Source organism: Macaca mulatta, chromosome 4 (genome assembly GCF_049350105.2).
Source record: "Macaca mulatta isolate MMU2019108-1 chromosome 4, T2T-MMU8v2.0, whole genome shotgun sequence".
In the NCBI taxonomy this organism is placed as follows: domain Eukaryota; kingdom Metazoa; phylum Chordata; class Mammalia; order Primates; family Cercopithecidae; genus Macaca; species Macaca mulatta.
In genome coordinates this window covers 144,484,066-144,626,460 of record NC_133409.1, presented here as the reverse complement: position 1 = coordinate 144,626,460, position 142,395 = coordinate 144,484,066, and the positions used below count along the sequence as shown (strand labels likewise).

The 142,395-nt window shown below is 50.4% G+C and overlaps 2 protein-coding genes across 6 annotated transcripts; one reads left to right on the top strand and one right to left on the bottom strand.

Annotated features, from left to right (window-relative positions):
• Positions 1-30,451: 30,451 nt before the first annotated feature.
• Positions 30,452-94,632, bottom strand: MDGA1 (MAM domain containing glycosylphosphatidylinositol anchor 1). Of its 5 annotated transcripts, XR_013416433.1 has the most exons (18): positions 93,499-94,632; positions 62,217-62,356; positions 56,485-56,659; positions 53,913-54,109; positions 53,017-53,149; positions 52,491-52,760; positions 49,909-50,238; positions 48,012-48,308; positions 46,905-47,189; positions 45,084-45,235; positions 44,115-44,292; positions 43,847-43,870; positions 42,428-42,580; positions 41,769-41,903; positions 36,504-36,634; positions 36,173-36,281; positions 35,523-35,693; positions 35,062-35,418 (listed from the first exon to the last, which is right to left on the bottom strand). XR_013416433.1 is itself a non-coding variant. In XM_078000048.1 (17 exons), exons 1-17 carry the CDS (start codon positions 93,563-93,565, stop codon positions 35,327-35,329), a joined length of 2,886 nt encoding a protein of 961 aa, XP_077856174.1. In that variant the 5' UTR covers positions 93,566-94,632; the 3' UTR covers positions 30,452-35,326. The 5 variants fall into 5 exon arrangements, 4 of the variants coding, with proteins under 4 accessions (XP_077856174.1, XP_014991770.1, XP_077856175.1 ...); XM_078000048.1 differs by lacking the exon at positions 35,523-35,693 and having other exon boundaries at positions 30,452-35,418; positions 36,155-36,281; XM_015136284.3 differs by lacking the exon at positions 35,523-35,693 and having other exon boundaries at positions 30,452-35,418.
• On the top strand, positions 92,832-96,289 carry LOC144340616 (uncharacterized). Its single transcript, XM_078001050.1, has 4 exons — positions 92,832-92,875; positions 93,306-93,405; positions 93,504-95,619; positions 95,710-96,289. The coding sequence occupies exons 1-4, from the start codon at positions 92,832-92,834 to the stop codon at positions 95,718-95,720; spliced, it is 2,271 nt and encodes a 756-aa protein (XP_077857176.1). The 3' UTR covers positions 95,721-96,289.
• The last annotated feature ends 46,106 nt before the right edge of the window (positions 96,290-142,395 follow it).

Here is a 142,395-nt window from a genome sequence, read left to right as displayed (position 1 = left end):
TTCTGAGGCAGCTTCCTCCACCACCCAGTCCTGACCCAGCTCCCACTTTACAGCCTAGCACCAGCAGACAGGTAGAGAAGGTGGCCAGAGACCCAGGTGGCCTGAGAGGTTGCCCATGATCTGGGCCAGCTCAGGATGCCCCAGTCTCCCTGTGGCAGCAGGAGGCTGAAATGAGTGCACGTGTGCATGCGTGTGTGTGTGTGTGTGGGCACGTGTGTGTAGGGGGACATTGCGCCCCCGGGGGAGAGGCCACAGTCCCCATTCCAGCAGGCCAATCAGCATCATTGCCAGTAGTTGTGGCTTCTCCTCTCCCCAAACCATCAAGCCAGCTCTGTACCGCCCTGTCCCCTGCTCATTCCGGGAGATCAGCCTCTGGAAGAAGTCTGTGGACTCAGAGGTTAGTCTCTGTTCCGCTGGGGAAATGACTCAAGAAGGGGGCACCTTCATTTGTGCTCTCCATCACCCCTTCAGGACACTTCTGTCCCCTGCCCCCATTATGTTTGCCTGCCCTTCCCAAGGACCCATGGGAGCCAGTGATGTAGGCAGTGAGGCAGATGCCTTAGCAGGAGCAGACCAAAGGCCATGTCCCAGGAGCAAAGGGAAGGAAGGCAGGACCCTCCCCTAGATCTCCATGAGACCCTCCATGCCCCTTCACTAACTCCTGCAATAACCACATATTGAGTTCCTACTGTGTGTGCCCAACCTACTATTGGACGCCTCAAACATGTAAGACAGGGCTGCAGCCATCTGGGAGACAGTATGACTGAAGAAGAAAGCCAAACATCAATGCAAGAGCACTGGAAACAACCAAAATATACATAAATTGTGTGATATTTACATAAAGTATGATACATCCATGTTCTAGTTATCTATTGCCGTGAAATAAACCACCTCAAAACATGATGGCCTAATACAACAATTGTTTATTTTCCCATTGTACCTGCAATTTGGGCAGGGCTCAGCAAGGCAGCCGTGTGCTCTGTGTGGCACCAGTTGGGACAGCTTGATTTGGGCTGGATGAGTCACTTAAGGGCAACTCTCTTACATGACTGGCAAGTTGGTGCTGGCTAGACTGGGGGCTCAGCTGGGGCCGTGGACCAGGGGTCTTTGCTTCTCTCCACAGGACCCTCCTCATGACTACTTGGGCTTCCTTACTGCATGGTGGCTGGGTTCCAAATACAGGTATTCCAAGAGGACAAGGCAGAAATTTTTTTTTAAACCTAGCCTCTGGATCACATGGTGTTTAGTAGTCAAGGTAGTCACAAAGGTCAGCCCAGGGGCAGGGAAACAGACTTTGCTTATTGATGAAGGAATGGCAAGTTTCTAGAGGAGCTTGTGAGATGGGAGATACTGCTACAGTCATGTCTGGAAAATACAATCTGCCACAATTCATAATATGAAACACCATGCAATCATTAAGAGATTTTAATGTATCTTATCGAATGAAAAAAAGACCAAGTCATGAAACATTTATGAAAAAGAGAAGTGCATGTGCATATTTATGAGAAAAAATGCTAGAAGGATAATATCCAAATGCTAGCAGTAGTTTTCTGTGATTTTTGCTTCGTTTTTGTACTCTTGTGCATTATCAAACTTTTTTTGGTAATGGATCATTTTTCTAAATTGGTTAAAGAAACAATACAAACTATATCTATATTAAAAAATAAATAACAGTAAGGACCCCACTAGGAAGTGAACAGTAGGAAACAGGTGAAGGGGATTCTCAGTAGAAGGAGACGAGCTTCTTGAATGCTGAACTTCTCGAAGCCTTTGAAATTCTGATGGGCACTGGGATTTACAAGACAGGATTCAGGATTAAAATGTTTTCCACTCTTATTTGACCAGGAAAGAGTGAGAGCAGTGTGTGTGCACATGTACATTTGAGGTGTGTGCATGTCTTGCATGTCTTGTGTGTGTATCACTGTGTGCACAGGTGTGTGTGCTTTCTATACATGCGTATTTGTGCATATGGTGTGTGTGCTCACTTACCCGGGTGCGTGTGTATTGCTGTGTGTGTGTATGTTGTGGCATTGCAGGGGACCTATGATAGGCTCGTGCACACTTTGGGTCATGTTGGTCCAGATAGAAATGCTCTTGAGCTCTGCAGAGAAAGAGGGCCTTTTCCTCACCTGTGTGCCCCTTTCCTTCTATTAAGATTTCTGCCTCTTCTTTACCCTCCTGGTGGCCTCACACTCTTTCCTCAATCCTGCTCATTTGCAGCCTGCAGCCCCTCATCATGGTGGAGGCTGGGGTGGGGGTTCTCTCTTCTCTCTTGCTTCCTGGTGTCTTCTCTTTTTTTTTTTTTTTTTTTTGAGACAGATTCTTGCTCTGTCATCCAGGCTGGAGTGCAGTGGCACAATCTCGGGTTCAAGCAATTCTCCTGCCCTAGCCACCTGAGTAGCTGGGACTATACGCGTGCACCACCATGCCTGGCTAATTTTTTGTATCTTTAGTAGAGACAGGGTTTCACCATGTTGACCAGGCTGGTCTCAAACTCCTGACCTCAGGTGATCCGTCCACCTCGGCCTCCCAAAGTGCTGGGATTACAGGTGTGAGCCACCGCGCCCGGCCATGATGTCTTCTCTTGAGCCCTTGCCATAAGTTGCTGGAGCTTGGTGGGGAAAGTGAATGAGAAAGAAGCTGCACAGACAAGGCAGAAGATGAGAGGGAGACAGAGATTCCCAGGGGGTGGAACGCGAAATTAACAGCATCGATATCCCCTTCCAGTGGAGACACTATAGTTCAGGGACACAGGGCTCAGTGACCTGTGGTCATTGCCATTTGTTGTTATGTTATTAATTTTTCTCCCAGCCTTCATAAGCCACATGCACACCCCACAACTTGTGATCACTTCATACAGAGAAAAGACAGCTTAATACCCAAAGGATTAAAGGCAGCTTTCCCTTTCCCTAGAGAAATCCTCACACATTTACACAGGGAGACATGTGCAAGAAGGCTTCCAGCAACACTGTAACAGCAACAAATTTGGAAACAAATGAAATGTCCATCAATAGAAGAATGAATAAATGTATTGCAGCATAATCCTACAGTAGAATGCTATACCACAGTAAGGATATACGAACAAGATCTACACACATAACATGGATGAACCTCAATAGACAATATTAAGGGAAAAACAAAGAGCAGAAGAATTGCATACAATGCAATATCATTTATTTATTTGTTTATTTATTTATTTAGTTTTGAGACGGAGTTTCACTCTTGTTGCCCAGGCTGGAGTGCAATGGTGCCATCTCAGCTCACCGCAACCTCCGTCTCCCGGGTTCAAGTGATTCTCCTGCCTCAGCTTCACAAGTAGCTGGGACTGCAGGCATGCGCCACCACCCCTGGCTAATTTTTGTGGTTTTAGTAGAGATGAGATTTCTCCATGTTGGCCAGGCTGGTCTTGAACTCCTGACCTCAGGTGATCCGCCCACCTTGGCCTCCCAAAGTGCTGGGATTACAGGCGTGAGCCTCTGCGCCCGGCCCAATGCAATATCATTATACAAACTTTTAAAACATGTAAAATATATCAAGTATCATCCAGGGATTTGTGCATATGGAGTAAAATATAAAGAAACAGATGGAAAAGATAAACCACACATTCAGGCCAGCAGTTACCCCTGGGGAGTGAGATAGTGGGGCAGGAATAGGGGAGGAAGAGAAGGGACGTCAATTGTGTTGTGTTAATTATCTGGGGCTGAGTATCAGATTCTCACACATCTCAGTAGCTTAAAACAACAGACACGTATTAGCTCAGTTTGATATGACAATGTGGATTTTTCTTCTTTGCTCTGTTAATGTGCTGGATTACACTGATTGACTTTTGCATATTGAATCAGTCCGACATTCCCGGGACATGTTCCACTTGGTCATGACATATTATTCTTTTTCTGTATTGCTGTGTTCAATTTTCTAGTATTTTACTTAAGGTTTTTGTTTCCACGTTCACGAGAGATGTTAGTCTGTAGTTTCTTCTGTCTTCATCTGGTTTGGGTATTAGGATAATGTTAACCTCATAAAATGAATTGGAAAGTGTTCCCGTCTGTTTTCTGGGAGATATCATGTAGAATTGGTGTTATTTCTTATTTAAATGTTAGGTAGAATTCATCAGGGAAAACATGCAGGCCAGAAGGTTTCTTTTTTAGAGAAGGTTTTAAACTATAAATTTAATTTCTTTACTAGATACAGGATTATTCTGGTTTTTTATTTCTTCTTGGGCATACTTTGGTAGTCTGTGTTTTTTAAGGACTTGGTCGATTTCATCTAAGTCAAAGGCCATCAGACTTTTTCAGTAAAGGAACAGATAGACAACACTGCAGGTTTGGGGGCGCTATTCAGGTTCTGTTGCAACTATTCAGCCCTGCCATTAAAGTTTAAAGGCCACCATAGACAACACATAAGTGAATGAGCGTGGCTATTGCATTTGTTTCCCGGGACTGCCATAACAAATTATCACAAACTAGGCGGCTTAACACAACAGAAATATATTCCTTCACAGTTCAGGAGGCTAGAAGTCTGAAATCAAGGTGTCATCCGTGTCATGCGCTCTCTGAAGGCCCTAGGGAAGAATCTTTCCTTGCCTCTTCCAGCCCCGGGAATTCCTTGGCCTATGGCAGCATAACGTCTACTTCAGTCTTCACGTGGCCTCTTGTCCTCTGTGTCTCCCTGTATGTATGGGTCCAAATCTCCTTCTCCTCTGCTTCGAAGCACACCAGTCTTATTTTATTTAGGGCCCACCCTACGAGAATATTACCTCATTTTAACAAATTATATTTGCAAAATCCCTGTTTCCAAATAGGGTCACATTCTGAGTTTTTTTTTTTTTTTGAGACAGAGTCTTGCTCTGTCGCCCAGGCTGGAGTGCGGTGGCACGATCTCGGCTCACTGCAAGCTCTGCCTCCTGGGTTCACGCTGTTCTCCTGCCTCAGCCTCCCAAGTAGCTGGGACTACAGGCAGCCACCACCACACCCGGCTAATTTTTTGTATTTTTAGTAGAGATGGGGTTTCACCGTGTTAGCCAGGATGGTCTTGATCTCCTGGCCTCGTGATCCACCCGCCTCAGCCTCCCAAAGTGCTGGGATTACAGGCATGAGCCACCGCGCCCGGCACATTCTGAGGTTTTAAGTGGACATGAAGTTTCAGGGGATCTTAGTCAACACAGTACACCTGTTTTTCACTAACACTTCATTTATGAAAAAGGGCAGTGGGCCACATTTGGTTCTGGGCTCAAGCAATCCTCCCACCTCAATCTCCCGAGTAGCTAGGACTACAGATGTGTGCCACTGCACTCAGTTTGAAGACTAGGAAAAGGAAAAAACAAAACAAAACAAAACAAAACCCCTGGGAATTCGCCCTTTGCTCCTGGGGGTCACAGGTTCTCTGATCAAAGAGGTTCCCTCTCCCATAGGTTTAGGCACCTGCCCAGCTGCCTCTATTTGCTACTGCTGTACAGCCGTCACCACTGCTAGTACAGTATTTGGAAACTGGAGCCAGCAAAAAGGAAAAAAAGAAAGAAAGAAAGAAAGAAAGAAAGAAAGAAAGAAAGAAAGAAAGAAAGAAAGAAAGAAAGAAAGAAAGAAAGAAAGAAAGAAAGAAAGAAAGAAACCAGGACTTCCCTTACTCTTGCTGACCCATAGGGATCCTCTTCTACTCCTTGGTTCAAAAAGAGAGAGTTTCTCATGGAGCTCTTTCTGTGCACTTCTGAGTTTCAGGCTGCCTTTGACTCCAGGATTGGTAATACCAGAGGGGCGAAACTCCTAATTCTTTCTTAATCCACCTGCCATCATTTATTTTTCGGAATCCTCTGATATCTCCTCCATGAATTCAGGGTTTATGGTTTCATGTAGTGAGAGAGACAGCATAGAGGTATGCTTACTCTATCTTCTCAGAACCAGAGTCCAAATTCTTACAAGGGGAAAAATCAAACTCCTTCAGCCAATGTTTGGAATTCTACCACTAGGGAACCCCATGACAATGGCAGCCATCTTGTCAGTCTACTGCTGAGGACCACCTCACCTATAAAGTCATCCAACACCACTCCAAGGCACAAGCTGTCACAAACATACACTGATGCAAACACCCAGGTCTCTCCCCTCCCCCACAGCCCCATCCTCATCCTCTTTTGTATTCAGAGGGAGAGTTTCCTTCAGCCTTGAGACAAAAGAGGAGAACTCTTCCCCACTGATGACTTTACATCTCTCCCTGGTTGAGGGTGGCAGAGCCAGCAGAGCAGGAGTGTTGGGCCTGAGACAGAACCTTGGGGAGCTCCTGCCACTGTCTTGGGAAGGACTAAGAACAAGAGAGTTAGAAATTTGGCTGAGCCTGTGGGCCAAGACTTTCCACCCTGTCATGTTTTGTTGTTGTTTGTTTGTTTGTTTGTTTTTTGAGAAAGAGTCTTGCTCTGTTGCCTAGGTTGGAGTGAAGTGGTACGAGCTCAGCTCACTGCAACCTCTGTGTCCCGGGTTCAAGAGATTCTCATGCCTCACCCTCCTGAGTAGCTGGGACGACAGGTGCATGCCACCACACCCAGCTAACTTTTTTGTATTTTTAGTTGAGATGGGATTTCACCATGTTGGCCAGGCTGGTCTCGAACTCCTGGCCTCAAGTGATCCATGATCCACCTGCCTCGGCCTCCCAAAATGTTGGGATTACAGGCGTGAGCCACTGTGCCTGGAACCACCCTGGCATGTTTTAATTGCCTGTTTACTTCTCTATCTCTGTGGCTGGGGAACTTCTTCAAAGGGACCAGAGGCTTGTTTCCTGAATATCTCCAGAGCTCAGCCCTGCGGCTGGGATATCGATAAAGGGATGATGAGTGTATGTGTGAATGAATGAATGAGCCTCAATTATTTGCCCTTAGAGCCTCCTCCTCCTCTCCTCCTTTCTTGTCCCTCAGAGGCTAAATAAGTTACTATTTATTGGGTATCCTCTATGTACCAAATATTTAACGCTTAATATTTTGTTTAATCTCCCAACAGTAGAGGTAGTATCATTCCTCTTTAATGAAAAAAACAAAGTTAAGGTACTTGACTAAATCACATAGTTAGCAAAATAGGGAAATCAGGATTTGAACTCCAGACCATTGGTTCAGTTGTAAATTATTCTTGGATCTCACCTTATTTCTCCAATCTCAATGCCACCCTAAGCAGAGACTGTTAATTATCCCCCAAAATCCATTCTCCTCATATTCCCAACTTTAGCGGGCACCTGGGGTCATCTGGAATAAAGACTGCATTTTCCAGCCTCCTTTGCAACTCTGTGTGACGAAGATGTAAGTAGAATTGGCAGATGCAACCTCTGTGGCGTGTTCCTAAAGGGAGGAGCGCTCCTTTCCTTGTTCCCTTCTCCTCCCTGTTGGCGGGAAAGCAGATGCGAACCTCCCATCTTTGGGGTTCGAGCAGCCATCTCAGGTCATAAACCAGAAGCCATCTACAGAGGAGGGCAGAGCAGCAAGACAGAAGGGGCCAGAGTAACCTCCCTGGACTGATAACCCCCGACTCCATTGATGTGAGAGAAATAAGTGTTCATCTTGATGAAGCCACTGTTATTTGGGAGTTTTCAGTCAACCTGAACTTAACCCTGTTTAATACCATCCCTTACCTGGACGACCATAACAGCCTCCAAATGGCCTCCCTGCTTCTTCCACCACAGCCTTAGCTATCCCAGAAACCACCTCCTCTTTTTTTTGTTTTTTCCTTTGAGATGGAGTCTTGCTCTGTTGCCCAGGCTGGAGTGCAGAGGTGCACTCTCAGCTCACTGCAACCTCCGCCTCCTGGGTTCAAGCAATTCTCCTGCCTCAGCCTCCCGAGTAGCTGGGACTACAGGCATGCACCACCATGCCCTGCTAACTTTTGTATCTTTAGTAGAGATAGGGTTTCACCATGTTGGCCAGGTTGGTGTCAAACTCCTGACCTCAAGTGATCTGCCCGCCTCAGCCTCCCAGAGTGCTGGGATTACAGGCGTGAGCCCCCATGCCCGGCCCTCCTCCTCTTTAAACACCACTTTCTGTCATGTTTTTCCCCAATTCACAAATCTTAAGTTATTCCCTATTTCCTACTGAAAATCATCCAAATTTATTAGCCAGACACTCAAGGCACCACTACCAGCTGGAAGTGTCTTTCCTTATATGTTTCCACACAACTCTGTGCTAACCAGACTGGTTTCCCTGATGTCTCCATCACATACTAGATTAATCAGGGTATGCTGGCTGCTGTAACAAATAACCCCCGGATCTCAGTGGCTTATCACAACCAAGGTTAATTGCCCACCGATGACACAATCCAATGTAGCTGGCAGTGGGGGAGCAGTAGAGTTCTGCTCCACAGACATTTAGGAACCTAGGCTGTCTCCATCTAGTGATGGAGACAATGAATAGTGATGCCATCATCTTCAAATTGCCATCTCCAAGGTTACCATGCAAGAGAAGGAGAGACTGTGGAGGAGAATGCAGAAGGATTTGGAAAGGATGGAAAGCTTAGAAGCAGTGTTCATTCCTTTCATCCATATTCGATTGTCCAGAGCTCAGTTTTGTGGACCAAGTGAACTGCAAGGGAGTCTAGGAAATGAAGTCTTTCTGTGTGCTCAAGAGAAAGGACCAGCTTGTTGAGTACATAACATTGTCTCTGTCACACATGCCTTGCTCTTAGCTCTGAGCCGCTTCGTATACTCTTTCTCTCACCTTAGAATGCTTCTCTTCAGTTTCTGACAAACCCTCCCCATTCTTGAAGGCCATACACAATCACAGTCTTTTCTTTGAAGCCCTCTCTGATTGCTCTCTCCCCTAAATGAATAAACCATGAAATTGTCTGAAATGTGCAATTTATCACATGGCACAGGATTGCCCTAGCCTTTGTTTGTTTTTTGTGTGCAGGTCTGGACAGCAGCTACAAGACACTCTGAGAAGTCAAAGGCCATGCCTTATAGACCTGTTCCAAAACATGTTTGCTGGAAATGAACATCATCGGAAATGGGGCAAATTGAAACCTGGTAAGACACAATAAGAACATAGTATCCCTTCTGTGATACTCTTGCCAAAGATACATAACTTGAATCTGATCCTAAGGAACAGACAAATCCAAATTGAGGAACATTCTACAAAATAACTGGCCTGTAATCTTTAAAGTTGTCAAAGTCAAGGAAAAGATCAAAGAACTGTTTCTGAGTCAAGGAAGCTACAGACATGACAACTAAATGCAACGTGTGATTCTAGACTTTTTTTTTTTTTTTTTTTTTTTTTGCTATAGAAGGCATTAGAGAGACAACTGTCAAAACATGAATGGGGTCTGAGGATCAGATGGTAGTAACGCTGCAGAATACCCTTGTGTGCGGGAAATACACAGTGAAGGTTATAGGGCATCGGGTCTGCAACTTATTTCAAATCGTTCTGAAAATAAAAGTTCTTTGTACCGTGCGTGCAACTCTTCTGTGAGTCTGTCATCTCAAAATTAAAAAAATGAATACAATGCTTGTTAGAGGAAAATATCAATAAATCTCAAAGTACAGATAAAAAGGCATATTTCTCAGCTGCCTCCTGTGGCCCTGCCCTCGTGGTTTCGGCAATCATTATTGTTACCGTGACAATGGCTGTAGATTGTGGACATGGCAGCCATTTGTCCTTCTCCTCTCAGAGGACTTCCGTTCTGTTGAGGTTCAGCCGTGTACCCAGCCTTGGAGGATGAGTCACTGGTCTGGGTCAAATATGACATTCTTTGCCGTATGCTGGAGTCTAGGTCCCAGGTAACGATGCGTTAGCACTTTTCAGATCAACCCTCCTAGAGACCACAAAAAGTGCTGGATAAAATATATTTTAACAAAATAAACTTAAATGCTTCAAAAAGATGAGAAAGCAACAGGGAATACCAAGTTAATTTGGGAATGAAAGCATCTAACCAGAGAGGTGAGCACCGAAGCTGTTTATCCTGAGGCCATTTGCAGATACTGTTCAACTGGGCTTCGAATCAAGGGAGGCTTGAGATAAGAGGGACAGAAATCAAAGTCCACCAAGGCCTGAAGTCGGGGATCTTCTAGAAGACCCTCTCCACATCCAACTGCCAAAGGGTGCACCCTAAGATTATGGTGCCAGAGATTGGGTTTCCTGAACTCCTTTGCAGGCAGAGGTGGCTGTATGACTCAGTTCTGGCCAATGAGACACAAAAGTCTGCTGGACAGTCTCTGGGAAGGAATTTTCTCCCTGATGAAAGGAGAGAGGGCATGAGGAGAGCTCTCTTTTTCTTTCTTCTTCCTTGCAGCTCAGGATGTTGTCTTGTGAGGCTGTGATGAACTGCTCTGGCCGCCATCTTGTGACCATGAGGCGATGGACACTATGAACACACTGAAGGTTGCAGAGCAGAGGGATCTGTGAAGAGCCTGAGTCATTGACCAGCTCAGGAACCAACCCCTCCAGACTTTTCGCTACTTAAGAAAAACCAGGCTAGATGTGGTGGCTCACGCCTGTAATCCCAGCACTCTGGGAGGCTGAGGTGGGTGAATCATGAGGTCAGGAGTTCAAGACCAGCCTGACCAACATGGTGAAACCCTGTCTCTACTAAAAATACAAAATCAGCTGGGCGTGGTGGTGCACGCCTGTAATCCCAGTTACTTAGGAGGCTGAGGAAGGAGAATCACTTGAACCTGGGAGGCTGAGGTGGCAGTGAGCCGAGATCGTGCCATTGCACTCCAGCCTGCTGGGGGACAAGAGTGAAACTCCTTCTCAAAAAAAAAAGGTAAACCATTTAAAGCCCCTTTTGGTCTAATATGCTGTTAGTTCTAGTGGAAAGCATCTCTCAACCAAGAAAACCATGTACACACCACAAATGCATGGCAGGGGGCTTGCCTACTCTTACTGCCATCACTCACCCACCATGAGAGTCACAGCGTGGCCCCTCTCTGACTCCACTGCGCCCCCGGGCAGAGCAAGGAAGGTGAAGGAAGAGTAAGAGTCCAGGCTCCTCACTCCCATGGGCCAGAAAGTTCAGAGCTATTTTTATCCCTCCTCTCCCATCTCCTCTGCCACAGAATTAATGACATTCAAGGTTAAAATGTGATCCCAGGCCCAGTCTCTCTTCTGCCTCCCTACAGCACCTGAGCACATCTCTGGGGCTCATTTGTTTGATCTGTGAAGTTGGGGGACTGATACTACTGTACCTGCATCTCAGGGTCAACATAAGGAACCCCCCTCTTTACTCTGTTTAGGCCTCTTACCCCTTGATGGTGCTTTACAGACTTCATCTCATTTAATTTAATTCACAGAACACTCACTACCAAGAGATGGTGTTATTAATACTTAGTTTACGGACAAGAAAATGGAGACTCACTGAGCTTAAATGACTTGCCCAAGTCACACAGTTTGCAGGTTGCTTAATTCAGATCTGTCCAACTCAAAAGCACTGCCTTCCCAATCCTCTACCCTATTCCCTGCTGCCATCCCTAGCCCCACAGAAGCTAGTAACACAGGTAGGTAGACGGCAGCTCAGGGCTGTAGGAATACATGAGGGTAAGGGCAATCAGGGAAGACCTCCTGGAAAAGGTAGGGAGGGCTGGGTCTTGAAGCCTGGACAGGAATTAGACACAGATGGAAAGCCAAATGCCCTAGAAGGAACTGAGTCAGACTCAGACCTTGGGAGGGAGGGAAGGAGGGGGTGTCTGGGAGCGGGGACAGGTATTGGGAGGGGCCAGTGGACATAACCATGCGAGAGGGTTTGAGTGTAGCCTGGGGTTAAGCACACAAACCGAAGAGCCAGGGGACTGAACTGCCTCCCAACTCTGCTATTTATCAGGATCATGACTCAGAATGAATTCATTAACTTCTCTGGGCCTTAGTTTTTGCATCTGTAAAATGGGGATGCTAATAGTACATCCGCTGCAGGACTGTGCTGACTAAATGTACCTTGGCTACAACAATGTCTGGTATTTGGTATATGTCATGATCACACCCTTCCTTCTTTGTAGCTCTCCTGTTCTCCCTGCAGATTTATTTGACCACTCTGCGATGCGCCAGAGAGCTCCTACTTTGCCCCACCTCTGGAAGCCTTGATCTTTCTGCTGAAGATGCCCATTGCCCTTAGAACCCCACCAACCTGGGCTCCCTCTAACCCACACCCTCCTTCTCCCTCCCTCCTTGTGTGTGGGGGAATGAGAGAGATAAGAACCAGCAGCTTCAATTAAAACCGAGTCGCTTGAACAATAATGGAAAAGTAATTGAGCTAAATTGAAATGTAATTGGAAAAAAAAAAAAAACAATCGTGACTTAACATGGATTTATAAGGTAGGCTGGGGGCAGGGGACTCTACACTCCACAGCCTCCAAATCTCCTTATCTCTTCCCCATCTCTCAGGGGGCCGCCTCGCCACTCAGCCCACAGTCCCCACAAGCTCCTCCTCATCCTCCTGAGGCTCCTCCCTTTCTCTTCTCCTTCCCAGCCTCACCTCCCCTTATCCTAAACAGGGCTTCTTGATCAGGAGCAACTTTGCACACTCATGTGCGCACACACACACCATCTGACAATGTCTGGAGACAACTTTGGTTGTCATGACTTGGGGGCAGGGGGTGGATGCTACTGGCATCTACTGGGTAGGCCAGGGGTGCTACTAAGTATTCTACAGTGCCCAGGACAGCCTCCACAATCAAGAATTGCTGAGTGCTGAGATCGAGAAACCCTCTCCACTCCATCTTTTCACTCTGCTGAGGCCCCCAACCCTCAGCTAAGGGGCCTCTATTATCCTCTTCCCTCTCCAGCATCAGAGAGGCACCCCCTTTGATGTGTGTGCCCTGTAAACCTAAAGGCCTGGACCTTCAGCAGAGAGAAGAATAGATGTCCTTACTTCCTGGGGACCACATCCTAGCCTCCTACCCTCTGCCTGGGGAACTCAGTCCTCACTTCCCTCCTCTCCTCCCCATCCCTTTTCTCCCTCTCTCCTTCCTTTACTCCTTTCCCTCCTCCCACTCCTTTGCAAAGGCCCATCTGGAGGCCAAGGAGCAGACAGCATGACCTTTGAATCTTCCTGCCCGTCCGTGTTACCCAAAAAGGCCTCAGAGGCCAGTCCTTGGAGGGATGCTACTGGGGGCCAGAATCACCACATCCTAGGATGTGCAAGGCAGAAGTGTCCTTGGAGATCATCCCAGTAGGAAGGAGGACGCTGGCCCAGGAAGGGAGGACAGGCTCGGGGCTGGCTGGCACAGAGCTGAGGCCACCAGACCTCCAGACTCCCATCCATGAGCTGGCCACCACCCACGGGAGGATGAGGAGGGAGGAGCATCTCCATGTCCTCAGATCCTCTTCACTCTGTCCACACTGGAACTCAGCCCTGCTGCCCACAGAAGCCAGGCCTGGCCCCATCTGCCTCTCCAACTCCTTCCATCTCTTCCCTTCCGCCCCCTCCTCCAGGCTCCGGGTGTGTGACTCCGCGCGGGGGTGGGAACTTGGGAAGGCAGGGAGGTGAGCAGGAGGTGTCTGTTTGGGCTCCCGATAAACTCAGAAGTCAGCTGGCGTGAAATGAAGAAATATGGCTCCCGGTAAATATTTATTTTCTATCAGAAATTAGCAAACCAAATGTAATTAAAAACAACTCTGTGTGTGCCTTCTCCACTCCCACCCCCAACCCCAAGTCTAGAAAATGACATCTCAGAATAGTGAGTCATAAAGACCGTGTCCTAATTAGGAGGCCGCCTGCTGCTGAGGCCGCCTTCCTCAGACTCCCCAGGAAGTGACGGGGGTCTGGCATGGACCCAGGTCATCGAGGTGGCTCTGAAGATCTCCTCTGGCCTCCATCCGGGTCTAAAGAGTCCGAACCCTGAGCAAGGACCAACAAGGGGAAAGAGAGAATGAAACAGACCTCTCATCTTTGAGTCTGATGGGGGAAGCAGAGCATCTTCCTGGCCCCCGCCCACCTCCAGACGGACAGCAGTGGGTGCTGGTTAAGGGAAAACTGGGTTTGGAAAATCAGCAGAACCTGATTCCCTCACTTTCTAGCTGTGTGGCCTTGGACAACTCCCTTTAATTCTGCCAGCCTCAGTTTCCTCATTTGTAAAATGGGGATCGTGAGGCCTACCTTGCAGACTCACCAAAAATGTAGTGAGCCCCTGCTATGTGCAGGGTGGCGGGGCTAGAGCAATGACCCAACCAGACATCTCTGCTCTCCGGACTTACCTCCTGGTGCTCCTGGTAGTACTCAGTTGTACAGCCTCCATCCACCACCCCAGGCTACCAGGAGTCCCGGCAGTATTGTCACCCCAGTGGGCTGGGTAATAGTTACCCCTCTTTGTTGAACACCTACCGTGTGTCTGGTACTGTGCTAGGCGCTGCTCCCTCAAGGTGGCTAGACTAGTTGGAGGGCTCGGTTCCAAGTCTAAGCCCCACGCTGCCTTGGGATGGGGCACAGGGTGGACCGAGATCCTGACTTCGGCCGCTTTGCCCCTCCCCTTAGCTTAGGCTGTGGGTTGCTGTGCTCAACAGGTATTCCAGATCCATCCTCCAGAAATACTGTTTTCCTGTGTCTACACCTCTAGTTAAAAAATCCCCAATGTCCTAGTGCCAGCAGGGTGAAGTCTGGCCCTGCTCACAGGGTCTCCACAGCCCACCTCCCTGGCCTGGGTGGCACAGGCTTCTGACTTGACCACTGAAGCAGCTGCTGTCAGGCCCACCCGGGTCCCTTCACCTTATTCCCTGCAATGCACTAGCCCAACTTGGGACTACTAATCCCTGCAGCCCTTTGCCCGAGACCTCTCTCCAGAGCAACCCAAACCATCCTGCTATGCTTGCAAATGCCACCTCCTCTAGGAAGCCTACCCTGACTCCTGCAGCCTGCCCAACTCTGCCTCTTGGCTCTGGCTGCCTTCAACTCTGTGTGAACTCTATTTTGGACACTTGGCACAGACTGCCTGGTATTAGGAGTTTCATTTCACATATCCAAGTTCTATCTTATCACATAGACCCTTCCTTCCTCACCAAATCCTGCCACCAAATGTTTTGGGTTCAAGTCCTGATTCTCTCACTTAAAAGTTGTGTGAGCTGGCACAAGTTATTTAACTTCTCTAAGCCCCAATCTCCTCATCTGTAAATCATGATTTTTTTTTTTAAGAGATGGGGATCTCGCTCTGTTTCCCAGGCTGGAGTGTAGTTGTGCAGTCCTCGCTTACTGCAGTCTCCAATTCCTGGGCTGAAGAGATCCTCCCGTCTCAGCCTCCTGAGTAGCTGGGACAATAGGTCTGCATCACCATGCCTTCTTATTTTTATATTTTCTTTTTTTTTTTGAGATGGAGTATCACTCTGTCATCCAGGCTGGAGTGCAGTGGCATGATCTTGGCTCGCGGCAATCTCTGCCCCCCCTGCCAGTTTCAAGCGATTCTCCTGCCTCCGTCTCCTGAATGGCTGGGAAAACAGGCCCCCACCACCACGCCCGGCTAATTTTTGTATTTTTCAGTAGAGACAGGGTTTTACCATCTTGGTCAGGCTGGTCTGGAACTCCTGACCTCTTGATCCACCCGCCTCAGCCTCCCAAAGTACTGGGATTACAGGCATGAGCCACCGCTCCCGGACAGTTTTTATATTTTTTGTAGAGACAAGGTTTCACCATCTTGACCAGGCTAGTCTCAAACTCCTGATCTCAAACAACCTGCTCAACTCGGTCTCCCAAAGTATTGTGATTTCAGTTTTTTTTTTTTAGATTTTAGCGATGGGGGTTTCACTAATGGAAATTTCCTTCATGAGAAATAAAGGAGATGGGATAAACTGCTTGATGAGATGCCAGCCATACAGTGAGGGGAGGAAAGAGCTCTGCCCCTGTAGTTGATAACTATGATACAGTCTTCCTAGCCAGGGCCCTGCTTCTGGGATTGGCATTCCTCTTGTTTTGGGGAACTGACCCCAGCACCCCAGCTCTGTGGTTCTACTAGAGGGTGTTTATCATGGGTCCCCACCCCTTGGCCATCAGATGTTCAGCTGAAAGCTGGGCCAATGCTCAAAGCTGGGCCAACTGGAATTCTTCCCTGGGATTTCTCAAACTGGAGCTGGGACATGTTCAGCTCTTATTTGATGGCAATACCATGAGACATGAGAAAGTAAGGGGGCTGCAGCCAGCAGCACATCACCTAGCATGTGAGGGAGAGGGTCTGAGGCACTCAGGTCGATAGGCGCAGGAGCAGGTACCAGAGCACACATAGAGCGGTGGCAGCATCCCAGTCCTGGGTTCCAGATGTCTCCAAGGCTCTCCTTCCCGACGGTGGCTCCCTTCCTTTGACTATGAGAGATCTTCTGAATCCTTCTCATCAAACACTTTATTGCCTTCGTTCAATCATTTCAACGGGGTTTCTTTCATTTGCTTCCCATCAAGTCCTGGCCAACACAGAACTCCCAGAAAACCACCGTTCCCCCATCTGCCCGTGACAAGGCACAGACTTCCGGGGTGGAGAAGGGAAGGTGAAGGGGGGCCTCTGAGCCTCTCCTAAAAGTGCTTCCTATTTTCCTTTCTCACAAAGGATATAATAGAAAGAAACTTCAACCCCAAAGCAGGCAATTCGTGATCAAGAAGAACTTCCCCAGCAGCCAGGAGTATGAGGCTGGGAAGCTGGAGTTAAGTTGTGGAGTGCTGCAGGACAGAGGGGCTGCTCCTGGAGACCTCCAGAGCTCTGGGGTCTCTGTGGGGCTTGATTGCCCCCATTTCTACCCACTGGCTCACATCCAGGTGTCTGGGGGCTCCCAGGAGGTAAGAAGGTGGACTAGAGCCCCCAGCAGGCCAGCCGAACTGGGGCCGGATGCTGGCTTCCTGTCTGATCGGCCACCGTTTTACTCCATTCTTCAGACTGCTCAAGGAAAATTGCCTCCCTAATTGGCTCTTCTCTCGAACAAGCTTTAATGAGCCTAAACTTCATTCCAAGGGTGCTTAACCACCCTCGAGCATCACTGGATGCCATCTGCAGCCCCCGCCACAGTCGCTGCCCACGCCACAAGGGGCCCTGGCAGGGAGACAGTGGGGACAGACCCGAGTCTTGCCCTGTGTGACGCAGCCGCCTAAATACTCTGCTCCAAACCTGCAAAGTCAGGGAGGAGGAAGCCTTAATGCAGGAAGCCCCAGTCTGAGGGAGACGCAGCCCCCTCCTCAGGGACCCCCAGTCTGAGGGAGACGCAGCCCCCTCCTCAGGGAGCCCCAGTCTGAGGGAGACGGAGCCCCAGTCTGAGGGAGACACAGCCCCCTCCTCAGGGAGCCCCAGTCTGAGGGAGACGCAGCCCCGTCCTCAGGGAGCCCCAGTCTGAGGGGAGACACAGCCCCGTCTTCAGGGAGCTCCAGTCTGAGGGAGAAGCAGCCCCATCCTCAGAGAGCCTCAGTCTGAGGGAGACGCAGCCCCGTCCTCAGGGAGCCCCAATGTGAGGGGGACACAGCCCCGTCCTCAGGGAGCCCCAGTCTGAGGCAGACGCAGCCCCGTCCTCAGGGAGCCCCAGTCTGAGGGAGACACAGCGCCATCTTCAGGGACCCCCAGTCTGAGGGAGACACAGCCCCATCCTCAGGGAGCCCCAGTCTGAGGGAGACACAGCCCCCTCCTCAGGGAGCCCCAGTCTGAGGGGAGACACAGCCCCCTTCCTCAGGGAGCCCCAGTCTGAGGGGAGACACAGCCTCTGTACCAGAGAAGCTCCGAGCCTGAGGCAGGAGACATAAGCTTTGTCCTTAGGAATTCCCCAAAATTATGAGGAAACACTATTTCTGCCCTGGTTCACTTACCCATAATAAATATTTCTTAATATTTATTAATCATCTATCTGTCATGCTGTGTTCCAGCACTGGATTGGAGATATAGCTGTGAACAGAAAGAACAAAAGTCCCTGCTCTGTTGGACTCATGCTGTAGCAGGAAGGAAGCACCACCCACTACCCACTGCCTCCTAGCCCACAGCCCCAGCTCAAGCTTCCAGTCTGGAGAAGAGACATGGGCACTGAAGGCCGCCTTGCAGGAGAGACTGGCTGTACTACTGGAGTAAAACTAATCCTGTAATAGAGAATCCAAAACCCAGATATGCATGAGAGGTTTATAACCTCCCCCCTAGCAGCCTGAGTCTAGGGTGGTGAGCAGCTCTTCTCCAAAGGTGATGTGGAGACCCTGGCTCCTTCCATCTTGTTCCTCCACCATTCCCCCCCCAGAGTGAAGGACAGCCACACTGCCCTGCAGGCTCGGGACTGAAGTAGCCTCCATCACGTCCTTTCACTTGCCATTGGAGAGAGCTTGGCAAGGCAGGCTGGGAAGCACGGTGCAGCTGGGCAGCCATGAGCGCCTGGCCTGCAGTTCTATCAGCACAAGGAAGGGAGAATGAATCTGCGTTGTCTACTAGCAATCTACTCCAGTGTGAGCCTTGATTCACCAAGCAATCAACTCTTGGAGGACTAGAATATCGTTTTCTACTATGCCCATCCCCACACCTGGCACAACCCTGGGCATGCAAAATACCTCTTGGGAAACGGGGAGTTGATGTGATCAGTTATCTATTGATGTGTGCTAAGCGAAGTGGCTTAAAACAAGAACGATGTTATTTACTCCCAATTCTGTGGTCAGTGATCTGGTCTGGGCTCTTCCTGGGGTCATTCATGTGGCTGCAGCCAGTGGCTTGACTGGGGCAGGATGGTTAACGTGAACTCACCCACATGTGTGGAGGCTGGTGCTGACTGTTGGCTGGACTTTGATCCGGCAGGATAGTTTGGCCCTTTCACATGGCAGTCTCAGGGCAGCAAGAAAGTGAAAACAGAAGTTGTGCAACATTATTGCAGGTGTATTCTCTTGGTCAAAGCCAGTCCAGATTCAAGAGGTAGGGAAATAGATGCCATCTCTTGGTGGGAGGCGCTGCAAAGAATGTGTGGCCATTTGAAATCTACCACGCTGTTCTGCAGAGCAAACCACTACAAAAACTTAGTGGCTTAAAACAATGGCAGCATTTCTTTTGCTCAAGATTCTTCAGTTTGGGCAGGATGTGGTGTGGGAAAGATCTCTCTACTCCACCCAGCACCATCTGGGCTGGCTGAAAGGATGGGGGCTGGAATGATCTCAAACTCACTCATTCACATATTTGGGGGCTGGTGCTGGTTATGGGCTGAGACTTTATTTGGGTTTTGTTTAAAACATGTGGTGTCTCCATACAGCCTGTGCTTTCTCTTAGCATGGTGACTGGGCTCTCCTGAAAGACAGACAGACAAACAGACAGACACAGGCAGAGCTATGTGCCTTTTATGACCTAGCCTCCAAAGCTGTGCAGTGTCACTTCTGCAAAAGTGTTCTATTGATGGAGGCAGTCACAAATCGGCCCCATTTCAAGAGGAGAGGAAACAGATCTACCTTTTGATGAGGAGTTTCCAGGTCATGGAAAAGCTAACATAGGACCAGAAATATTTCTGAGGTCCATATTGAAAAATACAATCTACCTACAGTGCATCCATTGATTCTTCATCCATCCATTTATCAGACTCCCATGGTGCACTCGCTGTGTAACAGGCACACAGTAGGGACCATTCTCACAGAATCTCTGCTTCCCAAAGACACTGAGCCCCCATGCTACCCCAAGGGTGGGAAACTGACAGCCTTTCTTTGGCAGGCAGGACCACTGCTAGGAGGTCCGTGTCTTCTCCACTGCTCCCCACACTGCTAGCATCTGATGAGGCCCCAAGGCAGAGGCCAATACAAATGGCCATCATGCCCAAGAACAAAAAGTGAGAGCACATTTCGGCAAACAGGATTCTAGTCAGGAACCAAGAAGGATTTTCCTAAGCAAACATTTGTTCTGAGGGGCGTGCTCTCACTTGCTGTTGTCACTGTCCTCCCTTCCTGGGCTCAGGAAGAGGGGACATGAGGGGGCAGGTAGTCAAAGGGGACAGTGACTGACCTAAAACATAATGTCACTGGTGCTTTTTGCTTTTCAGTTTGGATGTATGGGCAGAGCAGGTGCTCACAAAATTTGTTGGATTTGAATGTCTAGACTTGCCTTATCATCCCTCTAGACCATGAGGAACCTGAAATCTAGGATCCTGGCATCTAACCCAGTGCTTTTGACATAGTATGTATTCAGTATGTTTATTGAATGAATGAATGAATGGTGTGAATGAGAAAAATTAATAAGACTGTCAACTGCCCTCCTCCCCCACCAATACCTGTTTCTCACCTTCTTTTATTGCAAGACAAACATAATTTATAGCTGGACAGACAGCACCCTAGAATAGAATATGCATTTCCCAGCTTCCTTTGCAGCTAGGAGTGGCCATGTAACTAAGTTTTGGTCAATGAGACGTGAGCGACGTGTGGGATATTTAAATTCTGGGTCATATCTTTAAAAAAGAACCAGGCCCTCCCTTTACCTTTCCTCCTTCCCTCCAGTTGAAGTGTGACATGCTGGTGAAATATACTGGACCAACCATATGGACAAGAGAACACCCCAGGGATGTTGGAGCAACTAGCTAGAAGTGTCCTGGGTCCCTGAGATCTTGGAGCTGACATCCCAGCCCTTGACTACTTACAGCCAGACTGTTACATAAGAGAGAACTACATTTATATTTAATTTAGCCACTACTATTTGGAGATCTCTGTTAGAGCATCTGAACCTCTATCCTAATCAATGCAACAAGAAGGTGAATACATGTGTGAGTGAATTCATGAGTAAGTGAATGGCCAATTACGTGAATGTCTAAATTTTTGCTGTTATAGTGACAGCAAAAGACCACAATACTTCATTTATAAAGCTTTAACTGTATGACGTTTGTGTACTCAACAGGAAGTAGGAAGTATGGAGGGGGGTGGTTTCAGGGTTGGTTTGACAGCAAATCAGTCATCAGGGACCCCAGGCTCATTCCACCTTTTTGCTTCACCATCTTCACGGTGTTGATTTTTATTCTTGAGCTTGACACTTCATGGTCACAGGGTGGCTAGCACTGTTCCAGTCATGACGATGTCACATAGTCATGCCCATGGGCAGGAAGCTGGGGGAGGGCCACAGGGACAGGATAGGATTATCCTCCCGAGTCTCCTCATTAGTGCAACCAACAGTGGCTGCCACAGTGACTAAGTGAGTGAACGAATGAACAAACCCCACGTAGGAAAAAATGCAACTATGTTCTCCTCAGCCCTGGTAGGAAGGAGAACTCCCAGAATTAGGTTCCAGGAAGGGAAAAGCAGACAGTGGAGAGAAAGGTAGTGCCTCTGGGATTTAGAGGCAGGAAGGAGGCCAGAGTTCCTGGAGTCAGGATGAGGGACGGATACAGGGTGCACAGGGCACCTGGGAGATGGGCTGGGGTAACTTATGAGACAAAAGAAGAGAGAGAAATCCACCATGGCTTGAGGAAGATGCAGTTTCTGGAAAAAAGAACAGGACTCAGACAAGCCTAAGAACCTGGACAAAGCCTATGGGGACGGACAAAGGTGCTGTGTCCCACATGCAGGCAGCAACCCTGGGATTAGATGCGTGTTGCAGAAATCCATCTCTGCTAACCAAGAGATACAGACAAAACAAAACAAAACAAAAACAAAAAACAAAAACAAACAAAAAACCTGTTTGGGGCTATTGGTGATGGTTCCTTACGCCTGATCCTTTACCCTAATAGCAAATAAAACACAGAACACTGGAAGTCAGGACTTTGAAGGCCCTAAGGAAATAATTCAATCCTAATTCCTCCCATTTTGCAGGTCGCAAGATTGAGGCCCACAAATGAGAAGAAAATCCATGGCAGAGCCTGGACCAGAACCCAGACCCCAGGATCCCCATCTCGCCTCTCCCACTGGACATGACACCATTTCTCAAGACAGAGTCAGAGCCTCATGGAGTGACTCAAGGGCAACAGCCTGGGGTTTCTCAGTGCATTCTGGAACACTGAGGGGTGCAGAGCAGAGCTCCTGCCTCCGTTCTTCTGTGGCCTTTCCCCCAACATGGCCCAGGGTACAGAGGGCTGGGAAGGGATAGTCCTCACTGCTTACTGGCTGACAGTGAATTAGCAGCCTGGCAAAGCACTGAGCTCCTGGTCACTGGCAGAATTCAAGCAAGACTGGAAGGATATTGTAAGGAGGAATCCGGCCGGCCATTGGAGGGGGTGGCTACGGGTTCTCCCCACTCCTTATTACCTTGGCAGCATCTTGAAACTGACTCGATTCTCACCAGCCAGGGGAGGCCAGACCCTTCTCAGGTCTGAGGGCCATGGACTTCAGTCACCTCTGCCAGCCCTGAAGGCTGTTCCCATGGAGACAGGTGAGTGAGAGAGACAAGAAAAAAGATGTGTGAAAGCCTCCCAAGCTGTGGCCCTGTGCCACACAGGCCCTGGGGGCAAGGTGTGGCCAAGGCTGGCAGAAGAGGGGAACAACCTCCTCAGTGCGGGGCCTGCTCACCAAAGGATGGAGATCTAGACTCCACCTCCCTCCAGTCCAGAGGCCAGAAGTCACCCGGATGCCACATACTCCCCAACCCCCCAATGCCATTTCCACTGGAGCCCCCCGGGGAGTCGTGTCCTGAAGGAGGGTAGTGGCAGGGTGAGACTGGCCCATCCAGAACCTTCTCTGCTTTTCAAGTTTTAGACAAAAACAAAAACAAAAAACCTTCAAATTCCCACCCTAGGGACAGTGGAAGGGGGACTGTCCAACCCCCATCCCCCATCCTGTCCTTATCTCTGGACTCTGGGTGAAGGGAGTGAAGGGACAGACTCTGCCCTTCTCCAACCTCCACCCTCCCTCCTCCCTCTAGGACAGGGTGTCCAGGTAAGGCCAGTGACTTCCTGGGAACCTTCTGGATGGACTGCGCCATGCCCACCACCAGGATAGAGGGTCCTGGCTGGACAGGGCTTTTCTGATGCCTCTGGGGCTTCATGGAGGGCAGGATTCTCCCTCCAAGCAGCCCCCAGCCCAGGTCCACCTACAGCATCCCGCACCCTGCGGCCATCCTCCCTAGGGGCTAGCTCTGTCCTTCCTGACTTTGGTTGGGCTCTCCAGTGCTCCTGACACCCAGCGCACCTCGCCAAGAACCCCCTGCCTCAGGATGCAGCCAGACCCCGCTCATCTCCGGGCCGACGCCGCTGGCGCGGAGCAGGCTGCCTACCCCTGGGCGCGGAGCCCGAAGCCCGGAGCCCGCCGCTCGCTCCACCCGTCCCGCTCAGCTGCCAGCAGGCCGCTCGGTGCCCACGCCCCACCGGGCTCCCAGCCAAGACCAGCCAAGACGCTGCCGGTCTCCGTCTTGCAGCTCCCGCCACCTGCTTGCCTCTTGGCGGGGATAGGGACCGGTTCAGGCATAGAGGTGGGAAGCGGGAGAAGGTTAAAGAGCTCCCACTTAGGCCTGGGTAATGGGGGTCCCCAGTGTTGGGGTGGGGACAGAGTTAGACGCTCAGGACTACAAACAGAAGCAGGGCTGTGTCCTGTTTTCCATTTACCCTTTTGTGGGGGTCCCCTTTCTCTGCATTGCTTAGAAACACCCCACTCCCTCATTTCAGTGAATCCCAGAGCTGAAGGAACCTTCAGCTTCCAGCCTCCCCAGCCTTCTCCCAATTTACAGGGTCATTCAAGCCCAGAGAGAGGGCTGGCTTGTTGAACCTCACAAGCCAGAATGTGGGTCCGGGCATTCCTCCTCACAGTGTTCTTCCCACTGTCTGGGCTCAGCCTCCGTTTCTCTTTACCTCTTCTCCAACTTCTCTCCCTCTTCCCTTCCTTCTTTCTGTGGAAACAGGACCCAGCCTCTAGCCCTCATTTGCAGGGAGATAAGCAGGTGCTTGCAGGGGCCAGTATGCGCGGGCACTCTAGAGCCCTTGAGCCTGCTATGCGCAGAGCCCAGTGCAGGGCTCCGCCGGGGACATGGGACCCACACAGGGCAGGGAAGCCTGCAGCCCACCTCCCCGTGGGCAGGTCAGCCATGGGGGATGCTGGAGGGACAAAGGAGCTTGGTGTGATAGCCAAGGCTGCAGTAGCAAAGATTAAGTTAGATTTAAAAAAAAAAACAACTTGTATGAGGAGTGCGATAATGAAACAAATGAGTGTTGGACCCTGGAAAGTCCTGGAAATCTCCATATCTCCTCTTGAGAACTTTTAACATCAGGAAAAGCCCTGAACACTTCTAGTCAAGGGCCTGAGCATTTCCAAGGGGGCTTTCTGCCTGTTGGGTGGAGGAGGAGTCTAGGAAAGGGGTGGTCCCAATTCTGGCCCCCTCCCCTCCTCCCTGCAGGCCCTCCTTAGGCTGCACAGGCCAGCCCATCCTGCTCCCCTCACTGTGGGGTGAGTTTGCTCACACACTCAGCTTACCTGGAGCGAGGCCTCATGAGATGGCTCATATTCATGAGAGGAAGGGAGATGCCAGTGCTGCCGGGGGCTGCTAATGCCCCACGTGTCCTAAAGAAGAAGAGCAAGAGGCCCGTCTGGACCCTTGGTCATCTCCAAGGCCCCTGGTTTCCCTCAAAGCCAAGCAGCTGCCTCCCTGCATCTGTCTATCTAAGATGGCCTTTGTCTATCTAACCTTGAAGAGGACCTCCTTCAGGGAGCCTTTGGGGACTGGCCCAGCCATGGGGAAAGGGGAGTTTCTTCCCACTCCCAGCCCACGGATACCCAGGTTTTCACATCTGTGAACAAGCTGCAGTGGGCTCTTAGGTGCTTGCTTTTTTTTTTTTCTTTTCCTTTTTTTTTTTTTTTTTTTTTGAGATGGGAGCCTTGCTCTGTCGCCCAGGCTGTGTGCAGTGGCGGGATCTCGGCTCACTGCAACCTCTGCCTTCCAGGTTCAAGCGATTCTCTTGCCTCAGCCTCCTGAGTAGCTGGGATTACAGGCACCCACCACTTCACCCGGCTAATTTTTATATTTTATATTTTTAGTAGAGACAGGATTTCGCCATGTTGGTCAAGCTGGTCTCGAACTCCTGACCTCAAGTGATCCGCCTGCCTCAGCCTCCCAAAGTGCTGGGATTACAGGCGTGAGCCACCATGCCCGGCAGGTGCTTTAAATGTTGCCCTTCCAAATAACAATGATGATGATGTTGATGACGACGACGATGAGTTAACACTTGCTAATCACCTGTTCTGCATCAGCAACTGTGCCAAGTGTTTTAGACAAGTTATCTCATTTCATCCTTACTCTCATTCTCACATTACAGATGGAGAGAAACACTCAGGCTCAGAGAGGTTTAGTAACTTGTCCATGGTCACACAGCTAGTAAGTGGAGGAAAGCGCCTGGATTCAAATCCAGGTCTGTGAGGCTCTGAGGCCTGTACTGTTAACCAGGCTCCTCTTTGCCAATGTCCATCTCTACATAGCCTCTTCAGAACCCACCTGCTGCCTCCAGCACCCATTTCTGGACTAGCTCCAGGAAAAAGCCCTGGGTGCTGCCAAGGGGAGCTCCATTCCTTCTGGCAGCCACCCATCACCCACCCCCGCCTCAGGACCTCCCTAACTTCATCTGAAAGCACTGTGATTTTCATTATTCTTTCCTTAGGTATTTTCCCCTAATGAACACATGGTGCTTGGGTGATATTACTTTTGAAACATGTTTTTTTAAAGACATAAAGGTAGCTATGGAAAGCTCACCAGGTGGTCGGTTAAGAGACCAGCTCCTGGTCCCACCTGTAGCCTTTCAGCTGTGTGAACGTAGGCACATTCCTCTTCCTAAGCCTGTTTCCCCACCTGTAAAGTGGGCATTATTGACGTCTTCTCAGGGATAGTGAGAGGGTAAAAGGAGAAATCAGTGTAAACTTGGAAGAGCTGTGTACATGGGAGGGCTTATTCTTTAATTTTTAAATGCGTATTTGGGTTTACTAACTAGTAGTCCAGAATATTGATCCTCAGTTGACTGATTCTTCCCCCTCTCTCCTGCTTTTGGGGGGTTCCAGGGACCTGGGATTCTTGAGTCAAAAGAGGGAGAGGGTGAAAGGGAGGCCTCAGATAGTGACAGAACACAGGAGTTCTGACTGACCAGGTCCTCTTCCCTGCTGCTTCCCTCGCTCTACGCCTCAGTTACCCCTCCTGCGCCCTGAGTCTGGGTGAGGACAAGAGAGGCTGAGGAGGAAGGTGGGGAGTTGGGCAGGCAGAGGAGTTGTAGTTTTTATACTTTCTTGGGTCCTTCCCACTCTGACTGCAGCAACCGCTGACCGTGGGTACCTCAATTAGCCACTTGCTTCATAATTTATTACATGGTCAAGGCTGCCGCAGGCTTACATGTGTGGGCATGTACATACACTCACACGTGTGCAAGCATACATGCATACTCGTGCACACACAGTCGCACACACTGTATGGGCATCAGATATAACACTAAATGTTAGTGTTTGTTGCTGGAGGTTGTGTTCTTCTTCTCTTTGGAATTTCTGTTATTCAAAGCTTGGCTTGACATCCCCTCCTCCTTGGCCCGGGTAAACTCAACCCAATTCTTCCCCCCTCCTCCTCCACTGCATGAGCATTTTTACTTGAATAAATCAGCAGGAAAAGATTTCAAGTTCAAAGCCCTTTCCCAAACTCTGTGATGTACAGTTATAAAAATAATGCTAAGAACAGAAAGTGACCTTTATTTCTAATCTATAGTCCTTGATGACTTCTGGCTTTTATTTTCTTGAGAAAATAGATTTTTTTCCCTGGTTATTAAAAATAATACATGTTCATGTAAAAATATTCAGGCAATACAGAAAACCTAAAGATGTGAGTCAGAAGCATCTGAAATTTCACTACTGAGATAACTACTATTCACATTGCAGTGAATAGTCTTTCAGACCAAAAAAATGCATATGCTCATATATACACAGATGTTATTATATAAAAAAGATAGTAACAGGCATGCGCTTTCTAATCTGCCATTCTCTCTCGACAATATATTATGGACATCTTTAAATGGCAGCAGAGACTCCCACTGTGTGGATGTTCGGCACTCTCAGCCTCTCTGACTCATGTTTTACTCTATTTCTCACCGCCTCTCAGATGAGAGTGAACCAGCAGGTGGTTCTGGGGGAATGGCACGGGGGGTGACAGAGAGGGACTCTGCTTAGGGAGGGCAGCGTATATAGATGGAATGAGGACTCACAGAGTGCCGAGTCCACTCTGCTGAGCTGTGGCTGGCCCCAGGGGACCTGAGAAAAATGGGCAATTCAAAACATCTTTAGAGAAGACCAAACAGCTGACAAGACAGGGTGATGGATGCAGTGGTAGGATTTGCATTCGGGGGGCCCTGCCAAGTGGATCTCAGAACAGGAAACCACGCTGGGCACTGACGGGGCCGCATGCCCAGGAAAGATGAATTTGGGAGCGGGGGTTCAAGAAGCGGTATGGAAGGATGCCTCCACCTGGGTTTGGGGTGACTTCAAGGAGGAGAGTTTCGACTTTTTTCTTGGATTTATCTATACCCAACCCCTTTCTAAAAAGCTGTTATAGTAGCTTTCAACAAAGGACATGCAAAAAGGTCAGGCAGCTAGAAATAGAAAAGCAGGAACAGGCATGGTCTCCATCTGAAGCAAAGGACTGCAGCCCGAGCCTCACAGAGAAAGGGCCTGCTTCTCCCAGCCCCTGGGAAAGAGCTGGTGGGAAAAGCAGCGTGATCCCCAAGGAGAGGAAAAAGAGGAGGGACTCTGGCTGATGTGAATGTACGTCACACCAGAAGTCGCAAACCTAGATCTCCCTCTAGGTTCTTCCTCTTCTGAATTTTCTGAGCTAGGGTAACCACATCACCTTTCTGAGCCTCACTTTGCTCATCTGTAACGTGAAAATAAAAATATCAGAGTCCTGGCCGGGCATGGTGGCTCACGCCTGTAATCCCAACACTTTGGGAGGCCGAGGCGGGCAGATCACTTGAGGCCAGGAGTTTGAGACCAGCCTGGCCAACATGGTGAAAACCCATCTCTACTAAAAATACAGAAATTAGCCAGGTATGGTGGCACATGCCTGTAATCCCAGCTACTTGGGAGGCTGAGGCATGAGAATCACTTGAACCTGGGAGGTGGGGGTTTCAGTGAGCCAAGATTGTGTCACTGCAGTCCAGCCTGGGTGACAGGACAAGACCTTGTCTTAAACAATAAATAAATAAAAATAAACTAAATTGGCTATGTTCTTTAAAAATATGTATGTCAAAGTCCTGATAACACAGGACTCGGTTGCTGCAAGTTACCTGACCTACCTGTACAGTTTGCAATGGGACCTGCCCTTGGACAGGGTCACTTGGAGAACTTTCATGGGACATACACTGCATTACTGTGCCCCGGGAATGAATGGCCACTAGAGGAGGGGAGAAAGAGGGAAGATGCAAGGAGGTGTGTTTTCGGTGCCTGCCAGCTTCCTGACCCTCCTAAGTGGGTCCACCCACAAGCTGCCTAGAAATGGCAGCCCCCAGGTAGCCTTGTTTCATGTCCATGACCCCTTCCTCCAGCCCAGCTGGTTGGATCAGGGTGGCATCTGACTCAAGGGCAGCCAACCCACAGGTTGCCCAATGATGTATGTGTGGCTGGACCTGAAATGGGGGCCCGTCCAATCAGCCCATTATCCTGAGCGGCTGAGTCAGTGAATGCTGGCAGCTGCCACCGGAAGGCCATGAAGGAGAGTTGAGTTGGAGAGGTCATGATGCCTGGAAAGCTGAAGTTATGAGGAAGTAGACACCATGACTCAGGAGAAGAACTGCGTGGACAAAAAGCAGCAGATGCTGGCGAGTGACTGAGTCATGCCAGGGTGGTCATCTATTGCTGTTGTCACAAACTACTCCCAACCACAGGGGCTTAAAACAACTATTTTATTATATCCCATGACGATGGGTCAGGAATTTGGACAGAGCTTGACTGAGCAATTCAGGTGGCAGTTGGGCTGGTCTAGAAGGTCTGAGGCGGCTGCACTCCCATATCTTCTGGTGCTTTGGTGGAGATGACTGGAAGGCTGGACTCAGCTGGGATGGTCAGCCGGAGCCCCTCCAGCATGGTGGTCTCAGAGCAACTCAGAGGACATCCTATGTGGCAGTTCAGGGCTTCCAGAGAGAACGTTCCAAGAGGCCTGAGCTGAAGCTCCAAGGCATCTTCAACTCAGTATGTCACATTCTATTGCACAAACAAGGCACTAAGAGCAACCCAGATGGGAATTAGACTCTGCCTGTCTACAGAAAGGATAACAAGGGATTTGCAGGCATCTTTATTCTACCACAGGTGAGGCACCAGCAGTTTCTGTAGACGATGATCCTGGAGCTACCTCGAATCCAAAATGCCCATCTGGTTCAGGAAAACCATCCCTGCTGCAACTCCTGTTTGGATTTCTGAGTGCTCTTCCCCCTCACTGTGTCTGTCCTCACAATAATGCTCCTGCACTTGAGTGAGCTTGACCGGATTTCTCTTCCTGTGCTCAAGGAGCCAACTTACAGCAGTGGTGAGTCCTTTAGTCCCTTTCTCTTCTATTAGAAGAGAAAGGCCAGGTGTGGCAACAAGAAGTTACCCAACATGAGGGCCAATAAAACTTAGGTGGTAGGGAGAGGGAGCCCTTGGTCTTGTCATCTGAGCCTCAGTTTCCCCATCTGGAACATGGAAGTGAAACTACCCAATCAACTACCCGAATCACTGTAACCTGAAAGACTCCTCCCATCATTCACCTGATATGATGTAGTCCACATCATGACACCCACACCCTTGACTTGGGGCACTTTGCAAATACTCATCACTGCCTATCCCCATGACTTTGGCAAGCCCATCTCTCCTATATGAGTAGATGGTTGAAATAAGTGACCTTTAAGGACCTCCCAGCTCTGAAATTCTAGAATTCTGAGAGGTCTGGGGTAAAGGGAAAGGCTGGCATAACTTGATTTTAGGGCAAGAATGCAGCTAGCTGGTGGTGAATAAGGGAGGCAGCCCCAAGTAGGGTGCAGGGTTTGGTTTATAGGGCCAGAATAGAGATTAAGAGGGAAGGGACTCCGAGCGTGTCGGAGGGATGGTAGGGTTGGGTGCCGAGAAGGGAAAAGGGCATTTCAACCACTATACCAACCTTATTCCTCCTCCTTTGCTCTTACTCCCCTTCCTTGAGCCTTCTGAGTTTTTGGGCCCTGTTGGCCTTTGCACATTCTGTTCCCTCTGCTCAGAAGCCTCTCCAGCCCCAACAGGCTAACTCCAATCATTCTGTCTCTCCTAAATGTCTCTTAGAGAAATCTTCCCTGAAGCCCCAACCCAAGTAAGAACCCTCCTCTTACCTTCTTTCATAGCACCAATTTCCCTTCCCAGCCCTCACTGTACACATCATTATATGTGTCTTGGTGTTGTTATTAGCTTACTGTCCATCTCTCCCGTTACACAGGGGCTTCCACAAGGGCAGTGTTTGGTTGGTATTTTCTGAATGAGCAAACGAATGAGGACACAAGTTCGCTGGGAGCAGACCAGGATGCAGGTCCTCACTGTCCAGGCCACAGAGCAGGATCCCTGTCGACAGGTGCCAAAGAGAAGAAAGGCCGCCCCCAGGGAGCTGAGAGGAGCCCTCCAGTGCCCTGGCCCCCACCCTGGCCCACTCTGCCCAGCCAACACACACGGCTGACGCTGAGCACTAGAACACTGCAGCTTTATTGATAGAACAACCGCGTCCGCAACTAGAGGTTACATTTGGGGGCTTGGAGGTGAAAGAGAGGCAAATGGGGAACAGAGGCTGGGGTGGAGACAGACAGCAAGGCAAAGGGGTGAGGACGGGGCCGTGTGACTAAAAAAACAACCCCGATACATTTCACCCATTAATAGGGGGGTCTCCTGTTGTGCTTTTACCTTGGTGGTGGGGTGGGCTGGGGTGGTCAGACATGTGGGCCTGGGCATGAGGAGTTTTGGCTTTTCTCCCAAGTCTTTGAGGCCTCAGGGCTGGAGCAGCCCCTTCCCTCCCTGCCCCTTCTCCTGGGCTGGGGATAAAGGCCTTGGTGAGCTGGCTACTCTGGGGCAGGAAGGATGCATGGAGACCACTGGGGCCTAGAGGACCACCAGAGCTGGGCTGAGATGGTGATTATGTGGGTGGCTGGGAGGAGGGTGGGAGGGCGCTAGGAAGGAGGGCATTCCTATCCTAGGAGGGTCCCTGGGAAATGAGTGCAGGCAACGAGAGGGCAAGGGGTGGGGTGGGCAGATGTTATCCCTCTGGACCTCGCCTGTACAATGGGGGCACCAGATTAGATGCTCCCTAATGTCCTTTCTAGTTATAAGGGTCAAGGGATCCCCAGGAAAGAGTGGTCCTTCTGCCCCAACACACACACACACGCACACTCCACACATCACACACCACATTCTCGGACACACACGCACAGCACTGACACGATAGAGAGGCAGGTGCTTCCCGGCTTTTGGAAGCATGGAGGACTCCCCTGAACCCTGAACCCTGAACCCAGCCTCAGTCAGTGGCTCTGCAGGGACTCTCCAGAGCAGAGGAAAGGCCCTGGGAATACTCCCCAGTCCCTCGAGCTGCCCAGCGAGAAAAAACACAAGGATTCTGCACGCCCCACCCGCAACCCTCCTGGTCTTTGGGGAAGTGAAGAGGATGAGCACATGAGGACATGCTGACCTGCACTCCTAGCCTGAGCTCTTGTGAAGTCACGGGGAGAGGAGGGGAAACAGGGTCTCTTCTCTCTGGGGGCCTGGGAGAGGGGCGGCAGCTGCAGACACTGGTGGGAGGGTGGCCACCTCTGTGTGGCACCCAGGCCTGCCATGGGGCAGAAGGGTCTGCAGCCTGGGATGAGAGGCCAGAATGTAGAGCCGGGAGATAGCATCTCTCCCAGGGTGGGATCCCAGCAACATCTATAACATCCCCACCGGCACCCTGGAGACAGGACTGTTAGCCAAACTCCCTGAACTCGTTTGGCAGGAGACCTCAGGGGCAGTGATAAGTGGTGTGACACCCCCAGGGCTGTAGTACCTGGCTCTCCCAAGACTGGCTCTACTCAAACTAGCTGTGTGATCTTGGGCCACTCCCCTTCCCCACTCTGGGGTTCAGCTTCTTCATCTGCACGAGGGGTTCAAACTTTTGAGGTCCATCCTCACTCTGACAGCCTGAGCCAGGGGCTTTCCCAGAGCACAGGCAAAAGGAGAATGAATGGGAAAGAGGTGTCAGGCCCATCTCCAAGAGGCAGGGGTGGAAGGAGCATTCCAGGAGGAGGGGGCTTGGTCTTCAGGCTTCACTCAGCACCCCAGGAGTCCGTCTGTGGTCCCAAGGGCAGGATAGCCAAGCTGAGGCTTTCATAAGCTGCTCTACAGCACTTGGCCCCCGGAGTCCTTTTCACCAACATGAAGGGGACAAGGGATGGAAGGGCCCCAGCACCCTGAGGGCTAACACCCCATTTTAAGGCCACAAAATGCCTCAGTCACCCTGACCCAGAGGGCGAGGCTGCCACTGGGGAGATGTGCTGGATCCAGCCAGCCTTGTCTCCCCTGGCGGGGGTCACTCATGGGCCACCCATCAACACATAGACACTGACACACCGTGGCACACAAAGACACACAGCATGAGCAACACTGATATAGAGATGCTGGCTCACAGGCACACACAGACACTGACACTGACAAGTCACCTGGTGATACACAAAGCCACTCATCTCCGCTGAGGAACACGCGCACACACACAGACCAGCACGTGCCTAGACACTCACAGTGCCCGCTGGCATACACTGACACCCACATCCCCCACCCACCTGCTGGCACACACAGACATACACATCAACTTCACCCATTCACACGTGGGGACCTCAGCGTTTCAGCACACTCTGTCAACCCCGGGTCAAGCCATCCTCCAGGCAGGGGTGTCTGCACCCACTGAGACCTCCAGCAGCATCCCCCCGCCCCCCCACCTTGTGCCCTCCACCCATAAAGACCAGGAATCTGGGGGCCATATGTATGCAGTTCAGCCCAGCCAACATGTACTGAGCACCTTTACTGCGGCAGGCTGTATGGATCCTGAGGGGAACAAGGGAGACAAGTCCCCCTGTTGGAGTAGCCAGGGTTGCGGGGCAGATGGACTGGAAGGTCTCAGAGGGAAGCAGGCACAGGGTGCCTTAGGAACCCCAAAGAGGAAGCACTTGGGGCTATTCATCTCTGGTGCTCCAATGCCTACCCCAGCGAGGGCACAGAGGAAGCACCCAGGAGGTGCCAGGCCAGTGGTTCCTGCTGTCAGGAGAACCTGAGGAGCTTTTCAACATTTCTGATGTCCGACTGTGCTCCAGCCCAATGAAATCAGAGCCTCTGAGGTGGGACCCAAGCAGCAATACTTTTTAATAGAATCACTCTGGTGATTCTATTCCGCAGGCGAGGCCAGGAACCACTCATTACAGAATCCATTCCACTGGGCAATGGAGTGGTTTCCACACCAGGCCCACTTGTGCTGGGCACGAGCGGGAGGCGGCGGAGGTGGAGGGAGGACTTGGAAGGCTCTGAGGAGGAGCTCACAGTCTAGTTGGGGCAACAGACTCCGCACAGATGGGACAATTAAGGAACAATACCCGACAGACGCGATGGAAGTGTATGCTGAGAACCTGGAGCGACTCATTTCGGACAGAGGCCTTGACTGGGCCAGGAAGGTAGCCATGCTGATCAGGCATCAGAAGGCCCCGCTACATCCTGGCCCGGCCACCCACCAGCTGTTGGTGATAATGATCACACAGGCCTGGCAGGGGGAGGAGATGGGCAGCCTTTGCCTCGGTTCCCCGCCTGCTGCCTGGCGCTGCAGTGCTGCCCGAGTTCCAGGCCTCTTCTCTGCAGCTGTCCCCAACAAATGCTCCAGGAGGAGCCCTGTGCTGCTCCTCACCAAAGGTGCTTGCGTTCAATACGGTCATCTGTAAGTTCTTTGTCATTCACAGGGGATGAAAGGTGGAATTTCAGGCCATTGCAGGCAGCTTGAGACTACAGAACAGGGCTGGACAGAGTCTCTTCAGCCAGCACCCTACAAGCAAACACATCACTCAGGAAGATGGACACACACTGACGTACACGGACACTCACAGAAATGACTGGGTCTCCATCCAGTCTCACAGGCCAGTATGTGTGACTGCACACACAGACCTGTGTTTGCACACACTCCTGCTCAACGAGGTGCCCACGGTGGTACCTAGACACAGACGGGCACACACACATACACACATATGCACGCATGCGTAAAGACTCATTCTAGAGGGGGCTGGGCCTTCTCTCCCCCATGGACGGCTGGGTGGGGGCTCAGGGGTGATGTCAAGGAGGAAAGATCTAGATCCCATCATGTCAATCTCAGGCGCCTAACCCAGGACCCAAGGACAGGGAGCCCTTTCCCAGCTCCCAGAGGGTGAGGGGACTGGCTCCTGCTCCCTCCACCAATCCCAGCTCTATAAGCCCCTCCTCCTTCACTGCCCCTGGGTGGAGAAGGGAACTTTTGACTAGACAGTGCTTTTTGGCATTTTGCCCTGCACATACCCTCCTACCCAGGGCACCCTTTCATGCCAAGTAGATAAGAAAGGAAGGCCTCTCTCCACTTTCAAATTCACTGTCTGATATGGGGGCACCAAATCACAGAAGCAGGACTTCCTTTCTGCCTTTCTCAAAGTCAAGCTTCACCCCAGAAAATGGGCTGGCCACCACTCCCCCAGCTCCTCTGAGACCCAGCTGGGGGCTGAGGCTAGGAGGGAACCGTGTTCTCAGGAGTCCCACTGCTTGTGGGGTGGAGTGGTGAAGGTGTCAGTCTTCAGACTGCCCAGGCCCAAGACCCTGTGCTGGGGCCCTTCAAAGGGCGCACACTGAGGAGGGAAATATGGTGTCCCAGAAATAGGTCAGGGGATCTGGGGTGACCTGTGGTCTCCACCATCCAGTGCTCACTCTGGACAGAGTTGTGTGCAGCAGGTGCCCTACCTTCCTGGTTGTCCCCTGGACGTGGGACATTCACAGAGCTCGCAAAGTCCCACCTGTTCCGCCTCTGATCCCTGCCTCTCCCATCTCAGGAGTCCCAGAGTCTGACCAAGGGAGGGGCTCCATGTCTGCCCCACTTCTGGCTCCCTTCTGGCAAAGCCACCAGGCTGGAGTTCGGCCTTGAGTTAGGGGACGGGGAAAGTCAGAAGCACACCACGAGTGCAGCAAGGACAAGGCCCATGTTGCGCCAAGGTCCCTGGGTTGGCAGATGCCATTCAGGCAAGTCCCCTGTCTTTGCAGTAAAGAAGGTGCTGGCAGGTCGGATAGAAACTTGTGCTTTAATATATCTCTGTGTGTGAGAGCATGAGTGTGTGCGTGTGTGCATGTGGGACAGCTGTCTGCAGGGCCTCAGTGCCTGGCCTCTGTCCTTGTCCTCTGCTCATCCTTGCAGCCAATGCAGGCCCCCTCCCTGGCAGGCCGGCCCTGCCCCTGGGCACCCCAGCTGGCAGGGGTCAGTCTTTGGTACAATGTGGACACTTTGGTGTGCCGGGGGCAAAGTTGCGGGGGGGCCCACACAGCTCTCATCATCTCTGCAACGCCAAGAGGAAGATGGCCATGGGCCCCCACAGCTGTGGGCTGGACTGGCAGGGGGCTCCACTGCCCGGCATCACCACCACTGCAACAGGAAAGAAAGAGACAGGCCAGGGCTCTGGTCAGCTCTGGCAGGGGCAGGAAGTGGCAGGCAGGTCGGCAGCATCAGGGCACTGTTACTCTACCCACCTCTTTGGAGGACCTGAGGGTGCGCACTGGCCTCAGTGCACACAGACAAACTCACAGCACAGATATGAGATGGCGTGGGGTGAAGTGGGGGTTTGCTCAGCCTGCCAGGCTTCGGGTTCAACTAAGACTCGGAACAATTTACTTAACCTCAGTGGGCCTCAGTTTCCTCACCTGTAAAATGGGTCCAACGGTGTGTGCTACCCCAAACGACCATTGTGAGGATTAACTGTTGTGAGGTAAGTGAAACGTGCATATGCAAGTTTATGTGCCTTGCCTGGTACACAGTAATTGCTCAGTAAGTGGGAGCTGTTAGTATTGGAAACCTCTGGCCCTGGAAGGCGCACGTTCACCTCTGGAGCCCGAGGTATGCACAGATGTATTCAGACACAGGCACAGGAGGCGCTCTGATACCATGAACAGGTCAGTAGGCTCACCATGAGGGTGGGGGCTGGGCTTCTCATTGTTTACACATGCACACAGCCTGAGTGAGGGTGGGGCACACCCTTACACCGTCAGAGCCACATGATTCCCATCACTCAGACATTCTGAACCCCTATTCAGACACAAACACCCTCCCCCAACAGACAGGAACCCCCTCCACACACAGCTCCCGCCAGATTCGGCTCCCCCACCTCCTTCCCATCTTGCACCTTTATTGGGATCCATCTGCTTCCGGGGACACTCCCCCTTCTTCAGTGTGACGTCATCTATGGCAATATCCCCCAGGTAGCCTGAGCCTCGAACCCCCTCAAAAATAATCTGGGGTGGGGTCAGAAAGCAGGGAGCAAGGGTTGAGGAGGTTCTGCTGGGGACCAGAGCGCTCCCCCAACCCACCTTTCCCCTTAATCTACCTGGAAGTTCCCCCTAGCCTGACTCTTTCCATCCTTAGCCCCCAGGAAGAAGGACAAGGCTTTCCTAAGTGCTTCCTGGCCACAGCAACCACCGAAGCTGGGGAAGGTCCTCTGGGCCCTGCGGACTCACCTGGAAGGGCCCACTGGGGCTGATGGGCACATGGGCCTGCTGCCACACATTGCCCTTATTGCCACTGAGGGACCAGGCATGCGTGTCCAGAGCCCCTTTGTTCCGGGACCGCACCAGGAGGTTGAGGGAGCCTGTGGTGGGTGTGAAGACAGTCGGCAGTGAGATCTGGCCAGGGCACCCTCACCTTTTCACATTTACCAAGCCCTCTTCTCCCACCACATCCTGCAGCCCTGTCCCTGTTGACAGGACCCCCTCCCCATGCCCAGCTGGGTGCAATGTCCCATTCCTGCAGGGACACCCTCAATGTGGGAAACAAGACTTCAGCAGGATTTCAGTTCATCAGGATGACTTGCAAATTTTCTTTCATTTCTGTCCTTCTGTCCTGCCCTGCTAATCAGCTAATCTCCCCACCCACAAACACACACACGCACACACACCCTACCCTTCCCCTCTAGACAAGGGAGCTGTCCCAGGGCAGTGGGACCTCTGTCTGGGCACACAGCAGGATTTCCAAAGAAAACAGTGTGTCCCTGTTGGCAGTATATGACTTGTGGAGGTAGATGAAGGGGTTTTGAAACGTTTAATATCCAGTTGGCAAGAGAAGTATGTTGGGTCCAGTAAGGCCCTAGGAGAGAGAAGGCCAGAAGGGACAGTCTGTGTGATCGTCCATGCTCTGCATTCCCCATGGGGTAGAATAAATACCAGCAAGTGAAAGCTTGCAGGAGGCAGATTTGAACTCCATCTAAGGAAGACCCTGGATGTATGAGATCTGCCCAGCAAAAGAGTGGGCTGTCTTGGGGGACCATCCTGTCCTTGGACAGGACTATCCAGCAGGGGTGCTGTGGAGGGGACCCCTGTCTCCAGTCACGTTACCCCCCTGCTCAGTCCCCTTTGAGGCTTCCCATCGCCATCCTTTCCTGGACTTCCACACCTGATCTGGACGCTGTCAGCTTCTCTGATCTCATTTGCCGCCACTCTTTCCTGGCTCCCACTCGGGTACAGCAAACTGGTATCCTTGCTTTTCTTTCAATACCTGAGGCCAGTTCCTGCCTTAGGGCCTTTGCTTGTGATGTTGCCCCAGCCTGGAACATTCTTCCCTCCCTCAAGGAAGTCCCTGACCATCCCATGTAAAAGAGCTCTCTATTCTTTTTTCTGCATTCTTTTCTTTATAAGGCTTGGCACCAGTAGACTGTAAGCTCTTCAACAGCAGGGGTCTTTGTCTTGTCCTAGTGTCCTAGAACACTGCCTAGCATATAATGGTGCTCAATTAGTTAAGTGAATGAATAGATGGATGAATAAATGAATGATTGATAGGATTTGGTCTTCATGAACCCAACCCTGAGGTCCTTCCAACTCTGAGATTCTATGAAAGTCCTTGATGAGAGTTATGGAAAATTCTTCATTTAGAATTTAACTATTGGGAACTTCTAGGAATTCTGATACAGACCTTCCTGCAAGGAGTCAAATAGGGAAGAGAAGATGTGAATCCCAGGCACTACCATACCACAGAGCAGAGAGTGATCTGGGCCTGGGGAGCTGTACATTAAGGACTCAGAGTTCACAGGAAGGATAGAGGACTCCCAGCTCAAACCTAGGAAGACTTCTGGAGGAGGTGGTGTTTTCGACAGGCCTTGAGGAATGGGAAGAATTTGGCCAGGGGAATGTGGTAAGAAGGCATGTTAAGCAGAGGGAATAGGCTGAGCAAAAGTCCAGAGGCTGGAAAACTGGAGTCTATCCAGGCACCAGCATACAGCTCTGTATGGTTTTAGATGTGGCAAGAAAGATATGGAGGAGTGTACTGAGCAAAGCTCATTATTTTTTTGGGGGGGTTGGGGGGGGACAGGGTCTTGGTGGTACAATCATGGCTCCCTGCAACCTCAAACTTCTGGGCTCAATAATCCTCCCACCTCAGCCTCCCAAGTAGCTAGGACTGTAGGCATGCACCACCGCACCCGGCTAATTTTTAAAGTTTTTTAGTAGAGATGGGGGTCTCGCTATGTTGCCCAGGCTGGTCTAGAACTCCTGGCCTCCAAAAGCACTGGGATTACAGGCATGAGCCACTGAGCCTGAGCAGGCCCTTTTCAAATGGAAGGTTGGGGGTCTTGGGCCGTGGATGTCCTCTGTAAAGGGATGTCAGGAAGCCCCTGAGCAGGGGGTACACTGGAGCTGATGGGTGCTGAGGGAAGGGGATGGTGAAAAAGCAGGCTTCCGCATCAGGGTCCTTGGGGCAGGGTAGTGGAGGAGGAAGAAATGGTATGGGAACTGAGGCTAGATCCCAGAGGGATGGGGACAGCGGGCATATCTCCAGGAGGGAGAAGAGAAAGTCATTTCTTTGGGGCTGGTGAGGATCCTTGAAGACACTGGGGCTTGGGCCCTGTGAAAGCCAGGGTGAGTACCTCCTGTTCTACTGGGTGCTGGCACAGCCTCTCAAGGGCCCATCCCCTGCTGGTGAGGGCACCTCCATATGCCTGGAACCTTCAATATGCTCCTCTGCCTGGCTTTGCCATGGAGGAGGGGTGTTTCTTGCTATCCTAGTTCCTCTTCTCTCCTCCCCTCCCACTCTGCCTGGCAGCTCTGGGCACCAGCTGTCCCTAGACCTTGTGTCTCGCTGGCTCTCCTTGGTCCAAGCCAACTCCTTTCATACAAGGCAGGTAACATTTGGTGGCTCTCTCCCACCAGGGGGTCTGTCTATCTGGTGTCACAGATGGTACAGCTTTGTCTGTGGGAAGTGCCAGCCAACGGGCACCATCTAAGATTGATTCCCCTTCCCTCAGAGCCGGATATTTCATATCACTGGGGGCTGGAGCTGAGCTGGAAGGGACAGGGAGGGGGCATTGGTGTTGCCTGGGCACTCTTAGCCAAGTTCTGGTCTCCTCCTTCTCCTCCAGCACCCCTCAGTTACCCCAGAATTCCAGGTCCCTAGGGCTGTGGGCAAATGGGCCGAGCACCCCCAGGCTAATGCTTCCACAATCTCCCCTCTCACTATCTTGACCAAGTTATGTAACACATGCGCTAATATCTTTCTTTAAACTCACTCATTCTTTTTTTCTTTTTTGAGCCTTGTCCTTAGCATCAGTATTAGAGAAATCTTGAGTTTTAAGAGCTAGCTTTATTCACCACATAAATCATACCCAGTGCTAAAACTGGGAAAGATGGGGTAAACCCAAATGAACTGGTTATCCTACCTGGGGAAGCCAAATGGAAATGAGAGGACTGGGCAGGGTGGTGGAGTCCTGGTCATCCACCCTCACCTACCCTAGAAGAAGCTTCTTATGAAGTCCAGACCCAGCCATGGGCAAAAGATCTGTGCAAATGGTTTGGGGGCCCCGGTGGAGGCAGAACCTTCTATCCGACTCCATTCTTGTTCATCAGTTCAGCTTGACCCATCACCCTAGCTGTGGAAACTTCACCATGATGAGCCCTTAGATCTGCATCTGCTTAGAGTCACTCCCCCTACCATTACATCTGAGGAAAACAATGAAGATGCTTTCTGTGGACTGACAAGGAATGATCACCAAGATGAGGCACAATTCAGAGGGAAAGAGCAAGTATAGGACAGTATGTGTAAAATGGGAGGAAATAGAAATATATATATATATATAAAATATATATGTGTGTGTATTGGTTTCTTTTCTTTTTTCTTTTTTTTTGAGACGGAGTCTCACTCTGTCGCTCAGACTGGAGTGTAGTGGCGCAATCTCGGCTCACTGCAATCTCCACCTCCTGGGTTCAAGCGATTCTCCTGCCTCCGCCTCCTTACAGGCACCCGCCATCATGCCTGGCTAATTTTTGTATTTGTAGTAGAGACAAGGTTTTACCATGTTAGCCAGGCTGATCTTGAACTCCTGACCTCAGGTGTCCCGCCTGCCTCGGCCTCCCAAAGTGCTGGAATTACAGGTGTGAGCCACCTTGCCCAGCCATATGTACTGGTTTCTATTGGATAAAGTATCTCTGAAAATTTGCCCTAAAATCTAGTCTATTGATCACCTTTGGCAGATGGACTGGGATGGGAGGGCATTTGCATTATGTGCCTTTTTGTACCTTTTGGCCTTTGTGAAATGTATTACCTTTCCTATAAATAAGTAAACAAACAAAAACATTTTTAAAAAATCATCATGTCCTCAGCAGAGTCTCCCATGACCATGCCGCGGAGTCAGTCAGGTCTCCCTGTTACCACTAGTCTCGGCCCCTGTCCTTCTACTGCTGCAGGGGTCACTAACTCCTAGCTGGTAGCATGGGTTATTTAATAACTGTCTCTCCCACTTGCCTGTAAATGCCAAGAGGATGGGGAACTCGTCCACCTCATTCACTGCAGCACCTGATACCCGGCACTGAGCAGGAGCTCTGGAAGTGATGGCTGACAGATGAGTTCACTGGTTATGGTTATGTGACACTCCTACCAGTACCATTGCCTGCCAAAGGGTACTCCTTATGTTCACTCCCACACTTGGGAAGCAGGACTTCCTCTCACTGCCCACAAAGCAGCACCCTTCCGATCTCATGTTTAGGGCTTGGGGAAGTCACACAGATCTAGCTTACTGTGTGGTCTTGGGCAAATGCTTGACGTCTCCGAGTTGGATGGTAACACTTCCCTCATCTGGTGGCTGTAAGGGTTAATGCAACCAGGGATTCGGCACACCCAGGACATCACCTGGCAGGCACTCCGTATTTGCATCCTCTTAGCTCCTCCATCCCCTCCACTTCTATCTCATCCTGCTGGAGTCTTTTTTTTTTTTTTTTTGAGATGGAGCTTTGCTCTTGCTGCCCAGGCTGGAGTGCAGTGGTGCAATCTCAGCTCACTGCAACCTCCACCTCCCGGGTTCAAGCGATTCTCCTGCCTCAGCCTCCCAAGTAGCTGGGATTACAGGCACCTGCCACCACACCCCGCTAATTTTGTATTTTCAGTAGAGATGGGGTTTCACCATGTTGGCCAGGCTTGTCTTGAACTCCTGACCTCAGGTGATCCGCCTGCCTCAGCCTCCCAAAGGGCTGGGATTACAGGTGTGAGCCACCATGTCCGTCCCCTGCTGGAGTCTTTTCTATCTGCAGGCTCAGGACTCCTTGATCATCTCAAAACCTCGGACAAGCTGGCTTTCAACTTCTCCTCCTGCCAACTCTCTGTGCAGACCCCTCCAAGAACCTCTCATTTAGCCAACTGGGGAAGCTCAGGCCTCACATGGGCCAGTCCATGGCCTCCTGTGGACCCCACTCCCCTCCCATCCTCCAGCATACACTTGGTGGAGACTACCTGGTCCCCCAACTCACCGATGTGTTTCCCGTACATGTGGTAGAAGAAGGAGACACAGTAGAACTTGGCGCTGGCATTGTAGAGGGGACTCACTAACCTTGCACGGTCCCCCAGCTCCCGAGGCCTTGATGTCTCGATGAACATGTAGTAGCCTGTGGGGAATGGGGAGATGTGCCAATAGCCCCCGAGACACCCGGGCCTCTTCCTACCTGATTCCCTCTCCGCCTAAGCCTCTGCTGGCTGAACCTGAGGTGCCTTACCCCACGCACCCTGCCTCACAGCACGGCACAGCACAGGAGGCTGCTCAGTGCTCATGGGTCCTTGGCTCTACTGTAATTCCTCTTCCTCTTGATCCTCTATCAGGACAGGGCTGCATCTCCCTCAGACTGGGGCTCCCTAAGGATGGGGCTGTGACTCACCTCAGACCAGGGATCCCTGAAATCAGGGCTGTGTCTCCCCTCAGACCAGGGCTCCCTGAGGATGGAGCTGCATCTCCCTCAGACTGGGGCTCCCTGAGAACGGAGCTGTCTCCCCCCTCAGACCGAGGCTCCCTGAGGACAGGACTGCGTCTCCCTCAGACTGGGGTTGTCTCCCTTCATCCCCAGTGTGGGGTGCCTTGGGCCTAGACAACCCCCTGAAGCAATCCTCCATTTCTGGCAGCAGGCCAGGTCCTCACCCTCAGGGGTGCCACTTATATCAGTGGGGGGACCAGTGTTGGGGGAGCGTTTGGGGTTCTGGGTGAGGGCATTCTGCCGCGTCCAGTCAAAGTTGTCTGTCAGGTCCTGGGTGTAGCCACAGATCTTCTCATCCTCAAAGTGGCAGGTGTTGTCTGCATTTCATGGGGGAATGAGACAAAGAGTCACCCTCTTCAGTCCCTGAGGCCCAGCCTCGCCCTGTCACCACCCTGCAGAGGCAGCTCCCATGCATCCAAGCAAGGCATCCAGGATTCCAGGCTTCAAAAGACCAGATTCGGGACCCACAACAAAGTTGTTGCCATAACAAGACTTCTTAACCCTTTTTGTCCATAGTCCCTTCTAGCATCTAGTGAAGCCGAAGGATAATCTCAGAATAATTATTTTAGACACATAAAATGAAATATATAGGATTATAAAGAAAATCAATTTTGTCAAAATATTTTTCAATCTGTTATAAAATCATAAGTAGGCTTCTGTATTATCTAATTAAATCACAAGATCTAGTGTTAGGTCTAGTAACTACTATAGTTTTGAAATACAAATGGATATAAATGATATTTAGAGATATCTCGAACAACTGTAAGGTGAGGTGAAAACACGGGATTTCTGCAGCTGACAAAGTCACAGGTCCTGATTTTACTACTGTGGTTTGGATCCTCCATTCATCATTGAAGGGGATGTTAAATTTCTGCTAGAAGATAGGGAAAATAAAGAAATAATTGAGGCCAGGCATGATGGCTCACGCCTGTAATCCTAGCACTTTGGGAGGCCAAGGCAGGTGGATCACCTGAGGCCAGGAGTTCAAGACAAGCCTGGGCAACATGGTAAAATCTCGTCTCTACTAAAACTACAAAAATCAGCCGGGCACGGTGGCACATGCCTGTTATCCTAGCTACTTGGGAGGCTGAGGCAGGAGAATCACTTGAACCCGGGAGGCAGAGGTTGCAGTGATCCGAGATTGTGCCACTACACTCCAGCCTGGACAACAGAGTGAGACTCCATCTCAAAAGAAAAAAAAGAAATTAATTGTATGCCTTTCCATGTTCATAGACTGCCTGAATTCTATACATAGATTCCTTGGAGGTCCATGGGTCACAGACTAAGAACCCCCGACTCAGGCAACAGGGGGTGTAGATGAGCCCAGCTTCTCCTTTTTTCTTTTGGGACAGTGAGCCTCTCCCCACCTGCCTGGCCTTTAAACCCCAGAATAATCCCAGATGTAAACATCTCCAGCCCAACACTGCTTCTCCTTCTAGCCTCTGGCCGTACCCCATGGAAACGCAGGGGGAATTCATTTTCTCTCTGACTGTCTCAAGGATCGCCTATCTCCTTTCTCTCACCGGGAGAGGCTTTGTGTCCCTAAAGGGAAGGGGAAGTCATGGGGGATTGGGGAGTCTCACCTGAAAGGTTCGGAGAGTTGATGGCTGAGAAAGCAAGCAGGGAAACCAAGTCAGAACTGAAGTGTGGGGCTCTGCAGAGGATACCCTGCTTGGGACCAGAGGACAGGGTCCTCAGAGCCAGGACTGGGGGCCAGCGGGTCTGGCCTGCAGTGACAAGGTAGGAGTACACAGTGGGGAACCCCAAGCTTAGGAACCGCATGGGGATGGTGGAGGGGGTCCCTGGCCATGAGATGGGCCCATCCTTCCTACCACCACCACTGTCACCTACGCTCTGTGTAGTGGATGATGCGGGAGGCCATGTCACCAGCCCCGAAGGTGGTATAGGGTGTGAGGCGGACCTCATAGCTGTGGGGCACACGGAGGTCGGTCAGGATGTACTCCAGCAGCTGCCCCTTCTCCACACGCCGGACCGGGATGGCCTTGACCACCGCATTGTGCTGGTTCAACTGTAAGTACAGGGAGTTCCCAGATGCCTAGGAAGTCAGCCCCTCAGTTTCCTCAACTGTGAGACAGGACAATCACCCCTTCCATGCCCACCTCCCAGGGCTGTCTTCATAATAAAAATGATGATAGCAACACACTGAACCATTAATAAGTGTGGGGTACTGTTTTAAGTATACTGCCATTATTAAGTCATTTAATCCTCAAAATTACAATCCTATGAGGCAAAATATTATAATTACCCCCATTTTACAGATAAGGAAACTGAGGCCAAAGAGAGTAGCTTGCTGTAGCTCACACAAAGCAGGGTTCTGGCCTAGGCAGTCTGCCCCAGAGCCACACTCTTACCCTCCCACCAGTCACCTCTTGGGCTGAGCAGAACCACATGGAATCATACTGGGCACGAGAACAGCAGAGAGACCCTGGCCTTGCATGGTGGAGACCCCCTGGATGAGACTGACCCTCTCCTCTCCCACACCCCTTCTTAAGCTCTTGATCCAAGAGTAGATTCTATGTTCTGTGAGTAGCGCTGGCTCCCTCCCCTATGAACCCAGCAGACCCTTGCCTGCCCAATTCTCATAGCTGTGCCTAGAGTCTGGGTCCAGAAGGGACAGATCCCTAGAACCTCTGATCTCTTGCTGCTATGTCCAAAACTTTTCTCCCTAAGGGGGACTCTCTAAAAGCGTCAACGTGTCTGAGCCCCACCTCTGACCCTTCCTCTGGCCTTGATGAGCATTTCCAGGGTCAGCCACCCCACCCTCCACCTGCCCCCAGGCCACCCTCCCCTTTGGCCCACCTGGCGGACGCTGAGTCTGTAGTTGAGCACAGGGTCGACAGCATCAGGCTCCCTCTGAGTCCACTGCAGCACGTAGGAGTAGTTCTTGGACAGCTTGTGGCTGCGGGTGGGGTTGGGGGTGTCGAAGTAAAACTCCGGGCTGTAGGCTTTGGCTAAGAGGATGGGGAGGGGGGCATTGGGCCGTGGAGGGTGCAGGGGAGACACAAAGAAAGGAGGTGTGGGAAAGGGAAACGGAAGAGGATGAGGTGGAAAACAGAGAGGGAATGGAGAAACAAAGAGAAAGCGAATATTGTGAGATTGGGGAATGTTGGGAGAAGAGGGGATTGGGGAGAATGAGAATGGGATAGGAGGGAAAGTGGGAGATGGAGACAGAGATTGGAAATTCCAAGAGGTGATATTGGTGAGAAGAGAAAGGCAGGCCCAGAAAAAAACAGAGTAAAGAGAAATTTAGGAAAACACAGAAAAGGGATATGAGGGAAGACAGGGGAAAGACAGTGAGGGAAAGACACAAAGAAGGGTCAGGGATATTGGGAGGAAAGAAAGGTAAGGGAGAGGAGGGGAATAGAGAGAGGAGTGGGGAGACAGGGAAAGTGTGGGAGAACAGGGGAGAAGGGAAGGAGGTGGGAAATGTCACAGGGGCCTCTGGCTGGCAGGGCTGGATGGTGGGGAGGTGGGGAGAGGGCCAGTGACCTGCCGTCCTATCCCCCTGCTGCTGAGTGAGGGATTCAAACAGAAGCTGAAGGGCCACCCAGTCAGCTGGGGGCTGCTGGGAAAGCTGTGCATGCCATGGAATGGGGGACAGGCATCCCCAGGCTCTGCTCCAGAGGCGCTGCCACCAGCTCTGGCAGGGAAGCGGCTCTCCCCACATGGAGGAAGACATCAGCAACCCAGGCAGCCCCCCTGTGTTCCCCTAGGCCTCCCTCACCACCACCTCCACCCCTTTCTGACCCACCCATGGCCATCTGCAGCCCCTGACAGCCCACCTGAGAATGCCTAGAAGAGCTGGGGCTGAGACGGGTTTCTGGGCACCGAAGGGCCTGCACCTGTAGGGTGCCAGCTCAGGAAACGCGTGCTGTCTGGCCCAGTGCCCCCGCAACAACGTTCCAGAGAAGCTGTTGAGAGGCGTCTGCTCTCCCCTAAACTATACCTCAGACCCCCGAAGCGGTTCCCCATCTGTAGCCTCAGGGGTCAAGGACGAGCGGGGAGGGGCTGAGATGGGGTTGTGGCCAGGACTTGACGGCTCTAACGCTGGTGGGAGTGGGGCTGGAGCGAATGCTGCCTGCTGCTGGATCGGCCGGAAGCGCAAAGCTGGCACTGGACCAAACTGAAAGGGGTGGAGCTTATGCCTTACGCAGGCGGAGCCTAGACGTGGCTTGGATGGGTTTTGAAAGGGTCTAGGCCTGGTTTGGGTGTTGGTAGAGAGGCGAAGCCTAGGCCTGGGGAAGGCTGTGTTTGAAAGCGGCACAGTTGTCAGACGCTCAGGAAGCGGGCTGAGCTGTAATAGGCGGGGCTTAGAACAGGTGTAGGCATAACCAGGCCTTGGAAGGGGAACGCCTCAACCTCAAGAGAGGGTGTGTGGAGGGGCGTGGCCTTCACCTGGAGGGCGGGGCTGGGAGGCCCAGGTTGGGATACTAGCGGCACAGGGCGGGGCCTGGCCTTGGCGTGGGCAGGTCTTGGAAAGGCCCAGGCTAAGCCTGGAGTAGGTGGGCTTCAAGGGGGTCAAGGGGCCCACCCAGGGAAAGAATCTCCCGGGCTGGGATTGGGGCAGAGCCTGGCCCCTGGTGGGCGTGGTGGGTGGGGAGGGACCCACTGGACGCTCACCGGAGACCTGGAAGAGGCAGACAGCCGAGCCCACGTCGTTGGAGACGCTGCACTCGTAGCTGCCGCTGCTGTCGCGAGTTACGGCGTCGAGGCGCAGCTCCGCATGATCCGGCGCCTCAGCGGCGGCGGGAACAACAGGCGGCGGCGGCAGCAGCTGCCCTTTGAAGCGCCACACAGCCGAGGCGATGCGCTGGGGGCTGCCTCGCAGCAGCGAACAGCGCAGGAGCACGGGCCGGCCCAGCGCCTGGCGCACGTCCTGGGAACTGGGCTCCACCTCCGGCGGGACTGGGGGCGGGAGCAGCGGTCAGCGGTGCCTCTCCCCAGCGAGTGGGGCCTGAGGAGCGGCCCGTGGGGAGGTAACGCGCTCACCTCTACTGCCGTGAGCCTCCGCCAGGAAAAATCCCAGGGCGGATGCACACTCGCAACACATCCCTCCAGTGGCTACGCTCTTACCTCCCAACCTGCAGGTACCCACTCCCTCCTGGCTATTCCCACCAGCCATGCTTCCCAGACCTGGCCTGCAGTCACGCCCTAAGTGGACCCCTCCCAAGGAATGAAATGCAGGATAACGCAGGGATTTCGCGTATAATCTCTAAAGCTAGTTGGGCTGGGTTCAAATCCCAGCCCTGACTCTGTGAGAACTTAGGCAAGTTACTCAACCTCTCCGTGTCTCGGTTTCCCTATTTGTAAAAATGGGGGAATAATAGAATCTGTTATAGGGCTGTGGGGGTTTAAATGAGTTAGTGCATTAAAACTCTTAAAACAGTGTTTGGCACATGGTAATTTTCATCATCTTGTTATCAGACAGTGTTTCCCTTGAGGGTCCTTCCTCCTCCTTCAAAATCCCATTTCCACCTGTCAAAATCAAGTAATTCTTTTTGTTCACCGGGCCCCTGAAAATGAAGATGGGAGATACTTGATGAAGCGCAGCAAAGAACACAGACCTCGTGTTCTACAGCACAGGGATGTCAAGGAGCGTTAGGGGTATCAGGAGTAGGTGGTGGGGTCTGGTTGGACTGGGGTGGGTGAGGGGATGAAGAGGGGACAGGCCGGCTGCGAGCCGGAAGGAAAGCTGGGAAGGTAGTCCGAGTGGCTTGGTGGACTCACACTGCACGTTCAGCTGCACCTGGGCCTCACGGGGGCGCACGTTGAAGCCATTATAGCGGGCCGTCTGGCAGCGGTAGGTCCCGCTCATGTCTCGGCTCACTCGCTCCAGCCGCAGCTTCCCGTCCGGAGTCTCCTCCAGGGGCAGCCCCGAGGGCATCAGTGCAGCCTCCTTGTCCACACGGGACCAGAGCACAGGCGGCCTCGGCTTGCCCCGCACCTCGCATTGCAGCTCGGCAGGAGATCCCTCGCGCACAGTCACCACGGCCCTACCCTTGGGCACACTGATGGTGGGCGGAACTGCGGGGGTGATGGTGGTCGGTAGAGAGGTAGGAGTGGAGTTAGAACTCCCCTCTGGGCTCTGCCTTCCGGCTCCTGCTTACCCCCCTCTAGGTGCAAGCCTCTCTCTCCCATCCCAGACTTCCCACTGGTCCGCAGTATTTCCAAAGCAGAATTCACTTTCCCAAATCCTCTCCATCTCCTGGGTCTCCACCTCAGGGTCTCCCAACTCAAAGAGAGACTTGACGTCAGCCTGGCCTATATTCCTTCTTCCCCAGAACTAATAAGTACTAGGGATTCCACCTCTTAAACATTTCTAAATATATCCATGCTTGGTCCTTCTGTCCTACTCCGGGCCCTCGCCTATTTAAAGACTTCATCTTCTCTTGCGTTAGTGTGTTATCACAGGCTTCTAGTCTGTCCTACAACATCCTTGCCCTTTCTTCTTAAGTAATAAGATACCTGGTTTTCAGCAAGGCTCACAGCCACCCAGAATAAAGACTACATCTCCCAGCCTGCATTATCATTAGCTACAGCCGAGTGACTAAATTCTCGCTAATGGAATACCAAGGAAAATGAGGGTGTTTAAAAGAAGCTGTACCCCTCCTCTCCTTCCTGCAGAAAATAATGCAGAATAATGGCTGCAGCTGGAACTGCCATCATGGGCAACGTGGCACATGCTAAGGATGATGGAAGAGCAAGCCAGGTGGAGCCTGGGGCCCTGAGGACTTGGTGGAGCAGAGACCCTATACTAGCCTTGACTGCTTACCAGCAAAGTTTTACATGAGGAAGAAATACACATCTAGCTAGTTTAAGCCACTGTTAATTAGGGTTATTTCTGTTAATAACACTGCTAATTTCTTTTATTCATGGCAGAACTTAATGCAACCCAACACATTGCTCAACCAGAGGGTCTTTTGAAGACTTCCATGAGTCCCATTGCACATCACATCAAACAAATTAAAATGTGCCCATGTTCTACATTAAATATAAATATAAAGTTCTTATTTTTAAATAGCTCTATAAGGCCAGCTGAGGTCCAGTGATCTAGTTAGTATAATATATACTCTATAAACATTTATGCATTTATTGGCTTTAATTGTGCAGTTGTTTCTTTGTATTTTGGAGACAATTATTTTATTTGTCCAGGCCCTTAAGACACTTCCATGCCCTAGGCATCAGGCCTATGAGCCAAATGGAGGAAACACCTCTGGGCCCCTGCCCTGGCTCTAAGACATTCCAACTCCCAAGTCCTCTACACACCCTACGGTTGTAGGGTGTGTGGTCTCTCCCTTTGAGGCTGCACTGCCCTCAGGGAACTCTTTCCAGACTCTCATGTATGCAGTTTGCAATGATATATTTATTTGTGAGACTATCTGAAACGTGTTTGCCTTTTCTCCTAAGCTCTATGAGGGCAGAGCCTGTTTTGCCCACCACTCTACCCCAGGGCCTAGCACAGTGCCTGGCATATTAACAGGGACTCAGTAAAAGCATGTGGCATGAACAAATGGTGGCCTCTTCACTCTGGCTTCCCTTCCCCAAGCCGCTGCCTCCCCACTACCTCCTGTCTGTGGGCCTCTCCACCCCCTCACATTTCCCTAGTGCCCCTCCGGCTGCCCACCTGTCTCAGAGGAGATGTTGACCTCGACGCTGAGGTCGGGCACGGGTGCCCCTGGGAAAGAAGCCATGCACAGGTAGGTGCCGTAGTCACTGAAGTGCAGGTCAATGAGCTCTAGGCTGCTGGTGACCGCAGGCAGCTCAGGATCATTGCGGGTCACCAGCAGCCGCTTGGACATGCGTGCTGGCTTGCCATTCTTGAACCACTGGTAGGTCACCTTCTCCTGGGGCACTGCATCCACGTGGCACGATAGCTTCAGGTCCTGGCCCAGCTGGATGTTCTCACTCTCTTTGATCACGTCAGGAGTGATCTGGAATGTAGCGTTCTTCATGGCTGTGAGTGGATGGGGAGGGAAGGGTAGCTGGGGTTGGCCTGACTCCAGGGGTCCATGTCCCACCCCAACCCAGACCCAGCTTCTCCCCTCTAACTGGCCCTTCTGGGGATAAGGGGCTACAACTCTCCCAGGTGAAACTATCACTTTTCTCTGCTTGGAAATTGTTTTGTTTGTTCAGATGTGCTTTAAAAGTTCAAAGAGGTCACTCAGAAAAGCAGGTTTTACCAAACAGAACTTACACTATGTGAGAGGCACTGCTCTAGGCACTCAACATGGATTTATTAGTTTAACTCATCCCAGAATCTCTGAAGGAGATGCTTTATTACCCCCATTTTACAAAGGAGGGAACTGAGGCTCAGACAGTTTAAGTAACTTGCCCAAAAAAGTAACCAATCTTGAATTCAAACTCAGAGTCTGAGCTTTTGACCACTACAATGCTTTGTTTTTTATCATTGTTTTAAACCTTAAATATGCAAAATACACATTTGGAAGCATGCACTAGAATCTAACAGTGGTTCTATCTAGAGAGTGGAACTGAGGAGAATTAACAATTTAATTCTTACATTTCACCCTTTTGTGCTGTTTGACTCTTCGTAATAAGCGTGTGTAATTTTTATAATAAGAGACCAATACAATCACTTTACATGCAATTACGTAACACAGCTTTTAGAAAGAAAAAGGTCTGGCCTCTTTAAAAAATGTGGATCATGGCCGGGCGCGGTGGCTCACGCCTGTAATCCCAGCACTTTGGGAGGCCGAGGCGGGCGGATCACGAGGTCAGGAGATCGAGACCATCCTCCTGGCTAACACGGTGAAACCCCGTCTCTACAAAAAATACAAAAAATTAGCCGGGCGTGGTGGTGCGCGCCTGTAGTCCCAGCTACCTGGAGGCTGAGGCAGGAGAATGGCGTAAACCCAGGAGGCGGAGCTTGCAGTGAGCTGAGATCGCGCTACTGCACTCCAGAATGGGCGACAAAGCGAGACTTCCGTCTCAAAAAAAAAAAAAAAAAATGTGGATCGTGTTTGAAATAAACCAAGAGTTAAACTGAGTTTTTAATCAGGTACCCAACCTTCTGGACAGGACACTGGCACAAAAGGCACGAGTCAGGTCTGCGCTGGGAAAGGCGAGCTCTATAGCCACCCTAAGAGGTGACCGTAAGTATTTGATGTAAATTGAGATCTTACCAACCCAGACTTAAAAGGCCAAATGGAATCAGGTGGAGAAAAATAATCTTCTGATGGGAAAAGTACCATCGAAGGAAAAAGTAGTCATTAGCCACAATTTTTAACCTTCTTTCTTGCTCTGATTAAGTCACAGAGAGCTAGTTTCTTTCTGTGAGGAGAGTCAGAAAGAGACTGACTGCTCAGTGAGAGATGAAGACTGTCCATGTAATCAGTGACTCTCAGTGGAGTTTGGCAGAAGCTGTACTTTACGTTCAAGTGCTAAAGAGCTGGAAACAAGCCTGGATCTTTAAAAACAACAACCAAAACCAAATAGGGAGTGTATATTCAGGGCAACTTGAATCAATGCTCTCAGGTAGCCAAAATACATTAAAAAAAGAAAGAAAGAAAGAAAGAAAAGCAACAAACAAAAATTCCTAAAGACGCACAAGCAGAAAAATTTAAAGTTTTCTCCTTAATTCAGAGTGTCAAAATCAAGATCATAGTGAGCAGTTAATTACTGAGGCTGAGGTTTAACAAGAAAAATGTTTATACTTCTTTAGACTGTGCTCCAAGTTTTGTATCATTTTTTACATTTAGTAATTATCTTCAGATTCACTTAAATACTTCCCTAATAAAGATTTCCATATAGGGCATATGGAAATGTGTATTATTTTCACTTAAATTCAGTTAATCACATAGAAACTACAGGGAGAAAGCCAGGAAATTACTCTTGAAGCCTAGAATGTCCCCATTTAGCTTTTTCAGCCTGTTTCCCAATCTTAAAAAAAAAAAAAAAAAAAAGTAAGTAATCAATCCTAGCCCTTCCTACTTCTTGGATTGTTGAGGTTACATTTGGAAATGTAGATTGTCAACTTTCAATAAAGCTTTATGCAAATTTTATTCATTCTGCCATCTGCTGGCAGTTAGCTGAATTGCAGGCAAATCGAAGGGCATGGAACATCCTCTGCATTCTGCACCTACCAAAGTGAAGCAGACAGGCCCCTTTCCTAGTTCATTGGTAGCTCCCAAAGACCAGGGACCCTGTCTGCCTCACAGCTTCCCTCCCACCCCTTCTGAGGCCACGTACATCGCACCAGCAGGTTGACAGTCTTCTTGGCAGGGTTGCCCACATTGTTGGTGGCTGTGCAGTTGTAGTAGCCAGAGTCCCGGGCCTGCACTGAAGGGATGCTGAGGGTGCCACCCTGGGCCAGAGCACCCAGGGGCAGTGGGCCAGGCCCATGGGACCACTGCAGCTGGGGGAGGGGATCACCGCCTGTCAGCAGACACTGCACCGTCACATTCTCCCCAGGGTTCACCACCAGAGTTTCGTTCACAGACAGCTTCAGGGCTGGTGGTGCTAAGAGGACAAGGAGTGGGATCTTAGGGGACTGTGAGGCAGGGCTGGATGTTGGGGAGAGTAAGGGGCTAGAAAAACCATAGAGGCTGGAGAAGCCCTCGGGGGAGATGAGAGGGGAGAAGACAGAGCAGGAAGAGGAGGGGAGGGGCCAGACATTAGTGGTACCATGCCTGGAGTCCCTGTGGGGTGGGGCACTATCTCCCGGTTGGGAGTTAGCTCAGGTAGGGAAGGATTATGGGGAGGAAAACGCCTGTACCCGTGGTGTTGGTGAGCCGGAAGGTGATGGCCTTGTCTGGGATGCCGCACACGTTACGCACAGACACCTGGCAGGTGTAGCTGGCATAGTCCTGGGGCCGCAGGTTCTTCAGCTTCAGGACCTTGGTCTCCCCCTAGGTAGCAGTGGACCACTGGGGTGAGGTGCCTGCTTGAGTCTCCAGGGGTCCCACATACTCATTCACCCAGCACCAGAGCCTACCACAAATACCTAATTCGTCTCTTCCCACCCCCACCCCCACCCTCACCATTTAGCCCCAGGGGTCCTGAGCCTGGGGTGGATGCTACACTCTCCACAGCCTTGGCAGTGCCTCATCATGGGCTTCTCTGGGTCTGAGGTTGCCCTGGTGTACACTGGCAAGGACCAGGCCTTGGTTTCTCCAATCTGGGAAACGGAGGGGTAAGAAGAGAACTTGCTCTTACAACCCACACAAACACGGGGCTGGCCCACAGGCACCGCTGAAAGCCCTCCTTGGCAGAATGGCATCACCACCATCTCCTGGGACTATCAGGGCCCATGGGAAGAGGAATCATCTCCCCGCCCCCAGGTCCTGCTGTGCCTGGCCATAGGTTCCCAATACTCTCCCACCCAGCAGCAGACTGGGATGACCTGTCTGCCCCTAGAGGGTGTCTTTTCTAACTAGCAATGTTCCTGGAGGACATGTTGCCTTAGGGACACTCCTGTCCTCACTGCTGCTCCCTAGACTTTCCATCCGATTTTTCTGCCCCAGGCTGTCTGAACTCCAATCAGAATGTGTGTTTCCAAAGTGAGAATAGAATTGTTGAAATCAGGGCAGTCCGAAAAACTCAGCCCCATGCCCCCCTCCCCTGTTGGGTGCAGGAGAAAAAGTGTGGGGTGAGCCAGCTACCCATCCTGACCTGAGTGTAGAGGGGCTCATAGATGTCGACCCCGTTGTCCTGGCTATGGGACAGGGTATCAGAGCCCCGCTTCCAGATGAAGCGGGCAGGCGGGTTGGAGTTGACAGTACAGCGCAGGAACACCGTCTTCTCCTGGTAGAAGTTGCCTCGCACATCGCTCACTGTCTGGTGCACCGTCAGCATTGGCTCGTCCAGGTCTGCAAGGGCACAGCCCCCATGAAGTCAGGACTGGGTCACCCCAAGGTTAGGGGGCTTAGGCTCCTGGCAGCCCTTAGGAAGAGCTGAGCCGTCCTCAACAGACATTTCCAGATTGCCAGATGCCCTCCCAGCCCTGCAAGCTTAACCAACCTATTAGAGGCAGGGGACAGGACTTTTTCCTTTTCCTTTTTCTTTCTTTCTTTCTTTCTTTCTTTTTTTCTTTCTTTCTTTCTTTCTTTTTTTTTTTTTTTTGAGACAGAGTCTCGCTCTTTTGCCAGGCTGGAGTGCAGTGGCACAATCTTGGCTCACTGCAACCTCCGATTCCCTGGCTCAAGCGATTCTTCTGCCTCAGCCTCCCAAGTAGCTGAGATTACAGACATACGCCACCATGCCCAGCTAATTTTTGTATTTTTAGTAGAGAAGGGGTTTCACCATGTTGGCCAGGATGGTCTCAATCTCCTGACCTTGATCTGGCCACCTCGGCCTCCCAAAGTGCTGGGATTACAGGCGTCAGCCACCGAGCCTGGCCTCTTTCTTTTTTTTTGAGACAGAGTCTCAGTCTGTCACCCAGGCTGAAGGTCAGTGGTGCAATCATCGCTCACTGCAGCCTCAACCTCCTGGGCTCAATCAATCCTCCCACCTCAGTCTCCTGAATAACTGGGACTACAGGCATGCACCACCACACCTGGCTAATTTTTTGAATTTTTTGTACAGACGGGGTTTCACCATATTGCCCAGATTGATTTTGAACTCCTGGGCTCAAGCAGTCCTCCCACCTCAGCCTCCCGAAATGCTGGGATGACAGGTGTGAGTCGCCGCACCTGGCCAAGATGACAGGACTTGATGCCTTCCCAGACTTCCTCTGAGCTGTGCCTCCCAGGGACCTGCATGAGGGTGTCTAGCTTTGCAATCTCCCATCACAGAATGGAGGAAGCAGCTGCTTCTTCAAATCCTAGTTTAGCTGTTAATTTGTAGTATGACTCACCTAAGTCCCTTCTCTCTCTGGGTCTGTTTCCTCATTGGCAAACTAAGGTACTTTAGTAGTTCTTGGCCTTGTTTGCACAAGAGAATTACATGGAGATTTTCTTTTTAATACTGATGCCTGGCAGAGTTCATGGGTAGTGTCAAAAGTCAGAACAATGATTGTCTCCGGGGGGAATTACTGACTGGGAGGGGGCATGAAGGAACTTTCTGGAGTCCTGGAAATGTTCTATCTCTTGAACTGGAAGCTGTTTACCCACATGTGTAAAAAATCATTAACCTTTGCACTTAAGATTAGTACACTCTATCGATTAATCCTCAATTAAAAAAATAATTAAAAAGCTTAAGAAAGAATCGATATTTGGCCCCACCCCTGATCAATTACATCAGAATCTCTGGAAGTAGGGCCCAGGCATCCATAGGTCATAAGACCTAGAGATCTTAATGTGTGGCTGTGAGTCACAGGCACTGACAGTACACATTCCAACATCCTCCAACGAATGTCGCAGCAGCCCATCATTCTACCCCTTCCACAGCCCACTGGGATAGAAGTCACCACCATGGTCATGAGAGGAGGTAGGCATTGGTGGGGCCCAGGCTATGCTTGCCAGCCTGTTCCAGGGCCAATAACCTGAGAAATGGCCCTCAGCTCCAGGGGTCGGCAGGACCCTGGCTGGCTGATGAGGGACAGAAGAGAGGTCTGGGACGCCACTGTTCACCACTCTACTGAGTCCCACTTAGGGAGTGGGAGGATGTATAGCTAATAGGTAGGTTCATTCTAAGCCTTAAAATGGTGCCACACAGGCTCCTGGGGCTGGGCCAATACTTTCTGGGTACCTGACTCAGCCTGATGAATGACTCAGGAAAAGAGGCTCCTGGGGCATACCCATGGAGAACAGGTAGGGACTGGGGGCTTCTCATGCAGCTAGCAGCAAGGACTCAAGGAATGGGGCTTGGTTCTGTGTGTAATGTAGTAAGGAGGGAAATCTCAGAGCTGCCACAGGACAAAAGCAGAGACATGAGGTACTGTGGGAAGGGCAGTGGACAGTGGGGAAGAGATCCGTGTCCTCATCTCAGATCTGAGGCTACCCCACACCATGTCTGTGGGCAAATCACATGGGACCTCAGTTTTCTCATCTGTGGAAGGGGTGTAAATCAACCCATCCTGCCCTCCCTGCTCACCTCACAGGGATGTTGCAAGGTTCACATGGGATTACAGGCGCGAAGGTGTAGATGGTAGAGGGTGGTACACACCGCCCGGTACCTCTCAGGCTCCTCCACCGAAGTCAGCTTCTCCATCCCATCCCCACTTCCCCACCTCACCTCAGCCCCGGGGTGCCCTCTGGCCCAGGCTGGGCTGTCAGGGCCCGGGGAGAGGAAGGCCTCAACTCACACTGCACGTCCACGCGGATGGACTTGATGGCCGGCACCCCGACGCCGTTCTCAGCCTTGCAGTAGTAGCGGCCGCCCTGCGTGCGCGCAATACGCTCGATGCGCAGTGTCTCGTTGAACACTGATGTCTCCTGGAACTTGTCCGAGGCACTACCTGCCGTCTTGGTCCACCGTACCTGGGCCACCGGGCGGGGCAGAGTCAGACTGTCAGACTCGCACGGGGTGGAGGCCTCAGCGCTGAGTGCCCTGCAACGGCACCCCCTTTTTCCCATACTTTTTCACACGCGCACGTGGGGCACACGCAGGCCTAGGAAACGAACCCAGACAGACGTGGCAATGCACAGACGGGGTAGGATGCCACGGGGTCAAGAGCTGGGGAATCCGGGATCAGAGGGAAGAGGCTTTAAATGGGGCGCGCAGCGCTGTGTTTAAGAGAATGGATTCGGTCAGGCGCGGTGAGCCACTAATCCCAGCACTTCGGGAGGCCAAGCGGGCGGATCACCTGAGCTCAGGAGTTCGAGACCAGCCTGGCCAACATGGCGAAACCACGTCTCTAATAAAAATACAAAATTAGCCAGGCGTGATGGTGCGCACCGGTAGTCCCAGCTACTCAGGAGGCTGAGGCAGGAGAATCACTTGAACCCAGAGGCGGGGGTTGCAGTGAGCCCAGATCAGGTCACTGCACTCCAGCCTGGGCAACAGAGCCAGACCGTTTCAAAAAAAAAAAAAAAAAAGACTGATTTCCATCTTGGTCAGTCACTCCAGGGAAAGCCAGCTATCAGGTCCTGAGCAGCCCAGTGGAGGGGCTCACTTGGGGAGGAACTGAAGCCTCAGACCAACAGCCACGTGAGTTAGCCTCGAAGAAGATCCTCCAGTCTCAGTCATCCTTCAATGACTGCACTCCTGGCTGACACCTGGATTGCAGCCTTGTGAGAAACCCTGAGCCACAGCCAGCCAGCTAAGCTGCTCTCAGGTTCCTGTGCCACAGGAACTGTGAGACAGTACGTATTGTTTGAAGCCCCTAAGTTATGGAGTATTTGTTATGCAGCGATACATGACTAATACACCATGATACCCACTCTGCAAGGTTTTATTATGAGGTTTACAAAGGAGGTGTATAAATCACCTATGTGTGGTGTCTGGTATACATTAGTCATTCAACAAATTTCTATGATTATTAATATTGTCAGATTATAGAGAAATTTATATTTCTCTATAATCTAAGGATTGCATGAGAAACCTGAGCCTATTACTCAAGGTGCCAGAGTTTTAAGTAAAACAGACCAGTTTTAGATAACTAAGTCTAAGGAGTGGGGCAGAGGCAGGGGCAGTGGGTACAGATTTCAGTCTTTAAGTAGGGAGGCTTGCTTATTACAGAGACAGGGCAGGGAGCCCAATCCTGGTGAACAGGTTAGGCCAGAGGCCAGAAAAGTAAGGCTGGGGAGAAGAAGTGAAAGGGCAACCTTTCTTATGCAGGGAGGACCACCCAGGACCACAGTGTTGGTGCTCTCGTCCCCTGCCCATATTTGACTCTACCCACATGGACCTAGAGGTTACAAAACCTGGGAAAAGTTAGAGGCAGTTTCAGGCAAGACATACCAGATTAGAAAGTGCTTTGGAGAGATAATAGGGACATGAAAACATTTGATCCTTTTGTACTTGATGTTTGATGTTTACATAAAACATTTTATCTGGATGGAGTTTGTTTACATACTGCTCAAGCCTTGGTATGCTTTATGCATATGAGAGTTCCTACCTTTTTTCAATTCTACAAAATTCTCAGTCTTTATCTTTTTTTTTTTTTTTTTTTTTTTTTATCACTAGAGATGAGGTCTTGCTCTATCACCCAGGCTGAAGTGCAGTGGTACTCTTGGGCTCAAGGATCCTCCTGTCACAGCCTCCCAAGTAGCTAGGACTACAGGTGTGTGCCACCACACCTGGCTAATTATTATTATTATTTTTTTTTAGAGCTAGGGTCTCACTATGTTGCCCAGGCTGGTCTTGAATTCCTGGTCTGAAGCAGTCCTCCCACCTTGGTCTCCCAAAGTGCTAGGATTACAGATGTGAGCCACTGAGCCTGGCCCTTCATCTCTTTAAACATTGCCTCCTCTCTTTTTCTATTCATTCCTTCTTGAATGCCTAAATTTATGTTGTAGCTTCTTATTGTATCCTCCATGTCTCAACTTATTTTTCACACCTCCTGTCTCTTTGTCTTCCCTGGACTCCATTGGAAATGCATGGCTGATTTCCTCAGATCTATTATCCAATTCACTAATTTTTTCTTTAGCTATCTCTAGAGTACTGAGGCCAAATTTTTTAAAGACTATATTATTTTTATTTCTAGGATTTCTGTTTGCTTCTTTCTGTACCTAACTGATCAGGGTTTATAATCTCCTGTCTTATGGATTCTATTCCTTCCATAATCTCTTCCAATATTTACATTTTTTTTTAATTTTTAAGATCCTTTCAAATTGCTCTATTTTCTCTAGTTCCTCAGTTGTGAATGATTCACCTTGTTGAGTCTATGGACTAACTCTTCTGGCACTGTATTTTTTAATATTTTAAAATTTTACTCCACAGGTTTGCACTCAGTGGGATCATCTTCCATAGAAGTCCTATTTGGACCTTTATGGTCCTGTTTGTGGTGCAGATCTCATTCACTACTTGGGTATAGGTGGTTGCCTATACCCAAGATCATGGGTTCATAGATTCCAAAACATTTTTTTGTTGATTTCTCAGGTTAAGGTTTCCTCACTATTTGGATATTGCAAAATACAGACAGGTTTTGGGTTATACTATATCATAGGTGGCTGCATTTATATCCACACCCTGAAGGACAGTCTGTTCCCTGCAGTGACTCTGGGTTGTGGGACAGAGATCTTCTGGTCCTCATCATAGATGATGCCACTCTTGTTGAGCTTCCAGCTTTAGGTAGAGTTCAATTCCAGCTCCCAGCCATGGATGGACCTGCAGCCTCAATGCATACTCCTTATGTGTGTGTTAATACAACTATCAGTACAGTGTGTATGCAGTGCCAGTCTCTTCACGGGCTAGGTTCCTCAACTTCTGCTCCCTGCCATCACTGTAGACTTTGTCTGCATTTCTGGCCCCCAGATATCCCTCCTTCTCACAGCTTGTTTGGAGTGAGGCACTCCATGTTCCCTCAGTCCCCCATCTTGACCACTAAGTAGGTCATGAGATGGTATTTCCCTTGTTTCTCTAGTAGTCTGGATGCTCCATGAGAACAGAAACTATAGGGGCATCTTTAGGACCCATAACTTTGCTTGCATGTAGCAGGTACTCAATAAATACTGCTTATAATGAAACAAGCAAAAAAGCTAGAAGGCATTTTAGGAGAGGCAAGCAACTTCAGCTAAAGCAGGAAGGTTGTACTTGGGGATGATGGGGAGGCAAGTCTGACTGGAGCACAGGGTGTGGGGAAGGTGGCAGTGGGAGATCAGACAAGAGAGGCAGGTGGAGGCCAGATTGTAGAAGGTCTTCAATGCCATCCCTAGGAGCTTGAATTAATCTGGTAAATGAAGGGGAGCCATTGAACGTCTCTGAGCAGGGGAGTGATATGATGTAGCACAACAGGGGTTATCATTCTGGTAGCAAAGTGCAGGAACGGATTGAAGGGGGCCGGGTGTAGTGGCTCATGCCCATAATCCCCACACTTTGAGAGGGTGAGGTGGGAGGATCACTTGAGCCCAGGAGGTCAAGACCAGCATGGGCAACACGGTGAAACACTGTCTCTGCAGAAAAAAAAAAAAAAAAAAAAAAAAATTAGCTGGGCATGGAGGCGCACGCCTGTAGTCCCAGGTACTTGGGAGGCTGAGGGGGAAGGATTGCTTGAGCCCAGAAGGTCAAGGCTGCAGTGAGCCTTATTGCACAACTACACTCCAGCCTGGGCGACACAGCAAGACCCTGCCTTGAAAAAAAAAATAGATGGGAGGAGGGGTGAGGTGAGAGATTGGGAGGTCAGTTTAGAGTGTACTGCAATGGACCAAGGGACAGGACTGATAGGCTGACCTAGAGGACTAATGAAGAAAAGAGAGGAGGAGACCCACGCAAGAGACATAAAAAGAAAGGCGTGCCAGTATAGTGGCTCACATCTGTAATCTCAGCACTTAGGGAGGCTGAAGCAGGAGAAATGCTTGAAGCCAGGAGTTCAAGACCAGCCTGGGTAACATAGGACACTCTATATCTACAAAAAAAAAAAAAAAAAGAAGAAGGAAAAATGATCCAGGCATGGTGGCACACACCCGTGGTCTTGGCTACTTGGTCGGATGATGTGGGAGGATCACTTGGGCACAGGAGGTCAAGGCTACAGTAAGCTATGATCTCGCCATTGTACTCAGCCTGGGCAACAAAGTGAGACCACATCTTAAAAAAAAAAAAAAGAAAGAAAGAAAGAAAAAGAAAAGAAAACAAGGCCTCAGAGTCTGGCTAGATGTGAGGAACGAGAAGATGCAAGGTCAAATATGAGCCCAAGGGTTTGCGCCTGGGTGATAGAACGAATGAAGCCACTGATGGAAATAGAAAACCAGGTACACATACACATAGCCACAACCACACATGACCCATACAGGGACACATAAGGAGCCACACACAGATGGCCAGTGCAGCCTTAGGGAGAAATGACCCAGCGGCCTCACTGGCTTGTAGGGAGGACCATCCATCCTTTAATGGTCACACCTGACACAGACATCGACCTAAATCCAGCAGCATTGTTTTCCCTTCTAAAACATGCCTTTGAGAAGCAGCAGCAGTGATCATAGTTTTTTGTCCATCTGCCTGTCTCAAGGCCAAACCTACTAAAGTCATCTATGTTCCCAAAATGATCCAGGAAGAAGAATTTTGTATTTCACTGTCCTTTCTAGGATCCAGTTGTCACCCTTTCTGCTGCTATTAAAGGTCACAGCAGCTCATCAGCAAATTCCTTCCATCCCTTCAGCCCACCTCCTCCCCTCAGCTCTCAGTGATCATGGGCCACTGCTTCCTGCTTGAGCCATACACTTCATCTGTGACAAAATTCATCTGGCATTCCCAGATTCTTATTTTCTGTTTCTTTCTCATTGCTTTGGCTCTGTGAGCCTCAAGGGTGTGAGGCTTGCCTGCCAGAAGCCTGAAGTAGATAGAGATCACATTTTCTATGCTGCTTGCCACTCCTGGAGTCCCCAACTCAAAGATGGACATGCTGGGAGGAAGCAGAGTAAACTAAGAGGACACTGGTTCTGGATTCAATGTCTGCTTCCATCCTCACAAGAGCTGCGTGCGCTTGGGAGTTTACCCAACCTCGCTGAGTCGCAAATTCCTCAGCTGCAAAGGGGGTCACTAATGCCTTCCTCTCTGCACAGCTGTGAGGCTCCAAAGGGAAAACACTGGAGAAAGTGCCTGGCACGGTGCCTGGCACATGGTCTGCCTGCAGACACATTAGAAGCTGCAGCTAAGGATGTGTCTGCTCAACAGATCCGCGGACTGGAGTGGAACTGAACAACCGGCATTCTATTTTTCCCCTCAGCCGTCAATATTTTCAGGTGAATGAGCCCATAGCCTCCAGCCCTTCCCCACAGAGTTAATTTTCCAGCTATTTCCCCAGCCCCCATCTCCTGTTCTCTGCCTCCATGCTGTGGTGCATCATGAGTCCTCGTATCCTGCTGTCTCTTCTTAAGTGCTGAGCCCAGGCAAGGTGAGGGCAGGAGGGGCCTGAGCAAGGCTGGGCTGGGGGCTTACCTGGGGTCGTGGGTGCCCGGTTACAAGGCACTGCAGCATGAGGGTGTCCCCCTCTCGGATGGTGTAGACACGCTCACTGATATTGTCCTCTTTCACCACACACGCCTGGCCCGCATGCACGATCTGGGCCTGGGCTGGAGCTGGCAAGAGAGGATGGAGGAGGTTTAGAGAAGAGGTGCCAAGGCCAGAAGTCTGGGGCTCCCTCCTGAGGGTGTTGGGGAGGGGTCAGCCCAGATCTCTCCAGGCCATTCCTCAGAGGCCTGCCCCTGCTGAGCCCAGGAAAGAATCCTCCCAGGACCCCCAGGCCAGAACCAGGAGGGCCAGGAACTCAGAAAAGGGACAGTTCCCCAACCCCTTGCAAAAGAGCTGTGCTTTTCAGTGGGCTGACTGTGTGAAGGGGCTTTGTCATCTGTACAGACCGGTCGTCACTCAGTTAGCATCACCATCTTAGCAGTCCTGGCGGTGGATGCCGTCAGCGCCCCTCCCAGCTCCCCAAGGTGACAGGTGCATCCATCCCCAGCTGCTGACAGCTCAGGGTACTCGCCTTCCTCAGGGAATTGCCTTTAGCCAAGAGAGCTGCTTTGGCCAGAAATGCCTAGGAGATTACCCCCTCTCCCCTGCAACACACACACACACACACACACACACACACAGGTGGGGTGACTATGGCGCTGTCATACTCCAGAGCTCCCCTGGAAACAGGCTGAGGCTAAGCTTCCTGAGCCTCATCTTTGCTTGGCTGCCTCACTCATTCCCTCAGTTTCTCTTGAGAGCATTTTCCCAGCAAATAGCTTGCCTAAACCATAACTCCCCAGCCCCAACCATCTCAGGCTTTGCTTTTAGAGAGCCTAACCTAAGACACATAGGCACACACACACACATACACACACCCGGCTGCACATTGCCCTCCCCAAAGGCCTTCATTGTTTTTTCATTGCTCTCTGAGGCTGTGTCCAACTTCTTCTCCAAGGGACAGAAGTGCTCACAGAAGTTGGGGCCTGGGAGCTGGCAAAAGGCTGTGGCTCCTCCCTGACCTCTCTCACAGTGCCCAGGGCTGGGCTGTGACCCAGGCTAGGGGACCAAAGCTAGGATGTAGCTGGATGGGCCCAGTGGGAAATGACTGAACTTGCCAAGGTCATAGCCCCTGCCCCATTGTTTAGCCCCATTGTCCTAAAGGCAAACCAGGTCCCAGCCCCCCCAATGCTTAAACTCTAGGAAGAGGAAAAGACCCCAACTTCACAGGTTCTGCTCACAGCTGAGAAGGGAGAGAGTGAAGTAGAAGAGCTGATACTGGGTATAAGGAACACAAGGAGGTACAAACGACGTCCCTGCTCTAAAGAGGGGCACGGTGGTGTTAAAATAGAAATCATAAGAGTGATAGAACAGACTGTGGCTAAGAGATATCAAATTACAAACAGGACCTAAGGTCATGCCAGGCCCAAGTAAGTCACACCCCCTACACTTAAAGAATAAGCCATGTTCTAGTTGCCACAGGCTTTCTGTTTTCTCTAGCAGCTAAACAAGCACTGGCCTGGAGATAAGCAATATTGAAACAATTGCAGACCATCTACTGCCAGACACCGACTAACTGGCCTCCCGTTCCACCAGCCATAACTACACCTTTGATCAGACAAGAGACTGATTTCAGTAGCTTTCTCCAGATAAAAGACCAGCAACCATGAACTGGTTCTGGCCAGTTGACAGAGGCTGCCCACTAAGTGCCTTTGTGTCTTCTGTGTCACCTTTTGACACATAGGCCAGATTATGGTGCATTTAAATGTTGTCTGCACCCCAAAGTGAACATGAGATGTATGTAACATGCACATTTGTTTACTATGCATGTGTACATCCCCCTTTGTGAATATTCATAGCTCCTCCCATAACCTGTTGAAAATGTATACCTGGCCCACCTGTTCAGCAGAAATTCCTGTCTCACCTTTCCTCTTTCAAAGTGACTGCTTTCAGTCTCTGCCAGAGGCTACACTTCCCAGCCTGTCAGGATGGCCACCCCACAGGACGCAACCCTCTATAAGAAATAAAGTTCTCTTATCTGAATTTATAATTCTCATGATTCCTCAGTTAACAGAGATAAGAAGATAAGAAGATAAAGCCGATACAGAAAATGTACAACTTCCTCCAGGAAATGTCCCATGACTGACAGGCACCTTCCTTCTTTATGTGTCTACACTGTGCGTCACTCCCCCAGTGCAACAACAAAGCATCAGGCCTGTGTTTCTGTCAAATTCAGGATTCTTGTCTTTCTGCCTACCAGACCTTGAGCTTTATCTTGGGATCTCCAGCACAAGGCCTTGAAAACAGCAGGTACTCAGCGAACACTGAACGAACGGATTTATAAGGATATCCCATGGTGAAGTTGCTGGGGGACATAAGAGAGATATAGAAGGCCCTAGGATGTCAGAAAACAGGCATCACCATCTTCTGGAGGAAGAACCACAGAAGGTTCCATGGAAGAGGTAGTTTTTGAACCAGGCCTCAGGGATAGGGAGGCTCTGTGCTAGCTGACAGGGCAAAGTCTCAAATTATATTACACAGGGTAAACCTCTAGTGACCTTTGGACATGAGTTTTCTCATCTCTAAAATGAAGAGAACACTACCAACCCTAAGAACTCACAATGGTAGATGTGATGATAACACAGGATAAATGAAAAATGCTTAGTAGAGTCGTAACATGTTTTACAGATGCTACAAGCAGGGCCTTCCACCAACACTGATGGGATAGACATGAACTAATCACAGAGGTAGAGTCCCCAGAGGTAGCCTGGCAGCAGGTCACTAAACTTGGTCAGCAATTGGGAGTGACACAGGCTATGTTTAATGATGAGGGTCTCTGCAAACAGCAGCGGGTTTGGTAAACAGTGGTAGCTGCTACCAACCCAGAGTCTGAGTGTCCAGGTGACCATCCTGCCTGCCTGGCTGCCACAGAGGAATGAACCTGGCTGGCTGTCAGGAGACAAGCAATGTATGCCTTGAGCAAGCCACTTCACCATCTTGGGCCTCAGTTTCCCTACCCATAGGAAGGGTAGATTAGATGACTTCTAAGGTCTTTTTCAACTCACACTTTCTACGAATTTTGTAATCAGCACATAGTCGTCCCTATATAAGATGCACTCCAGAATCTGGGAACTGGGCCCAAAACTGTCACCTCATGCAATAAAAATGCATGAACATCACCATACGTGAAAGAGACAGCCATCTGTGGCTGAAGTCCTCAGGAAATCTCATCAAGAAACAACCCACCAAAAGATGATGTGCATGCCGGTTGCTGATAAGACCAAGAGGCCTGGGGTGCCTCTCAACAAGGAAGACATCGATTTAACAGGCTCCAGTGGAAGATAATCTTGGACGCTGTGGCTTGCCTGTAGCAAGGCAGTGTTGTAATGACAGAAGCTTTGGTGACAGATAAGGAATATTGAAAAAGAGCTGGAGAGCTGGACTTTCTTAGGGCACAGCTAGTACAGGCCAGGGCAGATGGGGCCTGATCGGCAGACACAGGGCCTCTAGTCACCTGACAGGTGTATTTTCCCACTGGAGATGGGGCCATGAGTGGATATCAGAGATGACATTGTTAAGATTATCCAGCTCCTGGGCAGGTGTGATGACTCAATTACAATCCCAGCACTTTGGGAGGCTGAGGTGGAGGATCACTTGAGCCGTGGAGTTCTAGACCAGCCTGGGCAACATAGTGAGACTCTGTCTCTACAAAAACTGCAAAAATTAGCCAGGCATGGGGGTGTGTGCCTGCAGTCCCAGCTATTCAGGAGCCTGAGGCAGGAGGATCATTTGAGCCTAAGAATTCAAGTCTGCAATAAGCTATGATCATGCCACTGTATTCCAGCCTGGGCAAGAGAGTGAGATTCTGTCTAAAAAAAAAAAAAAAGATGATCCAACTCCCTTTGATGACCACCCAACTCTAAAATGCTAGAACCATTTTGGAAGAAATTTGGGCAGTACCTCCTAAAGGTAAATAGGTGTATAACCCATGATGTAGCAATTCCATTCCCAAATATGTACCCAGTAGAAATGAGTACTTATGGCAACAAAACAATAAGTACAAAAATATTCACAGTGGCTTTATTCACAATAGCTCAAAACAAGAACAACCTACATGTCATCCATCAAGAATTGTATGAGCAAATAAGTTCTGGTATCTTCACACAAAGGAATATTCACCGTAAGTGAAAAAGGGTAGAGACATGACACTGTTGAATCTCACAGGCGCAATTTGAGTGAAAGAACCCAGACACAAACATACAGTGTATTGTAATGCTAAAGACAGAAAAAAAAATTCATGGTGTGCGATTTCATTTATTCAAAACTTAAAACTGGAAAAACTTACCTTAGGGTAGCAGAGGCCTAACACTGATTGCCCTTGGGTGGGGTGGGAGATTATTTGCTGAGAAGGGCATAAGAAAACTTTTTTTTTTTTTTTGAGATGGAGTCTAGCTCTGTCACCCAGGCTGGAGTGCAGTGGCACAATCTCAGCTCACTGCAACCTCTGCCTCCCGGGTTCAAGCAATTCTCCTGCCTCAGCCTCCCAAGTAGCTAGGATTACAGGTGTCTGCCACAATGCCCACCTAATTTTTGTATATTTAGTAGAGACGGGTTTTCACTGTGTTGGCCAGGCTGGTCTAGAACTCCTGACGTTGTGATCCACCCTCCTCGGTCTCCCAAAGTGCTGGGATTACAGGCGTGAGCCACTGCACCCGGCCAAGAGAACTTTCATGGGGAGAAGAAGAGAGATGGAAATGTTGGACATTTTGATCTGAGTGGTGGTTGCACAGTGTCTGGATACACAAGTAAAAGCACATCAAGGTATCTGCTTTGGACTTCACCATATTATACCTTCTAAATTACACCTCGGTTTTTAGAAAATAGCATCTACCGTCCTGGGATGATATTAACCATTGAGATTATCCAGGATAATCCATTTACTATTACAGTTATCCAACTCCCTTTATTCTCACTCTTACTTGATGAGCCACTTCCCGTTGCTGATTTGGTTCCAGGTACAGTTTTCCTTCTGAAATGAGTCCTCACTAGTAGTAAATTACCTAGTCCCCCTTGGCCTTGGCCTTTCAATTTGCTCATCACCCCCCACTGAGTTTCCTTAGCATGAGTCAGCCTCCCATTGGCTCAGGTCACCCCTGGAATGGCCAGAACCATATTTCTGACCCTAAACCCCAAAGGGTCCCTGCCCCACTGTACCTCAGCCTCCATCCAGCTCCACACACCCTAGGAAGGCACTGCCTGCAGCAGCATCTCCTGATTCGGACGGCAACCTGGGCATGGCTATTTCCAGATACACCATGACATAATCCTTTCATTCAGTCTGTCGAACAATAAGTCCTTCTGGGCCAGGCGCTGTGCTGGGCGCTGGAGATACTGTCATGAAAAGCAAACAAGGGATGGCTCTCAAAGAGCATTGCTGGGGAGATGGACAGCAAAAAAGGAAACAGAAATGGACAGGGTGGTTTCAGAGTGTGTTAAATGCTATGATGACTCGAAAACAGGGGGATGTGATAAGGAACCGTGGGGAGACAAAAGGTCTGCTTTAGAGAGATGGAAAGCACACAGCTGTGGAGTCACACGATTTGGGGCCCATTCTCCTGGCTCTGCTACCCACTAGCTGGGTGATGCTGTGTGATGCTGGGCAAATTACTTAACCTCTCTGAGCCTCGGCCTCTTCATTTATAAAATAAGAACAATAATGCCTTCTCCCAGGGCTGGTATGAGGGGTTAATGCAATATATGTAAAACACCTGGTCAAATAGTATGTGCTCTCTCCATAAATGACAGCTCCCAAGATGATGAAATAGGAGCAAGAGATAGGGAAAGGGGACCAGCTGCTGTGCACCCCTACACATGCAACCCAGGGGTGGAAATGCTCAAAGCAGTCATTAAACGGGTAGGGGTGTTTCATGAATATGTTCAAAATTCATGCTGAGGGCTGTGCAGGGCTTCAGAGGGGTTGGAAGTGGGAAGGACTGGAGCCTTTCCCCGAGTATCCCCCTTCTCATGGTACTAGTGCACTTGGCTGTGCAAGTTACTTAAGCCTTAGTTTTCTCATTTGCAAAATGGGGTTGTTGTGAGGAATAAATAAGGAAACTCATGTAAAGTGTTTAAAACAGTGCCTGGTACACAGTATGCAATCTAAAAACGTCAGCCAGCATTATTATTCTATAAATGATCCTGCACTCCTCTCAAGAACGCACATCCCCTGCAGTCTTCAAGCCCTTTGCATGAGAGGACCCTGCCTTCTCTGTCACAGATGATGAGGGTTGGCACCTTCCTGGGGTCCACTGTACCTTTCCAAGCTCCTTGCCTCAGTTCTGTGAAGCAGAAAGGGAAAGTCGCATTTAGCCCCATTGGCAGAGAAGGAGACCAACGCCTGGAAGAGGAAATGTCTCGTCCAAGTCACTCGCTGAGACAGCAGCACAGCCAAGACTCAAACCCAGGCCTTCCACCTGCTACCTTGGGACTCTGTTCACTGTCCCCAGGAATTTCAGAGGCATGGCTGGATTTGATCATCTTTGCTTGATACCATATTGGTGGATAAAAAACTGAACAGGATTTCAGAACCAAGTATGTTTCCTTGCCTCTGGTCTATGAGACTTTGCTATTTTACTCTCCTGATTTCTATCAACGAAACCCCATGGAAAAGGAAAACAGCCTCTCCCAACCTGTGTGCCACAGAGCGTTCACTGACAGTCCATCACAGACGATCTTCACTGTCAAGTAAGGACGCTGCGTGTTCTTTCTCTCGCTCTCTGTGAGAAAGACTTAGCACACAAAGTATAGCATTAAAGGCTCTGAAAAGTCCTGCAGTAAACACATCCATGTAACTTGGTTTCACTCAGTGCTTTCTAAATGTATTTGGCCATAAACCCCCTTCTTTGCAGAGCACCTCAACATCCTGAGAGACAGCAATGTTTTGTAAAACTAGTGGAGAAAAACTTAATACAAAACTGACAGCTAAGGAGTTAGCACGCCCCTCCCCAACCCCTTAGTTGAGAACAGCCAAGTGGCCTGAGACACGTCACCCTTGGGGCAGCATCCTAATGAGCACAGCCAAGGCAGAATGCTCCTGGCCTATCAGCTTACTCTTTTCCTCCCCAGAAAGCATACACCCAAAGTGTACAGGTATGGGTGGGGCTTCCAGAACCCAGTAGGCCCAGTGAGGGAGCCACAAACTCTCAGGGAGTCAGACTAAGACAAACTCCAACCTGCCAACTAAGGATCCAAAGAGAATTCTCACTGGAATGGGGGAATGTCATCAAAGATCCCCATCCCCTATAAGAGAATCCATGCCCAGCTGCTAGCCACAGGTAGGGGTGCTGCCAAATGCACATGGATACAACACTAGGGTGAGGGCCAAACAAGATAGACAGCAAGACAAATGAAAAACCTTGATTAAAAGCACCTTCAGGCCTGTAATCCCAGCACTTTGGGAGGCCAAGGTAGGAGGATCGCTTGAGCTCAGGAGTTCGAGACCAGCCTGGGCAACATGGTGAAACCCCATCACTACCAAAAATATAAAAACTTAGCCAGCATGGTGGTACACATCTGTGTTCCCAGTTACTCGGGAGGCTAAGGTGGAAGAATGGCTTGAGCTCAGGTGGTGGAGATTGCAGGGAGCTGAGATCATATCACTGCAATCCAGCCTGGGTGAAAAGAGTGAGACTCCATCTAAACAAAAGAAAAAAAAAGTTCCTTCAGGCCGGGCGCAGTGCCTCATGTTGTAATCCCAACATTTTGGGAAGCTGAGGCAGGAGGATTGCCTGAAGCTAGGGGTTCAAGACCAGCCTGGGCATCATAGCAAGACTCCGTCTCTACAAAAAAAAAAATTTTTAAATGAGCTGGGCGTGGTGCCACATGCCTGTAATCCTGGCTAAGAGGGAGGATTGCTTGAGCCCAGGAGATCGAGGCCGCAGTGAGCCACGATTGCACTACCGCACTCCAGCCTGGGCAACAGAGCAAGACCCCTATCTCAAAAAAACAAAAGCTCAGCCAATAATCAATGAAGAGGACCGTTGCCCTCTTCCTGCTTCTGGCTCCTTCAGGGGAAGTGAGTCTGCAGGCTGGGAAACAACCAAACAGCAGGGTGAGGGAGGGGCAAGGAAACAAAAGGAGAAGGAGGGGCTGCAAAATTCCCTGCCCAGAGTCGGTTCTATCTGCCCACAGATGACACAGCAAGTGCCACCACCTCAGCCACCTCCCAGAAGCATCACTGAGTGTTCTGGATGGAGAGGTACAGAACTGTGATCCGTGTTCTGGTCCTGACTTCCATCAGATAGTCATTCAACAAGCCCTTATCAGTATGAAGCGCTAAACTTGATTCTGAGGTAACAGGGAGCTATGGCACTCAGGCTCTGCACTAGGAAAGCGAATAGCTAGAAAAGCTGAATAAGAACGATGCCTATAAAGACCTACTGAGAGGCAGAGAGGGAGCAGGGAGGGATTGCAGTGAACTAGAGACTAGTGCTGTCTCAGGCCTCACCCCACCCCCATCCCCATAATATAACATTAACTGCAATAGCTACCCTTTATTGACATTTACTCTGCCAGCAATATATTGAGTGCTTTATATCTTTTATCGTATTTATTGCTCCTAACAAGCCTATTATGGTTCGGACTTTTCAGATGAGGAAGCTGAGGTTCAGCAAGGTTATATAAGTTACCCAAGGACACCCCATTGGTCTGGAACCTGTCTGACTCTCCGTCTTTCATGCTAACCTCCGTGCATTTCCACTTCCCAAGTGCCTAGCCCAGTGCAGGGCTCACAGCTCAGGACGGAGTCTCCGTGTTCCTGGTAGGACCGACGCCGTGCAGCATCCTCAGAAACCGTCCCTCCCTCGCCGTGACACCTCTCGCCCTCCCAGACCCTGGAACGCACGTGTTTATTGATCCTTTTATGCATGTAATGCAAATGGACACTTAATAATTTAGCGGAGTTAACAGTGCTGAAATATTAACAGGCTTTTCTCTTTTAATTAGCTGCTCAGAGAATGGTGGCCGGGGGCCTGGGAGGAGGCTTTCCTGGGCAGGCGCCTGGCCTGCTCCACCTGGGCCTCCTTCTGCCAGGGATGATGCTCCGAGCCTCTCTGCAGACTGTGAGCCATCGAGCGTGGGCTCTGGGGAAAATTAACCCTGCCCTTCTGTGCTCACTGCATCGGGGTTTGCTCTGCCCTTACCACAGTCCCGCTCTCTGCAGAGCTGGCTGGAGCCTGTCCTCTGTTCACCACCAGCCGGGGGTGGACCAGGTGACTTCTCAGGGGTGTTCTGAGGCTGGAGGAGGCTCCAGTTCTGTGCTAGGAAAGCCGGCTTGAAACAGCCCCAACTCACCCACACCATCTCCTCCAGCCTTGCCCTAATGCAGAGCATCTTGAGGGAAAGCAGCAACAGACTTTTGGCCCATCCAGTTCTGGTCATTCTCTCTCCAGTCATTAGACCCATGTTTGAGTCCATTCCCTTCCCATCCTCCCTCTCACTCCCTGTCCTCCCAGTCCCTCAAAGGGCACACACAATCACCTTTTAATTTGCCGTTGATTCATTAATTGGCTTTGTAACATTTTCTGAGCACCTATTATGTGAAATCTCCTGCCCTCAGCGCTGGGACACAGAGCCAAATGAGGCATAGCCTTTCTAGGCGAAGAACCTCTGCCCTCTCCCTGCTGCAAACCATATTAAAGCCTGTTCCCCGACACAAGGCCTTTTTTGCTCATCAAAACCAAACCCATATTCAGCCAACCTTCCCTTTGGCTGCAAAAATCTCTCCCTAACCAGAGTGCATGTGTCTCTGACCTCTGGGTACAAGGGCGCTGTCACTGAATACAGCAACCAGCCAGAGCTGAAAGCTTCAGTGTGCAGGCCGCCACCCTGCAACCACAATTGAGTGCAAAAACAAGCTCTGCTTTCATAGTCAGATGCAAGCCTGCTACAGTTTGCACGGCCTTGTTCCATTTACAGACACTGCCACTGTGGCGCCTGGAGCTTCTGGGAGAGGCTGGCGCCCTTACAACTCTCCTCTGCTGTAAGTGCTGGCCGGTCCATTATGTCCCATTCCCTGGGGATGTTCAGCACCACTGTGCCCACATCCTGATCTCATTGGAAGGCACACAGGTATGGAGAGTGGCAGGTGATGCTCATAGAATCTTCACTGTCTATCAGTGGAAGTCTAATCTGTACATCCACTTATAGAACTAGAGGGTGTCTGGACAGGCCACCAGCAAAGCCCTTTAATGAGGACTCTTAGGTCTCCTGATGAAAACTATAAAGGGACTTTCTCCTGGTGGGTCCCAGAATGCCAGAAATAAAACTGTTAATGATAGCCGGGCGCGGTGGCTCACGCCTGTAATCCCAGCACTTTGGGAGGCTGAGGCGGGCAGATCACTTGAGGTCAGGAGTTCGAAACAAGCCTGGCCAACATGGTGAAACCTCATCTCTACTAAAAATACAAAAAATTAGCCGGGTGTGGTGGTGGGTGCCTGTAATCCCAGCTACTTGGGAGGCTGAGGCAGAAGAATCACTTGAACCTGGGAGGCAGAGGTTGCAGTGGGCTGAGATCGCGCCATTGCACTCCAGCCTGGGCGACAGAGAGAGACTCCATCTCAAAAAAGCAAAAACACAACAACAAAAAACCATTAATGATGAGGGGACATAGGTCATCTCCAATCAGTAAAGGCAGGACGAGTTGGGCAACGCTTGATCAGAGGCTTTAAATGCAAATCTGAGAGGGCTGCTCAACGGCATAGGATGAGGGGTAGGGAGGAGTGCTCTGCCTTTTACTCAGTGTCCAAGTGACCTTGGGAAAGTTGTTTAACCTCCTTTAGCCTCAGTTTCTTCATCTGCAAAATGGGAATAATACTACGTCTCAGGCTTCAGTGGAGATAACTTTTGGGTTGTCGTGAGGATTCAATGAGAAAATGCCTATTGGATACATCGCACAATGACTTGTAGTTAGCAGGTACTTAATAAATTTCAGTTCCATTTCCATTTAATAATATGGCCCAGGATGCTCTGGGAACCTATTCCAAAGTCTTGCAAGAAAAAATGAAACTGAATGAGGTCTACTTTGGAGGATTACCAGGAGTTTGTAATCCTGAGAGATCAGAACATTAAGGTGGGCTGAAAGTAGTAATCACTGGGAGGAAAAGCTCTCCCCGTGAGAATATGTAAGATGACAGTGGAAAAGAGCGGCTTCCAGCCATCAGGGCAGAGAATGACTCCTAGGATCCCAACGTCTGAGCCTTCCTGGCCCAGGGATGTGGGACCCATGGAAGCAGGGTTACTCATGGTTACTCATGTAAAATTTCCTTTCCTGGATCCCAGAAAGGAAAGTTCTAGCCCCACCAAGCTCTGCTGGTCTTGGAGACCCCATCACTGTGATTCACTTGGCACCGGTCCCTGGCAGCAGCCTAGGGTCTAGATCTAACCAAGCCTGCACCTGTCAAAGCATACCTATTGAACCAAGCCCACGGAAACAGTAATTTCTGGGTGACTTGAGGCAAATCATTTACCCGTCTAGTCTAGAGCCTCAGCTTCCTAACTATAAAATGGACATAACAGGGCTCCCTATTGTGAGTGTGAAACCCACTGATAATGGAATGCCCTGTGCACAGTGCGTGCTGCCTAGTAGATACGCTAGAAGTACAGTTGGAAGGGGCTGAAATAAAACTAGACTCATGCTTCAGAGTGTCTGCTCTGAGAAGGTCCTCCTATTCCAGAGTGGAGCCTGACAGCCCCCGGTCTCTAGGAGTCTGCAGCACAGTCACTAGGGATAGGGGACCACCAGGGTAGGACTGGAGACACACTGCCAGATCCAGGCCTCCAACCCAGAAGGCAGAGCCTGGGCCAGGATGTGGGGATGGCAGTGGCTTTGCTAAAGCAAGAAGTCCCCAAAGCACCACCCAATCAAAAAGCCCAGTGAGGCAAAGGGATGGAACATGGCTCTCTCCAAGGCCCACAGGGCTAAACCCCAGCCCTCAAGCAGGCTCAGCGTGGGGTTCTGGCATAGGCCCGGATATAGGGGCCAAAGGGAGAAAATGAGGCTAAGGCACTGGATTTGGGCTGCAGTGGGCATCTGGGGACCCTGAGCCCTCACATAAGAATGGACAGAGATAGGTGGCAGGGAGTCCTTTCCACATAGTGCAATAGAAAAGCAACCAAACCTGGCCAGGCATGATGGCTCATACCTGTAATCTCAGCACTTTGGGAGGCCAAGGCTGGTAGATTACTGGAGGTCAGGAGTTCAAGACCAGCCTGGCCAACATGGTGAAACCCCAACTCTACTAAAAATACAAAATTAGCTGGGTGTGGTGGCTTGCGCCTGTAATCCCAGCTACTCGGGAGGCTGAGGCAGGAGCATTGCTTGAAGCCAGGAGGCGGAGGTCACAGTGAGCTGAGATTGCACCATTGCACTCCAGCCCCGGCAAAAAGAGTGAAACTCCGTCTCAACAGAAAAAAGAGAAGAGAAGAGAAGAGAAGAGAAGAGAAGAGAAGAGAAGAGAAGAGAAGAGAAGAGAGAAGAGAAGAGAAGAGAAGCAACCAAACCTGCAAGAACTAGTTAGAGGCTCCACTCCAGCACTTAACTTGCCTAAGCCCCCATTTCTCCATATAAAACAGAGGCCAATAACATTAGGCTCACAGTGTCTTATTAAGTGAGATGACATTTAAGAAAGTATCATGTAAACTGTAAAGTTCTGCATAGATCAGGCCTTATTATTATTAGGTGCCAAGCGACCCAAGTATGACTTCAGGAGGTGCAAATTGGAAGTTAAAAAGCAGGCCATAATGCACCTATTAAACCAGTGAAAGTAAATTAAAATGATAAAATCCATTGTGGCCGGGCTGTGCACAACACCAGCTCAAACTTTCTGTCACACAACCCGGCAGTGCGAAATGAGAACCATAAAACTGCTCCTATCCTATGACCTATTAGGCAATCTCACTTTGGGGAATAGGCCCCAAGGAAATAATTTAAAAGGAAAAAGTAATTCACATAAGGATATTCATGGCAGAGCTATTTAAAAGAAAGGGAAACTGGCTCCTACCCAAACGCTCAGCAGCAGAGAAACGGTGACCCGAACTCCAGCACATCGATGCAGGGGGTGCCCTGCGGCCATTAAAGTGACAGGTCTGAGGGCTCAGTCAATAGCAGGAGACGTGTGTAGGAGATAAAGTCAGCCGAGAAAGCAGAACGGACCACTGTTTACCGCTATGTAAAAATATATTGACAGGTGTGGGCAGGGAGTTTAGAATGAATGGTTAATGGTTGATAGTCACTGGGCTTCTTTTTTTCCTATGAAGTTGTTTAAGTGGATAATAATAACAATAACAGCAATGAAAACAAATCAATCTTGCAGCATGAGAGCTGGTGGGGCCTTGGCCATAGTAGCACAGAAAGGAAGGGAAGGACAGCATTGCTGGGGGTTCTCCCACAGCCAGGCAGACTCTGACCCCCCTGACCTCGGGTCACTGTGGGTCCCTGGGTAGAGCTCTGGCTCATGGAAAACACCCCACCCAGCTGCAGGGGGAGATAGAGTGCTGCACCCCAACTTCTAGTAACCCCTAAAGCCATCTCTACATATGGAGTTACCTGATTCCTCCAGGCCAGGCCTTGGCCTCAGCCCAGGAGACCACAGGAAAATTAGCTCTGAGGTTAAAGAACCAGGGAGCAGAAATGTAAAGGGGACCTCATTAGCTTTATGGCCCCTCCATCCACTGACCTCCAGCAGCCAACTTTCACTGCCCCCCAGTACCCTCAAGGGTTGGGAGCCACTCCTCACCCCCCTACACCTGTATTAGTGGGAACACGTTGTCTCCCGTTAACCAAGTATCAGCCAGAAATCTGGGAGTCATCCATGACCTCTCTCCCCCTCCCACACCCCACACCCAATTCACCAGCAAGCTCTGCTGGCTTGACCTTCAGAACCAGTTGGGAATCTGCCCCCCTGCGATGCCACCCTAGTCTTAGCCCCCACTACCGAGGCCTGCCTGGATTATGACAGCAGCCTCCTGATAGGTCTTCCCTGCTTCCTCCCTTGCCTGCTGTAGCCTGTTCTCCACGAGCAGGCAGAGGATCCCATTTCTCCTCTGCTCTCCCTGCCATGACTTCCATCCCACTTGGAGTCAAAGCCAATGCGTTTTCAACAGCCTGCCATGCCCTCTGCCATCTGCTCCCGGCCCCACTTCCCGTTCTACCGCCCTCCCCACTCCAGCCACATTGCCCTCTTTGTCAGTCTTCAAGCAGGCCTGGCCCTCTCCCACCTCAGGGCCTTTGCACTTACAGCCCCACCCCCTCCCCAATGCTTGGATTGCTCTTCCCCAGCTTTCCTGAGCCTGTTCCATCCCTTCCTTCAGCTCTCTTCTGAGAGGCCGTCCCTAGCCTCCCTCTTTAAGACAGCCTGCCTGCCCTCACCTCCATCACACTCAATCCCTTTCCCTGCTTTGTGCGTTCATAACACTCATCAAATCAACACCCTGCATATTAAATAGTCACTTGTTTATTCTCTTTCTGTATCCTTTTCAAAAGGCGAGCACCCCTGGGAGCAAAAGCACATTAAATCCCTTAAAGGGATGAACAATCTTTTTTTTCAAGCATCAATTCAGGAAACATAAAGTTTAGGAACATATTTTATTTAGCATCAGGTATATTTATAAATCGGGAAACGCAATACCTGCCCTCCTGCTTAAGTAGTCTCTCATTTTTTCTCCATCACTGAAGGGTTTCCTCTCCTTTTATGGCTAAAATTTTGGAAACCACATAAGTGGCAGGCTCCATAGGATCTGATTATAATGCTGAGCCTCTGAACAACTTGTAAATGACTTGAAATTGAGTAGGTTGGGGGAGAAAAAAGAAGGACTTGGGGATGGAGAAGGACAAGTGGACCAGAATTCAATCACAGCCAGGGACAGCAAAGCCCCTATCAGGAGACAGCTGAGGGCTGTGGATGTGGGAGGAGGGAGGCTGCCCCCTGGGAGGAAAATGGGGTCTGAAATGGACAGTGGGTGGGTGGCAGTAAAGGACTGGTACAAAACACCTGTCTCCCAGCCCTGTACAGTAGCTAAAAGGGAAGATTCTTGCTATAAACTTCCCCAAACAGAAAATGGAAGGAGGACTGGAATTCTTCTACCCTTCCTCCTGGGCCAGGGTCTCAGTCTTGTTCCCTCTCTGTCCCAATATTGTGTCACGTGCCTGTACACAGAGCCTCCCATGCCGCCTCCCTTGTGGCAGCCTCTGTGCCTCAGCCAGTGACAGCGGCAGCTTCCTGAGCCCGGCCTCAGCGGTGGAATCACTCACTTAGCAAACCCTCCTCCGAACAGCGGCGGTCATTGACTCCCACATGCCAGGCACATGGCTTCCCACGCATTCCTCATTTCCCCTTTATCACAGCCCTCTGAGGAAGGTACCAGTATTAGCCCTGTCTTGTGCATGGGGTAACTGAGGCACAGTGCAACACCTGCCCACGATCACATGGCTAGTGAGCGGCCGAGCAGACCTCCACCCCAGGTCTGTTTCAGAAGCCTCTGGTCCTATCCTTCAGGCCACACTGCCTCCCTACCTGGACGAGAGATGGTTATTCATCGACTTCGTTATATTTAGTTACTTGATTCTGAAATTAGATCTCGATGGTGTCATGGAGCCTGGCAAGTCATGTGCGACAGCTGACCTCAGAGCTGCTAGTTGCTGACACCTCAGTGTGAAGAACTTCTCTGGTTACTCCCCTCCCCGGGGGGCGCTAACACACCAGGGAAGGCAAAGGTGGGGACGGAAGGTGAGCTGTGCAGGACCACTTGCCCGACCCTTCCCAGAATCCTCCTCTCCAGCTGCCATGGCACTCTGTGGAGGCCTGCGCCCTGACGGGGAAGGCAAGGTAGGGCCAAAGGAAGCAATCTGGGAGAAAGGAAGCCAGCTTTCTCAGAGGCATCAGCCCTGAGACCCTTAGCCACTAGGGTTACCCTTAGAAGGGAGAAGCACCTCCCAAGAGGAAGTGAGAAGGGTTGAGCAGAGATGCATGAAGGAGGTGACCGAGGTATACAGAGGGTGGGAGAAACACCAGTGAGGAAACTGAAGCAGATGAAGACCAGACCCTGCAAGCACTAGACACGCAGCAGCACTAGTCCAGTGCCCGGCAAACAGCATGGACTTAATACAGCCAGAATTGTAACTAGTGTAGGTGCTCAAAAGAGTCCCTGGTTAGGACACCAGAGAGCCCCAGTTTGTTCAGGCTGAGAAGCATGAGCACTGGATCGGAAGGCCATGCTGGAGCTCTCCATGCTGCACCAGCACTTTTCAAAGGTGCCAGCTCCCCTCTGGGCCTCAGCAGCCCCCTGCCACTCAGCCCAGCTGGGGCCACTGTCTCCACACACCCAGCCCAGCCCCCAATCTGGCACGGGTGCAGCGGGTGAGCGCACACCTGGCGCAGGCCCCAGTGCCCGGGAGAGAGGCTCCGAGCAGGCGGCTTTGTGTTTTGTGAAAACCAAATCCACAACTGAGCTCTCCAGCCAAGCAGGGCCTGCTGGGAAGGCTGGCGGACCTCCCTCCCTGTCCCCTACTGGGGTCCACCCTTCCTCCTCAGCCCCCCGCCCCCAGGAACCCTGGGCAGGTCCAGCTGCCACCCAGGCTGGCATGGGGGGTTAAAGGGCACGGGTCTGGGGCTAGCTCTGGCAGTGCCTGGGTTTGCCCTCCTACCCTGACCCCCTTCCTGCCTGGAATAAATTGGAATACAAATCAGAGGGAAACGCTTTCCTCTGTTTGAACAAATTGCTATGGATTCCTCCCTGTCTCAGGTCAGCACTCGCGATGGGGGATATTTTCACTTGCGGACTGCTAATAGACTCAGGAGAAGCTGCTAGATCGATCGAGGCCAGGAAAATTAGCCAGGAGCTCCAGGCCAGCTTCGGCCCGCCCCTGCTCCCCACTTCAGGTCTCCTGGGAAGGGTGGTGAGGTCATACCCAGGCTGGACATAAGTCCCTGACTGATGACCCGGGATGCTGGATGCCTGTGCCCACCCCCTGCCTTGCAACCAAGGCAAAGGCCATCTGGAGGGCAGTGAGATAAAAGCGGACCCAGAGAAGCCCCCAAAGAGGGGGCTTCTGCAGGCCCCCCTACCACACATATACATAGTTCCCTGCGCATACATACATGTTCTTTGTGCAACATCGTCACACATATACACACCCACAGCACACACATGCCATTGTATATTACATGCACAAAAAATACAAATAATGTGCACTTGCATGAGGCAGAAAGAACCGGAGGAATATATTACAGCTTCTGTTGACATACCCAGTGAGAGAAGTTTATCTCATACCAGTGGCCCCCATACACAGATACTCATACGTGCTGATCTCCAACAGAAGACAGGGAGGGGACAATGCGGGGATGAAGCCCACCCTCACCCCAGCCAGACTTTGCAGCCCCTGCTCCCTGAAGTCCCCAGAAAGGAGGGAGTGAATCAGACAAGGGTGTCAGTGCTTTGAGCATATCAGGGCATCCCTCAATAGCAAGCTCTTCCTAGTATCACTTGAGGCCACTTTGCCAGCAGGCACAGTAAAGGAGGTGCATGGCTTGATAAAAAAAAAGTACTCATGTCCCCTGCCTACTGCCCTTGCCCACATCACATATACACACCCCTCAGGAAATGAGAATCTAGATCTGGCTTGGGAGATGGATGTGGAAGAGAAGAGAGTATTCACTTGCAGATACAGCAGGGCCACCAGCTTGGTGAGACCCTTCACCTCTGACCATTGGTTTCTGCCTCTAAAAACTGAGCAGGTAGGCTGGGCGCAGTGGCTCACGCCTGTAATCCTAGCACTTTGGGAGCCTGGCCAACATGGTGAAACCCTGTCTCTACTAGAAATACAGAATTAGCTGGGTGTGGCGGCGGGTGCCTGTAATCCCGGTTACTCGGGAGGTTGAGGAGGGAGAATCCCTTGAACCCAAGAGGCGGAGATTGCAGTGAGCCAAGATCACGCCATTGCACTTCAGCCTGGGCGACAGAGACAGACTCCGCCTCAAAAAACAAACAAACAAAAACAACAACAACAAAAACTGAGCAGGTGGAAACAGGCAACCTCTAAGCCCATTACGTCTGACCTTCCATGATTCCAGGCTGAGCACCCTCTCTGCTGTGTGGCCTGAGAACTTCTCTTGCTTTCTCTGGGCTTCAGATTTCTCTCCTGACAAATGATTAGATTTTCCCTAAGATTCACCCCGGCTCTGTCACTCTATGAGTCTGTGATTCTAGATCATCTCTTTCCTACTCTCTGCTGTATCCTCAGCACCTAGAACAGAGTCTGGCACATAGCAGGGTTCAATAAATATTGAATTAATTAATCTCAGGTCCCAGTTATTAGAGAAGAGATAAATATACAACAGGGTGGAAGTGCTGCTCTGAGCCAGACTCATGAGGCTCAGGTATATTCAGGGGTGCAGGCCACTCTGGTCATAGCCCATGGCTTGGCTCCTGGGCAGGGAAGTAGACAGAATGCAGTCGACCTTACTACTCTCTGACCCCTAACAATTGTTTCACCCAGAATCCTGTCTACAGGGAGAAGGAGTGGTCTTCTAGGCTAGACTGTCCCCACCTCTATGTTGGTTTTAAATTCAGCGGGATGGAGAACATGGTGCCTCTCATGGCAATGCCCAAAGGACCCTGTAGATTCTGGGTGTGTCCTTAGTGATGCTCAACCCCGTCCTCCGCAGGTATAAGGCATCCTTCAGGGAGAGCCTGAATTATATCAGGAGAGTCTTGGAGAAATCGACACACTTGGATTCTGACCACAAAATCCAAGGAAGCAAGTGAGCAGTGCACAGGTCTGGTGGCTACAGGGGAAGAGTTTTCAGCCTGGAATGGAAGCTTGTACATGCAGCCCAGAACATGAGATCTAAAAACAAAGAGCTCCACACAGCAGGCTGGCTCTGAAAAAGCAAGACCATGGCTAAGGCAAGATGTAATACAGACTGTTGCTGCCCCACCTGCACCCCCTTTCCTAAACACTTCAGTGCACCACCAGCCAACTCCCAATTGCCAATGCCTGCAGGCATCTCTCTGCCTGAGGGCCATCTCTGGCCACTAGAGCTTGCGCTGCCTGTGTGTGCAGTGGTTTAGGAGTACCGGGAATTACCCCCAGAAGCAGCCTCATCCAATGACGGATACAGGGTGGGTGTATACATGCCCCAGTTCCCTTACCCCATGGTGGGAAAACTCTGAAGTATGTGCTTCACAGTGTACCAGAGTTCCCCCACGGGACACCGATGTAACTGACTTGATAAGGCATCTTTCATTGGCTTCCTTTGCTTCCCTGTCTCGCTTCCCCATTCCTCTCCCAGAGTTTCCTAGAGTTACCTCCCACATAATTACAGCATTCAGCTCCTTATCTCAGAGTCTACTTCTGGGGGAACCCAAACTAAGACTATGAGTCCAAGTGTGTTTTGACTGTCCATGGTGTCCACTATGAAATATCTCACGTGGCCACAACACAGAGTCCACATATTGCCTAATGACCCCTCTACACACATATCAAATACCCCACCATCATCCTCTTCCTCCACCCATCCCTCTCCTGGAAACCTCCTTGCCTGAATCTCATGGCTCAAGATCCAACTCATCTGATCAACCAACCTGTGCCATGGGGAGAAGGCTTAGGGCTGCTGGGTATTCCCAAAGTAACCTTCTGGAAACAGTGGCAGTGCGTCTGCCAGCTAACTTGTTAATAACTCTAAAGTGGAACTTGTAGGCAGTGTGACAAGATGTTGGACCCGGTGGAGACTGGCAGCAACCTCCAGTTCACACTACCAAGTAGGCTCACCTTCCCATCCACAAGGGTGGGGGGTGCCCCGACATTTCCGATAAGGGCCTCTTAACATCTAACTAGAGATCTAGACCCAGAATGAGCCCCAGCTTCTGTAGTCTGGATACAATGAGGTCTGAGAATAAGAAATGAGGTTCACAGGGGAGGGGGAAGGATTATAGAGATGTGGGCACACAATGAGCTTATAAACGCCATGCAGACATGTCCTGGATTCTCCTAAGCCTGAGAGGTGACACAAGAGAATGAGAAAGATCCAGCTGTAGAAAGTCCTTTGACATGGCTTTTAACTTCAGCCTTGGCACCTAATTGCTGTGTGCCCTTGACAAGCCACTTGCCTTCTGTGGTCTCAGTTTCTTCCTGCAATCAATCTGGAAGATCTGTTTTTGGGTCATCGAAGGCCACTGGCTGGCAGCTAAGCTGACTCCTTGCCATACCCTTGTGCCCTTCCTCATGGCCTTCTCTGTGTCTACCCTGTGGTCTTATTCCAGAAAGAAAAGTGAATTCAGGTCTTGCCACGGCACAGAACTTCAGCTTGCCTTGTGGGCTTTATGTATCTTGCCAGAAGGTAACCTGGCCTCCTCAAGGACCTCTGCATTTTACTGGAACACTGGAATCAAACCCAAGTAGATGAGGCCACTGAAATTCAATTCATTTCCCCATCTCTATCCGTCCAATCCCTCTCAGAGATGGGGGAAATGCCTTCATCACGAGTTTCTAAAGAATCACTTGGCAGCCGGGCACAGTGGCTCACACCTGTAATCTGAGCACTTTGGGAGGCCGAGGCAGGCATATTGCTTGAGATCAGGAGTTCGAGGCCAGCCTGGGCAACATGGCAAAATCTCATCTCTACAAAAATACAAAAAGTTAACTGGGTGTAGTGGCACACGCCTGTAATCCCAACTACTCAAAAGCTGAGGCACTTGAACCCAGGAGACAGAGATTGCAGTAAGCTGAGATGGTGCCACTGTACTCCAGCCTAGGCAAAAGAGTGAGACTCTGTCTCAAAACATTTAAAAAACAAAAGAGAATCACTTGGGGAGAGTCTCAGGGCCAAGGAGTTACTCAAGTTCAACTCAGAGGTCTCGGTTCCTGAATCTTTCTTTCTGATAAATTGTTACAGCAAGTTGAAATAAGGTCAATGGGAAGAACTTCCCAAAATGAAGGACCAGAGACACTGAGCAAACAGCAGTGGGGCTGCTTGGTCTCATGCGGGTGTGGGCCTGCTGAGAGGCAGAAAGATGAGTTAGATCACCTCCGGACCAGAGCCTCTCACACAGCCCAGCCGTTTCTGTTCCCAGAAATCAGGAGGCTGCTTTTTCTGGAACCACAGAGCTCTTCTGCTGTTGGGACTGAAAGGAGACACCTGCTAGTAGAGAGGTACCAACCGGTAGAAATCAACAATCCCATGGACGTGTGAACAGACAGTGTCTGGCTCGCTGGCAGACGGGAAGCTGGTGGCACTCTCACTTGAATGTCTGAGTGACCCAAGCAAGCCACCTCCCTCCTCTGGGTCTCTGTCTTCTCTCAGGTCTTCTGGGCATCTTCAGAGCAGCCAGGACCCCCCGCCCCCCACCCCTACCTGAGCTAGGCTGGCAGAGTGGGGCGAGGTGAGGATAGGCTGGCAGAGTGGGGTGAGTGAGGAGGAGAGCAGTCATTCACATTTATCTAAATCCCCTCTCATTCAAGAAACACCAACTGCCCCTAAAATGGGTGTTTGTGGCAAAGACTGCTCATTACCCACACAATAGCCACTTCCCTTTCTTTCTAACAGAATACAGATATTTTTTCAGATGGGAATGTGCCCATCTAAAAAAACCCTATTTCTCAGCCTCCCTTGAAGCTAAGAATGGCCAGTAAGATGTAAGCAGAAGCCACTGTAGGGTGTTTCTGGGAAAGCTCCTTAAAGACAGCAGACTCAGCGGACAGGCCTGCCTTGTAAAGGTTCCCGCTGTCTTCCTTCCTGGACTGTGTCATGATGGCTGAGCCCCATCAGCCTTTTGGTGACCTTGAGGCAAAATGTTAAAAGGCAGGGTTCCCAACCTTTGCAGCCTGGGCAACATAGTGAGATCTCCATCTCTACTTAAAAAAAAAAATTAGCCGGGCACGGTGGTGCATGCCCGTAGTCCCAGTTTCTCATGAGGCTGAGGTGGGAGGATTGCCCAAGCCCAGGAGATCGAGGCTGCAGTGAGCTATGATCACACCACTGTACTCCACCCTGCAAGACAGAGTGAGACCCTGTCTCAAATAAAATACATTTTGCTGGTTTTACATTGAATTGCTACTTTGTTCTCCAGCTCTGAAATTTTCATTCTTCTTTTTTGTAATAGAGACAGAGTCTCACTATCTTGCCCAGGCTGGTCTGGACCTCCTGGGTTCAAGTGATCCTCCCATCTCAGCCTCCCAATGTGCTGGGATTACAAGTGTGAGCCACAGCACCTGGCCTCACTTTATTCTTAACCGAACAGGAAAGAGAATAAACAAAAGGGCCACATTTCAAAAAGGTACCATAATTTACCTATTAAAAATCAAAGAAAACTGTGTTTCTGAAGGAGACTCCTTCATCTCTCTAGGTTTGGGACTGGAAGTCCCTTGGTTAGAAGCCAGAAGAGGAGCCAGTCTCCCAGACTCTTGGCCTGGACCTTCCAGTCAGCACCATTAAACTAGAAAGTCTCCCTGCTCACAGGTTAGAAAATAATCAGTGGATTTTTTTTTCCTAAGACTCCAGGTTCAGATGAACTTGGTTGAAACTAGGCTTGGGCAGTGACCTGGAAAACCAGGAAATGCCCTCAGAAAGTCCAAGGGAAGAAGACATCTGTTTTGGCCTGGCTTTTTCAGACACACTGTCTATACCAGCTGTGCCTAAGAATCATCTAAACAGCTCTTACAACCACAGATGCCTTGATGCCACCTGCAGGGTTTCTGATTCAGGAGGCCCGGGGTGGGGCCGGGCATCTGTTGTTGAAAAAGCTCTCCAGGTGGTTCTGACATGCGCCAGGGCTGAGACCCACTTCTCTACACAGCTTCCAGTCCTCCAGATAATTAACGTATCTCGGCTGAGTTTCTGGGACTGGAAAGGAACCAAGAAGAGCCTGGGGTGGAATCTTCAAAGCCAGCCAAGCAGTGCCCTCGAGCCTGCTCAAGCCACCACCCAGCCACCAAGGTCACCCACCCCTGCAGCTCCAGCCTTTCACAGGCAAAAGGCTGGGTTTGGGGAAGGGGAGCTGCTATTCCAGCCTCCCTGGCCTTCCACATTTCTCAAAAGCGCAGCCTATACCTCCTGTTGCAACATGCCACCCACACCCGGAGCTCCCTGCCATCTGCCTGCCACCCCCTCTGCGCTCGTGAAACAGAGTCCTCATAGTTCACCTTCGCGTTTACAAAGTGCTATCACTCCTGGGCTTCTCTGTAATCCCAAGAGGTAAGTGTGCCTGAATCAGCCTTCACATGGGGAAACTGAGGCTCAGAGAGGCGAGGCCACTGGGCAAGGACCCTCAGAGGCAGTAGGCTGCCCACCTGGCCCTCCAACCTGCGTCCAGTCTTCTTACTTGAAGCCCTCATTATGCGTAACGCAATCCCCAGTCTAGCAGCATCGGCACCACCCAGATTCACACAGAATCTCAGCCCTGCCCCAGCCCCAGCCCCGCTGAATGAGAATCTGCATTTCCACAAGATCCCAGGGGAGATTTGTGCACAGGAAAGTTTGAGGATCCCCACTCTGTGCTGCAGCTGCCCCAAGCTCCCCAGTTCCCCGGTGGCCCTTTCTCATTGCACCTCCTCCTCTCACAGACTCTGCCACAGACTTTCCGGTCCACGTCCCCTCTCAGGCCTCCTCCTGCCCCCTAAACGTTGGTGCTCCCCAGGGCTCTGGCCTCAGCCCAATCCCTTCTCTCTACTCTCTAATCCCTGGCAATTTTATTCCACCTCATGGTTTCAACCCACATGCTTCTGCAGACATAAATCCAGATGTGCAAATCTACCTCTCCTGAGTTGATCTCTGTCCTGAGCTCAGTGCTCATGTCCATCCGATTTGTCAATATCCCCCCCAGACGTTCCAGCACCAGAATCCCATGAAGTTCAAAACTCCACTCACATTGTCACTAAAACTATTTACCGAGGCCTTGCGACGTGCCAGGCACTGTGCTCAGAGCTTCTTAGGCACCATCTCATCACGAACACACAGTGAGTACGATGATCTCCATCTGATAAGTGGAGAAGCCACAGCTTAGAAAGCAGATGTAACTTCTTGGGCTTTTGCAGCTGGTGTGGGGCAGAGCTGGGATTCAGACCCAGGTTTCTTACGCAGAAGTCGAGGCCCTTAACTACTTCATTTCCCCAAACCTGTCTGACTTCCAGTGGCTTTTGTTCAACCTGTTATCACTGTGTGCCAAGTCTCCCAGCTCCAAATCTCAGAGCCGTTTGCAGCTCCTATTCCTTGCCTGAACTCTTTCCATACACTTTCAGTGCTTAATGATGGTACAATCTTGTGTCTTGCCTTTTGCAACAGCCTCTAACTGGTTCCCTTCCTCCATCCTCAAACCCCTACCATCTATTCTCTACATGGCAGCCAGAACGGTTCTATTAAAAAGGTGTCAGTTCATGTCTCTTCTCTGCCCAAAACCCTGCCATGGTCTCCTATCTCATGCAGAACAAAATCCAGAGTCTTTTCATAGCTTTCAAGGCTCCAAACAATTGGACCTACTAACTCTCTGGCCCCACCTTCTACTCCCCTCCCCCTGGCTCATGCTGCTCCAGCCACACTGGACTCCTCACTGTTGCTCCAACAGGCCAGGCAGGTTCCTACTCCAGGGCCTTTGCAGTGGCTATTCCTCTGCCTGGAACACACCTACTGCACATGCCCACAAAGCTCCCTATGACTCCCCTGGACAACTGCAAAGGCGCCTGACAGTCTGTCCAGCATGGCCTCTTCCCACACATAGCGGCATGGCTACTAGCCCATAATATGGCTTGCATCAACCCAGCTCCCCTGTTTGACATCCTCCTTACAGCTTTGCAATGAGCAGTTCTGGGTTCAAGTCCAGGTCTGCCACTTGGACAAGGGACTGATAAATGACTTTCTCAAGGAGTTGTGATGAGACTGAAGATAAAGCATACTCATGACCGCAGGTTGGACAGTCAATGTTAGCAATGTTTATTATTATTCCTGGACCAGTGCAGTGGCTCATACCTGTAATCCCAGCACTTTGGGAGGCCAAGGCGGGCAGATCACGAGGTCAGGAGATCGAGACCATCCTGGCTAACACAGTGAAATCCCATCTCTACTAAAAATACAAAAATTAGCTGGGTGTGGTAGAGTGTGCCTGTAGTCCCAGCTACTCAGGAGGCTGAGGCAGGAGAATTGCTTGAATCTGGGAAGCAGAGGTTGCAGTGAGCCGAGATCGTGGCACTGCACTCCAGCCTCGGAGTCAGAGTGAGACTCCATCTCAAAAAAAAAAAAAAAAAAATTCCTTTACTGTTCCAGCCCTAACAGCCCCAATTCCCTTTCAGCTCATGCTCCGGCACAACTGAACAGCTCACGAACTCCTCACACACTTGGGTTCCTTAGCTTCCAGGCGTTTGCCACAATCTGCCCTCCACCAGGAATGCCCCTCTCAATCCTTACTTCTATTTGTCAAGGCCAGTTCAAATGCTCCCTTTTCTACAAGGCCTTGGAAGCAATTACTTCACCCTTCAAATTCTCACAACCTTTTATCTGCCCTTGTTACATGACATTTATCAAAATCTTCCCCCATCTTTCATGTGATTCCCCTTCACCTTCCATCTTATTCATCTCAGTAGCCCTGCCAATGCCCAAAACTGGTTCTTGCTCAAGTTAGAGGCTCAGTAAACATTTAATGAATGATGAGTGAAAGGAACACCACACTGCTTTCCTTCCCTGCAAATCAGACGATCCAGTGGGACTGAGTGTTAGCGCTACTTCTTACCAGCTGTGCAATGTTGAGCAGGTCACTAAAACTCTTGGAACCTCAGTATTCTCATCTGTTCGATGGAGACAATAGTACCCCCTGTGCTGACCTCTCAGAATGTCATGGAAGCAAAGGCTGCAGAGGCATGAAAATGCCTGGTAAGTCATGTGGCACTTACACACTTATAAGGGATTGTTGTTCTAACCAACAATCCTCCCTAAAAGGTTCATTCCCCCTCACACAAAAGGATGCCTGAAAAAACCATGACCAAAGGAATGGTGGGTTATCAAGTGAGGTTTGCTTTCTTTCTTTATACTTTTATGTATTCCTTGATTGTTTTGCAAAGAGCACTATGTTACTCACAGCAGTTACTCATGGTGTTATTCATAGACTTGAGGAAAAATGAGATTTCATTGTTGAAAAACAAAAATATTCATTCCTTTGAGCTAAGCCTTGCTCTTGCCTCCTGTATCAGCATTTAAATGCCAGAGAAGCCCCTTGGTACATAGTACCTTCTAGCAGCAGATGTATGCTTGCAAAGCAGGGTCTTCTGACCATGGGGAGAAGATGCAGAAGAGAGGCCATGTGCCAGGTTTATACAGAGGCGTTTCTGCATGGGCACAAGCACCCCCATTCCCCCTGCCACAGCCTTACCAGAGCAAGAGCCCACTAGGCTAAGCTGAGCCCCAGCATCCAGCTGGGGCCTAGGGAAAACCTGATTCATCTGAGATCACAGCAAGTGTGGCTTTGGCCATGGGCAGGTGCCTAGGGACACGGGGGTGGGTACGTGGGAGCTGGAGGGAGGCTTGGAATTCCAGAAGGCCCTAAGGAGCCCTTTTCAGTCCCAGGTTGAGGAATGAGCATAACTCATCCCTTAGATAGGGTGAGGCCCACGGGAGCCCAGGAAAGGCAAGAAGCAATGTGGCGGCCAAGCCCTCCCCCTGCTGGCCACATCTGGAACGGCAGCAGCAGCCGCACAGGGCAGGGCCCCTAGGCAGTTACACACACACCAGGGACCTGGGACAGTGTGAGGCTCAGGTGTCCAGAGGTGGGAGGTGAGGCAGGGCTCTTCCAGGAGTGAGAGCCGAAGACTCCATCTCCTAGGTCCTCTGTCTTCACCGGGTGGGTCATCTCCTAGTTCACCTTCCATGAGCCCAGCCATGAGATGAAAGTGAGGGGTGGTGGGGGAGTGGCAGGGACACGGGGACAGTGGCATTTGGGGTGGGGGTGTCTTCCACATTCCTGCCTCTGTCTCACTCCTCCCAGGCCCTCCCCCATGCCTCCTGGGCAGCTGGGAGAAGCTGGGGCTGCTACCACTGCCCAGATTTCCACTCCCGCCCCCAGGTATTGATTTCCTGCATCATTCATTTGCCGGGCCTTGGCGGCTGTGATTAGCTCCCTCCATTCTGCCTACAGATTCCACCCCACTTCCCCCCCCCCAAGCCTGTCCCTCCATGTTCCAGCAAAGCAGAGCTAATATACCAGGCTCTAAATGAGGCTTTACCACCTTGGCCCCAGCAGCTCACAGCCAGGCCAAGCCAAGTAGCTCTCAGCTATCCCCTGGCCACCCCCTCAAGGATGCTTTCTTGCTAACAAAATCCCCTCTAACCGACCTCCTCCCCTGACCTAGAGTCCCCGCCCAACCATGAAGCACAGATTTCAGCCTGTAATGTAGGACGGGACGTCATGAGAATCTTGACCCTAAGGCAGGGGCTCTCCAGCCTGACACCAAGGGTCTGGGGAGCCCTCAGGCTGGCTAAGGGGCCAAAATCAACTTGGGGTGGGGAGGTAACGCCAGCAAAGCAAACAAAGCAGCTTGGATTTGTGGACACAAGGTGCTCTCCCTCGCTTGTGCAATTTCTGTAAGTGAGAAGAAAGAAATAACAGAAGCACAGAGCTTCTTGAGGACATCAAGAGAACCCCAAGCCTCTGTTAGCCCCAGGGAACCAAAGTTTTAAGGCATGGGATAGGAACTCCAGTGAAAAACCTCAAGTACCCACACCCAGATCAACACCCAGGAGACGACACTGGGACACTCACTTCCTGAAATTCCTTCTCCGTACTCCCCAGAGGAGGGAAAAAAACGGATTTGGTGATAATTCTGTAAGCTATGTTGCTCTTGTCAAATTATTCAACATCTGTCTTCATGTTCCTACAAAAATTAGCATAGGATAGTAGTTTCTGATGACACCTTTGGTGAAATATTTTGACTTCCACCAGTAAGTTGCAAACAACCTGTCTTAAGGATAATGTCAATTCCCACTTCTGCATATTAAATAATTCAGGGGTTTGTTATGTTTTTATAAGGGAGAGGAATCCCACCGACCTGTGGTCCAACTGCTATGAGAGGAGGAGAAGCCAGGACAGAAGGCGGGGTGTTCCCGGACGCTATCCGCATGCAAGATATTCCTCTTCCATCACTTGGCTACTGCCTTTGCCCCAGAACTAGGCCACTGGGGCCAGCCCAGCCCCCTGGCTTGCCAGAAAACAGATTACAGGATCCACCCCAGAGGACAACAAACTGGGCCAGGAGATTGGGAGGCGAGGGAGGGAGGGAGAACCAGCTCCAAATGGACCATCTGGTCCAGCACTTGGCTGTTGTAGCATCTGTGCCCTAAAGAAGAACAAAGCCACCTGGCCAAACTGAGAGTGCCGCCTCCCCAACCCTATTGCAGACCATGGATCCTAGGGCAGGTGGTGGACCTCAGTGGGAGGCAGGACATAGGGTTCTAGGCACCGACCTCCTACCAGCCTCACAGAGATACAGTCTAGGCCAAATGCCGTCAGGTTTGCCCTCCACTGCCTGCTCGTCTTCCTCCCCTCTGTTCAGCCCCTCCCTTATCCACACAGGCCTGGGGATAGAGGGGCAGGGGCAGGGGCAGGGGATTCCTCCTCAGGATACACATTTTTCTCCTATGTCTTGAATTAGACCTGCTGCCTCCCTCCCCCGTGCCAGGGCAATACTAGGCTTCTAGCCTCTTCTCTCTTCTAGGGCTGCAGGCTGGGACTCTGTGATTCGCCCTAAGCAGTGACCCTTAAACAATGCCCCACTGTCCTGCTGGAAACCAAGTCCTAGAGAGACTTCTCATGGAGAAAGAATTTCCAGCCTGCCCCCAACTATGGCCCCTTCTTCATTCAACAAATACCTGCCGAGCTCCTGCTGTTGTGACGGGGACTATGCTGGGTGCTGGATGCAATGCCGGGCTGGAGTGGCCATCCCTGGTCCCTATGTGCCGCCTTCACTCTCATGCTGTTTATTCTGCTTTGGGGGTACAGAAAGACTGCTGGGGAGGGGGCCAGAAGAACTAGTCCCAGATCTTTGACCTACTTCTTAAGCCAGTCCTGGTCCTACAGAGATCCTGCCTTCTGCTGAATCTGGCCAAAGTTTCTAGCATCACAAGGAACTCAGCGACCTCCTGTCATCCTCCTCCTCCTCCTAAATCTTCTCCCGCCTTCATCCACCTCAATAAAGACTTTTAAACCCAGCAATTCCCCTGAGGCCTCAACACTGCCTGAAGCCAAGCTCTCAAAGGAAAAGTGGCATGTCACCCATGCCTTGGTCACCCATGTCGCCCTTGGGCCCAGCACACCCAGCCCACTTTGATTGGCTCTGAGTGAGAGCAACTGGGACCTAGGCACAGAAGGGAGGGGAGAAAACACAGAGAGAAAAGGGTAATATATAAGCCTATGGCTGAATCCTGGCCCTAGAGTACTCTGAAATGAGGGTCCACAGAGACCACTGCCCCTGACTCCAAATCCCACTCTCATTGCTGGGTTTACTAGACTAGGAACAGAGGAACCTCCTGAAGATGAGCCCCAAGCAGCCTAGAGAAGGTTAGAGAAGCTGGAGGGGATAGAGGACAGGCCTGACCAGGAATGGATCTTGCCAAATGCACGCAATGGCACAGGGAAGGAGGGTAGGGTGGAGGACAGCAGCATGCAGGAAGGGCTCTCCATCACCCTCCCCAGCCCCAGGGCTGTGTTGAGAAGGCAAAGACCTCAGCAGCACCTCTCTTAGGCACCTTGACTTGGGGAGAAAGAAGAAAGAGAAACCCCAGTCTACTGGCATCCTCATCTGCCCTGGAGAGGCCAAGGCCTCCAGGACCTGCCCCGTGGCCTCCTCCCCCAAACCCAGCCTCTCCCAGTCCCTGCTGCATTCTTTCCTGCCTTTGCTGGCCTCTGTGAGGGGCCATGCAGTAAGACACACACAAACTAATTAAGAAGCAGAGTTTGGCCAGATGCCTGGGCTAGTCTTACCAGAGAATTAAGCCCAAGCCAGCTAGCTGGGTAGGGCCAGGAGCATGTCACCTCCCAGACACCCTTCAGGACACCCCTTCCTCTTGCCAGGCACAAGCAGATGGCCAGGCACCCTCCAGGGTGCTTTAGCCTCAGCACCTGAGGCTGGCAGCCAGTAGTCAGTGCCTATACCACCCCACAAAGAACAGGTCAGACTCCCCTGGATCTAAAAGAGGAATCATTAGTCCCTCCACCCAACAGAAAAGGAGAGAGAGAATCCTGCCCGCCCCAGCCACACATCACTAAAAAGGGACCTGGACAAGCCATCCCGCAGTCAAGAGAAAGCAAAGTAACGGCCACTGGGCCCCTGAGAATGACTTTCAGTGCTGTGGGGTTAAGGCACTGCGGGAGGCTGAGCCAGGTGACTGAATGGATGATGCCTGCCCCGGGGGCCTTCCCTGGGAAAACCCACAGGATGGAAGGGGGAAGGGGTAACCAGAGTCTCCCTTGGAAACCAGAGCGAGACGTGCGGACGCAGGAGCAAGGCTGCGTGGCAGGAGGCAGAGTTTGGACACGTATCCCGGTGGGTGCGTGCCGTGTTTGCGTTTTCTGGGGATGGTGGCTGAATGTGTCTGTGTGTGCGCGCAGGAAGAAGGAAGGTGGGGCTGAGGTTTGTAGCTAGGAACCGGAGACGGGAAGAACTGGTTCAGGGAAGGTCCGAAAAGGGATGCCGGGGTCGTAGGCGCCGGAGCCAGGGAATGTCGGTATCCTGATCAGGCTGTCAAGCCGTGAATAGAAGAAGCGAAGCCGAAGCAACAGCGGGGAAGGCGAGCCCGCCGCCCGACCGCGGTGCTGACAGCCGGCTCACCCGCAAGCCGCGCGGCAACTCCGGCTCATGCATCGCTTGGCTTCCACTCCGGAGGCCGAGCCAGGACGAGCTTTCGGTGCAAGTCGCTGCACCAGTCCTGGGCTGGGTCTGTCCGGGTCTCCCGAGCCGACCGGGTGCTCTCAAGGGTTCCTAATCATTCCCGCCTCTAGCAGGGTGTGGGAAAGTGGGTACCTCCCCCTGACATCCCGGCTTCACACCAGACCCTACGACCAGCCCCTGTGTTCCGAAGCAGCTAGCTCGGTCTCCTCGCGCCCTGGAAAGGGCGGGGACGCGGGCATCCACTCCAGAGTCCGAGTCGAGGTCTCCACCAAACCCCGGCAGCGCGCACTTTGCGCCTCTTGCAAAGTTTCCGCGCGGGGCTAAGCCAAGGTGGAGCGGGACGCGGGCTCTTACCGTAGACTCCTTGTCCCCGGCAGTGGAAGGGGATCAACGCCAGAAGTAGAAGGCAGGTCACCTCCATCTTCACGGCCGGTGCTTCATCCCCGCGAGGCGGCGCAGCCCGAGAGGCGGCGGGGGGCGCATTCGCCGGGGCCCCGCGTCGCCCCTATGCCCCCCCCCTTTCCCTGAGAGGTGACAGAGAGAGTGGCGACGAAGACCAGGAGATTGAAGAGGCGGAGGTAGCGGAGACCCGGGTTTCTCCTCCGGCGGGGTCGCAGACCGCGTGGGGACGCAGGGGGCGCTGGCCCAGCCCCGGGTGCCTCCGCGCGCCCGGCACAGCAGCCAGCGCCCCGACCCGAGGAGCCCGGCCGCCGAGCGCCGCGGGTCCCCAGGGCTGTCCGCGCGGGATGCTGGGCGCCGGGGACCTCTCGGCGGCGGCGGCGGCGCTTCGATCCAACAGGCCACGGACGACTGACAAACTTGTCGTTTCCCCGCACTGGGGCCGCCCCTCAGCGGAGCGGAGTCGGGGAGGCCGGGGCTCCGCTCGAGTTAATCCGCTGTTTCCAGTCCTGCGGCCGCTGCCGTGGGCTCAGCGGCCCCACTCAGGGGGCCGGGCTGAACGCACTCGCGGCGGCGAAGGAGCCCCGGGTCCGGCCCTCCTGATCCGGGGAGCAGCGCGGGCTGGGTTCGGCCGAGGGACGAGCGCCGCGCGTCCCCGGGTCCGTGAAGTTAGCCGAGTCGCCGAGAAACCCGGGGGAGGAATAGCAGCCCGGCGCCCCGCGGGAATCTGGAGAGCAATTCCAGGCAAGAGGGGCCCCAGAAAACGGGGAAAGGAGGAAAGTTTGAGTCTTTTGAAAAATATTAGCGCTCTCCCCCAGGCCGGGGCTGCGGCGCGGGCGCCGCTAGCCGCCTCCGCTCGCCTCGCTCCTCTCCCGCCGTCTGGCCGCGGCCGTGGCGCTCCCGGGCTCCGAGCTCTCCGGAGAGCGGGGCTGCGCCGCACCCCAAGTTGGTCGTCCCCGCCCCCGCCCGGCGGCCTTGGCCTGCGGGGGCCCAGAGCGGGCGGGGTCGGGCCGGGCTCCTGGGCGCGGCGGCCGCTCGGCTCCGGGTCGCGGGAGCGCTCCGCTCGCTCAGCAACTTGGGCTTTGCTGTGCTGCTTTTTCGCCCCTCCGAGGTTTTCATTCCGCTCTCCTCCCGCCTCCCTCCCTCCCTTCCTCCTCCCTCCTCCTCGCGTCTCCTCGTTCGGTCTCTCGCTCTCCCACCCGTTGTCGCTCGCTCTCCTGTTTGATTCCCCTCCAGTTAAAAAAAGGAGCCAATTAAAGGCAGCCCAGCTCGCCTGGCCCAGCCTCTGTCCAATTCCCTCGCCTCCCCCAGGACCAATTAGAGAAAACAAAACAGGGCTGGGGGAAGCTGACTGCCTGCCTTTCTCTCTCTCTCTCTCTCTCTCTCTCTCTCTCTCTCTCTCTCTCTCTCTCTCCTCTCCTCTCTCCTCTCCTCTCCTCTCCTCTCCTCTCCTCTCTCTCTCTCTCTCTCTCTCTCTCCTCTCTCCTCTCCTCTCCTCTCTCTCTCTCTCTCCTCTCTCTTTTTTCTCTCTCTCTCTCCTCTTCTCTCTCCTCCTCTCTCTCTCCCTCTCTCCTCTCTCTGCCTTCCTCTCCTCTTTCCTTTTCTCCTTTCCCTCTCTCTTACTCTCTCCGCCCCCTAACATTCCCCCCGCAACCCCGCCCAGCAGGAAAATGTCAGAAAGCAGAAATGGATCCATCTATCCCGAGGACAGTGGCGGAGGGACCTGGGTTTCGGCGCGGGCTCTGCAGCCGCGCGCTCGCACACTCGTTGTTCGCCAGCCTTGCACACCCAGACTAGCTGGCCGAGCCGGAAGCACCATTGCCAGCAGCCCGCGGGGCAAGCACGGCCGCTCGCTCCGGGGACCCAAGCTCTCAGGGCACTGCACACTTCGTAAATGTTTTGCACTTTGGGGAGGCGGGACTGAAGCGGGGATCCTGGGGAAAGGCCGGGCGCCTGCTGTTACTGGGGTCGTGCAGCCGCGCGAGCCGGGCCGCGGCTGTGGGTCTGCAAGGCTGTCTGCCCGGCTCGGGAGGCCCCCGCCCCTTTTCAGGCGTCTGGTGCCGGGGCCAGGCCAGAGCAGCTGGCGGAGAGGTCGCGCTGACAGCTCCTGCCCTTGCCGCGGCCCACAGGTTGCCAACAGGTTTGTTCTCACGACCCCTCCGCCAGAGCTTCCCTAAGTCACCCCACATTTTCCTTGGCTAGCCGCTCTCCCCATCTTGCCTCCTCTCGGGACCTCAGGCGCCCCCAAGCGCCCCGGGGGCACACCTCCTTCCGGCTGCCGAGCCCGGGCCCCGCTCCAGCCGCGGGAGTCCGGTAGTCGGGTCTCAGCCGCCTCTAAGGGGCCCTCGGGGAGCAGGGGTGCGGAGAACGCTCCTCCCAAACGCCTGCGGGGAGGGGCGTAGCCTGGCAAGCCAGGCGGGTGGCCTCCCCCGCGCCTCCGATCCCGCCCCGCGCCCAACCCGTGTCCTGCTAATCTCACCTGCTCCACCTGTCGCCGTTATTTGTCTCAGCGTGTGCGCAAGAATTGTTTTAGGTCGGCCCGTGGGAGCGCAGACAATCGCAGCAGCTAACAAGCAGGGAGACTACAACCCCCACCCCGCTTCGACCCCCGGAATCGCTCAATATCTTGATGGTGGTTCCACGACTCTATGCATTTGTCAAAACGCAAAGATCTCCACACCCCAAAAGGGTTAATTTGTCTGCATATAAATTGAAACATAAATTTTTAAAAAATAATAATAATAATGAACCGCCCCTTTCCCAGGCCCATTTCCTGCTGGGTCCCTCCTCCCTTGACTCTCCAGGGCTTAGCCCCACCCGAGCGCGCGCTCCTGACTGCTGGGAGGGGAGTGGGAGGTGTCGGGAAGTGCCTGGTGGCATGGGGGGTTCCATCTCCCTTTCTCACCCCCTTTCTGTCCTTCTCGGGAAGCCCAAGAACATCCGAAGACTCCTGTTCTCTAGCCCACCTCCACTCGTTTGCGCCTCCCTTGTGCCCTCTTCCCTCTTCTCTCTCCTTTCTGCCCCGTGGGTCCAAGGCTGATAGGGGGTCCAGACTCAGTGCGGTGCACGCAGCAGATGCCAGCTGCAGACGTGTTCAGTGAATTCACGAATGATGCCCATCATGGCCAGATATCACAGACCTGGGATACCCTCAGAGTAGCCATCCTTTCACTCCCCAGCCCCCGACTGTTACCTCAAAGGCAAAATTTTCATTTTCTGTCCCACAGAGATACACAGCCACCATGCCTCTTCCTACCCACCCCCCCATCCAGTCGGAAAAGGAAGTGGTGCCAGTTGAGAGAGTGATGAGGACTAGCTGCTTCTATTGTCATCCTCTTCCCATTATTAGAGGGTTCCTGGAAGTCCCCACCCCTTCCAGGAAGCTCTCAGGGAGTGATCACAGCCGCTGTGGCTTGCCCATTCTGAGCTGAATGTGTACTTCTCTATGTCATGGGAAACTGCCCTCTGATTTTCCAATTAGCTGTTCCAACACCAAACAGCAGTCAGTTGCTCCTTTTTGGCTTTGGGGTGAGTTACTGGGGACAGGGAACTGCACTGACTCAGCTGACATTCTCTTGACTTTGCCTTCTCTAAACTCACACACTAGCCTGGAGGAGAGAGAGGTTCATGATGGCGGGTTGGGGGAACAGAGGACCAAATTAGCCAGGCTGGGATTGAACATTTGCTATAGCTAATCCACTTGTGAATACTCTGCAGCTAATTGTATGCAGTGTAAATACCTTGACAGCCTGTTTGTGTGTGCCTGTAAATTCAGCCGTCTCCTCCCCCAAGTGTGCCCTGCCTGCTACCTCAACAGAGCCCAGTGTCTGACAATGGGAGGCAACCTCGGAGAAGGGAAAGAGCCCTAGACATCAGTCCTGTGTTCCAGTCCTAACCTCTCTAGGCCTCAGTTTCCCCAGATATAAACTAGGTAAGATCCCTCTCTTCCTAGAGAAAAGGGGAGTAATAAGAATAACAGCTGACACCATATGCCAGGCACTGTATTAACTATTTAATCCTCATAACCGCTATGTAAGACAGGGCTGTTATTCTCATGGAATGACATAGGAAGATGTAGTGACTCACTCAGCTGCTAAGGGGCCAAACTGAGCTTTGACCTCAGTAGCTTGGCTCGGCGACCTTGCCCTCTCCCACTGTTCTATACTGAAGAGGGGCAAGGGCCTAGGTATCTAACAACGTTTCCGCAAGAAGTGTTTACTGTTCCCTTTACAGACACAGAGAACAATACTCTGGCCCCCAAATTGCATGAAGGGCAGGGGGGACATGAGAGCTAGACTGCTAGACCTGACATGGGCCATAGGGCACAGGATGAGCCCGAGGCCAGGCTGTCTGGAGGCTTGGTGGTCAGCACCCAGCTGCCAAGTTTTGGGTTCCACCCAAGATCATTCTAAGGTCACTTCCCTCTAGAGAAAAAAATATATTTTTTGCCTCAAAGAAAACCTAGCACTTGGGCCCCAGGAGGTTTCAGGAACTCGCTGTTGACCATAAGCCAGGGGCCAGGGAACCAGGGGCTCCAGGCATTGAGCACGGAGGGCAACTGCAGTCTGTTGTGACAGCATGTTACTAGAAAGCTCTCCCATCTCCTCCTGCCACTAGCTGGCCTCTGACGAGTGACAGCCTGGAAGAGGAGAGAAGGAGAGAGAGAGAGAGAGAGAGACAGGAAGAGTCTTTGCTAGATGGTGTCATCGCCTTGCGAGAGAAATTGTCTCTGAAAATCATACAGTGGCAGGTATTGATTCAATCTCATTGCAAGACGCTTTCTGGTCATGTGGGGGAAGGATGACTGTGAGGGGCGAGGAACAGGAGAATTATGACCCCGCCGAAAGACCAGTTTATTAATTCGGGCTCTAACAAATAGCCAATTAATGGCTTCAGCTGCTAATTAGTAGGCTGTTAACTCCTATTATAAACTGTGGTGGCTCAAGACTGGTAAGAATGCAATCCCACCATGATACCCTTGGAGAAAAGGGGCTTGTAGACATATGTCACTCAGGGTGTGTAGCCCACACCACCCCCCTCCTCATCCCACACCCCCGGCAGACCTTCTGCTGGTAGAATACAGACTTCGTGAGAGCAGGGACCTTGTCTATATGTTCACCATTAATTCATTTAACAAATATTTGATGAGTGCTTACTATGTGCCAGGCACTGCCCTAGGCACAGCAGACTCAATGTAAATAAACCAGACAAGAATCCCTGCCTTTGTGGAAGCTATAGTCTAGTGAAGAGACAGACAATAGACTACACAAATGGGGAAAATAAGGTATTTGGACAGTACAGGGTATGAAGGAGAACACTAAAGCTAGGGAAAGGAGTAGGAAATGTAAGAGCTGAACTGTCAGAGAAGGTATCCAGAAGGACCCCACTAACATTTCAGTCATGACCTTAAAGAGGAGAGGGACTTAACCACGCCAGTATCTAGGGGGAGGACATTGCAGAGAGAGGAGACGGCAAGGACAAAGGCCCTGCGGTGGTGAGGAGGATGTGGCTGCAGCTGAGAAGGTGAGGGGAGAGTAGGAGGAGCTGAGATCAGAGAGATTTAGGGGGCAAGTCATTCGGGTCTTGGGATTATTGCAGGATGTTGGGTTTTACTCTGAACGCAATGAGAAGAGCTGTGACAGGGTCTCGAGCAGAGCAGGGAGGGGATCTAACTTTAACTTAGCAGGCTCACTCTGGCTGCTGTGTAGGGAATAAACTGAAGGGGGTGCCACAGTATCCTCAGCAGCTGGCACTGTGCCTGGCCAGTAGTAGGTGCTCAGTAAATCCTTATCATATGAGTTGATTAATGAATATTGATGGGGCTAGATTGCAAGACTAGGAACCATGCCCACATTTGAAAGGCCAATTTATTTAGATTGCCTTGTAAATTATTTTACAACATCTCCATAGGTGCCCTCATATTGAAACTTTCCAAGGAATTCCACATCCATTATCCTACCTGGTCCTTAAAATGTTCCTGTGAGGTAAATTAAGACATGTGGCCCCCTCCATTTTACAGATGTGAAGACTGAGGCAAGCAGACATTTGCTGACTGGCTTAACAGGCCGTGACAGAAGTGACCAGTTCTAGAATCTTGGGTGTGGGGAAGAATGCAAAGGAGACAGGAGTCCCTCTCCCACTTTTGGCTACTATGTTACAACTACACCCTGACTCACTGTGTGACCTTCCCCTTTTGGCCTCTGGATTCTCATTTCCACAATGAGCATATGTGCCTGGACCACCTCTGAGATTGTTCCCAGCACTAGACTCCAAAGCCTTGTGAGCTCTCTCCAAGGCCTGGTATCTGAAGCCACCATTTCCCAAGTGAGGGTCACCTGGGCTTCCTTTGTCTACACTAATGTTGGAAAAGGGGACGTTTTGTTTAACTTTTGTGAGTTGATGGTTCAGTAGATCACAAGTAATTTTGTTTTAACACTGACTTGAAAAATATATGGTCTTCCCACTCTGAGCAGGTGTAAGGATCACTGGTTTACCAGGCTCTGCTTCCCCGCTGGGCTGGGTATGGGAAAAAGCAAACGGGCTGGAAAAGTGGAGTTCTTTTGACTCTTCATTTGGCACCCCATTGTGCTGGAGGCATCCAATAGCTAAAGATACAGCCCTGCTCTCAGGTAGCCCAAGTCTGATGGAGGAGACAGCCCTGGCCCTATGGGCCTGTAGTCTGATGGGGGAAGACTGCTATTATAGGGTTATAGATCCTGGAATACAAATGGAGCCAGGCTATAGATCTAGGGACAGATACTCTATAACAGCAACCAAGTGTTCACTACATGGGTAAGAGTGAAGAGGATGGAGAACTAGGAAGGCACTGGCTGGTGACTCTGATTTCTAGGCTCTTACTGAAAGTTGTTTTTTTTTTTTTTTTGAGACAAGATCTCTCTATTGTCCAGGCTGGAGTGCAATGGTGCAGTCAGAGCTCACTGCGGCCTCAAACCCCCAGGCTCAATTGGTCCTCCCACCTTAGTACCCCAGTAGTTGGGACTGCAGGCCCGCGTCACCACGCCTGGCTAATTTTTATTTTTTATTTTTGTAGCAATGAAGTCTCTCTCTGTCACCCAGGCTGGTCTCAAACTCCCAGCCTCAAGCGATCCTCCCACCTTGGCCTCCTACAGTGCTGGTATTACAGGCATGAGCCACCACACCCAGTCGGCCTCCTATCCTCTCTTTTTTTGTTTGTTTTGTTTTGTTTTGTTTTGAGATAGAGATTCGCTCTTGTTGCCCAGGCTGGAGTGCAGTGGTGCAATCTCGGCTCACTGCAACCTCTGCCTCCCAGGTTCAAGCCGTTCTCCTGCCTTAGCCTCATGAGTACCTGGGATTACAGGCACCCACCACCACGCCCGGCTAATTATTTTTGCATTTTTAGTAGAGACGGAGTTTCACCATGTTGGCCAAGCTGGTCTCGAACTCCTGACCTCAGGTGATCCACCCGCCTTGGCCCCTAAACTTTCTTCAAGCCTGGTTGCCTGCAGCCTTCCAAATTTCAGCCAAACCCAAGGGAAGTAGTCTGTGTTTTATTTCGGTTATTTTCTCCTAATGCAAATGTCCTTCTGGGCTCCTGGGAAAGTGGCCTATTTGAAGGAAATACTGTGAAACTGGCATGCAGCCGTTGGCACCCACAGGGAAGAGCACCATCTCTCTGGAAGCCAGGCTTCACCCCAGCAAGAAGTCCCAGCCCCATCTGACTCCACGACCTCCCCTAGGGAGATACCTTTGATTAAGGAGACTGCAGGGCATCTAGAGATCAGCTCCTCTCCAAAGGCCCCACCTGCTACTCTGGCCTCATGGATGACACCCCTCCACCCCAGGCTTAGAGTGGGCATTCGTCCTCTGTGCTCTGTTTCCATGTGTGCTGTGAGCTCAAGGATAGAGGGAGCGTCCTACTCATGCCTGGATCACTCACAATACCCAGTGCCAAGCTGAGCACATAGTAGTTATTTGATTTATGCTCATTAAAATGAACAGGGCAGGGTGCGGTGGCTCACGCCTGAGTTCCTAACACTTTAGGAGGCCAAGTTGGAAGGACTGCTTTTGCTCAGGAGTTTGAGACCAGCTTGGGCAACATAGTAAAACCTCATCTTTTAAAAAAAAAAAAAAATCAGAAAATAAGCCGGGCATGGCGTCATGCGCCTGTGGTCCCAGCTACCTGGGAGGCTGAGATGGGAGGATTCCCTTGAGCCCAGGAGGTCAAGGCTGCAGTGAGCCACGATCACACCACTGCACTCAGCCTGGGTGACAGAGCGAGATCCTGTCTCAAAAATAAATAAATAAATAAAAATAAAATAAAATGAGCTGAGTTTGTTACCCTAACTAACTCAAACAAAAGTAGGCTTTGGGCAAGACCTAAATTACCAGGATAATGGAGGCCCAAATTATCCAGACAGTATGTAGATTAGGGACAAATACAAATAATGAAGATCCAAGAAATGTTTGAGTTGTGTACAGGCTGAAGGAAAACTGATTCTCGGGGAGGGGAAGCAGGCAGGTGAGGCCCAGAACTCCTGGCAAACCCCCTTGTAAACAAGCGGCAGGGGGTTAGCAACCCCCACTGCTGCCTCCTTCTGGGATGCTGTCAGGGAGGAGAGGTCTGAATCAGGTGCGTTCCTGGAGGCATGGGGGGTCTGCCAGGCTGAGGGTGGCTCTGTCCTCAGGCATCTGCTCCCAGGCCTCAGCAGCCCCAGTGGAACGTATCAAGTTTCGCTGAGCTGGTGTTTCTCACTTTCTCCCCGGCGGCTCAGCTCCGCAGGAAGCAGGATCAAATGTTCTCCAGCTTGAAAAGCCTGGGGTGTGAGGTGAAAGAAGAAGGGTAGGAGGGGCGGCCAATCTGCGGTATTGGGAGGGGAGGGGCCAGGGCCGGGCCCCAGGGACAGGGCCCCAGACTCTTCTTGCTCCCTTTCTGTTTAACCCTCCCAGCCAGTTCTTTTTCCTTTAGCCATCAGGTCTTTTTGATCCACGTAAAAGGGAGTGGGGGGGCGGGAAATTTGGCGTGGACTTCGAGGTGTTCAGCACACCCGCGACCGCTGCGTAGCATAAACTACAGGGGGCGCCATTCACATAGGATACGACAGACGTGGCGCTCCCCCCAATCCCGCCCTGCCACCCCGTTCAACGTGGGGGCCCTGCTGCCACTCCCTCGGCTCTGACCTGACCCCAGGACAAGCTGGCGGGTCATCCTACCCTGTACCTCACTTCCCTCGCTCCTTCTCTTCCCAACCCACCCCCAAGCCCCCGCCCCCAACTCCTGTCTTGGCCCCTCACCCTCCAGATCGCTCTTGGTCTGGCCCCCACTCCTGCAGGCCACGCTGCCGATGGCTCAGAGAGAGACTGGGAAGGAGCCATGGGCAGTTCTCCTGCGCATGCTCGCTGTGAGACGAGAGCCGTGAGCCCTGGGGACTCGCTGCCCTTTTGATTAACTCGTCTTATTATGTGGCTCTCCTGGCTCTCCTTGGACACCCTCCATGCCCACCATCCCAGGTGGCCTTTGGGATCCATGCCTGGCACAGGCTTGGAAGGAACCCTGAGGCACCGGCCCAGTCAGTCTCTAAAGGATGATCCGGCCTGCCCATCCGTCCCCCTTTTCATCCGCTAATCCAAGGCTTATCTGAAGGAGTGTGCTAACATTCATAAGTATCAAATGCCCAGCATAAAGGCCATTTGCTTTCATGACCACCTTTGTCATCTTCATTTTAGAGGTAGGGCAACTGAGGAACAGAGAGGTTCAGTCACAGACAGTTAATAAGTTGTGTTCTATCAAACTAGAGAATCTGGCTCCAGAGACAGTCTATACTCTTCACCACTACTTGGTGCTGCCTCTCACGTAGAAATGGGGCCAAAAGCTGGCACACTAGAGCTGCGCTGGCCAAGGCATAGCTACTAGTAGCTATTTATGTCAGTTTCTCAGTCACGCTGGCCACATTTCAAGTGCTCACAGTCACACTAGCGGTTACCGTGTTGGACAACAAAGATATAGAACATTACCCTCATCACAGGAGTTTTATTGGACAGCAGTGCTCAGGAGTCCTTAATTTTCATCCCAGTGCTACTGCTTACTAGCTGAGCGACCATAGGCCGGTTACCTAACCTCTCTGTATCTCACATTCCATAAGAATAGTGCAAGGCCAGGCATGATGCCTCATGCCTGTAATCCCAGCACCTTGGAAGCCTGAGGTGGGAGGATTGCTTGAGCCCAGGAGTTCAAGACCAGCCTGGGCAACATAAGGAGACCTCATCTCTGTGAATCAAAAATTTAAGAAAACTAGCCAGGTATGGTGACATGCACCTGTAGTGCCAGCTACTTGGGAGGCTGAGGCAGGAGAATCCCTTGAGCAGGTCAAGGCTGCAGTGAACCATGATCAAGTCACTGCATTCCAGCCTGAGCAACAGCGTGAGACCCTGTCTCAAAACAAAAAAGTGCCAACCTCATAGGGCTATTAGAAGGATTAAATGAGAAAATGTATATGAAATGTGCTAGGCATAGTGCCTGGCATATAGTAAGCATACTAAACATTATTAGTTTGTTAGGAATCATAAACCAGTCCTTTATTCAACAAAGTGGGTAGCTAAAGACCAGAATAACTAAGGAACTGCCTCAAAGCCACACAGCAAATTAAACGCCAGATGCCGAGGCTCCTAATTCTTTTTATTCCACCGCATGGCCTACTGATATCACTACAGCCAATAAGTGACTTCTGAATTTGGCCCTCCGGAAAATGTTGTAAGGTGGTTAATTGAGGTTTCCTCAACCTCACTGTACAGATTAAGAAACTGAGGGACCCAGTGCAGTGGCTCATGCCTGTAATCTCAGCACTTTGGGAGGCTGCGGTGGGGAGGCAATTAGAAGTCAGCTGAGGGCAACGAAGTTAGGATGAGGGGACAGAGGCTGGGTACCGACCCATCCTACTGGAGTGGATATGACATGACCTCTTTATTGTGTCTTACCCACAAAATGGAGCTTCTGTCAGGGGGGATCTTTGTCGTGTTCACTGCTATATCCCGCACACTTTAAAGGGTGCCTGGTAATCAAGAAATGGTTGTTGACTGAGTGGATGCCCATTTTTCAGATAGAGATGGTAACGCTCAGAGATGTGAAGGACTGTGCCCAAGATTGGATTTATTCATATGAGAGGAATTTACTAAGCATCTACTTTGGGTCCACATGTCGAGTCTCTCTGACTCCAATTCCTGGGCTTCCCTTCAATATCTCCCATCTCCAACCCCCATTCTTCAAAGGGGGAGGTAGGGCTGCCCTGACTCCATCCTATAGCCCCGGCACATCAGTGCTCCTGTGTCTTTGGTTGACCTGGCAAGGAGAGGCTTTAGAAGCCTTAAATTAAGGTTCAGGCATGAGTTGTGCAGCCAGGATTTATCCTGAAATTTTATTTTGTGTTTTCCCATTGCGCTTGGAATAATGACCTTCTATTTTCCATCCCAAGAGAAGAACTGAAGTCAGTGTCTGAGTCTGGGTTGTTTTTTTTTTTTTTTCCCCGGGGGGCGGGGTAGGTTGCCTCAAGTAGCTTTGGGTTTTGTTGTCAAAGCAGAGGGATGCCCCGACTCAGTTAGGTTTAGGAGGTGGAGGTCTCCTGATGGAGAGTGAAGTGGAAAGAGAAGGGAGATGGGGCCTCCCCAAGCTGGGAAGCAACAGAGATGAGGCCTTTGTGTCCCTCTGGCCTGCAGTGCCAGATGGGGTTGATTGTGTACGGAGGCCCTGAGGGTCTTCGGGCCCCACTTGTGGTCATCGAGAGGGCTACTGTGAATACCTCTCAGAGGTGTCCAGGGCCGCAGGGCCTGCCTGGGACCTGACTGAGACCTGACCCAGGGTTCAGGAGCCACAGCAATAGGAGTCAACTACCATGGCAACCACAAGGCACAGGGCCTCTTTTCCTGGGTCCCAGATTCTTCTGTGACCCTGGAGAATCCCCCTGAACATAACTAAGGCTGATTTCTCAGCACTGTGGCAATTGGAGATTTGGGATCAGAATTTATTGGACTTAAAAAAAAAAAAAAACCCACAGTATGACATTTATTGCATGCGGATATTGCAGAGTAAATTCAAACCCACTCCAGTACAGAGGGATCTGAGGGCCTCTGGATGAAGGGGTCTGAGCTGAGAGCCACACACAGGAGGCCTCCTGGAGGTCTGGCCAGGCAAAGCCAAACCCCAGGTGAGGCCTGACTGCCTGGCACACTGAGGAGGCTGCAGGGGAAACACAAAAGGAACTTAATTAAAAAAAAAAAAACTGTATTTGAAAATAACATTCATTTATTTCTGATTGTAAAAATAATACATGCTGCTTGTAGAAAACTGGAGAGAAACAGAAACATATAAAGACAGAAATGTAAATCACCTATAATCCCATCACCCACGATAATCATTAAAATGGTATTATCTGTCCTTTCCCTCTTTATTCTATACACAGCTTTTTACATAATCGAGATGATATTAACATTATTTATATAATTTATATTCTATCAATAGAGGACAACAGGTCCCTGAGCTCTGCATGATGAACAAATGAGCAAATGAGGAACACACACACAGATTCTCTCCCACACGTTCACATGTTCATTTGCACAGACCTTGGGGGAATGAAACATGGGAAAGAACATTAAACAGCATTAAGTACCAACCTGCTACTAAACAGCATCATGACCCTGAGGACCCTCTCTATGCAGCCTCAAACTCCTGGACTCAAGTGATCCTCCCACCTCAGCCTCTCAAATAGCTGGGACCACAGGTGCATGCCACCACACCTGGCTAATTTTTTTTGAGACGGAGTCTTGTTCTGTTGCCCAGACTGGAGTGCAGTGGTGTGATCTTGGCTCACTGCAAGCTCCGCCTCCCAGGTCCACACCATTCTCCTGCCTCAGCCTCCCGAGTAGCTGGGACTACAGGCGCCCGCCACCATGCGTGGCTAATTTTTTGTATTTTTAGTAGAAACGGGGTTTCACTAAAATGGGGTGTTAGTCAGGATGGTCTTGATCTGCTGACTTCGTGATCTGCCTGCTTTGGCCTCCCAAAGTGCTGGAATACGGGCATAGCCACCACGCCTGGCCCACACCTGGCTAATTTTTAAATTCTTTTGTAGAGATGGGGTCTCCCTGTGTTGCCCAGGCTGGGCTTGATTTTGGGAGGACCCCTTGAGCCTAGGGGTTTGAGGCTGCAGTGAGCTGTGATTGCACCACTGCATTCCAGCCTGGGCAACGGAGTGAGACCCTGTCTCAAAAAACAAACAAACAAACAATAGTGCCCACCTCATAGGGCTGTTAGAGGGATTAAATGGGAAAATGGGAGGATCACTGCATGTATCTGCCCAAGACCTTCTTTGCCTGCCTGAAGGCATGGAAGCCAGAAGGGCCAAGGACCCTGAGGTCCCCAGGAGCAGCCCTCAGACAGTGACTCACAGGAGCCACATAAATACCAGCTCCCTCACCCCTCAGGCAGGACATCCCAGAGGACATGTCCCACACTGTCCCCCAGAGTTCCCCAGTGAGACTGAGCTCCAGCTCCCCACAGTGGTAACTGGATAAATACTACACCCTTTATGGGCTGCCTTCCCTCCCCTGTTTCACTTGCCCCATTCTCCCGTGGGTGTTTCCTGGAGTCACCAAATACCACCTGCCCTGCAATCCTTGTCTCAGGGTCTGCTTCTGGGAAAATCTAACCCAAGCCATCAGGTGATGATGGGTGCCAGGAAAACAAAATGATACTAGGACAAGGGGGTGGAGAATGAGGGATGATGTCACTTTAAGCAGGGAAGGTCTCTTTGGGAAGCCGAGTAAAGTGAGGAGGGGAGACAGATGACTAGCTGGAGGCAAGGGCGTTTTAGACAGAGGGAGCAGCAGGTACAAAGGCCCTGAGGTGCAAACCCCTCGAGGAGTGGGGTGTTAATGATACCCACCCAGCCAGGCTGTGGAGGATTCCTGGAGAGAGTCTGTGCGAACTGTAAAGCCCTGGGCACTTGTAAGCTATCGGGGTGCTTTAAATCCCCTCTTGCATGACAGCTCTCTTCAGAGACTCACTCAGCCTCCTGCCCAGCCTTGGCTGCCATGCTCAGCACCTCCCCCTCTGTGCTCACCCAGCCTATTTGGCCTGGAGCAGGGCTTGGTTTTTCCAATAACTCATTAGTGCGGCTTTTGTCATGATTGAAGAAACAAAACCCCCAACAAGAAAACCGCATTCAGCAGCATTACAGGTTATTTATGAGAGAATGCGAAGCAGTCTCGGCATTTGGGGAAGCCTAGGGGAGGCAGGAGGACCTTCTGGGTGGTGGGCTGTGACATCTTGGATCTGCCTGGTGCTGGCCACCAATGCCTCTGCCCAACGGATACAACCCCCTCTCTCCTGCCCTCGCCACCCCGAAGCTAGCCACGAGTCACCACTGCTCTAGCCACTTAATTGAATTTTACCTACCCACCCAATGCTTCATTCATTCGTTTATGTAATCATTTATTCATTCAACCATGCATTGAGGGCCTACTCTGTGCTAGGCACTAACTGATGTTAACATTTATGGTTCAGAGAGATGAATCAGCAACTGTGTACTCTCAGTCATACCAGCTCAGAAGCTGGCAGCATCTCTTCTCAATTCCACATTCAGGCTACAAAGCAAGACCTTTCCCCCAGACAGGTGGTTGTTGAACACTTACCAACACACCACTGTAGCAGGCCCTGGTGTCTCAGGCCACACAAAGTCAAACCATCATGACTGACAGTCTAAAACAGAGAAGGACATTGATCCAATTTATGGTGTAACACAATCTGGCCCACCCAGATTTGTTGGCCTCAAAGTCATCCAGAGCTACTACACAATCACCTTTGCAACCTAGGAGCACAGCAAGAACAGAGAAATCAGTTCTATCATGCGAGACCTAGGAAGGCTTAGCAAAGGAGGCATATTTGAGGCTGAGGCTTTGAGGTGAGATGTCTGCCTCAATGGAGGGTGTTCCAGGTGGTGGGGACAATTGAAGCAAAGGTCTAGAGGGAGGCCAGGCAGACTGTGGTCACCCCACCTAGATTAAAATGCCATAGGAGGGAGTGTTCCCCACTTGTTACCTTCCCGATCATACCAGCAAAAGTGAACTGCTCTCTGGAGGAAAAAATTGATATCGCAAAAGCTGGGCTGTCAGAGAGGGGCTGCTGTTAGAACACGAGGTACTGAGAGAGAAGGACACCTCTCCTCTTCCTTGCTTCTCCCAACCTCCCCTTTATCATCATTCCTTCTCAAGGAAAGGCCCGACCTGCAGGAAAAACAGCTGCAGTGTGTGAAAGGGGCAGCCAAGAGGCCACCATTGAACCACCCTCAACACCGCCACCATCGGCACCACCAGCATATGCCATGGTATATAACCACTGCAACCTGGCGGTGACAGTGACCCTGTCGTCACTCCCTGTGGGGCTCACTGGCACTGTTACTTGGCCCCTACAGACCCACATGCACAGGCTTGGCTTACAGACACCCAAACAGACCAAATGCTCTAAAGGACTTCAACTACCTTTACTGAATGTCACAGGAGGTCTGGATAGAATTCATCCAAGAAGCAGATTTCCCAACGAAGACTTCATACGTGCCACCTCCTGACTCTGGAAGTTAGCTGGGACTCCCCGATGTGTGCATGTCCACACACATATACACACACATGTGCAGAGGCAACAGTACATCCAGGATGCAGCACCATTGAATGCCACACTGTTCAACTTGAAATAGGAGAGGCATGGGGGAGGCCTCAGTCTCTATCAGCCTCAATCACTCCTCACAGGCCTGGTGAGCCGGTGCCAGCCCATGCCTGGCCTGCATCCTCCCAGCCACCCTGCTGACCTCACCCAATTGCCTGATGAGGGCCTGAGCTGCCCATAAGTTCAAGGCAGCCTCCCACTCTCCTTTCCTGATCCATTGCTAGTGGATGACTATACACCACCTTTGTAGAACACTCCACAGTCCTCAAAGGGCAGTCACGTATTCGCTCATGTAATCGTGGGAACCCTGTGATGTGATTAGGGTCTCCAGTCTATAGAGGAGGAAACTGAGGTTCCTAGTGACTGGAGATGCAAACACAAGCACCACTAATCCTAATAACTAAGCTTTATGGGGTCCATGTGCAGCATTATCTCCCTCCACCCTCACCGCAGCCCTTTAAGAGGTGCTATGTTTATCTCCACTTTCCAGCGAAGGACCTCAGCACCATTTCTGTGGTGAACAGGTTCACTGTGAGCTCCAGGATCTCCCTAGTTGGCCCAGGACCTTGGCCCCTGCTTTTAGGCTTGTCACACTGCCCCCTCATGAGCTCATCCATCCCATGGTTCTGATTACCACTCAGTGACCCACAGACAACGTGTCGTGGGGCCAGGGGCATTTCTCTGGAGTCTGACTGCCAGCTTCTTAGCTGTGTGACCTTAAGCAGGTTATATCACCTCTCTGTGCACCAGTTTCCTTGTCTGTAAAACGAAACTAACAGTAGTAAAAATAACAGCAAATTCTTCCAGAGTGCTTATTTTGTGAGAGGCACTATTCTACACTAATTACAAGTATTAACTCTTGAATCTACACCACATCCAGTGAGGTAGGCCCTTAGCCCAAGAACGGGAGTGCTGCCTACACTTGGTAATTGTTTAGCCATCAAGAGCTGTATATTCTGGTTGAGCCCCCTGAAGCTGCCCAGCTCGCTGCTTAAAACACAACCCTGGTTGGGCGCAGTAGCTCACGCCTGTAATCTCAGCACTTTGGGAGGCTAAGGCAGGAGGATTACCTGAGGTCAAGAGTTCAAGACCAGCCTGGCCAACATGGTGAAACCCCGTTACTACTAAAAATACAAAAAATTAGCTGGGCATGGTGGCGGATGCCTGTAATCCCAGCTACTCAGGAGGCAGAGGCAGGAGAATCACTTGAACCCAGGAGGTAGAGGTTGCAGTGAGCTGAGATTGCGCCACTGTACTCCAGCCTGGGCGACAGAGCAAGACTCCATCTCAAAAACAAAACAAAACAAAACAAAACAATAACAACAACAACAAAAAAAAACAAACAACAACAAAGAAAACCATACAACTCCGCTCCTTCTCCCGTGTTTCTCATCTCAGTGAATGGCTCGCTATTCTCTCATCACCCGGGCAGACTCTTGGAACCTAACCCTGGGCTTTTCCTTTCCTCTCCAAATGCACATTCAAATTCAGCAGCTCTGCCTCCTCCAACTCTCATCTCTATCCTTCCATCCATTTCCTATTCCCATCACTGAGGCTTCGGTGCAGCCCTGCTCATTTCTCCTCTGGATTATGCAGTGGCTTCCTGCTTCCAGCCCACACATGCTACAAGCCAACCCCCTGTGCTGGCGGAGGAGACTTCTGAATCACAAATCCACTGAAAATCCCTCTGTGTCCCTCCACAGCCTCCAGGATCAAGTTCAGACTCTCCAGCTTAGCACCAGTGCTTGTGGGATTTGCGCCCTGCCTTCCTCCCCTCTGCTCCCAGCCCACACACTGCAATATGGCCACTCTGGGCATGCCAGTTCATTCCTCTGGTCCTTTGCACATGTGGTTTGCGCAGTCTGGAGTGTCCTGCCCACCATCCTTCGTCTGACCAGCCCCCTACATCCCTCATGACTCAGCTCAGGCAACATCTCTTCCCAGAAGTCTTGCTGGAGTTCCACTACATGCTTCTCCTTCATGCTCCTAGAATAATACTCTTAACTCATTGAAATTGTAATGACATTATCTATGTGTTGTCCCACCAAACACAGATGTTGCCTGGAGGCAGATGGTTAAAAGCAGGCATTGCAGTCAGATGGTCATAGGTTCTGACTCCAGCTCTACCATTTACTAATGGTGTGATCTTGGGCAAGTTACTTAGCCTCTTTGAGTCTCAGTTTCCTGATCTCCAGTGATAGGAGGCTAATGATAGTACCTATCACAGAAAGTGGTTGTGAGAATCTTGATGTAGCAGGAAAAGTGCCAAGCACAGTGTCTAGCTCAATCCAAGTGCTCAAAAAATGTTAGCTATTATTATCTAATATAAGATTCTGTCTTTTTCATCTTCCTATTACTATTGCCAAAAATATGGCCAGCCATGTGCCAGATAGTTAATGTCTTTTGAACTGAATCAAAGTGAAATAACTTGGAAACAGTTTCTGTCTGAATCAGGGTTTCTAAGTTGCAAGCAACAGAAATCACACTGGTTGTTTTACGCAGAAAAGGAATTTACAAAGGAAATCAGGTAGTTCACACAATCTCTAGGAGGACTGGAGGACGAGGCCTGGAAACCACAGTGAGGAACAGTATCCAAATGACACCCTAGACCTGTTGCTGTGGATGCCCATCTACCCCCACAACTGGCACAAACTCTGCAGCCTATGCTAATGACACTGGGCACTGAACTCTAGAGATCGTCCCTAACATTTGGGAGGCTCAGAGAAGGAGGACAAATGGAGACTCTCACACTCTATATCCAAGTATATTTCAAAATCTCAGCGCTCACAATCTATTAAATGAAATATATTAGAATCTGTTCCTGTTACTACGGCTGCATAAGAAGTGCCAAAACTTAGAGGTATAAAAGTAACATTTATTATGCTCCTAGATTTTGTGGATCAGGAAGTCAGATCCTGAATGGTTTGTCTCTGCCCTGTAATGCTGAGGCCTCAGCTGGAAGGTTCAGAGGCTGGGGACTGGAAGCATCTGTAGGCTTACTCATTCACATGTCTGGTAGTTGACTGGAGGCCTCTCTTCCTCTCCATGTGTCTCTCTACGAGGACTAATCTGCGCTTCCTCACAGCATGATGGATAGATTCTAAGGGCAAGTTTCCTAAGAAAGACACCCATAAGAAGCTGGATTGCCTTTCATGACCTAGCATCCGAAGTCATGCGGTACCACTTCTGTCACACTCTGTTCATCAAAGCAGTCACAAAGTGCTGCCCAGATGCAAGGGGAGGGGAAGTAGACTCTGCCTCTTGGTGGGGAATGTAAAGATCTGAAAGAGCAAGCGAGATGACACACTGCTGTTACCATTTTTAGAAAATACAATCTTCCACAGATTCTACACCTTGACACATAAACCTTTATAACAGCCAGGAAGGTCAGGTTCAGACTCAGAATCCTCAGAACTGTGCTACAAAGGGTGGTGCAGGGAATCCACCTCCAGCCCCTGCCCCTTCTCTTTCTTCCCTTTGGCCCTGTCCTGCCCTGCAAGGGGCCTCTGGGCTTGTGTGTAGACATTCCTGCCTACTGGCCTAAGTTCTCTTCACATCCCCCACAAACAAACGCCCCTGGGCTGCCTCTCAGCCTTTAGGGCACACCACTGCAGTGTGATCTACCTTCGGAAGACAGACCCAGGAAAGAGGCCTGTACAGGCCCTGGAAGTGGGAATAAGGTCATTTGGACAGGAAATCTGGGATCCTGGTTCTCGAAGCATGATGTAGAAGTGGAGGTGTGGGCTCTGGGTAGTCACGTCCCTTGGTCCTGTAGATTCCTGACCCTGATGGGAGGAGTGTGGCTGGAGGAGGACCAGAGTACGACTCTATAAATTCATGGGCCAAAGCAGGGACTCCTCTTGCCCAGGTCTAAGGGGTGGTACTCCCTAGAACTTCTGCCATCACAGCCTCTGCTGCTACATCCTCCAAAATAGAGGCCATGCTTCTTCAGAGACTCCTCTGGATACCTTTGTTTGGCACAGCCTAAGTTACATACCTGGTATAAGGGAGCCTAGGAAAGTAAGCTTCTGGCTTCTACTTAGGGGAGAGGCAGACACATAAGATGGAGGTTCCAAATAAAGAAAGAAGGTTTAAAAAAGCCCCAGGCAGCCAAGAAGAATGACAAATGTCTACTGCAGTCCACCTCGTGGCTGCCCAACATCAATATATACCCTTCTTCCTTCTCAGACTTACCCGCCACGACGACCACCACCAAAACCTAACATGATGTCATTATTCCTCACAATGAAAACTTGCCCTTTTCCCCAAAGGGGGACAACCCATGTCCCTATCAGTAATTACACCAGGATGACCAGAGGTGCATTCTCCCTCTAATTCTGTCATCATTCCATTTCAAACTTCTAGAATCTATGCAATCAATTGCTAATATAGCTATCAAAAATATCCTTATATAAAAATAATAGGGAATAAAGATGGGAGAAATAAGGAAATTTGGTTAAAAGAGATAAATATATCCATAAGAAAAGCAAGGAGTACACTATGGGTGGATACTATAATTGTTGTTTCTGCAACTGATCACAGGCTATAGTTGGTATTTGTCATTTCATCCCATGTCCCACTTGTCTTCACGAGCACCTCAGCTGCTCATAGGTCTTTATCTGGTGGGGTCATCTTAACCTTCTTTCTGCAGAAGGCTGAGCCTTTGATGGTGTTGCCTGTTTGAGGTTGGTATGGCCTTCCATTAACTTTTATTTTGTGACAGAGTTTCGCTCTTGTTGCCCAGGCTGGAGTGCAGTGGCGCAATCTCGCCTCACTGCAACCTCCGCCTCCCAGGTTCAAGCAACTCTCCTACCTCAGCCTCCCGAGTAGCTGGGATTACGGGCATGCGCCACCACGCCCTGCTAATTTTTTGTATTTTCAGTAGAGACGGGGTTTCTCCATGTTGGTCATGGAGAAACCGACCTCAGGTCTTGACTAACTTCTTGACTGCCTTGGCCTCCCAAAGTGCTGGGATTACAGGCTTGAGCCACTGAGCCCAGCCTCCGTTAACTTTTACCACCTGACTTAGAACTACTTGTCCTACAAGTCCTATCCTTCCCTGCCCCCATTTTTTCTCATTCATAATTAGGGTCAGTCATCCCAGCCAACACTATGATCTCCCTTTTTGATCTCCCTTTTTGCATGACAAACTAAAAGGGCCTGGTGACAATCTCACCTTCCAGTTCGATGGAACCATTATTGTCTTTCAGTGGAAGCATTCCTACCTTGGATATTAGTCTTCTAAACCAGGAAAGTTTGGAGTCGTGCAGATGGGAAGGAAAAGACTTGCAAATGGGTCTTTAGGTGAAAGAGTGAGAGAGATCTGGGCTGGAGACATGAATTTGGATTTAATCAGTGCATTGAAACCAAAATCATGGATGCCTTGCCCCAGAGAACATGAAGATGAAGACAAGAAGAGAGCTAGAGACAGTCGCTGGGGAACGTTGCCTTGTAAGAGTGCAGCAGGGGAGGCGGGACCCTGGGGAACCAGTGAAGTTGGGTGGTTTTTCTACCAGAGCCCAACTCTCTCTTTAGTGATCTCTCCAACCCTGGGCAACAGCATCCCATCCTGTCTAGAACAAGCATGTCAAGAGTTCACACTCCTTGGATGAAGCTTACCTCCCTTCAGTCATGCTATAGACCTAGTGTTACAATGCAACATTTCTGAGGAAAATCCCCAGAAAAGTTATTCAAGAAATCTGAAAAATGGAAAAAAGTATTATAATTCTCTCATGAGAATTAGAGCTTCGTAATCAACACAGAGATGTTACTTGTTCAAAGGAATCAGCTGGTGTCAAATTGAAAGCAAGAGCCAGAAACCCTGATACATAGAGTTGAAGGTTAAAGTCAGTATGTCTGGGAGCTGGGATAGGAGTTCACAGGCAAGAATGTCACCATCTAATCAGTCAGTCTTCCTGACTGGGAGTTGTTGCCCTTATATCAATGCATGTTTGTGGCCCTGTCTGCTGCCAATGGTGAGTCATTCTTACAAATAAAATAAATATTAATAAGTTATAAGTACAGTACACTTAATACCAATCCTGTGAGCAATATTTCAAGAAATAAGTTTTGGAAGCAAAATAAGCCCTTAAATTGGCAATTGTAGTACATATAGTACTTACTGTTAACCTTGCTAGGGGATCTGAATATTACATTCTTCAAACACTGCAGTCACAGTCACTACCCTTTTCCAGCACTTGAATATTTGCTATGGGAGAAATGCAAAGAGAAAAAGATAGGAATGTGGTAGAATTCTCAGATACAAAATCAGAAACTGATCTAAAGTCTGAATTAACAAAAGCAATATCTATTTCAGTGACAAAAAGAAAATCAGGGCAAGCAAAATACTTTCATCGTTAAAAGATAAATAAATGAGCTTATTTGAAGCATATAACCTATTGCATGCTTGAACACCCAAAATGAAGATGCGCTTAGACACATGCTTAATTATTCAACCCATATCAACACAAAATATTTTTTTCCACATCTGGGACATTTGTTACAAAGCAAAGATCAAGAGTGTCAGGCTAAAATCTTAGCTGAGTGTGGTGGCCCACGCCTGTAGTCCCAGCTACTCAGGAGGCTGAGGCGAGAGGATCACTTGAGCCAGGGAATTCGAGATGGCAGTGAGCTATGATCGTGCCACTGCACCCTAGCCTGGGCAACAAAGTGAGACCTTGTCTCTAAAAATAAAATAAGATAAAAACTTTTTAAAAAGACGGTTAGGTTAATTATTGCTTTGTGTGTTTTAAACTTTTCATTTTTAGACTGGGTGAAGTGGCTCATGCCTGTAATCTCAGCACTTTGGGAAGCCGAGGGAGGAAGGTTGCTTGAGCTCAGGAGTTTGAGACCAGCCTGGGCAACATGGTGAAACCCCATCTCTAGAAAAAATTCAAAAATTAAATGGGCATGATCATGCATACCTGTAGTCCCAGTTACTGGGGAGGGTGAGGTGGGAGGATGGCTTGAGCCCAGGATGAGGAGGTTGCAGTAAGCAGAGCTCAAACTACTGCACTCCCTCTGGGTGACAGAGAGAGATCCTGTCTCAAAAAAAAAAAAAAAGAATAAATAAAATAAAATGTGCATTTAAGATGAAAAAATTTTAATATTAAATATTTGTGTTAGCTTTCAATTTTTTAATGATTTTTATTTGGCACTAATTTTGTGTTAATGTTCCCTTATTTTAATGTTTTCTCTTATGAAATGTCTACATCAGGTAGGGAGCAAATTTACATGTTATTAAAATATATAATCTTGTCAAAATATATTGGCTCATAGAAATAATAAGTCAGGAATTTAATATATCTTTTTTTTTTTTTTTTTTTTTTTTGAGACGGAGTCTCGCTCTGTCACCCAGGCTGGAGTACAGTGGCCAGATCTCAGCTCACTGCAAGCTCTGTCTCCCAGGTTTATGCCATTCTCCTGCCTCAGCCTCCCGAGTAGCTGGGACTACAGGCGCCCGCCACCTTGCCCGGCTAGTTTTTTTGTATTTTGTAGTAGAGATGGGGTTTCACCGTGTTAGCCAGGATGGTCTCGATCTCCTGACCTCGTGATCCGCCCGTCTCGGCCTCCCAAAGTGCTGGGATTACAGGCTTGAGCCACCGCGCCCGGCCTATATCTTTTTTATAAACAAAAGACCTCTGAAACTTTTACCATCACTGTATCACAAAAAAATGATTTACTATTTATTACTTACAGTCACTCATTATTTACAATCATTTTGTTTACTGATTTATTTTTTCAAGACAGTTTCACTCTGTCACCCAGGCTGGAAAGCAAGTAACGCAATCATGGCTCACTATAGCCTCAAATTCCTGGGCTCAATTGATCCTCCTGCCTCAGCCTCTCAAGTAGGTTGGTCCACAGGTATGCACAAACACACCCGGATAATTTAAAACTTTTTTAGAGACAACACCTTGCTGTTGCTCAGGCTGGTCAAAAACTTCTGGGCTCAAGTGATCCTCCTACCTTATCCTTTCAAAGCACTGAGATTACAGGCGTGAGCCACCATGTTTGGCCACAGTCATTAATAATTATAATCATCATCATTATTTAAAATGTGTAAAATTGGCCAGGTGAGGTGGCTCACACCTGTAATCCCAGTACTTTGGGAGGCCAAGGTGGGTGGATCACTTGAGGTCAGGAGTTTGAGACCAGCCTGGCCAACATGGTGAAACCCCATCTCTATTAAATACAAAATTAGCCGGGCATGGTGGTGTGCATCTGTAGTCCCAGCTACTTGAGAGGCTGAGGCAGGAGAATCGCTTGAACCCGGGAGGTGAAGGCTGCAGTGAACCGAGATCATACCACTGCACTCCAGCCTGGGCAACAGAGTAAGACTCCATCTCAAATATAAAATAAAAAAAATAAAATAAAATAAAATAAAATAAAATGTGTAAAATAAAGTGCTATGAGAAATACAGAATAACATATGATTTCAAAAGTTCCCAAGAATTTTTAGGGATTCCAGTTTCTCATTCCCCAAACCCCCAAGTTAGTCTCAGAAATTTGGACACACTGTGCAGACTGGTGGCATCCCCTGTGGTTGGGACCACTGGATTCACCCAGGCACAGGGGCACTGGATGGATAGGGAGGGCAGTTTTGCCAGACACCAGCCCCAAGCAACCTCAGTGGGAGGATGCCAAGCCCACCAGCAGCCACCCTGTCATCCTGCAGCCACCAGGTGCCTAACGCCCCAGTACCCTTGCTAAACTGGAAGCAAACAGAACACTGGGTGTATGCCACCTCCTTCCCTGGGAGAAGAGAAGAGTAGCATTTACCTTCCTTCCAATTTTGTCCTTTTCAAATGTCAACAGGGAAGGGAGGGGGGCTCTGTTCCTCTCTCAGCTCCACACCAGTCTCCCCAGAAGAATCCCACACTCCACGTCTCCCTGTCTGCATATATGGGATGGGGGCGGTATGTGGGTGGGGACGCTTCCTGGGATCCGTAGAAGATCAGGGTGGCTCAGGGGCAAGGGAGGCTGTCCCTGTTGAGGTGAAGAGAGCTGGGGAACCTCTCTTTTGGGCTTCCTGGAACCCACATAATGCAGAAAGTGGTGAGAAATCACAGAATGAAGAGACCATCGCAGGAGACATGGGACCACCTGGTTCTATGCCTCAAGGATAGATGGCTTGATTATCTATGCCACATATAAAGCACCCCAAAACGAAATGGTTTAAAACAGTAAGTGTTTTGTTTGATCGGAATTCTGTGATTCAAGAATTCTGACGTTACAGTAGGGACAGATCATCTTGGATCCATGTGACGTCTCCCGGAGCTGGAAGTTCATAATTTCTTCATTCACAGATGGGTGCCTCGGCTAGGAGGGCTCAGAAGGCTGAAGGTGGTTGGAATGGCTCTACTGGGTCATGTATCTGGGTTCCCTGGTTCTCCTCCATGCGGTCTCAGGGCTTCCTCCCCTCCACTGGGCTTTTCCATGGGTAGTCTTTCCTAAAGAATAGCAGAGCATTTTAGGTTGTGGTTCAGAGCTCACCAGAGTTCTAAAGTGAAAGTTACCAGGCAGTGGGGTGCTGGTATCTGACTTTACAACAAAGAAAATAAAAAGGAAGGAAAGATCCCTGATGTGTAGTATTTGCCAATGTCTGTGGTGTAAATATTTCTACCAGTACTAATTTCAAGTTACCAACTTGATGTTAATATGCTCATAAAATTCTAGAAAATTTAACTATCAGTTCTTGCAAGCTGGTACAAGCCAGCTCCATCACACCAGGCTTGCCAGGCCTTCTTAAGGCTTAGGCCAGGAATTGACACAACATCACTTCTGCCACGTCCTACTGGTTAAGGCAGCGCTCAAGGCCAGCCCAGAATCAATGTGAGAGAGGCGTACACAAGGGCATGAATACTGGGAGGTGTGCTTCACTGGGGACCACCAAAGTAATGGATTACCAGGGACAATGACATTAATCACAGGTACAGTTCCAGTGGCCCACCAGGTATACCAGATGTTTTACCAGGCACTTTGCAAATATTGCCCCTTTTCAGCCTGGTGAAGTAGGTATTATTAACCCCATTTTGGTGATGAGAACGCTGAGCTCAGAAAGGGTGACAAAGTAGAAGCTTTGGATCCTATTTGCCTCTGGTAGTGAGGCATCTCCTCTCCAGGAGGGTAGGAGCACTGTAGTTTTCGGACGGGATTAGGGAACTTGAGTATATCCAGGAGCACAGGAAATCAGTTCTTACTAAACGAGCGTTCGTCAAATCTGGGAATGTGGTGGGAATGACATGAATGAACACGAAGAGGAAGGGCAAGAAGAATAAGAACTGAATCATCAAAATCCTGAAACATTATTATTGTTAATACTTAACATTGAGAACTTACTATGTGCTAGAGACTCTGGTAGAAATTTTACATACGTTATCTTATTTAATCCTTACAGTCCTATGTGGGAGGCTTTTTTCTTTTCTTTTCTTTTTTTTGAGACAGGATGGCCTTGCTCTGTTGTGCAGGCTGGAGTGCAGTGGCATGATCACAGCTTACCACAGCCTCAACCTCCCGAGCTTAAGTGATCCTCCCACTGAGTAGCTGGGACTACACGCGCATGCCACCATGACCAGCTAATTTTTATATTTTTTTGTAGAGACAGGGTTTCACCATTCTTCCCAAGCTGGTCTCGAACGCGTGGCCTCAAACAATCTGCCCATCTTGGCCTCCCAAAGTGCTGGGATTGCAGGTATGAGCCACCGCGTCCAGCCAGGCTCTACTATTATCTGTTTCACCTAGGAGGGAACAGGCTCAGAGAAGTTAGCTGGCTCACCCAGGGTCACACAGCCAGAAAGTGGCAGAGTCAGGGTTTGAACCCAAATCTACCTGATGCTGAAGTTTAGGCTTCTTTTGAGTGCTAGAACTAGGGCAAGAAGGGTTCCAACCCTGGGCATGAGGCTAGAACTGCGTTTCAATACATTGTACTCCTATGTGTTTTATTTTTTGCATCTGAAATATTACACTGAGAAGGGGTTCTGAGACTTCCCTAGGCTGCCAAAAGGTCCATGATTCAAACAAAGGTAAGAATCATGTTCAAAAGCAAGTAAGAGGCGTTTGGTGTCCAGAGAAGTGGTACTGACTGAGAGACGATGCAGAGCCGGTTTCCATGAGCTCCTCAGTGACACAGATAGGGGCATAGGGATCTATTTCTCATCCTCGAGGCTGGTGCTGCTACCCTAGTACTCCACATCCATGTTGGAGACCTTGAAGCTGACCTGGGCCAAGGACTCTGATCTGTGGGTGCTGGTCAGCAACCAGGAAGTTCCAACTTTAGAGACCAACTGGTCAACCCGTAAGCCCGCTGGCTGTAGCCTCGGTCCTCACCCTGGCTCTCCACCCCCCTTCTCTGACACGTGTGGGCAGGCTGGGCATCTCCAGGAACCAGGTGCTTGCTGCACCGAGAGGCAATTTATGAACTGTGGGTATTTTGTCTGTTTACTTGAAAGCACAAAAATTTGTCACTTGTGTGGGTAATTTGCTGCTAATTACGAGCTTACAATCTGCAGATAGGAAAATCAGGGCCAACGTGCGCTTCTTGAGGAAGAGGAAAATTACCCCAAGTACTATGTAATTATACACTTAGCGGGCACAGCGCTCCCAACCCTCACCCTTCCCACGGAGGGCTGACAGTGCAGGGTGAGTTTGCACACATGCCCACCGAGCCTTCCTCTCTGGGGAGGAGAGGGCTGGCCAGCTGCTGAGACCCGGCGCCAGTTCCGCTCATCCCTTCCTTCCTCCACCACACAAAGGAGAAGCGAGAAAGGACTTAGGCACTTTCCTTGGAGCTTCCAGTCTGAGTAGGGGGACACAGCCTCTGCCCTCAGGGCTTCCCAAAGCAGATGGAGAGGGCATAGGCCAAGACCTGAAGAAGGCCCCAGTCTAACAGAGGAGATACCATCCCTGCCAGCAGGGGCCCCGCTCTGATTGGAAGGGCAGACACTCGGCCTGCAGGAATCCCTGTACTCCAAAATGCCTGCACTCAGGTCATGCCCTGTCCTCGGGAAGCCCCAGGTCTGTAAGGGATGGCGCAGCCCCTGCCCTGGCTTTGGAAGTCCCCAATGTAATGGGGAAAAACACAGTTCCTGTCTATAGAGGCTTCAACTCTGATCGAGAAGACATACCTCTTGCCCTCAGGAAGCCATTGGTCTGGTGGGGTAGACTGGGCCCTGCAACAGAGTTCCTTTCTATTTGACAGGGAGATGTAGCCCCTGCTTTCTGGTTGTCTCCGAGCTTCTTTCTGTTCATGTGCATGTAAAATGAACAATGTGACAGTGAGACTCAAAGCTGGTCTATTAATCACCTTCCCAGCTCTGGAAGGTGTGTACCCAGCCCCCAGCACCTCCCTGTAAATATCCGCAGTATCCCTTTCCCATGACCCTCACACCTTGCAGATTCCCTCCAGCCATCCCCGTGTGATGTGTCAGCTGATCTTAGAAGAATCCCTGTCTCTTTCTCTCTTCCTGATCCCCTTTATTTGCTGGCCTAAATCATTCATGACTTGCAATAAAGGCCTTATGGCCCCGCCCAGCCCCCTGCAGAAAATATTATTTAACGGAAAGGTGACAGTTATGTAATTTAGTCTCCGTCTCCATTATTGATGAATTTGATCATGAAATATTTAGGCTCCTCCGTGTTCCGCTGCTCAGGGTCTGACAGTGTCAGTGTCACATTCCAGTTTATCCTCATGGAAGATGTGTCCATCAGGCATGCCCTGCCTTACCCACCCAAGGCTGCACCCCACCTTTGAACACAAACCCCAGGTCTCCCCAGCTCTCCCCACTTGGGGCTCCACCTAGCACTGGCAACAAGGGTCCTGTGCATTCTGGGAATCTCCCCACCCACCAGCAAAGTGGTCAGAGTCCATGAAGAGGCCTGTGAATTCAGTAGTCAGATAGAACAGAGGGAGGGACAGAGGAAAGCATTGTGTCTTAAGTATAAGTGCCGGCCCAGCGTTAACTCATTTAATTCTCTATCAACCCCATAAGGTAGCTATTAGTAGAACCATTTGCATTTGAGGTCATGGAAGCTCAGAGAGGTTGAGACATTTTCCCAAGGTCACTCAGCTAGGCTGTGGGGGAGCTGAAATGGATCACAGAGCTTGCCAGCCACTGTTGTCTCCACTCCACTCTGGTGAAAACACATTCTCAGAAGACATGGCTCAGTCAACATTACACATGCGTTCAGTGAGTCCCAGTCCAATGCCCTTCCTGTTCTAGATCATCATTCTTAGCTGGATTCAGGTGGAGTAGGGAAAAGACAGAAGAAAGAGAAGACGGGATTCGTATCCTCAAAGGATTCCCAGCCTGTTGGGGGAGACAGCATCCCTGGGGAGCTGACGTTACCAGCGGGAAGCCACAGCAATTCTGCTAGCCCAAGTTGGGGTGGAGCTGCAATGGGGAAACAGAAGCCTGGGCCTCATTTTCCTACCACGGAAGCTGGAGGAAATCAGGTTAGTACTTTCAACAATGGCACAGCCCTCCAGGCTGCTCCATAACCCTCTGGGGGTGCTGAGCCCTAAAAAGTTACTGACAAAACCTTCTTCCTCCAGACTCTACAGGCCGACTATGTTTGTCTGTCTGTCTGTCTCCGGCTGCGGATGATTGATGAGCAGCTCTGGTGCAATGTTAAAATATGCATTAGGCTAATTGCATAGTAATTACACAGACAAGACCATTACGGCTGCTCAGGGGCCCAGCTGTGCTCTGGTGTCTCACCGTGCAGCAGACAGGGCTGGGGGTCTCAAGACACTGAGGACCCAGACTGGCAGGGGGATGGGCAAGGTGAGCCCTCAGAGGGGCTGAAGAGGGCTGGTAAATGGAGCCTGTAGGCACTGCAATACAAGGGAGAGCTTCCTAACCACAAGTCTCCAGCTATTAAACGAGGGAGTGAGCTCCCTGTTTTTGGAGTTAAGCAAGCAGATAAACAAGGATCCCTGCAGCATTTTGAGGAAAGAGGTGTGGATAAATTCTGAGATTGCTTCCGTTTCCAAGATTCTGGGTTTCTATGATCTAGGTCAAGCCCCTCTCTCTGTTCCTGTGTCACTGCTCCCCCGAACTTGCCCTGCCAAGCAGAGGCACCTTGCCCCTGTGGGAGAGTAAGGGAGTGGAGGCCACACAAGGGGCAGGGAGGAGGCCAGAGATCTGATTGCCCCCCACCAAACAAGGACACCCAGTATGTGCTGCGGAGGCCCCAGAGATGGGGACCCACAAGGATAGCCCTAGCCCTTCCCAGCCCCATTCCTGTCCCTGCAGGAGAGAGGTTTCTGCCAGGGTCTGGGGACAGGCTCGTTTCATCGTCTGGTGCCTCATGTGTAAATATTTCATATCCCCATTGAATATTTTGGGATGATTATGAATTCTTGATGTAATAAGAACCTTGGTATGTATGAAATGCAGTCGGCTGCCGCTGAGAGGGAAGGCACAGGGGAAGGCAAATCACATAAATCATCACACACCCTGAGCCCAGGCGAACTGGCTGACACCCACATGCCAACCGCATGCCAGCACACAACTGCATGTCAGCCACACTCTACCCACATACCACCAACACAACACGCACACGTTATATTCACATGCCACCCACACCAACGGCATGCCACCCATATACCATCCACTTATTCTCTGATCCTGATAACTGTCATTGTCATCATCACTGTCATTATCACCATCTCAGCCATCCACCTGGCACAAGACCCTAAGATGCTGGTCCATGGCCAGCCTCTTACGTGAGGTCAGAAGGACAGGGATCATGACCTTGCGTTAACTACAGCACAAGGAGGAGAAGCCACTACCCCTTGGCCACACAGAGACAAAACTACTCAGAGGCAGTAAAAACCCTTTGTTCACTTGCATTTACAAATCTGTTTCAAGCCAGGCACGGTGGCTCACACCTGTAATCTCAGCACTTTGGGAGGCCGAGGCAGGCAGATCACTTGAGGCCAGGAGTTTGAGACCAGCCTGGCCAACATGGTGAAACCCCATCTCTCCTAAAAATACAAAAGTTAGCTGGGCGTGGTGGCACATGCCTGTAATCCCAGCTACTCGGGAGGCTGAGATACGAGAATTGCTTGAACCCAGGAGGCTGGGGTTGCAGTGAGCCAAGATCGTGCCACTGCACTCCAGCCTGGGTGACAGAGTGAGATTCTGTCTCAAAAAAAAAAAAAAAAAAAAGAGTCTGTTTCAGGCCAGGCACAGTGGCTTACACCTGTAATCCCAGCACTTTGGGAGGCCAAGGTGGGAGGATCACTTAAGCTGAGGAGTTCGAGACCACCCTGAGAAACATGGTGAAACCCTGTTACCCCATCTCTACTAGAAATACAAAAATTAGCCCAGCGTGGTGGCATGCACCTGTAGTCCCAGCTACTCAGGAGGCTGAGATGGGAGCATCGCTTAAGCCCGGGAGGTTGAGGCAGCAGTGAGCCGAGATTGTGACACCGCATGCCAGCCTGGGCAACGGAGTGAGACCCTGTCTCAAAATAATAAAAAATAAAAAATATATTTCATTTGGTAATTAAGACACGCGTTAGGCCAGATGTGGTGGCTCATGCCTGTAATCCCAGCACTATGGGAGGCCAAGGTGGGAGGATTGCTTAAACCCAGGAGTTGGAGACCAGCCTGGGCAACGTAGTGAGACCTCACCTTAAAAAAAAAAGCAAGAATAAGCAAAAAACGAAAAACAACAAAAAAATAACATCCCTTAAGGGAAGAGGAAGGAGAAAAAGTAGGGTGCAGATGAAACAAGACTGGCCATGTGCTGGTTACTATTGACACTGAGCCCTGGAATATACCAGTCCGTGATAGTATTCTCTTTACTCAGGGATGTGTTTGAAACTTTGCATGATAAACTTGTCTGTTTTTGTTTTTTGTTTATTTTGTTTATTTATTTATTTTTTTTTTGAGAGAGAGTCTCGCTCTATTGGCCAGGCTGGAGTGCAGTGGCATGATCTTGGCTCACTGCAACCTCTGTCTCCTGGGCTCAAGCAATTCTGCTGCCTCAGCCTCCCGAGTAGCCGGGATTACAGTAGTGTGTCACCATGCCTGGCTAATTTTGGTATTTTTAGTAGAGAGGGGGTTTCACCGTGTTGGCCAGGCTGGTCTCAAACTCCTGACTTCAGGTAATCTGCCCGCCTAGGCCTCCTAAATTTCTGGGATTACTGCTTGTCTGTTTTTTTAAAATCCAGTCTACGTATTGCCAGGGAGCCCCTTCATATGAATACAAAGGTCTCCCTGTCGGCCCACCCTAGGTGGGGGCTGGCCTGGCCAGCCTCCTGCGGTGGGAGGGGAGGGACATGTTTTCCTTGCTTCTCTTCACTTTCCCCAGTAGAGCTCCTTTTCCCTTTCCCACCCACCAGGCCGCTTCCGCCCCTCCAAGTTTGGGATGGGGGAAAGATAGAGCAACAAAGGATTTATTTACCTGGTACGGTCACACACTCTAGCAAGGCTTTCCGTGGGCTCAGCATGTGGATAACGCTGCCCCGTCCTGTCATGGAGGCCTTCACAGGTTCTTTGGAGACACCCCCTCCCAACACTTTGCTGAGTGTTTTCACCTGTCATCAGTCCCCGACATGGGTGTGGCACTATCCAGCTGTCATTTCATCTGCCTGCAATCTCGGCACCTGCTGGTCCACCCCTTTGGAAAGAATACAAGCCAACCCCAACCAGCGCCCAGATGCTCCATGAGAAATCCTCGGCGCCCTTTGTTCTTAGAAAGGCAGACTCATCTGCCATCTAAGCAGGAGGCCAGGTGCAGCCCCTACCTTTAGGTTTCCCAGGCATGAGTCCTAAACCCGGCCAGCAGATCTCACCTTCCACACATGGAGAGATGAGGCTCAGCTCACCAATACCTCTCTCTTCAGAATCTCCAGCTCCGGAGCCTCCCAACTTCTCTATGGCTTAGAGATGAATAGTCCAAAGGAGGCTTAGCTCTCGGCAGCTTCTTTGCAGGTGCTGCTGGGGTTGTCTCTAACCTCACTTTGGTTGTGGACTAGTTGGCACCTGCTGATTTGGGGACCTCAACTGAGACAGAAATAATGCAATTTAACTTCCTGCTACCCTCGCTGTGCATCGTTGAGGGAGGCAGAGGAGGAAGGCCAGACAGAAGGAAGAGCATAGCAAAGGCTGGAGGTGAGAAGTGGAGGAAGAAGTTTCCATCTCAGTATGCAGTTCAATGATCTACTGTGCTCAGCACCTAGACCAAAGGAAGAGGGACATGAGAACAAGGTGGGGAAAGTGGGTGCTCTGGGTCTGACCACAGAGGGCCTTGAGTGCCGGGTGAAGGAGTGCAGGTTTTACTAAGTAACCCCATTGCTCTGTTGAGGGTGTTCTTAAGTCGACTCCCCAAAAGCAAAGCCTGAGACAGGTACTCATGTGATGTGATCACTGAGGAAGAACTCTCAGGAGAGGGGCAGGAAGGGAAGCAGGGGAGGGTGGGGGAAGGGGCTAAGCAAGGATGCGGTCTCCCGAGGAGTCTGGCTTCAGCCCCATTCTTCAGGGAGCTCTGCAGCATGAATTCCATCACAGATTCAGCCCTGCTTGAGGCAAGAAAGTTAGTCTTGTGTGCCTATCTGCGGGCTGCTGTGGGCTGGCCCCAAGGGGGTGCATAACTTCCTGGACACGATGGGTACCAGGGTCCAGGGCAGTTCTCCAAAGATGGAGCAGTTCTGCGTTGTTATCAGTCAAAACCCACAGCAGCGGCACAAGCATCCCCGCCAGGTTAAAGGGAGCCGGTGAGCCAGCAGCAGGGGCCCCTACAAAGGTGTTTGTTTTGGGTTTCAGCTGGGGGCAGTGGGGCATCACGTGACAGTTATATGATGGAAAGTTATTTATTCACTCCTATGTGAAATGGTTTAAAGCACGGATTATAAGAGTCCAGATTAGGCTCACACCTGTAATCCCAGCACTTTGGGAGGCCAAGGTGGGTGGAACATGAGGGCAGGAGATCGAGACCACAGTGAAACCCCGTCTCTACTAAAAACACACACAAAAAAATTAGCTGGGCGCTGTGGCAGGTGCCTGTGGTCCCAGCTACTGGGGACGCTGAGGCAGGAGAATGGCATGAACCCAGGAGGCGAAGCTTGCAGTGAGCTGAGATCATGCCACTGCACTCCAGCCTGGGCAACAGAACGAGACTCCATCTCAAAAAAATAAAGAAATAGAAACAAAAATAAGAGTCCAGATTAAGAGTCTAAATAGAGAGAGTGGCAGGAGAGAGGGAGAACAAAGACAGGTGATTGGGACAAAAGGACAAGACTTGGCAAGGATTTGCCAAATAATAAATGAGGATGGAGCTGAGATCTTTCAAGCCTGGTTAAAGACCGGGGGGATGTCATGAAAAGAATTAGTGCACCTTCAAGAGGTTCCAGCAGATCATTGTATGGGTTTCCTAGGGCTGCCATCACAAACGGCACAAACCTGAGTGGCTTAAAACAACAGAAACTTATTATCTGGCAATTCTGGAGGCCAAAAATCAAGGTGTGTCAGCAGGGCCATGCTCCCTCCAAAGGCTCTAGGGAGGAATCCCTCCTTGCATCTTCCTAGCTACTGATGGTTGCCAGAACCAACCACTTGGTTCTCCTTGGCTGGTAGATGCGTCACTCCAGGCTCTGCCTCTGTGGGCATGTGGGGTTCTTCTTATGTCTGTGTCTGAGTTGGTGTCCAGCTTTCTCTCTTCTGATAAGGATGCCAGTCATTGGCTTAGGCTTCACCCCAATCCAGTATGGCCACATTTTAACTTGACCAAATAAGGTCACATTCACGGGTACCCCCAGCATATCTTTTTGGGGACACAACTCAACCCACAGCAACCCTGCAAGAGGAGATGCTGAATGGGCACTTGAGAATGTGGCCCTGCATCTTGAAAACTGCATCTTCAGGCCAGGCACGGTGGTTCATGCCTGTAATCCCAGCAGTTTGGGAGGCCGAGGCGGGCGGATCACGAGGTCAGGAGATTGAGACCATCCTGGCCAACATGGTGAAACCCCGTGTCTACTACAAAAAAAAAAAAAAAAAAAAAAATTAGCCAGGCATGGTGGCATGTGTCTGTAGTCCCAGCTACTTGGGAGGTGAGGCAGGGGAATCACTTGAACCTGTGAGGTGGAGGTTGCAATGAGCAGAGATTGTGCCACTGCACTCCAGCCTGGGCGACAGAGCAAGACTCTGTTTAAAAAAAACAAAACAAAACAAAAACAAAAACAAAAACAAACTAGAGAGAGAGAGAGAGCAAATAACATCTTCAGAAGTGAAAGCTCCAATGGTGGTGCCAGGCTGTGGCCAAGAGGGAGGGAGGGTCTTTTACTGCTCTCCTGATCCTCTGCACTTGTGGGGAGGACAGAGCAAAAGAGACACTTGGCAGGAGGGCACAGCAAGAGAGGAAGGACAATCTTTACACTCTTTGGGATGGAGCAGATCCAGCTGGAGAAATTCTGAGATGAGGATATTGAGATATTGAGGGAGGGGGACTGAGGAAGGACTGAACCGTCTTCCCAGGGTCACTGGCAGGGTGTTCAGGATGAGCATGGTGAGCATAGCCTTCCTGATTGGGGAGGGAAACCTCAAATAACTCCCCCAACCAAAACCCGAAACATCTACCGTTGGATGCACTTTGTGTCCAGAACATCATCTTCATCAGGCTTCTGATTTCCAAGAGGGGATCAACACCTCCTATGAGGTATTGGGCACTGTTCTGGGTGCTAGGAATACAGTGGGAAACAAAATAGGTAATATCCTGGGCTTCATGGAACTAATATTCTGGTAGCACTGCCTTTAAGCCCATGTTTTTGTCTTTGTTTTTGTTTTGTTTCATTTGACACAAGGTCTCACTCTGTCCCCCAAGCTGGAGTGCAGTGGTGCTATCACAGCTCCCTGTAGCCTCCACCTGTGTGGCTCAAGCAATCCTCCCACCTCAGCCTCCCAAGCAACTGGGACTACGGGTGCCTGTTACCACACCCAGCTAAGTTTTAAAAAAAAATTTGTAGAGACAGGGTCTCGTTATGTTGCTCAGGCTGGTCTTGAACTCCTGGGTTCAAGTGATCCTTCAACCTCAACCTCCCAAAGTGCTGGCATTACAGGCGTGAGCCATTGCGCTCAGCCTAAACCCATGTTTTGATGAAAATTCACTGCTTGGTTCACTTGCAACAGCAACAGGTAATCCAAAGCACAGCTTAAAGGCTGTGACAGACAGAGACAGAACAAGTGAGTTTTGATCTGGGTTTGACATGGGAGACAGCTCTCGTTCAGGAAAGAACCAGGCTGGGAGTCCAGAGGCTGGTTAGAAATAGATCAGGAACCTTAAGCAAGTCACCGTCCCTCTCTGGACCGTGTTTCCTCATCAGTATGGTAAGAGTGCTGCACTAGGTAGCGGGTATATTCCAGCCCTGAAATTCTCCAGGCCTCTGAGACATTTGACAACTTCTGGTCCAGCTCCCTCCTCACATCCCTGTTTCAATCTCTTTCAATCTCTCAGGGCCCCTTTAATCTGCCTCCCAGTCTCTATTCCCCTCCCTGAGATCACTGCAAATGCCTCTAGAGTCAGAGGGTGCCCTCTCTCAGTCAGTAAGCTCTCTCTACATCTTTAAGAGGAGAGGCCATGGGATGGACTGTCCTGGGACTCTTCTCCCTCCAGAGAAAGCTCCTGGCCCTGGATAATAGCTCCAGAAAGAAGACAACTCCATGGATCCTGCCAGGAAAGGCCTGAGGTTCAGAGGCTTGCGATCTGCAGCGACCCACCTACACACCGTTTCACAGATGAATGGGTAGAACCTGGCCCCGCTTTCTTGCCCACCCATTTCTTCGCCTACAGGTTGCCCTTCTGGTACTTCTTCCTCCTCCACAGTCTGGTTGGATTGTACATTGAAGGATGCTAAAGACAGACAGAACCCAGGAGGCCGTCTTGTCCAAGCCCTATTTTTGACACGGAGGAGACCAGAGATCAGAGTGGTTGAGTGACCTGATGGCAGTCCCACAGCCAGTTGGCAGCAGGTCTAGCTCCAAAGCTGTGTAATTTGGGCTTAGTCTCAGTACCAGGTTTGGAAAGAGGGGCCTCCCTGGTGTCTGGGAGAACACAAGGTGCCCTCTGTGGTTCAGTCCTGGACATGCTGGCCCTTCTCTGAAGGATGTCTGCTTGGTCCCAAGCCAGTCCAAGAGCCTGGGGGTGATGACCTTCCTCCCAGCCCAGTCTCTGTCCCATGACAACTTTTTTTTTTTTTTTTTAGATGGAGTCTCTGTGGCCCAGGCTGGAGTGCAATGGTATGATCTCGGCTCACTGCAACCTCCGCCTCCCAGGCTCAAGCAATTCTCCTGCCCCAGCCTACCAAGTAGCTGGGACTACAGGCGCCCACCACCATGCCTGGCTAATTTTTTGTATTTTAGTAGAGACAGGGTTTCACCATGTTGCCCAGGCTGGTCTTGAACTCCTGAGCTCAGGCAATCCGCCCACCTTGGCCTCCCAAAGTGCTAGGATTGTAGGCGTGAGCCACTGTGTCCAGCCAACAAATTTTTTGTTTTAATGTCCATTTCTTCCCCCACTCGTCTCAGTAACAGGGGGTGACACTGCAACCTGCAACCTGCATTCATCAGGCTCTGTGCCAACTAGTTTTCTGCCACTTTGGGACAATAGGAGGTGCTGATGAGATTGGAAGGCAAGAAGAAGGGAAAAGCCGGTATTTGCTCCCTTCCTCCCCCCACCACTTTGTCTTGGTTGGCATCTTTAACAGCTGCTGCATCTCCTTCATGGCTTCAACTGCTGCCCGACAGGCCTGCCGTGGTTCCTTGGGGGCCCACTAATACCTTCCTCCCTATGTCTTGCAGACTCAAGGGCCATAGAGTTTCTTACTCTCACTAGTCTCCACATTGACCCCTTCTTCCGTTATTTGGCTTCTCCACGCTCCCAACACTTGTATAACCAACCCCCCGTATTGCATTCCTCCTGTTGGAAACATCTGAAGTGGCTTCTGCTTTCCTGTTTGGACTCTGACTGACGGCCCTCTAGAACCACTGTGCTAGGAGAAAATAAAGAGGTCCTTCCACCCCAAACCTCTTTTTGTCCCTCTCTGGGTTCCCTTCCTGCCACAGTTGTTTTGCTCATTCAGTCAATCACTCAGTTCATGACTATTTGCTGAGTGCCACCCATGTACCTAGCAAGTTCATGGTTCCCAGACTCTGTGCCAAGGTACCCTGAGGCACCACAGTGAACTCACAGGGGCACTACGGGATAGTTTAAATTTTCTTTTTTTATATTTTGAGACAGAGCCTCACTCTGTCGCCCAGGCTGGAATGCAGGGGCATGATCACGGCTCACTGCAGCCTCAACAACCGTGGGCTCAGGTGATCCTCCCACCCCAGCCCCCTGAGTAGCTAGGACCACAGACATGTGCCATCACGCTCAGCTAATTTTTGTATTTTTTGTAGAGGTGAGGTTTTGCCATGTTGCCCAGGATGGTCTTGAACTCATGGGCTCAAGCGATCCCCCAACCTTGGCCTCCCAAAGTGCTGGGATTACAGGTGTGAGCTACCACACCTGGCCTTAAATTTTCAAAGAAAGCAGCAACACCACACAAGCTTGAGGTAGTTCACATTCATACTAAACATTAGATTGCACTACATACATTTCTTTTGGTGATGTCATATCTTTGCAAAGATAGAGTTTCATTGATGCGAAAATCAATGCAAACAAGAAATGAGGATGAGGATGGTAGTATTCAGCCTGATTTCGAGGTTTGTCAATAGGGCTAGGTGTGGTGGCTCACGCCTGTAATCCCAGCACTTGGGGAGACCAAGGTGGGTGAATCACTTGGTGTCAGGAGTTCGAGACCAGCCTGGCCAACATGGCGAACCCCCCTCTCTACTAAAAACACAAAAAGTAGCTGGGCCGTGGTGGTGCACATCTATAATCACAGCTACTCAGGAGGCTGAGGCAGGAGAATCGCTTAAACCCAGGAGGTGTAGGTTGCAGTGAGCCGTGATCGTGCCACTGCACTCCAGCCTGCGTGACAGAGCGAGACTCTGTCTCAAAAACAAACAAAAGCAAACAAAAGGTTTGCCAACAGGCACACAGATTCTACAAGTTAGTAACTACAATTAAGAATGAAATAAAGCTGGGTGCAGTGGCTCATCCCTGTAACCCCAGCACTTTGGGAGGCCAAGGCAGGTGGATCACCTGAGATCAGGAGTTCAAGACCAGTCTGACCAACATGGTGAAACCCCGTTTTTACTAAAAATACAAAAATTAGCTGGGCATCGTGGCGGACACCTGTAATCCCAGCTACTCAGGAAGCTGAGGCAGGAGAATCGCTTGAACCTGGGAGGCGGAGCTTGCAGTGAACCAAGATGGCGCCATTGCACTCCAGCCTGGATGACAGAGTTAGACTCCGTCTCAAAAAAAAAAAAAAAAAAGAAATTCAAATATTGGCTGGGTGCAGTGGTTCAAACCTACAATCCTACCACTTTGGGAGGCCAAGGCAGGAGGATTGCTCGAGCCCAGGAGTTTGAAGCTGCAGTGAGCTATGGTTACACCACTGCATTCCAGCCTGGGTAACAACAGAGTGAGACCCTGTCTCAAAAAAAGAAAAAGAAAAATTAAATAATTTAAAAAATATATTTTTTATTTCAATTTATGTGTATTGTTTTTCAAATGTCTACTAAATTATTAGGATATAAATACATATTAAGTTCTTTGGATAAAGCTACTTAATAAATGGATATGTTAGGTATTTCTGTTGATCTAGGGGCATCATGAAAATAAAATTAAGACACTAAGGGAACTGTGACCCAAGAAAGTTTGGAAACCTCTGTATTAGAGAACAGGGGTATCTCCAACTTAGAAAAAGACAAGGTCTCTGCTCTTAAGGAGCTCATTCTAGAGGTGAAGGAAAACGGACTCGTTAGCTATTGCTGTGTAACAACTTACTACACACTTAGACGCTTAAAACAACACACATTTGTTATCTCAGTTTCTGTGAGTCAAAGGTTCTGGCTTGTTTACCTGGGCCCTCTGCTTGTGGTCTCGAAAGGCTCCACCAAGTGAGATCGTGAGCACAACACCTAGGTAAGCTTTGGGCTGCAGTCTCAGCAGAGGTTTGACTGGAAAAAAATCTGCTTCCAGGCTCCCTCAGATCCTTGGCAGAGTTCATTTCCTTGCTTGGTGGCTTGATTCTTCAAGGCCAACAGGAGTCTTTCACCTCAAGGAGGGCATCAGTGCCTCTTTTAGGGCCTTTCCCCTGATTCAGTCAGGCCCACACAGTGTAATATCCATTTTTTATTAAATCAAAATCAACCGATTTTGAGTTGCTAAATCTCTTAACCTTTGACACAGTCTATGGACTAGGGGCAAGTCACAGGTCCCACCCACACTTGAGGGGAAGGGATTATACAACGGTATGACTCTCTGGCACAGGGTCACTTTAAAATGTGTCCAACCAACATGCCGGGAATTATGGAATTACAAGAGTGATCATCATTTCAGAAGGAAAAGTTCAATGTCCTGTGGGAGTGAAGAACCCAGTCTGAGTGGGGGCAGGTACAGTCTCATGAAGCAATAATGTCTGAGCTGAGACCTGAAGATCGAACAGGCATGAGACAGGCCACATGTGGGGGAAGAGTGCCCCAGAAAGATGAAATGGCATGTACAAAGGTCCTGTGGCCAGAGAAAGCTGAGTGAATTAAAGGAACTTAAAGTCTAGTTTGACTGGCATGTAGAGAGTTGGGGAAGGACTTGGAGCTGGAGAGAGAGCGGCTTCCCAGCCCAGGCTTTCCTCAGAGCCACTAAGCAGCCTGTTGTTGCCGCAGTTAGGACAAGTATCAATAAAGCCAAAGCCACACACAAAATATGAACAATGGTTACCTCTGCAGGGGCTATTACTAAGGGCACAAGGGCACCTTTTGAGGTGCTGGAAATGTTCTCCCTCTTGCTCGGAACAGTGGCAACGTGAATGTGTACATTTATAATATGTCATTGTGCTTAGACTTAAGATTAGAGAACTTTAACATCTATAAGTTATACCTCCACAAAGTGCTATTAAATAAAAGCAAATAAGACATAAACACAGAATAGGTCCATACATGCATCAGCTCCAGACTGTTATCCAGGCACCTCCAAAGTTACACGACTAGTACCCAGGGAGGAAGGACCTGAGATGCTTAGGAGCCAGTTCCATTTGGTCAACACATGTTTACTGAGCACCTTCCCTGCCCCATTTGCAACTAGCTCAAGGTTATAGAAGGTTATAGAAGGAGGAGGTTCAAGGTTATGGAATGCACTGCTCCTGTCTCCCAGGGCTTATAACCTAGGAGGGAAACCAACTCCAGAACTGACTGCAGTAGATGACAGAGAGATCTGGTAAAAACTGCAGATAAGGGCTCAGGAAGAAGTAGCTAATTCCATTTGGGGATCTGAGGAGGCACTGAAAGGAGGAGGCATTGGAATGGGCCTCTGTCAAATGACATTAGAGGCTTCTAGTTTTCCCTCATCTGCTCTCTCTCCTACCTTCGTAGTAATACAATCCCAGATCGGATTCTTAGCCAGGTACATGATTCAAAATAAAGACTAAATGTCACACCACTTCTTTGCGACTGGCCAGTGGGATGTATGTGAAAATGCAGCATGGTACCTTGGGTAGGTTTCCTTAAAAGCAGCCACACATGCCCGTGTCCTCTTTGATGCTTAGAACACAGAGTTAGGACAGGTGTGGTGGCTCAGGCCTGTAATCCCAGCACTTTGGGAGGCTGAGGCGGGTAGATTATGTAAGGTCAGAAGTTGGAGACCAGTCTGGCCAACGTGGTGAAAACCTCTCTCTCCATTAAAAAAAAAGAAAAAGAAAAAATTAGCCGGGTATGGTGGCAGGTGCCTATAATCCCAGCTACTCGGAAGGCTGAGACAGGAGAATCGCTTGAACCTGGGAGGTAGAGGTTGCAGTGAGCCGAGATTGCACCACTGCACTCCAGCCTGGGTGACAGAGCAAGACTCCAACTCAAAATATATAAATTTTTTTTTGAGACGGAGTCTCGCTCTGTCACCCAGGCTGGAGTGCAGTGGCCGGATCTCAGCTCACTGCAAGCTCCGCCTCCCGGGTTTACGCCATTCTCCTGCCTCAGCCTCCCGAGTAGCTGGGACTACAGGCACCCGTCACCTCGCCCGGCTATTTTGTATTTTTTAGTAGAGACGGGGTTTCACCGTGTTAGCCAGGATGGTCTCGATCTCCTGACCTCGTGATCTGCCCATCTAAAATATATAAATTAATTAATTTTTAAAATGTTTTAAAAAAGAACACAGAGGTAATGGCTGGAGCCCTAGCCACCATCTTGGATTATGAGGATGGGAACCATACCCTTGAGACAAATCAGTAAACTAGAATAAGCCTGGGTCCCTGAGGACTATATGGACTTTTATATGGAAGAGAAATAGCATCTATCTTAAGTTCTATTATTTGGGGTCTCTATTGCTGGCAGCTGAACCTAATGCTAACTAATAAAAGAGTAGGAATGGGATAGGTAGAAATCACAGTGGCTGAGGGACAAATGTATGCAGATGCCTGGTGTGTTCTGGGAAAGTTGCCACATGCAAGGTGTCTTAGTCCTTTTTGCATTGCTATATAAAGGAATACCTGAGGCTGGGTAATTTACAAAGAAAAGAGCTTTACTGGGCTCAAAGTTCTGCAGACACTAGCATCTGCTTCTGATGCTTCTACTCATGGCAGAAGGGAAAGAAGCAGGTTCGTGCAGAGGTCACATGGTGAGAGAGCGGAAGGGAGGGCAGGAGAAGGCGCCAGGTTCTTTTTAACAACCAGCTCTGGAGAAAACACTTATGGGAACGAATAGAGTGAGAACCCACTCATTACTGTGAGGATGGCACCAAGCCATTCAGGAGGGATCCATCCCCAAGACCCAAACACCTCCCATTACGCCCCATCTTCAACACTGGGGATCCAATTTCTACATGAGATTTGGAGGGGGCAAACACAGGGCTGATCCTGAGTGCAGGGCTTGGGGAGAGGGGAGTACTGGGAGATGAGGGATGGAGTTGGTTCGGGTCAGTCTTAGAGAGCTCACATCTGCCTTCCTGAGTGGTCTGGACTTGATACCCTGGTTAGAGTTTGAAGGGTGGATGGGAGGAGGACAAGATGAGAGGCAGAGTCCCTGTGAGATGTCTGAGACTCCAGCTGGGAGACTGCTCAGTGAGGAGGGTGAGAAGTGAGTAGAAGAAAGAGATATTTAAAAGCTGAACCCCCATGGTTATGGTGAGGACAGGTTGTGACTCCCATGTTTCTGGATTGAGAGACTGAAAGGGCAGTGGTGCTGGTTGAAGGCTTGGGGATTGCAGAAGGATAATCTAATTTGCAGAAGAAGAGTCTGACAAATTGATACAGACAAATTGAATTTGAGTTTCCAGCAGGACAGTTTAGTGGAAGTGTCCGGTACGCAAGGGGAACTGCTGTCTGGCGTCCTTGGAGAAAGATCAGAACAAGGGGTAGGGAATTATTTGGGTGTTGTCTGCTTGGTGATAATAAAAGACTTGAAGACAAGAGGATCAAAGAGATCACACAAGGGGGCATTGGTGCGGGAAGTGAACTCTGCTGAGGATGGAGTCTCAGGGGGCTGCCTGCATTTAAGGGGAGGACAGAACAAGGAGCTAGTAGGGAAGAGCCATCAAAAAGGCACGAGGAGAAGTGAATGAATTCAGGCCGGGTGCGGTGGCTCACGCCTGTAATCCCAGGGCTTTGGGAGGCCCAGGCGGGCAGATCACCTGAGGTCAGGAGGTCGAGACCAGCCTGACCAACATGGTGAAACCCCCATCTCTACTAAAAATACAAAATTAGCCAGGCCTGGTGGCACATGCCTGTAATCTCAGCTACTTGGGAGGCTGAGGCAGGAGAATTGCTTGAACCTGGGAGGCAGGGATCGCAGTCAGCTGAGGTCACACCATTGCACCCCAGCCTGGGCAACAAGAGTAAAACTTCGTTTCAAAGACAAAAGAAAAAGAAAAAGAAAAAAAGAAGTGAATGAGTTCGTGTCCACAAAGTGGAGGGGGTCAGGTTTTAACAAGGAAGAAGATGGATACAAAATACCAAAGCTGTGCAAAGGGGGTGGGCAAACCCAGCTCCTCGCCCATGAAAAGTGTGGCTTACCCAGGGTCAGGGAGACACTGGCTCCCTTGCCTAATCTCTCAAGCTTATTTGCCTGTACTCCCTGCAAATTGGCCATGGGAGTTCCCTGAGCACAGAAAACAGCTTGATTCTTTAAAATAAAGGCCATTTTTAAATTCTTTTGTGGAATTTAAGTTATTTTTTTAAATGCAGCTAGTCATACAGTCTCACCTATTTGACAGAGAAGTGTTTCTAAATTAACTTCTCATTATTTCTCACCCTGACAAAAGCTTCTCTGTGACAGGTGTTCCTTCATGATGTGTGCACAGGACAGCTCATTTGCAAGCCAGAAGTGTGAGTCCACGTGTGTGCATACATGCATGCACACACACGTGCACACACACGTGCACACACGGCATTCCCATGCTCAGGGGTCAGGGCCCTAGAAGGCCAGGTGCGGAAACGGACCTGGACAACCACACGCCGCCACATGATCATGCTCGTCTTGGTATAGATCGCTGCTTAACTCATTGTGTTCCAACCAGGTTGTGGGCTCCATGTGGGCAGGGGCAGCAGCTCCCATCATCTCTTTCTCATCTCCCTCATTACCCGGCAGTGTGCCTGGGAGCAAATATGACACAGCACCTCTAGCACTCCAGCACAAAGAGGCGCCCAACGGACTGCCCAGTTTCCCAACTCTATGCCGTGACACCCCCATCTGAGAGAATTGAAACTAGTCCCCTCCAGTGTCCCTGATTACCAGCCTATCCCTCATCCCTCAGTTCTTCAAGCCAATGAAGGAGAGCTAGAGATAAAGGAATATACATCATGAGCCAAATGGGGGCTCATAGCTCAGCTGTAAGGATGCAGCATTCTCCGTGATCATTCCCTTGGTCCCCCATCACAGCTCCACAGGTCAGCTCCATTGCAGATCTGAGCATGCAGGATCTCATTAAATCCTTGCAACAACCCACAGGCACAGAAAATGTTAATAACAATCACACTAGCCGTGCCTCTCTGTACCCCCAAGACCTATCTGAGCCACTCCTGCACCAGCACCTGGAGATTCTTGCACATGCCTGTGTAGGATTGTTCCCTGGGTGGCTTTGGACCAACCAGTTCTCTCCCCTTTCTTCCTCGTAGTTCTCAGAAATAACTGCAGAATGTGCTGAGAATGCAACATCCTGAGAAAAGGAGGGACTAGCTAGACCAGCTGGGTCCCTCTTAAAAACAGGATGCCCATCCTTGCTTAGCCCAGCGATTGCTACATCCTCCAGGATATAAAACCCAGGGCAGGCTGCTTTCTAGAATCTCTCAGTTATGGTGCAAGTGCGGCACACACAAACAAGACTCTATCCACCCAGGATAGCTTTCTTGGGTCTTGGGGGACCAGCTCGTCATGGCTCCTGGGCTTCTGCTGCCCCTGCTGCCTATCTGTGAGTAATAAACCTGCCTGACGTAACTTGTGTGTGTGAGCGCTTTGTCTCACCAGACTTGGGCAAGTAACCAGTGCACAGGATACCTGCTGCACACCCTGGCTGTCTTTCACTTTTCCTCTAGACCCTACAGATTTAAACAAGCAAGCAAACTAACACTCCCCCACTGCTTTAATAATCATAACCAATGCCTATGGAGTGTCTGTGTGCTTATGATCTGAGCATGCATGATCTCATTAAATCCTTGCTAACAGTCTTATGGGGAAGAGGCTCTTACTACCTGCATCTCATTTTACAGGTGAAATGATATGATGTCTGGGACTGGTTTTAAAATACTTGAATAACAAAAAGGACAAGAATGGAGGGCAAGATAGATTAAACAACATTAAAACAATGTGGATAACTTGAAACTGGGTGTTGAATTCATAGGAGTTTATTATTGCAATTCTCTTTTTATTTAAATTTTCATAATTAAAAACAAAATTTCAGTGGTGGGGGAGGGGCGTGGCAGCTCATGCCTGTAATCCCAGCACTTTCGAAAGCCAACGCAGGAGAATCTCTTGAGCTCAGGAGTTCCAGACCAGTCACTTGGGCAGCATAGTGAGACCTCATCTCTACAAAGTAAAATAAAATTGGCCAGGTGTGTTGGTGCATGTGGTGGCGTGCACTTGTAGTCTCAGCTACTTGGGAGGCTGAGGCGGGAGGATCACTTGAGCCCAGGATGTTGAAACTGCAGTAAGCTATGATTGCACCACTGCACTCCAGCCTGGTTGACAGAGTGAGACCCTATCTCAAAAAAAAAGGGGTAGGGGGAAATAAGATTGTAAAAGTGAAGCAGTACTGGTACATAGTATGTGAGCATTAAGTGTTTATTATTATTGCATAAAGATTAAATGAGGTCAGACACAGTGGCTCATGCCTGTAATTACCAGCACGGTGTTCGAGACCAGCCTGACCAACATGGCGAAGCCCCATCTCTACTAAAATTACAAAATAATTAGCCGGGCATGCTAGCGCATGCCTGTATCCCAGCTACTCTGGAGGCTAAGGCACGAGAATCGCTTGATCCCGGGAGGCGGAGGCTGCAGTGAGCCGAGATCACACCACTGCACTCCCAGCCTAGGTGACAGAGTGAGACGCCCTCTCAAAAAAAAAAAAAAAAAAGAAAGAAAAGAAAAATAGATGAAATGAGATAATGTATATGAAGAAATAGTACAGTTCCTCTACTCCATAAAAGGTGGGAATGATGCTATTTTGCTATTACTATTATTATTACTATCTAGAGCTGGACCCTCCTTTCGGCCCTATCACTCTGCCCCTTTATCAACTGCCCTTTCCTTCTGCTCCAGGACTAGTCTCCTTCCTGGTCTCCAGCTGCTGGCTTCATCCCGGAGGGAACCCCAGCACTTCCACCTGTCTCCCTTGTGTCCCTGGGAACCCCGTGCGGCCGGTGTACAGTGGGAAGAAACAGTATCCATACTCTCCCCATTCAGCAAACATTTCTGGAGCCAGCCAGACACGGGAACCGTGGTGTTCCCTGGCTCCGACAGCGGAGTTGGGACTCCCCTGCTGGTCCCGACAGTCCCAGACGCCCACAGCAGAGGGCGGCCTCCTTGGGCTCTAATTTTAACCCTGAGGAAGGTGCCAATCGTTCATTTTCAAAGCTGTTTCAAAGTGACTCTGATAAGCAAATCGCTGGCAGCCCTGGCGGGTGATTATTCCTGCATTAATCAGGGGGAAATTATGCCAGTTACTGATTAACTAATTACAGCAATCAGATCGGCTGGGAGAACAGTGCAGGGGGAGGAGGACAAGGTAAACACAACCTGGGAAAGGTGAAGGAGGCAATTTGGGTGCAAACAGAGGACAGGGGCCGGAGCCCCCTTCCTGCCTCCTCTTTCCCAAACCACCCCAGCCCAGCTGGAGGACCCCTGAGGCCAAGCTGGCTGTTCAGTCTGTTGGGGCAGGCAGGACTCATCCTCTGGGAATTAGTGTCCAGTGTGACAGGAGGAGTTGTCCTCTCCCAGCCTTTGTTGGGTTTCCCATCTGCCAGAGGACACAGGTGCTGGCTTTCAGGAGGCCCCTTTCAGGCAGAGGAAGCCGAGGTTCCTACACCCGCGCCACCCCCGTCCATCTGAGGGGGCACCCTGGAGGAACAGTTAGGGCTTGGCTGTTAAGATACAATCTCAGCCAGCGCAGTGGCTCACTTTGGGAGGCCAAGGTGGGCGGATCACCTGAGGTCAGGAGTTCAAGACCAGCCTGGCCAACATGGTGAAACCCTGTCTCTAATAAAAATACAAAACAATTAGCCAGGCATGGTGGCCCTTGCCTGTAATCCCAGCTACTCTGGAGGCTAAGGCACGAGAATCGCTTGATCCCGGGAGGCGGAGGCTGCAGTGAGCCGAGATCACACCACTGCACTCCCGGCCTAGGTGACAGAGTGAGACGCCCTCTCAAAAAAAAAAAAAAAAAAAAAAAAAAAAGAAAAGAAAAGAAAAATAGATGAAATGAGATAATGTATAGAATAGAATCGCTTGAACCTGGGAGGTGGAGGTTGCAGTGAATCGAGATTGCACCACTGCACTCCAGCCGGGCAACAGAGCGAGACTCAGTCTCAAAAAAAAAAAAAAAAAAGACACAATCTCAGAAGCTGGGAAAACAAGTGACCAAAGAGGGTGACAGCCAGGGCTTCCAAGCACAGAACCCAAAAGTCACCCAGTCAGCCCAGTGAAGGGCCACCTGCCTTAGGTCACTGGCTCCCCTCCCTCACCCACAAAGATGATGGGAGGAGAGGGGAGGAGATGAACAGACAATTTTCTCAGTACTCCCAGCTGCAAAGCCACAGTCCACCTGAGAGGAGGAAAGGGGATCCTTCCAGAATCCTTCATGCTCATTCCCCCAGTCCGGTCTCCCAGATGCCTCTGCTCATGTTTGTTTGGTGGCAGGGGGTGTGTGTGACCAAAGTCTGAACCTGGTTGCAGTTTGCTGACTGCCACTTCACCCAGCACAGAAAGTGCCACTGAATGAGAAGCTGGTTCCGGACACAGCCGATGCCAGAGGACAGCCATTTTTCTCGCCATAGCCTACAATGTATGTGAGGGGGTTGGGAGGCTTGGTGTCCTCTGGCCGCACAGGACTTAGGAGAGGAGCTAAGGGGTTCCCAAGAGGCCACTGCTAGCCTGTGTATATAGAGTCCAGTCACACATCTACAGAGCAGGTCTACGGGGTTCCTGCACGCAGACCTGAATCTCCCTCCTCCACTAAAGTTCCTCTGCATGGAAAACTCTTCTTGAAGGTGTCCCTCTTCCCAAAGTTCAGGATGATTTCTCTCTTCCTGGGGTGGCAGACCCAGTGAATGGGTACCTGAGGATGGGTGAGGGCTGCCCAGCCAGAGGCTATGGAGCAGGCTGCTGAGGAGGATGTCAGCCGACACTGGGGACTGTGGGGTAAAGGTCTCTCCCCATTTTGGGCACCTGTTCTCTTCAGGGTCCTGAAGAACTGTTTCTGCCCAGTGCTCATCCCATCCCAAAAGAATGATGTGACGTCCTGTGGGTAGGATGTCCCTTCTAATCAATAGGAAGGGAACCAGAGCCAGTACCAGGGACACTGCATAGGCTGTGCCCTCTGGGAGGATGCACTGGGAGAGGATTAGG

Excerpts from the sequence above, each read along its gene's own strand:
- MDGA1 (XM_015136283.3), bottom strand. The coding sequence starts at position 93,565 with ATGGAGGTGACCTGCCTTCTACTTCTGGCGTTGATCCCCTTCCACTGC. Across the intron at positions 50,239-52,490 it reads TGTCAACCTGCTGGTGCGAT|CCATGAAGAACGCTACATTC; the intron begins GTACGTGGCCTC and ends ATCCACTCACAG. Across the intron at positions 45,236-46,904 it reads CTGCCTCTTCCAGGTCTCCG|CCAAAGCCTACAGCCCGGAG; the intron begins GTGAGCGTCCAG and ends CCATCCTCTTAG.
- LOC144340616 (XM_078001050.1), top strand. The coding sequence starts at position 92,832 with ATGGTGGCTGAATGTGTCTGTGTGTGCGCGCAGGAAGAAGGAAG. Across the intron at positions 92,876-93,305 it reads TGCGCGCAGGAAGAAGGAAG|ACCCTACGACCAGCCCCTGT; the intron begins GTGGGGCTGAGG and ends GCTTCACACCAG. Across the intron at positions 93,406-93,503 it reads ACTCCAGAGTCCGAGTCGAG|ACTCCTTGTCCCCGGCAGTG; the intron begins GTCTCCACCAAA and ends CTCTTACCGTAG.